At 41.3% G+C, this 117,963-nt stretch overlaps 1 protein-coding gene across 2 annotated transcripts; it reads left to right on the top strand.

The window, feature by feature from the left end:
• The first annotated feature begins 11,134 nt into the window (after nucleotides 1-11,134).
• On the top strand, nucleotides 11,135-114,147 carry ANAPC1 (anaphase promoting complex subunit 1). Of its 2 annotated transcripts, none has more exons than XM_066267710.1 (48): nucleotides 11,135-11,344; nucleotides 13,505-13,741; nucleotides 15,324-15,482; nucleotides 22,036-22,087; nucleotides 22,295-22,395; nucleotides 22,955-23,037; nucleotides 24,451-24,524; nucleotides 28,494-28,639; nucleotides 28,819-29,039; nucleotides 29,689-29,898; nucleotides 32,877-32,972; nucleotides 35,409-35,499; nucleotides 35,591-35,656; nucleotides 36,652-36,786; nucleotides 39,993-40,133; nucleotides 41,575-41,635; nucleotides 44,882-45,069; nucleotides 48,274-48,348; nucleotides 49,427-49,695; nucleotides 50,921-51,012; nucleotides 52,052-52,200; nucleotides 55,792-55,870; nucleotides 56,603-56,639; nucleotides 56,731-56,801; nucleotides 59,356-59,534; nucleotides 62,236-62,450; nucleotides 64,633-64,751; nucleotides 68,084-68,355; nucleotides 71,754-71,988; nucleotides 77,547-77,638; nucleotides 78,921-79,055; nucleotides 79,164-79,246; nucleotides 80,251-80,329; nucleotides 81,009-81,083; nucleotides 87,328-87,404; nucleotides 87,930-88,020; nucleotides 88,117-88,170; nucleotides 89,090-89,283; nucleotides 92,044-92,130; nucleotides 93,889-94,006; nucleotides 95,509-95,586; nucleotides 96,787-96,854; nucleotides 97,839-97,977; nucleotides 100,901-100,987; nucleotides 102,260-102,355; nucleotides 103,980-104,178; nucleotides 112,776-112,910; nucleotides 113,794-114,147. In XM_066267710.1, exons 2-48 carry the CDS (start codon nucleotides 13,529-13,531, stop codon nucleotides 113,907-113,909), a joined length of 5,832 nt encoding a protein of 1,943 aa, XP_066123807.1. In that variant the 5' UTR covers nucleotides 11,135-11,344; nucleotides 13,505-13,528; the 3' UTR covers nucleotides 113,910-114,147. The 2 variants fall into 2 exon arrangements, with proteins under 2 accessions (XP_066123807.1, XP_066123806.1); XM_066267709.1 differs by having other exon boundaries at nucleotides 24,448-24,524.
• Nucleotides 114,148-117,963: the final 3,816 nt, after the last annotated feature.

The raw sequence follows: 117,963 nt of genomic DNA, 5'->3' as shown, positions 1-117,963 counted from the left end.
ACCTGAATCATTACCAGCTAGAAGCAGCGGTCATTGGGACTTGGACATGAGCTGCAAAGTATAGAATTGTGACAATAATTCCAGTGCCATGCGGACTTTTCCTGGATGGTGACCTTTCCTGGACTCCTGCTCCTTGGGACAGCTCCTAACAGACTGAACTGGGGTTGGGTTGCATTTATCAGGGATTTGGCATGGTGTTGGGGCCAACTTGGACTTGGTGAACTTGTTAAAGACACTACTCTTTTATGGATTCTTGCTGTATTGGCCAAGAGTGTGCTTAAAGGGCTTTAGTCACTGTAAAAAAAAAAGAAGACTGGATAAAGAAGATGTGGCACATGTACACCATGGTATACTATTCAGCCATAAGAAATGATGACATCGGATCACTTACAACAAAATGGTGGGATCTTGATAACATTATACAAAGTGAAATAAGTAAATCAGAAAAAAACAAGAACTGCAGGATTCCACACATTGGTGGGACATAAAAACGAGACTAAGAGACATGGACAAGAGAGTGGTGGTTACGGGGGGTGGGGGGAGGGAAAGAGGGAGAGGGGGAAGAGCACAAAGAAAACTAGATAGAAGGTTATGGAGGACAATCTGACTTTGGGTGATGGGTATGCAACATAATCGAATGACAAGATAACCTGGACATGTTTTCTTTGAATATATGTACCCTGATTTATTGATGTCACCTCATTAAAATTAATAAAAATTTATTTATTAAAATAAAAAAAACATTCTCATGTATTACAATCCATTCATTTCCTACCGCTCATGTTCATGGTTGCAGGTGGCTGGAGCCAATCACAGTTGTCCTCTGGGACAACACCAAATTTTTATTGGATAATGCGTAATGTACACTGGTCGTTGTATGGCTCTCACAGGATTACATTTTAAAATATGTGGTGTTCATGGCTCTCTCAGCCAAAACGATTCCCGACCCCTGGTGTAGAAATCAAAACTGATAGATACATGCATTGACCAGAAATTACAACTGCCCTTCTGCTGTTCCGCTTGGCTGCCTGACCCCACCCTTAATTACCAGACAATCGGCCCTGGGACAGAGGGGTTCCAGGAAGCTGGTCAATCGCCCCAAGGAACAGCATTCCAGAAAGCTGAAATCCTAAAACCGTAAAAGGGAACATACCAGAACTTTTGACTCAGTAACCCCTCAGGCTCTCCCAAACACTATATAATTCGCCCCTAGTCTGTAACTGGTACTCCCCCCCCCCCCCCGCCCCCGGGAGAAGTGCCCAGCAGGGTTCCTTTCTTCCTTTCAATAAAACCTGTTACTCTGGTCTTTTCGGACTCCCATGGATTTCAACATTTGGTGCTGAAACCTGGGACAGGGTACTAACTGCCTGGACGATCCCTCTTTGCCGTCCAAACTTACAACCAGGGAAGCAATGGGCAGCAGCAGCTCATCCTGGGTTTACTCCCTGATTCTGTTTAGATGTGTAATTATAGGTTGATTGGCCAGCAGTCTAACCCTGTACTCAATCCTTGCCAGATCAGAAAGGTAAGGAGTTACTCCTTTTCCCTTCCCCGGTCGGCTTCTCTTTTCCACAAAATTTTCTCTGGTCGGACAGTTTTCTCTGACACGTCTCAGTTTCCAACCACCTACCACCGCAGATCAAATCCTTTCTTTCCTTAGTCTAATAGGCTTCTTTAGACACTGGATTCCCAATTTTGCTCTCTTAGTCTAGCCCCTCAGTGAGATCTTCTGAGCATGGCTTTTAAGGTCTATAATGGCCAAGGAAGTAACAGAAAAGGCAAATAAGGCCCAAAAGAGGTCAGGAAATATCAGCTTTTGGCATATGCTTTTAAAGGCTCTAGTGCCCTTTAAAGGGCTTCATAGAATTCCATCAGGGCTCTGCTCCAGAGTGGAAAGAAAGGTCATTGAACTGAAAAGCCTGCCAGGCTTCCTGGCCCCATCAAGGGACACACCTCTGCTGTGGAAAGAGGGACATGAGAAGGTAAGCTGCCCCCCTGCTTCATGGAGGGTGGATTCAGTCTCTTCTAGCCCTGCTCCAACTACCTGTGACCTAACCTTGCCCAGCATGCTGGGAATTGCCACTGAAGGCCCAAGGACATTGTTCACAAGCCTAAAGTATTTCTTCCAAGTAGCAGATAAGCTGATTTCATTTCTTGTAAACACAAGGACCATTTACTATTCCTTGCCTGAAATGTTGAGTTTTATTTATCCCTTGAAGATCTCTACTGTGGGTATCGACAGTCTGATTTTGTTGCTTTATTTAATGTATAGTATCTCCTTTATTCTTCTTGTCTCAATACCCCATGCCTATTGTAGGATGGGACCTGCTGCTAATTCCAGCTAGAAGCAGTGGTCACTAGGATTTAAACCCTAACTGCAAAGTGTAGAAATGTAACCACCTTCTCTCTAAGTACTTGCAGGATTTACAGGTCACTCAGCAAACTGTTCAGAGACTGTCCAAGAGGCGCTTCCAGCATTACATCACCCAAGGACTGACTTTCACATGGACAGTTCCACACACTGTGATCCTGACAACTCCCACTGCTGCTAAAGTAGAAAAATGGCATGCCTTACTCCAACTACAAACAGGAAGCTGGTTGGTCTATGTATGGCAAATATATGAAAAACTAAGAACTCTTTTTTTTTTTTCTTTCTGAAGCTGGAAATGGGGAGAGACAGTCAGACAGACTCCCGCATGCACCCGACCGGGATCCACCCCGCACGCCCACCAGGGGGTGACGCTCTGCCCACCAGGGGGCGATGCTCTGCCCCTCCGGGGCGTCACTCTGCCGTGACCAGAGCCACTCCAGCGCCTGGGGCAGAGGCCAAGGAGCCATCCCCAGCGCCCGGGCCATCTTTTGCTCCAATGGAGCCTTGGCTACAGGAGGGGAAGAGAGAGACAGAGAGGAAGGAGGGGGTGGGCGGTGGAGAAGCAAATGGGCGCTTCTCCTATGTGCCCTGGCCGGGAATCGAACCCGGGTCCCCCGCACGCCAGGCCGACGATCTACCGCTGAGCCAACCGGCCAGGGCCTAAGAACTCTTTTAATCAGACTTTGGGAAAAGAGAAATTAGTGTAAAAAGAAAGATTAAAGATTTTTAAATCAAGGTTTCTGACTAGAAAGGAATTGTATGGTTTTGATAATAAAAGTTATAAGGTATGGAAATTCTTTTGAAAGAAAAAGGAAAAAGCAAGTTGTTACGAAGGCCAGTTTTATCTGGATAAGAAAGTTTATGAAAGTTAAAGGTTTATGTAAGTTGTAGAAGGTTTGTGCAGATTGTAAGAAGTTTTACAGAGAAAAAAGAATTTGTACAGTCAGAAAACTGGTTTTCAAAAAATGTTTAATCACTCACCCTAGCTAACAATCCTCTACTCTCCCCACTTATTAGAACAGCTCTTTCCTCCACTCCGACCATCTGGAGCTCAGAAACAGAGAAACAAAACTGACCCCTTGTCCTTTTATTCTCTATTCACCTCTCGACCTGACTCACACCCAATCAGGGGCTTTCTACTCGTGTTGGACCAACACCTATATGTGTCTCCCGTCTAATTGGACAAAAACCTGTACTCTAATCTATCTCACCTCAAATATCAACCTAATCCTACCCCATGAGCCTCTTCTAGTTCCTAGTACACTACCCGTCAATCTAAGGACCAAACGAGCTATACAGGTCATTTCTCTTCTTGTTGCTTTAAAATTTTCTATAAAAGTAGTTCTAAGGGCAGGAGGGCTGGCCACTTCCCTGTCTAATTCCTATTCTCTTACTCTCTGAAGCCCAGCGAATTTGTAAACATGGAATCAGTGGTTTCACACAAACTGAGTGTCTTGACTATTGCCTTTCATTGGACCACTCACTCTCCTATTTATTTTTCTAAACTTTTGGACCCTGCCTCTTACGTTTGTTCACTAGTTTCTTACAGAACCACATGCAGACCTTCTTCAATCAGAAAATTGGAAAAATCTACCTAACCCTACATACCAACTCTGAAACCTGCCCTTGCGAAACAGAAAAATCTGGAACCCTATAAATACACTCCTATTCCAAACAATGGTGGAAAAACCCCTTGTTCTTAATGCTAGCAACAATTATAGGACCAATCCTAATTTTGTGCCTAATTTTAATACTTGCCCTTTATCAAGTTCCTGCAGCCTACAATGACAGAAATCTCAAGGATTACCTAGAATAAAATGCTTTTACACACCTACTCCAACTACCCCAGGGGGAAGGTTCACGAAGCAGGCCCCCAATAGGGATAACAGTAGGAAGTAGCTCCAGAAGATGGTTGGTCTGAGACAAACATCCTTCCTGAACCCCATACCTTCTCCTTCCCCCCACCTCTTTTCCTTTTTTATTATACCACAGAGTGGAGAAATGATAGATACATGAATTTCCAACTGCCTTTTGGTTGTCCCACCTGGCTACCTGACCTCACCCTTACTTACTGGACAATTGCCCTGAGGCAGAAAAGTTCCAGAAAGCTGATCAACCACCCAAGAGGAGCATTCCAGAAAGCTGAAATCCTAAAACCGTAAAAGGGAACATACCAGAACTTTGACTCAGCACCCCTCAGGCTTTCCCAAGCCCTATAAAATTTGCCTCATAATCTGTAATTGGTGCCCTTCTCCCCAGAGAAGTTTCCCAGCAGAGTTCCTTTCTTTCTTTCAATAAAGTCTGTTTCGGACTCCCATGGATTCCAACAGTAAGAAGTTTCTCCCTTCCCCTTCCCCAGTTGGCTTCTTTTTTCCACAAAATCTTCTCTGGTTGGACGGTTTTCTCTGACATGTCTCACATTTTGAGGGGTTTGACTTTCAGTCTCAGTAGACTGCACGAAGACTAGGCGCCTAGCCAAACCTCTCTTCTCTCTCTCCCTTTCTACCTCTCTCTCTCTCTCTCTCTCTCTTTCTCTCTCTCGGAACTCCCTGACAGGTGGTGACGACCTCTATCAGGGACAACTCCCCCACACGGAGATTCTCTCCTCTTGGGACAGTGACAAAAGGTGAGGACACCCCCTCTTGCTCATCTGTCTCCATGGCTCTTCATAATCTAAGCTTTCTGACCAGACCCCTCTAGGATGTCTCATAAAAAACCTCACTAAGTTGGGCCTCTCTGACCTTAAGTAAAAAAAACCTCATTTTCTTCTGTAACACGGCGTGGCCCCAATACAAATTAGACAATGACTCCCATTGGCCTGAAAACAGGACATTCAATTACAATATCCTAAGAGATCTTGACAATTTCTGCCACTGGACGGTGAAGCCATCAGAAATTCCTTACGTGCAGGCTTTCTTCTCCCTTCACTCTTGTCCTTAATTTCTGTGCTGCTTGTTCAACACGGAGGCCATATTTTTGGCCAAAGAAACCTCACCTAAAACCTCCGCTCCCAATCTCTCCTTCTCTGCAGACTCCTCAAATCTCTTCCCCTCCTGCCTGATCCCTGGGGGCACCCCTCTCTCGGAACCCCTCTTTGGTCCCTCTGCAAATCTCTTTCGCTCGAGTCTCTTCCCTCCAGAGAGCCCCTCCCCTCTCTTCATTGAATCCTCTTTTTCATTCATCTGCAAATACCATTCTCTTTCTTCTCCCCTGCTGGAAAATGAGACAGCTATACCCTTCTTCCCCTCATCCTCTCCCCTCTCTTCAGAGCTCCAAATCTTTTTAACACCATGTGGTGCCACCACTAGCACCTCAACCTCCTTCTCCTCCTGCAGATTCTGACCCTCCTTCTTTCTATCCAACTGTTCACACTGTCCATCCGTCTGCTTTCTCTCTTCCTCCCCTCTATGCTTGGCAACTCCCTGCCATCTCGAAAAACTTAAAAAAGCAGAGTAGTCTATTGAGCTATGTGAGTGAATAATTTGTTTTGTCTCTTTGTCAGAAAATATCTCTAGTATAATTTGAATTGAAACAAGTAAAGCGCACTCATTTAAATTTCTTAATGCATAATTTATACATAAAATTTTTGTTTAATGTGTAACTGTGTCTGTTTCTAAGGCCTTACACCAATAATTACCCACCTCTTAAATCATGGCTTACTTATCCCCACAGAATCTCCCTGCAATACCCCCATCCTTCCTGTTCGAAAACCTTCAGGGGCTTATTGCCTCGTACAAGCCTTACATCTAATCAATGAGGCGATAATTCCCCTCCATCCAGTAGTCCCTAATCTCTACAAGTTACTGTCACACATCCCCTGAAACACCACTCACTTCAGGGTCCTAGACCTCAAGAATGCCTTCTTACCATTCCTCTACACCTTCTTACTTTCTGTTTACCTTTATTTAAACTGACCCGTACACTAATGCAGCCCAGCAACTTACACAAACTATTCAATATTTTACCCCAGGGAATCAAAAACAGCCCACATGTTTTTGTGTAACTGTGTAACAGCCCACATGTTGTTTGGGCAGGCACTAGCTCAGGATTTAGCAGCATGCGATCTCAGAACTAGTACTCTTATAATATGTAAATAACCTACTTCTCTGCAGCCCCTCTCTGCCTGCCTCAAGGAGACACACCACCACCCTTCTTAATTTCCTTGCTGTGAAGGGATATCATGTCTTCTCTGCTAAGGCTCAACTTCATTCTTAGTCCATAGTCTGGGCATCACCTTAACCCCCACCACCTGAGGTCTCACCCTAGATCAAACTCAGACCCTCCACAGTCTCCAACCACCTACCACTGCAGACCAAATCCTTTTTTTCCTCAGTCTAATAGGCTTCTTTAGACACTGGATTCCCAATTTTGCTCTCTTAGTCAAGCCCCTCAGTGAGATCTTCTGAATGTGGGTGGAGCACAGAGCACATTCCTAGCAGCTGTAGCTGATGCAATGCTGTAAGAACACTCCAGCTCCCAGAACCCTCCTGGGCATACCCAGGAAGGGAGCTCGCCTGCTATAAGGAAGTGACTCAGTACCAACCATGCAGCTCCCTGATCTTTTCAGCCATTGGCTTTGAGGAACACACTGTAACACCCTATAGGCTGAACCTGTGTATATAAGCTAGCTTACTTCCTGAATAAAGTGGATCTGTGTCACTGGACCTGGTCCCCGGAGTCGGGTCTTTGCGTCTCCATTGTCCTCACCCCCGGCAGGACTTGTCCACATCTGAGCATGGCTTTTAAGGTCTATAATGACCAAGAGAGTAACAGAAAAGGCAAATAAGGCCCAAAAGAAGTCAGGAAATACCAGCTCTTGGCATATGCTCTTAAAGGATCCAGTGCCCTAAAGGGCTTCATAGGATTCCATCAGGGTCCTGCTCCAGAGTGGGAAAAAAGGTCATTGAACTGAAGTCGGCCAGGCTTCCCGGCCCCACCGGTTGACACGACTGTGCTGTGGAAAGAGGGACACGAGAAGGTAAGCTGCCCCCCTGCTTCATGGAGGATGGATTCAGTCTCTTCTAGCCCTGCTCCAACTACCTGTGACCTAACCTTGCCCAGCATGCTGGGAATTGCCACTGAAGGCCCAAGGACATCGTTCGTGAGCCTAAGGTATTTCTTCCAAGTAGCAGATAAGCTGATTTCATTTCTTGTAAACACAAGGGCCATCTACTATGCCTTGCTTGAATAGTTGAGTTTTATTTATCCCTCGAAGATCTCTACTGTGGGTATCGACAGTCTGATTTTGTTGCTTTATTTAATATATAGTATCTCTTTTATTCCTCTTGTCTCAATGCCCCATGCCTATTGTAGGCTGGGACCTGCTGCTAATTCCAGCTAGAGGCAGTGGTCACTAAGACTTAAACCCTAACTGTAAAGTGTAGAAATGTAACCACCTTTTCTCTAAGTACTTGCAGGATTTACAGGTCACTCAGCAAACTGTTCAGAGACTGTCCAAGAGGCGCTTCCAGCATTACATCACCCAAGGACTGACTTTCACATGGACAGGTCCACACACCATGATCCTGACAACTCCCACTGCTGCTAAGGGCGACTCTTTTCCTTCACTCTGACCATCTGGAGCTCAGAAACAGAGAAACAAAACTGCCCCCTTGTCCTTCTATTCTCTATTCACCTCTTAACCTGCCTCACCCAATCAGGGGCTTTCTACTTGTGAGGGACCAACACCTATATGTGTCTCCCTACTAATTGGACAGAAACCTGCACCCTAATCTATCTCACCCCAAATATCAACCTAGTCCCACCCCATGAGTCTCTTTCAATTCCTAGTACACTACCCATCAATCTAAGGACCAAATAAGCTATACAGGTAATTCCTCTTCTTGCAGGGGGACTGGCCACTGCCCTGTCTTATTCTCTCTCTCTCTCTCTCTCTCTCTCTCTCTCTCTCTCTCTCCCTGAAGCCCAGTGAATTCGTAAACATGGAATCAGTGGTTTCACACAAACTGGGTGTCTTGACTATTGCCTTTCATTAGTCCATTCACTCTATTTATTTTTCTAACCTTTGAACCCTGCCTCTTACGTTTGTTCACTAGTTTCTTACAGAACCACATGCAGACCTTCATTAATCAGAAAATTGAAAAAATCTACCTAACCCTACACACCAACTCTGAAACCTGCCCTCGCGAAACAGAAAAATCTGATACCCTATAAATACACCCCTACTCCCGACTTTTCTCATGGCTAGGACTCATCAAGCAGGGCATCCAAGTTCTCAACCTCACTTCTGCATACAACATTTCTCACTGCTTTCTCTGTGCCTTTTAAAACAAGCCTCTCATCTCCTCAGTTCCTTTACTATACCCACTGAACACTACCAGAATTCAAAACACGTTTTCTTTCTCTGGAGTTCCTCTCTTCCAAAAAGACCCTCTCAATTTGCTACACCAATCGGCCTACCCAGCCATAATGGAACTCATTTCTGGTGCAATGGAACCATTCTAAAAACCTTAAACACCTCTCCCCCCCCTCCCTTGTGTCCTGGTAATAGTTGCGCCACAACTAACATATTATGGAGAGGAAGAATTTTCAAACCAGCTGAAAACAAGCAGAAATAAACGGGCTGCCTTCCTCCCGGTCCTCCTTAGCCTTACCCTTGCCACCTCTATAGTGGCTATAGGAATAGGTGGGGCTGGCCTGGGCCATAGTATATGGACTACTAACCAACAAAGGCAGACCTAGAACAGGCCCTTAATAATTCAGCCACCTCTCTAGCCTCCCTCCAGAGACAACTGACCTCTCTAGCTCAAGTCGCCCTACAAAACTGGAGGGCTTTACATCTACTAACAGCAGAGAAGGGCGGTACTTGCCTCTTTTTACAGGAACAGTGTTGATACTACATTAACGAGTCTGGCCTGGTCGAGGAGAATATCAACTCTCTCTAAAAACTTCAAGAACAAATCTGCAATGGCCCGGCCTTTACTGACCCCTACTCCGAACAATGGTGGAAAAACCCCTTGTTCTCCATGCTAGCACCAATTATAGGACCAATCCTAATTCTGTGCCTAATTGTAATGCTTGCCCCCCTTTTCATCAAGTTCCTACAGGCCTGGATGAGAGAAATCTCTAGGATTACCTACAATCAAATGCTCCTACACTCTTATTCCCCAATACCCCAAGGAGAACTTCACGAGGGAAATATCAAATAGGTATGGATGACAGCAAGAAGAAGCCACCCCTCAGCCTGAGAAGTTCCCTCCTGAATGTTCTCCAAACCCCTATACTTTTAACCACACATACTCAGTCCTTCTAAAAGAAACAAGTTCCCTGTCTCTAAAAATCTCTGTATGTCTTCCCATTCGAGAGGAACCAGACCAGCATGTCTCATGAGGCTCATCTAGGAGACCATATATCATCATGTCACCCTGTTCAATCAGCACTTGCATGAAGCAACTAACAATTATTACCTCGCAAGATTTTTTTACTTCCTCACTCAGGTTTTCGAAGACATCGCCTGATTCAGACCTTACAGCATGGAAATTGACGACCTCCTTAACTGAATGGGGGACTTGGCTTGGCATGTTTCCCTTCTTGAGTTCTCTCCAGAAGAAGCAATAATTTTCCAATTTTTTCTCCTCGTCACCCCTCACCATATATTACAAAATTAATAACTGCCTTTCTTTTATATATAACCACAGAGTTGAGAAATGATAGATACATGAATTGACCAGGAATTACAACTGCCCTTTTCCTGTTCCGCTTGGCTGCCTGATCCCACCCTTTATTACCGGACAATCGGTCCAGGGACAGAGGGGTTCCAGGAAGCTGGTCAATCATCCCAAGGAGGAGCATTCCAGAAAGCTGAAATCCTAAAACTCTAAAAGGGAATATACTAGAACTTTTGACTCAGTAACCTGTCAGGCTCTTCCAAACGCTATAAAATTCGCCCTTAATCTGTAACCGGTGCCCGTCTCCCCCGGAGAAGTGCCCAGCAGGGTTCCTTTCTTGCTTTCAATAAAGCCTGTTGCTCTGGTCTTTTCAGACTCCCATGGATTCCAACAAAAACCTTTAATCCAATATACAAACAAGGAAGTCTCTGATACAAAGTCACATCGTGTGGGAAAGGTTTAGTCTTAAAACTAAGCCTTACTTAGGGTATAACACCCTTTCTGCTTACAGCCTGTCCCCCACACCCAATGCAAACTATAAGGAGCAAACCTATATATCATATTTACAAACTTATTTGACCAACAGTGTGACACTATACAGTTAAATCCACACAGATGTTGGTCAGGGTAAAGCTGGGGTTCTTAACCCAGGTCTAGGAATCACTTGGGGGTGTGTATGTGAAGGTCAGAAATTGCACACAATGTTTTGTGAGGGCCTCCACACCTTTCCTCAATCTTTCAAAAGGTCGGGCCCTACGGGGTTAAAGTGCACTAGCAAAGAGAGGAAATCAGCAGGCTTCTTCACTTCCCCCAAACCCAGAGGCAGGTATATCCCATTGGAGGGAGGGGGTAGGAGTCAGATAAACTGGCTTTAAAGTCTACTAGTTTATAGTTAGGAGACACAGGCTCATAGTGACATGACCTGGAGAAGATGTGGACGCCAGTAGGGTCCGGTCACAATACAGACTTGATCCTGCTTTCGGCCTTCTCGTTAGGTTGGGAAAGAGGTGGTACCCCAACAGGTCGGCTACAGCATCCTTCTGGCGTGGACGTGCAGAGGCCAGGACCAGCGGCTTCTAAGCCTCCCGCGAGACCCTCAAGGCTCCGCCCCACGGCCCTGCGCGAAGCAGGACGGGAAAGCAAGATGGACGCCTCCGTTTGAGTGCCTTCCCTGAGCGGGATATCACGCCCGCCATCCCCAGATGCTGCTCGCTCTTTCTCAGCAGTAGCAGAAGGAGAGGGAATGAAAAGTTGCTGCGGCCGAGGAGTCCCCGTGAACGACTCTGCTGCTGCCCTGGGGGCGCAGCCGGGGCTCGCTGCGCCTGACGCGTTCTGAGTTACTCAGGTAATAGCCCGGCTCTCGGCGGTCGTGGTCGCCGCGTGTCCTTTGACCCTCTCCCGGGGCGAGCCAGGTGGCTCGGGACTCGGAGAGAGGACTGGGCGCCCAGGGGCGGCGTGCCTGCGGGTTGAGCTCCGGGGCGCACTTTTCTGTGCCTCGCCTGGCTGGTCTCCTCACTTAGCTAAGCGCCGAGTCCATGTGCGGCCCCGCCTGCAGGTCGGCCCCTTCCCCTCTGGGGTCCACCCCTAGAGAGACCGAGGAAGCCCTGCTCTTTTGCCAAGACTGGACTCAGGGTGCCTACTGTGTGCACATGGGTTTTCTCTTGAGCAAGCTCTGTGGTTACCTCTGGCAGGGTAGTTTTTGTTCCTAGTAAGCAATGCTAATGGCTTGTTTTTTAGCACATCAGTTTAATACAGTACTCTTACATACAGCGCATTATGTTGTCCCTGATGTGTGGGAACGTATGCAACTTTGTGGTACAGTAAAAGTAATAAAGGTATTGCCTTAATCAGCACAAAATGGTATTGTGCTGTGAAGATAATTCTATAATTAATAATTTTGTGATTTTTCTCCCGAAGTTTTAAGATATTGATTATCCTATTGACTAGAATTAGGAAGAGCAGCTGTTTTTTGTTAAGTTCTATAAGGCACTCTTTCAGTCACATCCCAAGTTTAATTGTTCTCAATAGTTACTTCTCAGAAGGAGGAAGTAGTGTCATGATTGTGACATAATATTTAACTCAGGAATAATATTTAATTCACAGTAGAAATAAGGGAAACTCTAGAGGAGCTACAAAGGAACCACAGAGGCTTTGAGATACTGCAGCCAAGAAAGCTACTGGTGCCAAAAAGACCTCAGAAGAGAATTTAAGTCAAATTACACTTTTTTCCATTGTGAATGCCGTTTTAAACACTTTTTAAAGGTTATCCATAGTGTTGATATGAATGTTTTGATTTCTGTATTTGAGCTTAAACATGATGCCACAAAACCCATTTTTCATGTGGATGTCTTGGAGACAGAGCTGGCATCCACCTTACATATAAGCCGTGTTATAGTGTGGGAATTTGGCTGTCAGTTTATGTAGAAATGTTTTGGAAGGAGAGTGCTATGTTTCCACCTACAGCTCATCCACTTTGTAGTAATAAGAACTGTAATGGATTATGTCAGTTTAGAGCTAGGATTCTTAAAACAAGGATGACTGTTCCACTGCCAGAGTTATTTTATTTATGCCTTCCTTGGCTTTTCGTGTTTGGACCAAAAATTTGAATTGATTGTGGTTATATTTAGGTGGATTGGGGCTCAAAATTACTAATGACATTTGATAGTTTCTAAAAGCAGTATAGAGTTCAGCTTTTATTAGAATATGTAGTGTGTATTTGTTTTATTTCAGTATGCCAGTGATCCTTCAGGTGTGCTTTTCTTTTTTACTTTTTTCTTTATTTTAAGTGAGAGGAGGGGAGATAGTGAGACAGACTCCCACATGCACCCCTTCCATGATCCACCCGGTGACCCCTGTCTGGGGCCAGTGCTCGAATCAGCCAAGCTATCCTCAGCACCCAGGGCTGACACTGTAAGAAGGAAGGAGAGAAAGAAGAGGGAGAGGGAAGGGAAGAGAAGCAGATGGTTGCTTCTCATGTGTGCCCTGACCAGGGATCAAACCTAGGGTGTCTGCATGCTGGGCCAGTGCTCTATCCACTGAGCAAACTGGCCAGGGCCTAGGTGTGCTTTTCAATTGAAGTTCCAGCATCTGAACAGAAAGGCCCTTAAATGGTGGGAACCATTTACTATAAAGTAAAACTTGTCTAAATACATCACTGAAGTGTTGGAGAAATTAGTGTGTGATAGTAGGAAACAGGTTATGTAGGTATTGTGGAATATAAGTGCTTGTCTCAACCCATGGTTCCCCACAGTACTGTCTATTGACTAGTCTGCAACTAAAATGTAGCTGTAATGTTAATTGTGTAATGATAACGTAATATAACTGTAAATGGTAACTGTAGTTACCTGGAAAGTCAGATTTGGAATGCCCTTTGATGTTATGATTACTTATATACTTACAATGTGATAGGATTGTGTGACACTCATCTGAAGATTAATGAGTCTTTTGTAAACCTTTATGATATTTTTCTTCTGGTTTTGACTCCAGTGTATTTGAATTCATACAGAAATAATGTTGATATCGGGAACCCATGTCGAACTTCTATGAAGAAAGGGCAACAATGATTGCAGCTGGGGATTTGCAGGAATTTGTTCCTTTTGGTCGAGACCACTGCAAGCACCACCCTAATGCTTTGAATCTTCAACTTCGGCAGCTGCAGCCAGCCTCTGAGTTATGGTCTTCTGATGGTGCTGCTGGCTTGGTGGGATCCCTGCAGGAGGTTACAATCCACGAGAAACAGAAGGTTTCATTAAGATTCTCAGTTTTTTTATTTTTAAACATATTAAAATTTTTTTTCCAATGAGCCTGACCAGTGGTGGTATAGTGGACCTGGGATGCTGAAGTCTCAGGTTTGAAACCCTGAGGTTGCCGGCTTGGATGTAGGCTCACCAGCTTGAGCACAGGATCATCAACATAATCCCAGGGTCGCTGGTTTGAGTCCAAAGGTCACTGGCTTGAAGTCCAAAGTTGCTGGCTTGAGCCGTAGATCACTGGCTTGGGCAAGGGGTCATTGGCTCAGCTGGAGCAACCCGGTCAAGGCACGTATGAGAAGCAGTCTGTGAACAACTAAAGTGATACAATTATCAATTGATGCTTGTCACCTTTCTTTTCCTGTCTCTATTGCTCTTATAAAAAAAAATTCCATTGGTTTGAGAGAGAGAGGAAGGGGGAGAGAGAGAGAAGCATCAACTTGCTGTTCCATTTAGTTCCATTTAGTTATATGCTCATTGGTTGCTCTGTTTGTGCTCTGACTAGGGTTCAAGCCTTTGACCTTGGTGTGCCAGGATGATGCTCTATCCACTGAGCCACTCTGCCAGGGCCCTTAGTTTGTTTTTGAAATGTAGAGAGGTTCAATCTACTTATATAATTTAAGGCTACCAAGATGCAACTGAGAAATGAGTATGATGCTACTTCTACAGTAGAAGTTAAGATTTGGTAGTTTTAATCAAGGCTAAAAATGACAATATTGTATTACTGTCATGGCTATTTATTTAGACATATAACTTAGGGATTTGAGAGTCGCTATTATTATGGTCCATTTAAAACTTTTTTCCCACTTTGTGGGGACTAGATTTTATATTATTTGATTATTAGACATTAGAGTTAGACATGGTCTCTGCTGTTAAAACTTATGTGTTCTAGAGGGGAAAAGAAATGCCACATAAATAGGTATAGTACTAGTTTTTAGATAGGGGGATGAGATGTAAGTGTGTGTCAGAAAGTTAGTTGTTTTCATCCTTTTTCCATTTCCGTATCTCTTGGGGTACCAAAGTCTCAGGGAGCGGAAGTCTGCGGCATTAGGAATCTAAAGCTTTCCCTGCCCTATTCATTTTGACGAGGCAAGGAAGGTGAATGGATATGTAGTTGTGAACCAGGCAACTCAGCGTAGTGGATAAACCCCCCCAGTGTCCCATGTGTACCTCACTGCCCCCTCTGTATCAGTTCCCCCCCATATACCTAATATTTTTTTTGTCTCCCAAGTATGTTGATTTATTTTTTGGATATATAGGTAAGGTATAATTTTTATTTATGTTTTTGGCAGCATAATATAAAACATTTAATATAGAGAATTCTTGAGGAAATTCTTGTCCTGGAAATCTTGTAAGATACATAATTCATATACCCACACCCCATACTCTGTTAACTGGTGGCACCAGACCTTCTAAGAGTTGGGCTTGGACTGAGTTTTACTCTACAGGCAAAGAGAGAATAAAAGACTTGTATTTGAATGGCTGTTTGATTTTAATTAATACATTTTGCTCCATACTGTTGAAAAAGAAATAAAAATAGTGCTTGAACATGTCCTATGTATGTGTATTTTTAAGGAAAGTTGGCAGTTAAGGAAAGGCAGAAGTGAAATTGGAGACGTGGATTATGATGAGGAACTCTACGTGGCTGGAAACATGGTGATCTGGAGCAAAGGAAGTAAAAGCCAGGCACTGGCTGTTTATAAAGCCTTTACGGTTGATAGTCCTGTGCAGCAGGTGAGTTGGTTTCAATTTTAATATTTGATTGACTATTGAATAATTTATTTTTAAAGCAAAGCTTTTGCCTTAAAATTTTAACAGAAATGATAAAAAAAGAGCATAATGATCCCAGTAGCTGGCTGTACTTTTTTTTTTTTGTATTTTTCCGAAGCTGGAAACGGGAGGCAGTCAGACAGACTCCCGCATGTGCCCGACCGGGATCCACCCGGCACGCCCACCAGGGGGCGATGCTCTGCCCATCTGGGGTGTTGCTTCATTGCAACCAGAGCCATTCTAGTGCCTGAGGCAGAGGCTATGGAGCCATCCTCAGCGCCCGGGCCAACTTTGCTCCAATGGAGCCCTGGCTGCAGGAGGGGAAGAGAGAGACAGAGAGGAAGGAGAGGGGGAGGGGTGGAGAAGCAGATGGGCGCTTCTCCTGTGTGCCCTTGCCAGGAATCGAACCCGGGACTCCTGCACGCCAGGCTGACGCTCTACCACTGAGCCAACCGGCCAGGGCCTGGCTATACATTTTAATGTGTAGTGAAGATAATGATGGGGAAATAAAAATTTCATTTGTTTTTTTTGTGTCATCACTGGTTTTACACTATCCTCTGTCAGTTTAATGGTAGTGTTTAAACACTTGAGTAATTCAATTTGTTACTGTCAATAAAAACTTAAGGGTCAATAAAGACATTAAGGGTACAAGAATATATTAATACGATTATATTTGAGTGCAAAGTGTTGAGTAAATAAAAATCAGGTTCATAGTAATACTCATAGAGTAAGGGAAAGGAAAAAAAATCTAACTTGCTGTCATTTCACTTGCCTGTTACACCTAACTCTATTCTAAAATTGGTACAGACAGAATGACTCATTTGTCCTGCTCTTTTAGGAAGACATGCAGGTTCATCTCCAGTTAACGAAGGAAAACCCTTAATTAAGGAAGAATACCAGCTAATAACTATAGAAGGAATGATTGAATTAGAAAACTCACCATTTTATAGCCTTCAGTGTAATCTCTGATTACAGGGGCTATAAATGAATAGACAAGGGTTATTAATGAATGGTAATGCTTTTGGGTGAAAGGGTATTAGCATGACACCAAAGTGTCACCCCAGATGGAGGAACAAGTATATCTCTACTTTGAAGCTATATGTTGTTTATATTCATCTCAAAAACATGATGGGTTCATCATCATGGATGGGAGACAAAAATATTACGTACCTGTAGCTGTAATGCAGCATGAAGCATCTTGTCATCTACTCAGCTTTTCTTCCCCAAAATATTTGACATGAACATGTAAACCTAACTTCCAGTGATAGGAAGTATGGGAAGCTGGAGGATCAATTTGTAAAATGTCATGAGATGAGGAATGGGAGGAAGTAAAGATGAAATGAGAACTGCCAGAAGTTGGTAATTATTGAAGTTGGCTGATGGGGATATATCATGTTACTCTATTCACTTTGTATATATTTGAAATTTTCTATTATAAAAACACTTAAAGAGCCTGACCAGGCATTGGTGCAGTGGATAGAGTGTCGGACCGGGACTCAGAGGACCCAGGTTTGAAACCCTGAGGTCGCCGGCTTGAGTGCGGGCTCATCTGGCTTGAGCGCAGCTCACCAGCTTGAGTGTGGGGTTGCTGGCTTGAGCGTGGGATCATAGACATGAGCCCGTGCTTGCTGGCTTCAGCTCAGAGGTCGCTGGCTTGAAGCCCAAGGTCACTGGCTTGAGCCCAAAGGTCACTGGCTTGAAGCCAAGGTCGCTGGCTTGAGCAAGGGGTCACTCACTCTGCTGTAGCACCCTGGTCAAGGCACATATGAGAAAGCAATCAATGAACAACTAAGGTGCCATAATGAAGACTTGATGCTTCTCACCTTTCTCTCTTCCTGTCTGTCTATCCTTATCTGTCCCTTTCTCTGTCTTTTTCTGTATGTCTGACACACACACACAAATAGAACCAGAAAACCACTATGAGGAGCAAGTAAACAAATCCAGAATTATGGGACAGTCTATGTTCTGGTCTCCTTAGAGAATCAATCATAGAGCCCTGACTGGGTAGTTTGTTTGGTTGGAGCATCATCTTGATACGTATGCCAAGGTTGTGGCTTCAATCCCTGGTCTGGGCACATATAGGAATCAACCAATGAATGAATAGATGGGTGGAACAGCAAATGGGTGTTTTTTTCTCTCTCCTTTCCTCTTTCAAGACTCAGTTAAAAAAAATCAGTCATGAAGAAAAAGAAAGATAGGACCTATTTTAGATTAAAAGAGACTAAAGGGACATCACCAAATGTAATATTTTTTTTACCTTGTTGAATGAACTTTGAATTCTAGTTCTGGAAAATTGGCTATAAAAGACATTTTGGGGAAAATTTGAGAAAGTTGCACGTGAATTGAGTATTAGGCGATGTGACAAAATTTTTTTCTCAGGCAGGATGATGGTTTTGTGGTATATAGGAGAACATCCTTATTTTGGGAAGTGTGTGATGAAATGTGCAGGGATGAAGTGTCGTGATTTGGGCGATTTTCAAATAGTCAAGCGCCCCCTAGCTCCCGACCCCTCTACTTCACCACATGCACATAAATGCACACACATAAGCAGATATGGCAGAATGGTAACAAATGCTAGAAACTGTTGTTCTCTGTGCAATTTCAACTTTTCTTACTGAAAGTGTTTAGAATAAAAAGTTTGGGGAAAATGAAGACATTCATAGTAGTTGAATTAATTGTCGGGTTATTGACAAGAGTAAGGCTTTTTGACTAATGTTGATATCCTTATTGGTAAACACTGAAATCTTGGTTCCTGAACACAACTTCTTTGCTTTTCCTCCCCATTAACTGTTTCCTGATGAACATTGTAAACGTCTAACAATATATTAGGAAGGATAAACTGAATCTTTTTTTTTTAAGCGTGCGTGCCCAAGAGCGATAGACAGGGACAGACAAATAGGAAGGGAGAGAGATGACAAGCATCAATTCTTTGTTGTGGCACCTTAGTTTTCATTGAATGTTTCTCATACGTGCCTTGACCAGGGTGGGCTTCAGCCGAGCCAATGACCCTTGCGCAACCTTGCCAGCGACCTTGGGCTCAAGCCAGTGACCATGGGGTCATGTTTATGATTGCACAAGCAAGCTGACGACCCCCTGCTCAGGCTGGTGAGTCCTCGGTCAAGCTGGCGACCTCAAGAGTTTGGAATCTGGGTCCTCAGTATCTCAAGCCAATGCCACTGCCTGATCAGGCTAAACTGAATTCTTCAACTGCATGCATAAAAGCATTTTTTCCAGAATTGTTAAAGCCAGTGATTGTTTAAATAATTTCCCGCCATGTAACCACATGGTTTGTGTAGATGAGAAAGGTGACCTGATGATACTGAAGTACACTGTTCACAAAAATTAGGGGATATTTCAAAATAAGCGATAAAAAAAAGCATTTGATTTTTTTTATTAAACGAACATCAGAAAAGCAAACGGGCCTAACCAGGCGGTGGTGCAGTGGATAGAGCATTGGACTGGGATGCAGAGGACCCAGGTTCGAGACCCTGAGATCGCCAGCTTGAGCGCGGGCTCATCTGGTTTGAGCAAAAAGCTCACCAGCTTGGACCCAAGGTCGCTGGCTCGAGCAAGGGGTTACTTGGTCTGCTGAAGGCCCCCGGTCAAGGCACATATGAGAAAGCAATCAATGAACAACTAAGGTATCACAACGAAAAACTGATGATTGATGCTTCTCATCTCTCTCCGTTCCTGTCTTTGTGTCCCTATCTATCCCTCTCTCTGATTCTTTCTCTGTCTCTGTTAAAAAAAAAGAGAAAAGCAAAGCAAACGACAAGTCAGAAAAAGTTGTTTGACTATGCAAATGAGAAACAAAACCAACTTTTATTTCATTGGTAAAAATTACACTATATAAAAGGCTGAAAGTATTATAGTATCTGCACGTTCCCTGATCTTGATAGTGCATTTTGAAATATCCCCTAATTTTTGTGAGCAGGATAGTTCTTTGCTCTTTATTTCCATCTTAAAGTTTCTAAGGAATGACTGCCTGTGTACTGGATTCATGAATGTGCAATTTGATATATTATCTCTTGTCTCCTTTACTTTGAGAGATCACTTGTTAATGGAATCATAAGATTTTTTTTAAAATTAATTAATTTATTTTTTACAGAGACAGAGAGTGAGTCAGAGAGAGGGATAGACAGGGACAGACAGACAGGAACAGAGAGAGATGAGAAGCATCAATCATTAGTTTTTCATTGCGCGGTGCAACACCTTAGTTGTTCATTGATTGCTTTCTCATATGTGCCTTGACCGCGGGCCTTCAGCAGACTGAGTAACCCCTTGCTGGAGCCAGCGATCTTGGGTTCAAGCTGGTGGGTTTTTGCTCAAACCAGATGAGCCCGCGCTCAAGCTGGTGACCTCGGGGTCTCGAACCTGGGTCTTCCGCATTCCAGTCCGACGCTCTATCCACTGCGCCACCGCCTGGTCAGGCGGAATCATAAGATTTATAATTTCATTCCTTTTAGTCTGGAAAACACATTGTTATTTAGTCTCCTTACTAGTATGGAGAAAGGTAATTCTGTATTTTGGTTAAGAAATAATACCAGGTATGTGTGATTTAGGTTTAGTTTATCCACTTCATGCTGCCAGTGTTTAGTGCCATTTCAGACAGTGTGCTGGTAACAAAGATGGATATTTGGTGTCTGCCATTGAAGAACTCAATACTGTTAAAAGATGAACATATAAACCAATAACTAAAATGCTGTACTCAAGTACACTAAAGTGCCATGTAATGGCTGTGTGTCCACAGTGTGGTGAGAGCCAGGGTGACTGAGCTCTGGAGGGAGAATTTCTCAGAGAAGTTGCTGTTTGAACTGGAAGTTTGGAAAGAAGGGCATTCTAGGAAGGGGAATCACAGCCAAAAGAGTTATAGAAAAAGGAGATGTTTCCTAAGTTCAGAATGGCTGTACACAGTGTGGGTGTGGAGAGATGCTCATGCATGCTGAGTGGGCCCAAACCAAAGAGCCTTGTATGTACCTGGGAACTTGGATTTTATTTTATTACTATTAAAAAATTGTTTTCTGTTGATTTAAGAGAGACAGAGATAGAGAAAGGAAGGGAGAGAGGGAGACAAAAACAGAGAAGCATCAACTTGTTCCACTTAGTTCCACTTAGTAGTATACTTATTGATTGCTTCTCATATGTACCCTGATGGAGGATTCAACACATGACTTCGGTGTGCCAGGGTGATGCTCCATCTACTGAGCCACCCAGCCTGGGTCTGGGAACTTGAAATTTAAACTGTATGCAGAAGAATCCTGCTAAAGAACTTAAAGTGGAAGGTACAGCTTCAGTTTTATATTTCTAGAAAATAGTACTTTGATGGCAATATGTACATAGTATAGGCTGGAGAGCAGAGAGACTTGTTAAAGATACTGCTTTGTGATAGTTCAGGGGAAAAAGATTGGCGCCATGGAGTGAGAAAACAGAGGAGAAAGACGGAGCTGCAGGACGTGCGGGGGCTAACCATCTCTTAGACATCAGGGATAAAGGAGAGTGTGAGAATGCTGTCTGCTTTCAGAGACAGACTGCGAGGATGGGACTTCATAAAAGGAAGCCTGGACGGTAAGAGGTACAATGTAGATTTTGAGTGTTTCAGGTGGAAGTGCAGCTCTGATGCTGGTTTTTCCTTGATTCAACAACAACAAAACAAACAATTCAATTTAAAACCAGACAGAGGACTTGAATGGCCATTTCTCTAAAGAAGATATGCACGTGGCCAGTGAGCAAGCACATGAACCGATGCTCAGCATCAGTAATCATTAGGCAAATGCAAATCAAAACCACAGTAAGATAACATTTCATATTTATTGGGATGGCTGTTATTACAAAATGAAAAAAATAGCAAGTGTTGGTGAAGATGTTGAAACATTCGGAACCCTGTACATTCTGTTTTGTCCTTCTCTTTTTATAAAGTTTATTTTCAAACATAGTTTATCTGGCCCTGGCCGGTTGGCTCAGTGGTAGAGCGTCGGCCTGGCGTTCAGGGGTCCTGGGTTCGATTCCTGGCCAGGGCACACAGGAGAAGCGCCCATCTGCTTCTCCACCCCTCCCCCTCTCCTTCCTCTCTGTCTCTCTCTTCCCCTCCCGCAGCGAGGCTCCATTGGAGCAAGGATGGCCTGGGCGCTGGGGATGGCTCCTTGGCCTCTGCCACAGGCGCTAGAGTGGCTCTGGTTGCGACAGAGAGACACCCCAGAGGGGCAGAGCATCGCCCCCTGGTGGGCAGAGCATCGCCCCCTGGTGGGCATGCCCAGTGGATCCCGGTCGGGGGAATGCGGGAGTCTGTCTGACCCCCCACCCCCTTTCCAGCTTCAGAAAAAAAACATAGTTTATCTTTCCATATAATATTTATCATTAATCAGTCTAATTTTACCTTATTTATTTTGTTCCCATGGTATACATATTGAGCTGATGAGACAGTTATGTAGATGTTGTAATTATTCTTTAGATACCATTAGTTAATAGGTTTATTATTTAAATGTAGTTTTCTTAGCTAAGCATTTTGCTTTAATTTTAGGCATTGTGGTGTGACTTCATTATATCACAGGATAAGTCTGAAAAAGCCTACAGTAAGTTTCTTTTTGAAATTTTATTGCACTTTTTGATTCCAAATGTGTATCTCATTTTTAAAATTTTGTTCAAAATAAGTAGCTGCTAATAATAGTGGTTTTGCCTAAGCATTTTTATATTGTTCATTAAAGAATTTGTGTTCTTGGGAATTTGTGAATGTTGGGCTTTTTTTGAAAAACAAAACAAAACTATGCTCTTTCTTGCAGATAGTGCTGAAGTAGAAAAATGTATATGTATATTGCAAAGCTCATGTATCAACATACACAGCATAGAAGGAAAGGATTACATAGCTTCTTTACCTTTTCAGGTAAACTTGAGTGTTTCCATGTTTTTGTGTTTGGTTGGAGAATATGCTTGAATTAATTGGTTACTGAAGTATTGCTATTATGTCTTATAGTTATCTAGGATGTTATTTTTTCTTTGGATTTAGCAGCTTTAGTGGGTTATTTTTTTTCCATTCTTTGCATAAAAATAGTGAAGTAAATTATGAAGCCTTTTCTGAGTTTTTTCCAGTTGAAGTGATACAATTGTGGTTATAGTAAGCACATGACAATATTCGTCTTTTTCCTGTTTCTCACCATCTTTTTCATGCTTAGTGCTAATGTTAAAGTTTTATCACGTTGTCACTTTAGTGCTGATATTTTCTGCCCCGGGCAGGACATTTAGATCGATTCTTCCTTAAACTTGATTTTGTCTTACACTTGCTTATTAGCATTACTTTTAAAAAATATAGTTAATGATTATGTTGTTTTGTAAAGCTCTTATTAAATTGGAAGAACATCTAATGTTCTATATTGTTTCCTGAAAACATGTTATAAAGAGTAGCTTCTTTTATTTTTGGTTTTCCCACCCTTTTTATGTGGCAGGTTGCAAATGTCTGGGCCACCAAATATGGATTACTGTTCGAACGAAGCAGTTCTTCACATGAGGTACCTCCAGGTCCACCCAGGTATCCACTTAACTCAGTTCAGAATATTATTACTTGGGCTTTTTTGTGTTGGTTCTGAGGTGAGACTATTTCCCTAAGAGTTTGGGATGATGATTCTTTCCATGGTAACAGCACTGATCTGTGCCATTTTCTCTCATCTTAGTGTTGCCACTCATGAAGTCTACTTCTCACTTGGTACTGAATCAACTACGGCTTTTTCCTTGTATTTGTAAAATTGAACAAGTATATGGCTTAAAGATAACAATACTCAATTCTCAGCTCTACCATCTTTTTATTTTGCTACTTTGGGCAAATCATTAGTTCTTTCTTGACTTTAGCTTTATTATTTATTGCAGAAATACTGTCATCCACCTCTTAGGATTTATGGTGGGTAAAATGAGCTCATGTATGTAACCTTTGATCCAGGACTTAGTATGCATTAGGAGTGCAAGAAATGGTAGTTGCTCATTGATAGTGTGTTTACCTGTTTCCCGAGTCAGTTGTGAGCTCACTAGAGGGAAAGGGACATACAGTGCTGGCCACAGTGTGGTGTGGTGCAAGTAGTAGATTCTGTGCTTTTAGAGAATTCCTTACTGATATTAATCTCTTTCTGTCTTTGATAAAAGGCTTGTTTTCACCCCCTTTTTTCAACCACTCCTTAAAAACATGTAGCGTCTTTATTTACTTGAAGTTTTTCTTTTTTCTTTTTAAGTGCATTCTTGTGTAAAAGGTTTAAGAGACAAAATTTTCTTAGCTGCCAAAGACACACTGCTAAGAAAAGTTACAAAAACAGCCTGCCTGTATCCATTACCTTAGTTCTATAATGTGATGACTGTTGTTTACAGAGAGTCTCTGTTCTCAGTGTGTAGAATTTCCGGCATAAGAAGAGGGATTTCTAGGATTGAAACGGAAGGTACTGTGAAAAAACTATAAAATGTTTAGAGCAGGGTTAGTCAACCTTTTTATACCTACTGCCCACTTTTGTATCTCTGTTAGTAGTAAAATTTTCTAACCACTCACTGGTTCTATAGTAATGGTGATTTATAAAGTAGGGAAGTAACTTTACTTTATAAAATTTATAAAGCAGAGTTATAGCAAGTTAAAGCATATAATAATAATTACTTACCACGTACTTTATGTTGGATTTTTGCTAAGGTTGGCAGAATAAATCTTTATAAAACAACTTACTACAGTTAAATCTATCTTTTTATTTATACTTTGATTGCTCCGCTACCACCCACCATGAAAGCTGGAGCACCCACTAGTGGACGGTAGGGACCAGGTCGACTACCATTGGTTTAGAGTGTGTCTTTTTGAAAGGCTAGGTTCTGGTTGCTGTAATATGGGGAAGATACTTCTTTGCAAGGAAGTTGCAAAATTTGTGTACAATTGAAGTCATCTCGTGTTGGTGATTGTTTGTTTGTTTATTAGTAGAGAACCTTTACCCACTGTGTTCAGCATGCTGCATCCACTGGATGAAATAACTCCACTTGTTTGTAAATCTGGAAGTAAGTATATTTTACATAGCTCTTTTTTAAAAAAATTTGGGAGATGGGAGAAATGAAGGTGCTTATAAAAATTTCTCTTCTTTTATAAAAATAATATAATTTAAGCATTTTACAAAATAACTTTATTATGAAAATAATCATGTTAAAGCAAGAACTTCTTGAATACCATGGTACAACGGTTTTAACAGTTACTTGTTTCCTAAAAATAGAGCCTATAAGTTTATCAGGATTACTTAATTTGCTAACCTACCTGTAGAACAGTGGTCCCCAACCCCCAGGCTGCGGTCCAGTATCAGTCCGTGGGCCATTTGGTACTGATCTGCAGAGAAAGAATAAATAACATATTATTTCTGTTTTATTTATATTTAAGTCTGAACTATGTTTTATTTTTAAAAAATGACCAGATTCCTTCTGTTACCTCTGTCAAGACTCACTCTTGACGCTTATCTCATAAGTTCGACAATTATATTTAAAAATACCACAGTTTTTACGCTGGTCGCATAATTTTATTTTGTGCATTTATCCGTCCCACCCTAAAGGCTGGTTTGTGAAAATATTTTCTGACGCCTGACCAGGCGGTGGCGCAGTGGATAGAGCATCGGACTGGGATGCAGAAGACCCAGGTTCGAGACCCCGAGGTCGCCAGCTTGAGCGCAGGCTTATCTGGTTTGAGCAAAAGCTCACCAGCTTGAGCCCAAGGTCGCTGGCTCGAGCAAGGGGTTACTCAGTCTGCTGAAGGCCCGCGGTCAAAGCACATATGAGAAAGCAATCAATGAACAACTAAGGTGTTGCAACACGCAACGAAAAACTTATAATTGATGTTTTTCCTCTCTCTTCGTTCCTGTCTGTCTGTTCCTGTCTATCCCTCTCTCTGACTCTCTCTCTCTGTCTCTGTAAAAAAAAAAAAAAATTTTCTGACATTAAACTGGTATGTGGCCCCAAAAAGGTTGGGGACCACTGCTGTAGAAGACTCTGGATTCTGTTCCTCATTGATAATTCAGTGAACTAAAATTGTGAATTTTTTTGAAGAAAAAAATATATGTAAATTTTTTTTTTGTGTGTGTGTTTTTCTGAAGCTAGAAATGGGGAGGCAGTCAGACAGACTCCTGCATGCGCCCGACTGGGATCCACCCGGCACACCCACCAGGGGGCGATGCTCTTCCCATCCGGGGCGTTGCTCTGTTGCAACCAGAGCCACTCTAGCACCTGAGGCAGAGGCCATAGAGCCATCCCCAGCGCCCGGGCCATCCTTGCTCCAATGGAGCCTTGGCTGCAGGAGGGGAAGAGAGAAACAGAGAGGAAGGAGAGGGGGAGGGGTGGAGAAGCAGATGGGCGCTTCTCCTGAGTGCCCTGGCCGGGAATCGAACCTGGGACTTCCACATGCCAGGCCGACGCTCTACCACTGAGCCAACTGGCCAGGGCTGTAAATTTTAATATTTCATTTTTCCTGCTTGTAATAATAACCTGCTGGGGCTCAGAACTTTATATTTGCTACAAGTATTTCTAGATGTGTATTTTGAAATTTTCAATGTGACCAAACATGATAGGCAATTGTGACTAACAGGATAGAAAGCTAAAAAAAATTTATATTTTTACTTTTAGGACTTTATACTAAGTATATATTCTGAGATTATTTTCTTCCTCAGGGCTTGGTGAACCATAGCCTCTAAGGCTTAAGAGTTAATGGTTTTTAACCTTTTTGAAGGGTGTGGAAAAAACAAAAAGGATTATGCAACAGAGTCACAATATTGTTTACAAAAAGCTAAACTTACTCTTTGGTCTTTTTTAGAAAAAGTTGGGGTTTTTTTGTTTTTTGTTTTTTTACAAAGACAGAAAGAGAGAGAAGGATAGATAGGGACAGACAGACAGGAATGTAGAGATGAGAAGCATCAATCATTAGTTTTTCATGCATTGTGACACCTTAGTTGTTCATTGATTGCTTTCTCATATGTGCCTTGACCATGGGGCTACAGCAGACCAAGTAACCCCTTGCTCGAGCCAGCAACGTTGGGTCCAAGCTGGTGAGCTTTGCTCAAACCAGATGAGCCTGTGCTCAAGCTGGCGACCTCAGGGTCTTGAACCTGGGTCCTCGGCATCCCAGTCTGACGCTCTATCCACTGCACCACCGCCTGGTCAGGCTTTTGTTTTTTTCTTAAGTGAGATGAGGGGAGGCAAAAAGACAGACTACTGCATGTGCGCCCTGACTGGGATCCACCTGGCAACCCCTGTCTGGGGTGACATTCTACCTATCTAGGACATTTACTCTATTGCTGGGCCATGGAGCCATTTTAGTGCCTGAGGCAAGGCCATAGAGCCATCCTCAGTGCCTGGGGCCAACTTGCTCCAACTGAGCCATGACTGTGGGAGGAGAGGAGAGAGTTAAGAGAAGTAGGTAGAGGGGTAGTGGTGGAGAAGCAAATGGTTGCTTCTCCTGTGTGCCCTGACTGGAAATTGTACTTGGGACATCCACACACCAGACCGATGCTCTACCACTTAGCCAACTGTCCAGGGCAGAAAATATTTGTTTATAATTATGTATTATTTTAGAAACAGTTATGGGCAACCTAAATAAATATGTTAGCACCTGTGATTAAATTATGTGTGGCTGTTATTGACCATGTTTTTGAGTAATATTTAATGATCTCAGAAATTGCTTATTCATAATGTTAGTAGGATGTAAAGCAATGCAAATTGATTTTTATTTTGTAAAAAACATATAAAGTATGTGTATACATATATGAGAAGAAACTAGAAGGAATACTCTGATGTATTGTGGCTATTTTGAGATGGTGGGATTATTAGTGATTTTTAAAAAATAAAATATTTTTATACAATAATTGTGTATTTTTATTTTCTAATTTAACTGAGGGGGAGCATTTAGGACGTTGTCAGATAGGGAGAGAATTGATTTATGGTACCATACAAGTACTATACAGGTAGAAACTAAACTCACTAGGAAAGCCTTATTTCAAATGTGTAATCAGTGAAACACGTGTACTGTCCAGCATGTTTGAATGGTTATTATAGAGGACAGGTTTCATACAGAAGAGGAGAACCAGTAAGGAAATCAAACTTGGCAAAATAGTTGATTGAAATTGACAGATAAGTTGGTTGTTGAAGAGGTCATGGACCTTTTATCTGTGGTTGATGAATTTAATGGTAGAAATCAGCACAAATCTTCATTTAATTATGTGTGAAATTGAAACTGGTAACACTCTCATCTTTAGTGTGTTTTTAAGAATTTGATCCCCGGGCCCTGGACGGTTGGCTCAGTGGTAGAGCATCGGCCTGGCGTGCAGGAGTTCCGGGTTCGATTCCCAGCCAGGGCACACAGGAGAAGCACCCATCTGCTTCTCCACCCCTCCCCCTCTCCTTCCTCTCTGTCTCTCTCTTCCCCTTCCACAGCCAGGGCTCCACTGGAGCAAACTTGGCCCGGGCGCTGAGGATGGTTCTAAGAATTTGATCCCCATAGTAAATTTGTTAACAGTACAGGGTTAATTAATTAATACATTAATGGATTTTGTGCCTTAATTGGCTTGGTTTCACTTGACCATTAAGAATTGCTTTTTTTTTTTTCCCAGAGACAGAGAGAGAATCAGAGAGAGGGGTAGACAGACAGGAACAGAGATGAGAAGCATCAGTCATTAGTTTTTCATTGCACATTGTGACACCTTAGTTGTTCATTGATTGCTTTCTCATATGTGCCTTGACCGTGGGCCTTCAGCAGACCGAGTAACCCCTTGCTCGAGCCAGCGACCTTGGGTCCAAGCTGGTGAGCTTTGCTCAAACCAGATGAGCCCGCGCTCAAGCTGGCGACCTCGGGGTCTTGAACCTGGGTCCTCCACATCCCAGTCTGAGGCTCTATCCACTGCACCACCGCCTGGTCAGGCAGAATTTGAATTGCTTTTTATAAAGAACAGTCATATACAGTCTTGCTCAAAACCTGATCATTTCTATTTTATCTTTAAGGTCTTTTTGCTTCATCGCGGGTGCAATATGTTGTAGATCATGCGATGAAAATTGTTTTTCTCAGCACTGATCCCTCCATTGTAATGACCTATGACACTGTTCAAAGTATGCATTCTTTGTGGGTTCTCCGGAGAGTCAAAGCAGAGGTAAGGATAAAGGTAGTTAATACTAAAAACCTTCATATCTGTTTGTGAAATAGATTGAACTTCTTAGGAAAAAAAAAGATTGTGTCTTTCAATAACTTGAATCTATCCTGAATTCTCACAAGGAAATTACCCTTTTAATCTAATTATTATTTTTTTTCCTATTATCATTTTGACTTAAGGAGGAGAATGCTGTTTTGAAATTTTCTGAACAGGGGGGGACGCCCCAGAATGTGGCCCCTAGTGGCTCCCTCACGGCACACCTCAGGAGCCTCTCCAAAGGAGATTCCCCTGTGACCTCACCTTTCCAGAATTACTCCTCCATCCACAGTCAGAGTCGCTCCACCTCCTCCCCCAGCCTGCACTCTCGCTCTCCTTCTATCTCCAACATGGCAGCTCTCAGGTGGGAACCTCGTGTGGTGTGCTTCCTTGTTTTACCAAGATATAGCCCATGAAAAACATACGTTTAAAATTCTGTTGCTAGCTTGTGGGTATTCTTTAGGAAAGACAGCCATTGTTCGGCTGTGTTAGTAATTCTTCCAGGTTTACTATGTGACCTTTTCTCAGCAAGTCATATCTGGAGGCTGCCTGTGCTTGTCATAAAATTTGTTATCTCATTCATACCACCAAGTGGCAGCAGTTTGATGAATATTGGTTGCAGAAATATTTTGTTACTATTTTGTCTTAATTTGCATTAGCTTTTGTATTAGTCTAATGATACAGGGACACAGTTTTGTTGGTGTGCTGATGTCTCAATATTCAGGACCACAACTTAGATGTTTTGAATAATATGTATACATAAATTCATATTCTGTGGCAGAAAGTGAACTGCTTTTCAATTTTAAAAGTGAATTCTAAGAAGAATGGGAACTCTTTAGAATAGAGTAAAACACATTAACATGAAGAAGTATTCGTTTTCTTAAGAAACTTTTTCTGACTGAGATTGTGCCATGAGTGCTCTCTGTACACAGAAGTTTGGGAAGTGTTACTGGAAAGTGTGTGATGCCATCCAGCATTGCTGTGATGCCCTCTCTCCTCTGTTTATTTTGCAGCCGTGCCCATTCCCCTGCCTTAGGAGTGCACTCTTTCACGGGGGTACAGAGGTTCAACCTTTCAAGCCATAGTCAGTCGCCGAGGAGACACAGTATTTCTCATTCTCCAGATAGTAATTCGAATGGCTCTTTTCTTGTACCAGAAACGGAGCCAATTGTTCCTGAACTTTGTATTGACCATTTATGGACAGAAGCAATTACTAATACAAGGTTTGGAGTATGTATTTTTATATTCAAAGAAAAATGTTGCTGAAAGTCTTAGAAGATACTTGGTATTTGGCTTAAATTGCCTTTTAGTATATTCAGTTAATAATACTTGTAAAAATATGTAGGCATATATACATATTAAGGTCACCTGTGTTTCAGTAGAGGACATTAATGATACTAAAGTGATCATAAAATTTTTTTTTGTCATTTGTTATTTCTGTTTTAACTTGGCAGTAGTCTCTCAGATTTGACGTGTTTGACGGTATAGGGAGAAACAACTAATTTTTGTACATTAGGGAAACTCATGATTTTTTAAGGTGTTTATGTTAGTTGGGTGTTAGCTGTTCTCTTTGGGAAACACAGTTCAGATCTCTGTTCTGTGTGACCTTTTTCCTTTTATGTTCTCATTAATTATCCATTCATTAATTCAGATAGTCCCAGTGTGTGGCTAGTGGCTGTGGAATAGCAGGCAGATTAGTCACTGTTTCTGCCCTCAAAAAGACACAGGAGGATGGTGACACGGGAGACACTGCCTGTTCTGCAGGCAGGGCTTTGGAAAGATAGAGAGGGCACAGTGGTCAGAGGGCATGAGTACAGACGTTGAGAAGGATGAGTGTAGTATGTTTAAGGAACTATAGGTGTGCTCACTCAGCTTGTGCCTGGGAGAAAAGAAAGGGCTGAGAAAGAGCAGGTGAGGGAGATCCTTTAGGGCTGATCCCTTTGATGAAAACTGTAAGAAGGTGCTTCATATGTGGGTCTGAACTTGGGCACATGGGCTTTGTGAGAGCAGTAAACATGGGGGTTGTGGACTTACAGACAAGAGAAGAGAAGTATTCAGCATTTGAGGAGAAGGTAGGGGCCAGGCTTGGACGGGCTGTGGGGCTTGGTAACCTAGAATCGTGCATAGTAATCCTGTGTATGTGTAGTGTGTAGGCCTTTTCCTAACGAGTGAGTTTTCACATTCATTAGATTCTCAGAGTGGGTCTGTGACCTCTATATATCATAGTGAAAACATAGTGGTGTAGAATCAGAGAAGGGCTAGGGATTGAAGTCATGGAAACTTAATATTTTGGGAGTGAAGAAAGAATAGAGAAAGCTGGTGCAGAGGGACAGAGCAAGAGAGGTAAGGCAGGAGAAAGAGCAGGAAAGAAATGTCATTGAACACAGGAAGAGAGCCTTTCCCAGAGAAAGTGCCAGTATTGCCTGGTGCTGGTGCGATGTGGCATAGAGGTGAGCTGAGAGAGGTGGTACCTGGAGGGCAGCGACTTCACTGGTGATGTCAGCTAACTCGGGGAGCAGGATGGCGAGGTGGCGTGGCATGGTGAAAGTAAATGGGGCTGAGGAAGTGAGCGCAGATGTAGGGCCTGTCTTAGGGAGTTGGCCTTTGAATGGGGGTGAGGATACACAACTGCCAGGCGGGAGTCTCTGTGTCAAGGGCGAGTTTTGTTTATGCTGACCTACTTGGTGGAAATTTAATGTGATGACTAAATACCTTAGTATCTGTCTCTTAAAGTAAGGACATTTTCTTACCTAACCTTAATTATACCCAGCCAATTAATGGTAAGTCCTTCATATCATCTAATAGTCCATCTTCATAATTCAAGACTTTTTTTTTTTGTGATCGAGACAGACAGGGACAGACAGGAAGGTAGAGAGATGAGAAACATCAATTCTTCGTTGCAGCTCCTTAGTTATTTGTTCATTGATTGCTTTCTCATATGTGCTTTGATTGTGTGGCTACAGCAGAGTGAATGACCCCTTGCTCAAGCCAGCGACCTTTGGGCTCAGGCCGCAATCACCGGGTCATGTCTATGATCCCACGCTCAACCTGACGACCCTGTGCTCAAGCTGGATGAGCCCGCACTCAAACCAGTGACCTTGCGGTTTCGAACCTGGGTCGTCCATGTCCCAGTTCGATGCTCTATCCACTGTGCCACCGCCTGGTCAGGCAAGATTCTTACGTTGGTATGAGAGAGTAGGTTTTAAGGAGCAGATCTAAAGCAGGGAAAGCGTTGAAAATACAGGGAAGAGGAAACAATGAAGGACAAGGAAGCAGGAGCACGAAGAGCACAGTGGAGAGATCAGCCTGGGAAGAAAGAAGATGGTGTGTCTTAGACGCAGGCAGGAGGCTGAGCTCCGGCCTACAGCCTCTTGTCTGTGAGATAGGAGGCCAGTGTGAGCTCTTAGAGGAAGACGGAGGATAGATAGGTTGTTGGAGGATAGTAAAGATGGGAATGCATTGTTAAAGTAGCTTTTTTTGTTTTTGTTCATATATAAAATAAAAAATTCCTACATTTAAAGACCTTATTGGTAAGTTGAATATATTGCAGATCTCCATTTCACAGATTCTTGGTCTCTTACATCACTCTAGAAAGAAATCTTTGCAGATTATAGGTATGGATTGAAAAAGAGTGAGGAGCCTGACTTGTGGTGACGCAGTGGCTTGGAGTGCTAAGGTCACTGGTTTGAAACCCTGGGCTTGCCTGGTCAAGGCACATGTGGGAGTTGATGCTTCCTGCTCCTCCCCCTTCTCTCTCTTTCTCTCCTCTCTAAAACTGAATAAATAAAATAAAAAAAATTAAAAAAAACAGGAGTGAGGAATAGAACCCAATCTGAGAGAGGAGAGAGAGAAGAGATTGATAGAAGAGGGCATGTTGTAAACGTCTTACCCCTTTGACCCCTGGAGGGACAGGAATTCAAGTCTCTGTTACTTTAGCAGTAGGTGACTTGCATACTATGGAATTAAAAAGTTCATTGATATTGATTAAATATTGTGATGTCCCCCAAATTGCTGTAGAGCAGACTCAAATAAAGGACCAAAAGGAATCTGAGAAGCCATTAAATTCAAATCTTAGAAGTGTTTTGGGGTCTTCAAGGTTATTGCTTGGCCCATATAGTTTTTAGATTTGAAGACTTAATAGTTACCATGATAGATTTTTGAACCAGTGCTGACAATTACTTCATTAACATTTCTATGGCAGGGAGAAAAATTCACAGGCCTCAAAAGTGTTCATTACATCTGACCTATGTGGGCAGAAGTTCTTGTGCTTTTTAGTAGAGGCCCAGCTCCAATTACGGTAAGTACACATTCTCATTGATTCTGTGTAAATAAATGTAGGGCTGCCCTTTTCTTCTCCCCTCCCCTCCCCTCCCCTCCCCTCCCCCCAAGTAACTTTATTGTAATAATTTACATGCCATAAATTTGGCATGTTTAAGTGTACAATTAAACAGCTTTTAGTAAATTTACAGAGTTTTGCAGCCATCAACACAATCCATTTTTAAAAATTTGTTTCATCTTAAAAAGATCCCTTGTACTTGATTGACAGTCAGTTTCTTTCACATTCTCATCCTCAGGCAGCTGCTCTGTAGGATTTTGGCCTTTGTGGATTTGCCTTTCCTGGACATTTCATAGAATCCCCCAAAATGTAGCTTTTTTGTAGTTAGCTTTTTTGACTTAGTATGTTTGTTAGGACCTACCATTTCAGAACACATTTGAGTACTTTATTCCTCCTTCGTGGAATCTATTATCTATTCATCAGTTGATGGACATTTGGTCTGTTTTCCACTTTTTGACCGTTGTGAGTTACGGTGCTGTGTACGTTGGAGCTAAAGTCTATGTGTGGACATAAGTGATTTCTTTCTTTTTTCTTTTTTTAAAGTGAGAGGAGGGGAGATAGTGAGACAGATTCCCTCATGCACCTGACCGGGATCCACCTGGCAACCCTATCTGGGGCCCATCAGCCGATGGTATCCTCAGCTCTCGGAGCTGATGCTAGAACCAATTTAGCCACTTGCTGTTAGAGGGGAAGAGAAGCAGATCGTTGCTTCTCACGTGTGCCCTGGCCAGAAATCGAATCCAGGATTTCGCATCTGGGCCAATGCTCTTATCTACTGAGCAACAATTTCTTTTTTCTTGGGTAGATGCTTAGGAGTGGAATGGTTGGGTCAAATGATAAATTCATCTTTAACCTTTTAAGAAATTGCTAGACTATTTTACATTCCCATCAGTCAACGTTGAGAGTTTCAGTTTCTTTCTTTTTGATAAGATTGAATGTTGTTAGTCTCTGGTTGCAGCCATTTCAGTGGGTGTGAAGTGGTTTTAATTTGCATTTTCTAATGACTTCTGTTGTTGAGCATCTTCTTATGTACTTATTAGCCATTTATCTTTTTTTTTTTTTTTTTTTTTTTTTTTTTTTTTTTTTTTTTTACAGAGAGAAAATCAGAGAGAGGGATAGATAGGGACAGACCAACAGGAATGGAGAGAGATAAGAAGCATCAATCATTAGTTTTTCGTTGTGGCACCTTAGTTGTTCATTGATTGCTTTCTCATATGTGCCTTGACAGCGGGCCTTCAGCAAACTGAGTAACCCCTTGCTGGAGCCAGCGACCTTGGGTCCAAGCTGGTGAGCTTTGCTCAAACCAGATGAGCCCGTGTTCAAGCTGGCGACCTCGGGGTCTCGAACCTGAGTCCTCTACATTCCAGTCTGACGCTTTATCCACTGCGCCACCACCTGGTCAGGCGCCATTTATCTTTTTAAGTGAAATACGTATTCATGTCTTTTGCCCATTTATCATTTTATTTTGAAATTATAAATCACAGGGAGTTGCAGAATAGTAGAGTGGTCCTGTGTACCGTGCAGTCTTTCTGTCGCAGAGGTGATCAGAACTAGAAAGTTGACCAGTGCAGTCAATTCACAGACCTTCCACAGTTTTCATCAGTTTTACATGGACATGTATTTGTGTATGTGTGGATTTGTGTAGGCATCACAATCAAGGGACAGAACTTTTTTTTTTTTTTTTTTTTACAGGGACAGAGAGAGAGTCAGAGAGAGGGATAGACAGGGACAGACAGACAGGAACTGAGAGAGATGAGAAGCATCAATCATTAGTTTTTCATTGCAACACCTTAGTTGTTTATTGATTGCTTTCTCATATGTGCCTTGACCGCGGGCCTTCAGCAGACTGAGCAACCCCTTGCTGGAGCCAGCGACCTTGGGCTCAAGCTGGTGAGCTTTTGCCCAAGCCAGATGAGCTCACGCTCAAGCTGGCGACTTCGGGGTCTCGAACCTGGGTCCTTTGCATCCTTGTTCAACACTCTATCCACTGCGCCACCACCTAGTCAGGCTAGGGACAGAACTTCTTTATCATCTCACAGACCTCCCTTGTGCTTTTCCTTTGCAGTCACATACACCAGTGGTTTTCATCTGCTGGTTCAGTCTGCGGACTGGTTCTCGTCAGGGTTCTTAGCGCCTTCACGGACCCTGCGGACGGGTGACTGAGAACCACTGACAGGCACCACATATACCTGTCCCCATTTCTCACCCATGACAACCACTTATCTGGTCTCCAGCGCTATAATTTTATAGTTTGAATATGTTGTATAAATGGAATCATACGTATATAAGCTTTTAAGGTGGGCTTTTTGCCAGTCAGCATAGTAGTAACCTTGAGATCAGTGCAGATTGTTGCATGTGCTAATACTTTTTAAAAAATATTTTTATTTTACTCTTTAGCTGTGTAAAGTTTCAAGAGAGTAATGATAAGACCCAGCTCATCTTTGGGTCTATCACCAACATACAGGCAAAGGATGCAGCGCCAGTAGAGGTAAATATAGGTACTTTCCTTGAGAAGTTGAAAATCATTATGCTTTGTAATTTGCACAGATTGTAAAGTGAAATTTGTGTCTTTTTTTTAGAAGATAAACACAATGTTGGTCCTGGAAAGCAGTGGTAACCTGGTGCTGTACACAGGGGTGGTTCGGGTGAGTAGGAAGTTGCTTTCTTGTGCTTCTATAGGACTGTTTCCTTAGATATGATTTTCTGATGTTTCTTTAGTTTGCTTTTTAATGTTTGTTACCTCTGTAGAATTTGGCAGAAGATTTTTCTAAGAGTTGAAACTGAAGTCTCCAGTTTAGGTTGGTCCTAAGTCGGAGGTCTGGGACTCAACTGCCATTAGATGGATTGACACTGGGAACCTGGCATAGCTCGGCAATCATTAATGTGGATAGGTAGATTATTTTTAGAAAAAAGTTTAGCTGAAATTTTATAGAAGTGTAGTTTTGAAATTGATCTATGGATAGCTTTATTAAGTCTAAAAGTTTTTGTAAAGTTTCATTATACTAAATGTGTAATATGTATGTTGGATCTTTTATCATTTGTGAAATTTACATATGAGTAATGTAAATTTTACAAATTTAGGTGGTAAAATTTAAACACATATATTCAGTTTGAAGAATAATGAAGTGAACATTCATATACGCTTGACCTAGGGTAAGAAGTAGGGTGCTGCCAGTGTCGTATTATCTCCGGGGGGTTCTTTCCTGGCTGGATTTAATTTCTTGAGCATCACTCTGCCTCATGTTTTTAGCCCTTTGCAAATCTCTTTCTGGAGATTTAGTTAACAAGTTTGCTACTTATAGTCTCTTGACAGATTAGTGTCCTGGCTATCTTTACTACCAATAAGGTAAAAAATGCATAGGATTTGGAACATTCCCTTGTTTTCCTGAGGGGGGGAAAATTCAGTAATGAAGAGGAGTCAGATCAAGAGAAATTATACTGAGATATTTGTAGTTGGATGGTGGAATCTGATACATCACTAATATTTTAATTCTCTTTGTTTTTTAGTTGTGTTTGGTGAGCATAAAATTTGAAATGTCAAAAGTAATATATGCTTACATGCCATACATAGCATTTTATTTCAGAGTATGGTACATTGAAGCCAATATTTTTATTTTTCCTCATTTTTTATTGCTTGAAGGTGGGAAAGGTTTTTATTCCTGGACTGCCAGCCCCTTCCCTGACAATGTCCAGTGTGATGCCTCGGCCGAGCACGCCGCTTGACAGCATTAGCACTCCCATGCCTCTGAGCAAACTACTTGGGTCCTTGGATGAGGTGAGGAAGAAATTAGGTGTTGTTGAAAATGAATAATGTTTAAAGAAGTTAGTCCTTTCCACGTTTATTTTTTTTCTGAGAATTGGAAATGTAGCAAATACTTGTAGAATATGAATGTTTTAGGCACACATGGTTGTGTAAATGTGCACTGCCCTCCCATGTGCTGTGTGAAGTGTTTTGGAAGGAAATCAGGACGAGACCGAGACGTTCTTTGCCAGCTGGGGATCCCACCAGTTTTCACTTGGATGGAGCAGTTGTAGTGTCTGCATAAGAAATTATATTTAAGGTAGACAATTATGACTTAAGGATGATGAACAAAATGTCCCGTGGGAGAGATACTGATGGGAAGATACATCCTGTTGGGTCGATGCTGCAGAACCAAAGTTCATCGTGGAGAGGCCTGTCTGACTGGGTCGGACTGTGAGGCTAAGTGGGATGCCTGTAGGTCGGAAGGGGCATTAAGAGGACTCATAGGAGACAGGCGTGGAGGCAGGAGAGGGCAGACACGTGAGCATGTTCACATCTCCATCTCCTGGTGCAGAAGCTAAGACTCAACATGGTGCGGAATGAACGGATGGACGCTTACGAATGTACAAGAGGTCTGCTGAGCAGGACAGGCATGTTGGGAATGTCAGGATACCTGTTTGTGTTTTCTGTATGCCAGGCACTGTTCTAAGTGTTATGGATGTATTATTCGTTTAATCCCTTAAAACAGTTTTATTGGAGAGATTCTGATCCCTGCTTTACAAATAGGTACCTAGAGATACGTACAAGGAAGTTCCTTGCCTAGAGTCCTGTAACTAGTAAGTGGTTGAGCTGGATTTTCTCTCTTACTGACATGCTCTTAGAAGAGGGCTGCAAAGATGGTTTTTATTCTGAATGTAATCACCAGAGCAGTACAGGTTACAGGTTTTTGAGTGTTAGAATCTATATTTTAGGTAAGTTTATCTTGGGGTTGACGATAGACCAGTTAGATCCCAAGAGGTGGTGTCTGTGTTCATTTAAGAGGTGCAAAGAGAGCCTGAGCTAGGGCAGTCCATTGGAAAGGAGGGGAGTGATGTGTGAGGCCTGGAGAGGTGGAAAGAGAGCATTTATCAGCTGGTTGGATTTGTGCTGTCCTGGGGGAGGTATTGCGGAGCGAGGCTGTGTTCTTTGAGCAAGCTGGGTGGGTCCCCAAGTGCACCAAGGAAGAAGTCTGGAGAAAAGCAATCTGCATTTGAGACATCTGAGTGCAGAGGTTTAGGGCAGTTCAAAGTGAAGGTTGGTGCTGACACTGTTGGATAAGTCTAGTCCGTAGATATTAATTTTTAAACATGTGCAGTGTTGAGCTGTTTCCTTCTATGTATATATATATATGATTTTTGTTTGATTTGAGAGAGAAAGGGGGAGAGGAATGAGAAGCATCAATTTGTAGTAGTTGCTTCTTGTATGTGCCTGAACCGGGTAAGCCCTGGTTTTCAAATCGACAACCTCAGCATTCCAGGTCAGTGCTCTATCCACTGCGCCACCACAGGCAGGCGAGCTGTTTCCTTTTAAGCCAGACACTTGCAGAACCCTTGGAAGGGGAGCTGTAGAAATATCAGAGTTTCATGTGAGTTGGGAGAATTTCTATTATAACATAAAATGGTTCCCAGCATTCTTGGAACTCCCTAAAGCTAGAAATGGTTAGTGTGTCTTTATGGTAGCCATCAGATCACAGCCTAATTTAACACACTGGCTGCTGGCTTTTCCACTTCTCTGGGGGATTGCAGCTAGACATGGATGTAGGACCAGTGGAGCTCAGTTTTGGGGCAACTGTTGGGGTAGAAACTGGAATATCATAAATACATCTTATTCTGGATTGGCTCTTATTGTTGACAAGATAGTCACTTAGAAATTTCCTGTAAATTGAATTATAGTAATACAAGAAGGGTGGTGGTCAGGACTAGAATAAAATAGGAAGCATCTCCTGACCAGGCAGTGGCACAGTGGGTAAAATGTAGGACTGGGACATGGAGGACCCAGGTTTGAAATCCCGAGGTTGTTAGTTTGAGCGCGGCTCATTCGGCTTGGGTGTGGGCTCACCAGCTTGAGTGCGGGGTTGTTGACTTGAGTGTGGGATCATAGACATGACCCCATGGTTGCTGTCTTGAGCCCAAAGGTCACTGACTTGAAGCCCAAGATTGCTGGCTTGAGGAAGGGGTTAATCGCTCTGCTGTAGCTCCCCCCCCTGCCCCCCGGGTCAAGACACATAAGAGAAAGCAATCATTGGACAACGAAGGTGCTACAATGAAGAATTGATGCTTCTCATCTCTCTCCCTTCCTGTCTGTCTGTCCCTCTCTGTTCCTCTTTCTGATTCTCTCTCTGTCTCTGTCAAAAAAAAAAAAAAAAAAAGGAAGCATCTTCACATAATTAGTAACTAAGAGCATTCTGCCCCCTTTTAATTGAATGTATTGGGGTGACCCTAGTTAACATAATTATATGGGTTTCAGGTGCTCAAATCCACAACACATCTCTGTACACTGTATTATGTGTTCACCCTCCACCCCAGTCAAGTTTTCATCCGTCACCATTTATCTTCCCCCACAACCCCCCAAGCAATCACCACGTTGTTTGTATCCATGAGTTCTTTTTCTTGTTTTGATCCTTTTGTGCTCAATCCCTTTGTGTGTGTCCCCCCCCCCCCCCCCCATGTCAGCCTGCTCTTCCTGTATGCTGTCTCTGTTTTGCTTGTTAGTTCATTTTGGTTCATTAGATTCCACATATGAGTGAAACCATATGGTACTTATCTTTCTCTGACTGGCTTGAACTAAGATCATTTAAAAGTTTTGTTTGCACATCTACAGTTGAGGGAAAAAATGATGTTCTCTATTTTCAGAATATTTTGCCTGTGAGGGAAGCATCACTGAGTAACTCTCTCAGGTCTTGCTTTCTCTTTGCTCGTCCTTCCTCTGACATCGTGGTTTCTCCTGCCGTGTCAGCTTGACCGTGCTCGCATTGCAGCTGTCTCTAGTCCTGTGTGACTGCCACAGTCTGCTGCCTTCTCTTCCGGGGCCCCGCCTTCCTGGCACACTCAGTCTAGCCATATTTCTTGTCATTGTGCCTAGCAGAATGATTGTAAGTTATTAGGGACAGGTGTTAGACTACATGCAAAAGGAATGAAGTTTCTTTCTCCTTCATGTCTCAAAGAATACTTCATATGTGCTTTCTTTATGACTTTTTATAGGTTGTTATGTTGTCACCAGTTCCAGAACTAAGGGATTCTTCAAAACTCCATGATTCTCTTTATAATGAGGATTGCATTTTCCAACAGCTTGGAACTTACATTCATTCTATAAGAGACCCTGTCTGTAACAGAGTGACTCTAGTAAGTATATTTATATTTAATTAGGTAGATTAAGTGGCTAAGAGATATGGCTGTTGTGTCAAGTTTGTTAGAAGGCAGAATATTATTGAAGATAGAAAGCAAGTATTCTTTATGATTAAAATATTTTGTAATGTTGTTTCTTTTCACTGTTTTACTTTGAAGTAAATCTACTTAACTTTTATTTTAACCCCTTTTTTACTGATTTATTTTTTGGGGGGGAGAGAGAAGAGAGAGAGAGAAAGAAAGAAACATTGATTTCTTTTTCCAATTATTTATGTAGTCATTGGTTGATTCTTGCATGTGCCCTGAACTGGGATCAAACTGGCAATCTGGGCGTGAGGGACAATGCTCTATCCAATTGAAATACGTACCTAGCCAGGGCAATCACACTTCCTAGTGTTTTTGTTTTTTTTTTTCCCTTTATTTTTTTAGGTGAGAGGAGGGGAGATAGTGAGGCAGACTCCCACATGAGCCCTGAACAGGATCCACCTGACAACCTCATCTGGGGCCAACGCTTGAGTATAGAGCTATTTTTAGCACCTGAGGCTGTTGTGCTCTGACCAGTTGCTATCCTCAGTGCCTGGTTCCACGCTTGAACCAGTCAAGCTGCTGGCTATGGGAGGGGAAGAGGAAGAGAAAGGGGAGAAGAAGTGGGAGAGAAGTAGATGATTGCTTCTCCTGTGTGCCCTGAAGAGGAATTGAACCCAGAATATCCATACGCTGGGCCGACACTTTATCCACTGAGCCTCTGGCCAGGGCCTTAAAAGTTTTTATATTATTAAAAATGTATTGAAAACAGCTTGTTCAATAAGTTGAATTTTGTAGTGATACGATTTTTGTTTTTTCTTTAAAAGCCTCCTTTTCTTGATGATGATGACAATTAGACACTTTCTTAGAAACGAGACTTTTTTGTGACAGTAAAAGAGAGACAGAAAGAGGGACAGACAGACAGGAAGGGAGAGAGATGAGAAGCATCAATTCTTCATTGCGGCTTCTTAGTTGTTCGTTGATTGCTTTCTCATATGTTCCTTGACCGGGCACATATGAGAAAGCAGTCACTTATAGCAGAGTGAGTGACTTCTTGCTCAAGCCAGCGACCTTGGGCTCACGCTGGTGAGCCCTGCTCAAACCAGATGAGCCCGCACTCAAGCCAGCGACCTTAGGGTTTCAAACCTGGGTCCTCTGTGTCCCAGTCTGACGCCCTATCCACTGTGCCACCTCCTGGTCAGGTTTTTTGTAAATGTTTTACAAATACACATGTTTACAGTTTCTGAAATTTAGAAGTATTCACTTCTGTTTGAAAAATGTTTATTGCCATTAATTTTATTGAACTTTGCTTTGACAGGAAAAACCTTGTAGTGCATCAGCTGTTTTTGAGCGTTTGAAGACTCAGGCACACACACATGTTGACTTGCTTTTGTTTCTTTCCGTTCTTTTCCAGGAGCTGAGTAATGGCTCTATGGTCAGGATCACTCTTCCTGAAATTGCCACGTCTGAATTAGGTATGATTGAGGAGCACACTTGAATTCTGTTGTTTTAGTTTGATGTATAAGATTTGGAGTTATTGCTGATTTGTGTTAGTAAGTGGAGTTTTAATTATTTGGCTGTTTTTGAAGCCACGGGATGGTGTGTTTTACTGTGTAAAGGAGCTGTAAAGAGCCAGGAGCACACTGCGATGAGCCCTCTGTGTGACGGAGGCTGGGCATAACTTGAAGGATGTGCTAGTTTTTTCTCTCTGACTTCTCATATCAAAGGTGCCATGCCAGTGGATAAAGCATTGACCTGGAAATGCTGAGGTTGCTGGTTTGAAACCCTGGGCTTGCCTGGTCAAGGCACATATGGGAGTTGATGCTTCCTGCTCCTCCTCCCTTCTCTCCCCCCCCCCCTTTCTAAAATGAATAAATAAAAAATAAAAAAAACAACGGAACTTTATATGGCCTGACCTGTGGTGGCGCAGTGGGATAAGGCGTCGACCTGGAACACTGAGGTTGCCGGTTCGAAACCCTGGGCTTGCCTGGTCAAGGCACATATGGGAGTTGATGCTTCCTGCTCCTCCCCTTTCTCTCTCTCTCTCTCTCTCTTTCTCTCTCCCCTCTCTCTAAAAATCAATAAATAAAATATTAAAAAAAAAAAAGGTGCCATGCATTGAGAAGACAACATATGAACATGCCCCTTGAAGAAAATATGAGAAACAAGGAAGCCTAAGCAACTAAAATAGTTTTTGGCATATTTGATGGTTTTAATCCTCAATCTCTCAATTGTGAGAGCAATTGAGACATGAACATAATTGCCTTAATTGGATAAAAATATCATAGTAAAGGTATAATCAGAAGTGTTTTAATAAAATTGGAATCTGAGTTATTTTTGAAATGCAGTTTGGAAAATACTAGGTGGAGAATATTTCTGAACATAGAATAATAAAACTAGAATTGAAAGGATTGGCCCACAAATATAAGTTAAATAATGCCTCTGTAATAGAAGAAAATGCATGACATCTCTTAGTTTCAAAATCTAACCACCAAAGCAAAGCCCTGACAAATTGTGTGATTTCTGGAATATGGTGAGTAGGCCAGAATGGCTTTTCCATTGTAGGAAATTCCTTTCATTGGTGTGATAAATGATATTCTAAGTTGGTGTAGAGATAACTTTGCTTTTTAGAAAGGTATTTAGCCAGTAATCACAAAGCCACATTCCTAGAAATACAAACCTAAACAAAATATATAGAAACCAATAGCAGATTAAATAAAGTAAAAAAAAAAACAAACCCAAAATTAAATCCTGCTCTCCTGCAGCCAAATAGAAGTTACATAGTTCATGCACACAAACTTTATACGTTTTTTTTTTTTTAATTATAATTTTATTTTTTTAATGGGGCAACATCAATAAATCAGGTTACATATATTCAAAGATCAACAAGTCCAGGTTATCTTGTCTTTCAATTATGTTGCATACCCATCACCCAAAGTCAGATTGTCCTCTGTCACCTTCTATCTAGTTTTCTTTGTGCCCCTCCCCCTCCCCCTTTCCCTCTCCCTTTCCCCCCTCCCCCCGTAACCACCACATTCTTATCAATGTCTCTTAGTTTCACTTTTATGTCCCACCTACGTATGGAATAATGCAGTTCCTGTTTTTTTCTGATTTACTTATTTCACTTCGTATAATGTTATCAAGATCCCACCATTTTGCTGTAAATGATCCGATGTCATCATTTCTTATGGCTGAGTAATATTCCATAGTGTATATGTGCCACATCTTCTTTATCCAGTCGTCTATTGACGGGCTTTTTGGTTGTTTCCATGTCCTGGCCACTGTGAACAATGCTGCAATGAACATGGGGCTGCATGTGTCTTTACGTTTTTTATAAAATGCTCCTTAGTTGCTCTGGCTGGATCGCTCAATTGGTTAGAGCTCTGTACTGAAGCACAGAGGGTTCCGGTTTGACCCTCGGTCAGGGTACATACAGGAGCAGATCAATGTTCCTGTCTCTCTCTGTCCCTTCCTCTCTCTCTCTCAAATCAATATAAAAAAAAAGTGCTCCTCAGTCCCTCAGGCAGTACCTGTTTACATTTGTTTTGGATTCAGCCATGACCGATTTGGTTATTTTTTTTCTTACTCTTTAAAGATGTTATTTATCTTTTTTAAAAAATTCAATTTAGAGAGGGGGGAGAGAGAGAGAAGGGAGAGAGAGAGAGAGAGAGGGAGAGAGAGAGAGAGAGAGAGAGAGAGGAAGGGGGAGGAGCAGGAAGCATCAACTCCCATATGTGCCTTGACCAGGCAATCCCAGGGTTTCAAACCAGCGACCTCAGCGTTCCAGGTCAATGTTTTATCTATTGGGCCACCACAAGTCAGGTGGTTATTTTGTTTTTTAACATTTATTTCATTTGATTTCAACCTTTGTATGTACACACATGCAGCAAATTGATGAGAAAAAGGATATGCAGCTGAGGATGGGCCCGGCAACAGTGTCAGTGTGGAGGGAGAAGAATCCTCTGAAGAGACTTTAGGAGGATGCATGCACATTGCTGTTTGAGGCCATATACTACTAAAAGCAGGCCCAGACTCTTCACAGCAGCAGCCCATGCCACTTGGAGGGGTCACTGAGTGATGGTGCAGCACTGTAACGGACACTCACACTACACTGAGTCTTTAAGAGAAACGTGGTCTTGAAGGGCCTGTTTAAGACAGAGCATGGAAAGCACCTTAGACGCTGACTGCTGTTCAGTCATTCCGCTGTAAAGCTGGTTAACAGCAATGTTCACTGTGGAGGACATCTCTTGTGCTAGTTAAGGAGGCATGCATTGACTGTTAGAAATGTACTGAAGTATTAAAGCGATATTTCATATGAATTTGTTCATGCAGGGATTGTGCTTTGATAGAATGATCTTAAATTTATTGCCAAAATTAGGAATGTTTGACACTGAAATGGTATTAATAATTACTGGGGTAGTGGATGTCAATCACTTCTGTCCCAGCTTAAGTGGGCTATTTGGCTGCCTTATTTCTGACCTGAAATTGATGACTGAAAAGCTGCCCTGAGACCTCTTGCAAACACTGTGGACTTCAGTAGTTCAGTTAGGTTTCCAGTGATGGGTTAGGTAATGTGGCATCCTATTGGCTTTCTAATGATAGTTCTCTTTTCACAGTAATTGAGCTCTATGTAGGAGTAGTATATAGTTTAAAAATTTGCATATTAAAAAGGGAAGAGAAATGCATAGAAACATACTAAAATGAATCTTTATTTTTAACAGTACAAACATGTTTGCAAGCAGTTAAGTTTATCCTGCCAAAAGAAATAGCTGTTCAGATGCTTGTCAAGTGGTACAGTGTCCACAGTGCTCCAGGTGGACCCAGCTATCACTCAGAGTGGAATTTATTTGTGACTTGTCTTTTGAACATGATGGGTTATAACACAGACCGTTTAGCATGGACAAGAAATGTAAGTACATCCACTTGTTTCTCTTCCTTATTTTCTTATCAGTGTAATGTTTACATAAATAGTAATATAACCTTCAGTGTATACAGTAGATTGGTTTTCTAATTAGGTGTACCTTATTCAACAAAATGGATATATTATATCTATATTGGATATACCGATTATATTTATATGGATATATTATGTCTATACTTACAATAGATATAATATCTGTATATCTATATTGATTCAAAAATTATTTTGTATTTAATAAGGTTTTACTGCATTTTGATAATGTGGCAAAGCATGTTTAACTATTTTTCATTTCATCTTTGTAAAATGACTATAGTTAATGCTAGGATTAGTAGTCATAATCCTGGTTTTATTGATGAAGAAACTGAATCACAAAGAAATCACAGGCTGGGGATTTGCTCAGAACTGGGCCTGGATTGTGTCTCCTGACTCATGGCCCTGTTCCTTTCTGAAGCCTGGACTCTCTTCTCACACAGATTGCTTGGTCTCTGAGAAGGAAGGTTTGGTCTGAGGGGGACTGAAAGTGCGATAGCTTAAGTGTCTATTTTGTTAATGGTGGAAAGCCATGTCCCTTGTCTCCACCCCAAGACTTGCCGAGAAAGCCCTTCCCAGCTGCTTACAAAGTCAGCAGGGAGTTTCTTCACCTTGATTTCCTCTGTGCTCTGGGAACCATGCCCAGGACAGCCTTTCCTGGCCACCTTTGTCTAGGTAGCTCATCTGTCCCTGTCTGTACGTTTTAGATTTGTGCTTGCAAATCCATTTAAAAATCATTTGTTTTTCATTATTGTGAAAGGATACATGCTCACTGAGGAAAATTTTCATAATGCAGGAATTCAGAAGAGGAAAATAATACTACACAGAGATGGCTACACTAAACTATCTTTGATTGCCTTTTAGATAAACATGGTATCAATGAAAACTTCCCATATTTTAAAAAATTCCTCAAATAGCCTGAGTGGTGGTGACACAGTGAATAGGCATTGGCCTGGGACACTGAGGTTCTATATTTGAAACCCCAAGGTCACTGGCTTGAGTGTGGACTCATCCAGCTTGAGTGCAGGATCATTGACATGATTCCAAGGTCACTGACTTGAGCCCAAGGTTGCTGGCCTGAGCAAGGGGTCATTGGCTTAGCTTGAGCCCTTCAGTCAAGACACATACAAGAAATAATCAGTGATCCTGACCAGGTGGTGGTGCAGTGGATAGAGCGTTGGACTGGGATGTGGAGGACCCAGGTTCGAGACCCCCAGGTCGCCAGTTTGAGTGCAGGCTCATCTGGTTTGAGCAAAGCTCACCAGCTTGGACTCAAGGTCGCTGGCTCGAGCAAGGAGTTACTCGGTCTGCTGTAGCCCCCGGTCAAGGCACATACGAGAAAGCAATCAATGAACAACTAAGGTGTTGCAACGAAAACCTAATGATTGATGCTTCTCATCTCTCTCTGTTCCTGTCTGTCTGTCCCTATCTGTCCCTTTCTCGGACTCTCTCTGTCTCTGTAAAAAAAAAAAAAAAAAAAATCATTGAATAAATATGATGCAACTATGAGTTGATGTTTCTCGTCTCTCTCACTAAATAAATAAATAAATAAAAAGTTCTTCCGATGCAACCCTTAGCTTCACTAACTTCATAAAAGGCTACAATGCAGTTTTATCACACCTAACCATTAGCTAATAATTGAACATTGTTGAATCTGCTTTTTTTTCTTATGAGTAACTTGCAAACATTGTTTTACACACAGATTTTTATACCTTCAGTCATTTCACAAGACGAACCTTCAGAGAGGGATTACTAGGTCAATGTTCAGAAAGGGTTTTCCAATCAATATTCTCACTAGCATCTTTTAAAAGTTACCATTTCACCACATGGATGATTGGTGGTGTGGTGAACCTTTGCCAACCTAGTGAGAAATTTTATTTCTGTGTAAGTAAATGGCAGGGGATTTCCCAAATTCTCATTGGTAATTTATGGCTTTTACTTGTCTTGCATAACACGTCCTTGCCTATGTTTCCGTCTCTTCTCAGCCCAGAAGCCAGAGTAATCATATTGGATGAAGTCATGCTCAGCACCCTCCAGGGTCTTCCCATTCTGCTCCTAGAGGCCTTCCCCCAGACAGGATAAGGTTATTTGACTGCTTCACAGGATAAAAGATCTTTTTTCTTGATCAGCTTTAAAAAATCGCTTTATTCAGTTTTAAAAATTTATTTTCATTTACATTTAGTTTTTATATAGAAGTCAACTTTTAGGGGAATGGGATTAATTCATAAATAAATATATGTATGCTTCTCATCTCTCTCTGTTCCTGTCTGTCTGTCCCTATCTGTCCCTCTATCTGAGTCTCTCTCTGTCCCTGTAAAAAAAAAAAATAAATAAATATATGTAAGTTTTATAGAGCATGAGAAAATAGCCATTGCCATTTTTAGAGTTATGGTTGAGGAGGTGGCCATGAGAAGGTCCAGAGGTGGCAAAGATTATGGCAGAAGGAATTAAGAGTGAACTTTCAGAAAATTGCTTTTACATAACTCTTTGTTAGGATAGGCTTACAGAAGTCCTCCAGTGATATAATGGCTCACATTCAATAAAAATATGTGTCCTGCTCGTATGATAATACTTAGCAGGTAAACAAGTCACACAGTTATTACGGACCCAGGCTGATAGAGAATGTACCATCTCCAACTTGAGGCTTCAAAGATGGCCTTAGGGTTGACTTCATCTAGTCAAGCTTAAGGTTAAAGTGCCTAGAGGTGCATTCATGGTTTGTATCTGTAAAGCGGGCCTGGTAGTGGTGATGACCACTTTCAGTGTTACATTGTCACAGGGCCACACCTCACTCTGAGGGTGGCAGGGATATGAAGCTTGGCTCTGAGTCCAGGAGGAGAACATGTGGCATATTTGGTTATGGTTCATGATCCTGTAAAGGAGGAGATGTGTGTTATCACAGAAGTCGAAATGGAAAGGAAGCTCCCATAGCAGTGCTTATGAGCCCAGGCACTGCGCTGCGTGCTTTACCTACATTATGTCATTGAATCTTCACAGTGGTCCCAGAAGAAGGATATTTGTCCTGTGTTTTTCCAGGCGAAAGAGTGAATTTTGATCACTCAGTTTCTGTAGTTGGTGGAACTGCTTTCTGAATCTTTTTAGTTGGTCAGTTGACAGTGACAAATTTATATGATTTGTCTTCTCTTTTGGATTATTCTCCAGTTTGACTTTGAAGGATCACTTTCCCCAGTAATTGCACCCAAAAAAGCAAGGCCTTCTGAGACGGGATCTGATGAGGTAATATCATTTCTTGCTAATATAAATTGACTTATAGATACTTTTGCTAGTCTCCCATTTCTGTTTTACTCAGACTTCTGATTTGTGTATATAGGCAGATACTATGTTTTTTTCAGAATTGAAGGTTTATGGCATCCCTTCATCAAGCAAATCTGTTGGTGCCATTTTCCCTGCAGCTTTGCTTACGTCATGTCTTTGTGCCACATTTTCATAAATCTTGCAGTATTTCAAACCTTTTCATTATTACTACATTTGTTACGGTGATCTATGATCAGTCATCTTTGATGTTACGATTGTAATTGTTTTGGGGCATCACAAAGTGTACCCATATAAGATGGTGAACTTAATTGATAAATAAATGTGTTCTGACTCCTCCAGTAAATGCCCATTCCTATTTCCTGTGTTTCCCTCCTCTCCTTGATTTCATGTTCCCTAAGACACAGCTAATACTCTAAGTGTTTAAGTGAAAGGAAGAGTCACACATTTACTCCTGGTAAAATGCTGTGAAGATGGTTGAAATGACAATAAAGGATTTAGAATATTATGGAAATTGCTTAGCTATTTTGATATTATTCCTATTTTCAGCATAGTGATTTTTTTTCATATTCTTGATCAACTTAATGTGAAATGGAACTGGAATTGCTTTAATTGAAATATTTTTAAATACATTACAAGGGGGTATACTTTAGAATTAATATCCTTGCCCTGGCTTGTTTGCTCAGTGGTAGAGCATTGCCCCAGTGTATTGATGTCCCAGGTTTGACTCCTGGTCAGGGTACACAAGAGAAGTGACCATCTGCTTCTCCACCCCTCTCCCTTCTCCTCCACAGCCATGGCTCGATTGATTTGAGTGTATTGGCTCTGGGTACTGATGATGGCTCTGTGGAGCCTCTGCCTTAGGCACTAAAAATAGCTTGGTTGCCAGCATGGCCTCAGATGGGCGGAACATCAGCCCCAGGCGGGGTTTGCCAGATGGATCCCAATCTAGAGGCATGCGGGAGTCTGCCTGTCTTGTCTCCCCTCCTTTCACTTGGAAAAGAAAAAAAGAGAGAAATTAATATCCTTTTCTTGTTCTTAGGATTGGGAATATTTACTGAATTCAGACTACCACCAGAAGGTTGAGTCTCACCTTTTGAATAGATCTTTATGTCTGAGTCCTTTGGAAGGTTCTCAGATGAAGGATGAAGACTTGTCACAGAATTTTAGTCTGGATTCTTCTACACTTCTCTTCTCTCATATACCTGCAATGTTTTTTGTTCTTCATCTTGTCTATGAGGAACTCAAGTTGAATACTCTGATGGGGGAAGGAATTCGTTCACTTGTTGACCTCCTCGTTCAGTTGGCAAGGTAAATATTTTCTGTAGAGTAGAAGCTACCAGGAGTGCTTAGGCAACTTGATCTTAGCCATGCATGTCATGGAGGAACCTTATAAATAAATTTCTGAATTTGACCTTAAAAACCCAGAATATTATTTATAAACCACAGAACTGTTTGAAGATACTGCCTAAGGAAGGGCCAGTGGATCATACTAGGGTTGCTAGTTTGTCTTAAGATCAGTGGAAAGTCACAAAAGTGTATTAAACCATGGGGGTGACCTGCTAAGCATTTCATGTTGACATGATGACAACACTGCATTTGCTGTTCTGTGATAATAAATCAAAGCATGCTTACAGTTCACAGAATCATAGTTTAGCTATGATCTCAAACAAGGTAGGGATCACAATCCTAATTTAGTGATGTATTTCTGTCTGGGTATTTCCACTAACATGACCCTTGGCTAGCTGTGTGTTGTGCTGTGTTGTCGCTTTCTGTGGTCATCAGTCTTTCAGTTTCGAGTGGATCCACAGTCAGAATGTTCTAATAATGCGCTTTGATGCTAGCTAGCCTTGTGAGCACCTTGTGTTTGGCTCTGAATTCTAAAGGTCATACTTAGGTGTTGTTTAAGCCTTGAGACCCTGGATGATAAGAAAAGTTGAATAAAAATGTCAATGTCTAAGTTAAGATTACAGCACATTTCTGTGGTCTTCCTTGAGATATTGAAATTGTTTTCTGACACTTGGAAGTTTTAATTGATGATTAGTTTCTCCTAGGATAAATCATTACTTTTGTAATGAAATTATTTCCAAACCCTAAACATGGGCTCTGTGAAATAAGTAACATTTGTGTAATGTTTTACATTTTATGAGTTAGTTTTGCATATCTTGTTTAATCTTGAAACCACACAGTGAGTTAGCTGCTGTTTCCTCATTATCTGGAGGAAAATATTGAGGCTCTGGAGATGATATGCTGAAGATCTCACAGCTAATAAGTAACAGAGGAGAAACTAGACCTTCGTGTTTTTACAGCAGTTTTACCCCCACAAAATAGGCCGAGCAAAAGGAGTTTGGGTCGCATTTATCATCTTAGGTATTAGAAAGTCCAGAATAAAATAGATTGTAGATTTGATTATCACTTTTCCCATAAGTAAGACTTTTAAGTTGAAAAGTTCAACTGATGAACCATTCTAACTTTGTGGGTGAAAAATGCTGTAATACCTTCCTTATTTCTATTTTGTATGTTCTTATTGTTTTAGGGACTTAAAATTGGAGCCTTACTTAGATCATTACTACAGAGATTACCCAATGCTTGTCAGAACTTCTGGACAGGTGTGCACAATTGATCAGGGTAAGCATTCATGTCATTAAGGATTTTGTGAACAGTGTAATGACATTTAGTCTCTGTGTCAGGTGGCAAGGTCTTTCTACCAGGCAGATTTTAGTTTGTTCTTGATTTCTAATTTGCGATAAACCATAACTTGCTCAGTGTGGGGAGAAATGTGTACCCATCCGTAAGGTTTTCAGTTGCAAAAGCTTAGAGAGCTTCTAGTGCCAAGGACACTGTGTCCAAGACCTCTGCTTGTCATTCAAGTTAATTATATTAAAACTTCAGTTTCTCGCCTGAACAGGCAGTTGTGCACTGGGATGCGGAGGACCCAGGTTTGAAACCCCTAGGTTGCCAGCTTGAGCATGGGCTCATCTGATTTGAGCAAGGCTCACCAGCTTGAGACCCAGGTTGCTATCTTGAGCAAGGGGTCACTCTGTCTGCTGTAACCCCCTGCCCCCCCGGGTCAAGGCACATCAGAAAGCAATCAATGAACAACTAAGAAGCCACAACAAAGAACTGATGCTTCTCTTCTCTCTCCCTTTCTGTCTGTCTGTCCCTATCTGTCCCCCCCCCTCTGTCTCTGTCAGAAAACAAAACAACAACAAAAAAAACTTCAGTTCCTCAGTTGTACTAGCCACATGTGAGTGCTCAGTAGTTGTGTGGTGCTAGCAGTTGCCATATAGGAACATGTTCATTACCACTGCGCTGTCTTTGAACCTGAGCTGAAGGGGTTGCGGCCTAGTTAGAACAGAGAGGAGTCCTGGCTGTCCCTTCTTTTTGGTCACCTTTTTGGTTAGGTCAGAAAATTTTAGTTAGTTTCTTTATATGCCTTGAGCACAAAAATTTGTCGAATTTCCATTTAGTGTGGGCTAAAATAGTTGTCATTTAAGTTCTACATATTATCATATAGCCAGTTTATTTATTATGGCAGAAAACATGGAAAAATCTTACTCTGATTGATCAATAGCATCTGTTATTTGAAAACATTTTTCCTTTAGAATAAAATAGCATTGTCTTAATGTTTTCTTGTATGTTTATAAACATTTATCTAATTTTAAAGGTCAGACAGGGTTTATGCATCATCCATCATTTTTTACTTCTGAGCCACCGAGTATTTACCAGTGGGTGAGTTCTTGTCTGAAGGGTGAAGGGATGCCATCTTATCCTTATCTCCCGGGCATCTGTGAAAGAAGCCGACTTGTCGTTTTGGTAGGTACTCATAGTATCACCTAACTTGTTTATTTTCTTCTTGTTATTTTAAAATATGATTTCAAAAATTACCATACAGTAAACTTAACTTTTTAAAAATTTTATATGCAGTTTTGTGAATTCTAACAAACGTGTAGATGTATGTAATCACCACAATAACTAGGATATAGAACAGACCTCCTCTCTCCCAACAAAAATTCCCATATGCTTTTGAGATTCATGCAAGTGTAGCCTGTATCAGCAGTTGTGAACACAGCTGCTATAGTCCAGGTTTTTGTGTGAACAGAAGTTTTCAGTTCTCTGGAGTAGATATGCAGAGGTGGGATTGATGGTCATATAGTAAGTATATATTTAGTTTTTTAAGAAATTAAACTTTTTTCAGAGTGACTGTACCATTTTACATACCCCCATCAATGTGTATTTCAGTTTCCTATAATTTTTGTGATTGTTTGGTATTGTCATGATTTTTATTTTTTGCCATTTTGATAGAAGTGTAGTGATTTCTCAGTTGGTTTTAATTTGCATTTTCTAATGACTAGTGATATTTTGAGCATTTAGATATGAGGTTTTGTCAGATATGTGGACTGCAAATATTCATGTCTCATCATTCTCTTAAAGTTTATTTTTCAAAGCAAAAATGTTTCAATTTTGATGAAGCCATTTTCTCCAGTTTTGCCTTTTATGGATAGTGCTTTTGGTGTCATGTCTAAGAATTCATTGTTTAACTTCAGAACACAGAGATTTCATCACTGTTTCCTTGTAGAAGTTTTGTATTTGTATGTCTTACATTTAGATCTACCGTATTTCCCCATGTATAAGATGCTCCCATGTATAAGATGCACCCTAATTTTGGGGCCCGAAATTTGTGAGGAAAAAAAGTATTATATAAAGTAATTGAACTCAAGTTTTATTCATCGTAAAATTCCTACAACTCCTCAGGCGGGAAATGCAAGTAAGCACCCAGTTTTCAGACCCCAAATTTTTCAGGGAGTGGGAAGAGCATCTTATATATGGGGAAATACGAACAGTACAATTCCTTTTGTTAATTAATTAATTAATTAATTTTTAAATATTTTTCTGAAGTTGGAAACGAGGCAGTCAGACTCCCGCGTGCGCCCGACCGGGATCCACCCGGCACACCCACCAGGGGGCGATGCTCTGCCCATCCAGGGCGTCACTCTGTTGGGACCAGAGCCACTTTAGTGCCTGAGGCAGAGGCCATGGAGCCATCCTCAGCGCCTGGGCCGTTTTGCTCCAATGGAGCCTTGGCTGTGGGAGGGCAAGAGAGACAGAGAGGAAGGAGAGGGGGAGGGGTGGAGAAGCAGATGGGCGCTTCTCCTGTGTGCCCTGGCTGGGAATCGAACCCGGGACTTCCGCACACCAGGCCAACGCTCTACCACTGAGCCAACCGGCCAGGGCCTGTTAATTTATTTTTAAGATGTGAGGTTTAGGTTGAGATTCTTATTCAGTTTGGATGTCCACGTCTTTTAACACACTTGTTGAAAAGATTATTGTTTCTTTGTTGCTGTTTTTACGATTTTGTTGAAAATTAGTTTGACCACATTCTTGTAGATCCATTTCTGGGCCTTTTAATGTGGTCCATTTATGTGTGTTGCTGTCCACAGTCTTGGTTACTGTAGCTTTTTCTTTTCTTTTTTTTTAAGTCAGAGGAAGGGTGACAGACTCTCACATGTGCCCTGACCAAGATCCACCTGGAAACTCCCTGTTGGGGCCCATGCTCTGCCTGTCTGGGGCCACTCTTGCAACTGAGCAGTTTTTAGTGCCTGAGGCTGGAGGCTCCATGGAGCCATCCTCAGCATCTTGGGCCAACTCACTCGAACCAATTGAGCCATGGCTGTAGGAGAGGAAGAGAGAGAGAGAGAGAGAGAGAGAGAGAGAAAGAGAAAGAAAAAGAAAGAAAAGAGAGAAGGGGGAGGGGGAGGGGGAGGGGATGAAGAAGTTTCTTCAGTGTGCCTTGAATGGGAATTGAACCTGGGACATACTGTAGCTTTAGATGTAAATCTTAAAATTGGTTAATGTGACTTCTTTCATTAACTTTCAATATTGTTTTAGATATTTTAGTTTCTTTGCTTTTTAATTTAAATTAGATAGCTAGCTTGTCTGAGGCTTCCCAAATCCTACTTGAATTATTCCCCCAGAAAAATACATCATTATTTATTGTTAAAAACTAGTTCATTTTGAATAGTTAATACATGTTCAAGGTCAAACCTTTAAGTATAACTGAAGGGCTTCTGGAAAGGTGAATTTTTTTAGCACCTGTCCCTTGGTCCCCTGCCCTGGAGCAGCCTGCTCACAGGTGTTTTATAGATTTTTCCAGAGACAGGGGCCTTTCCACTCTTGCAGGAGAACCATGTACTTTTGTCTCCTCTCCCACATTTCAGTGGACCCCATCCATTTTTCCTTTCCTCTGCCTCTTTGCTTCATGTTGAGGAAGGCTTCAGAACCCCTGAGGCACTGCCACAGACATGCAGAATAGTAATTCTGCTTTATTGTAAAAATGACAGTGCGATAACCTAACATATATATTATTTTAACTATTTTTTAAGTGTACAATTTAGTGAAATTAAATATATTCATAGTGCATTCAGAACAGTTTAATCCCAGAATGTTTGTATTTCTTGCAGCTTGTGTGGAAGCATTTAGGAAACCACCGAATCTATTGGTCTTGCCCAATGGGGTAGACCCAGTGTATATCTACCCTAAAAGGGAAGCCAGAGAATTATGGATATGCCAGAGTTCTTCAGCCTGTAACTTGAATTATATTAGTCACCTTACAGATGTTCACATTATAATTTTCCTTTGTTAGATATGATGTCAACTAGATTTAGGAATATACACTGCTCACAAAAATTAGGGGATATTTTATCACTCCATCTTCATTTTGAAATATCCCCTAATTTTTGTGAGCAGTATATCATTTGATATGCTTGTATTGACTTGAAATACAGAATTTTAAGATCCTCCAGCTCTGTACTTGAATTTCAGTAAAATCATGCTACTTATTTCTTTAAAAAAAAAGGATCCACTGTAGGTACAGATCTTGATGGCAGTAGGTATTCAAGTGAGAACCTTGAAGACTGAAGTAGGAGAAGGGTTAGGGTAGAGGGTCGAAGAGTCAGACCAAAATCAGAAATGACCCAAATGTCCATCATTCTTGAGTAGATGAACAAAGTTGGTACATCTGTATAATGCAATACTGCTCAGCAGCAGAAAGAAACAAACTCCTGACAGAAGAGGTTAATGTGGATGAATCTCAAAGGCATATTCACAAAATAGGGCACAGGAGTCCACACGTTTGTGGTTCCATTTACATGACAGTGTAGAAGAGGCAAACTTCAGGGAAAGAACACAGATGTCTCCAGGTTGGTGTAGGAGGAGCACATAGACCACAGAGGGCACTGGACCTTTCTGGGGTGGGGAAAGTATTCTGTATCATGCTTATGATAGTGGTCATGTGACTGTAATGTTTGTCAAAATGCACAGCTGTACACCTGAAGTGGATGAACTTTCCTATATGTTGTGATATCTCAGTCATTTAGAAAGTAACAAGCTAATTTTCTCGTTGTGCAGAGTATTGCGCTCTACATTCTTGGTGACGAAAGCTCTATTTCTGATGAATCCTCACACTATTTGTCAAGAATAACTCCAGGTAAGTCAGTGTAATGTTCAGCTTCCCAAACAAAATTTTATGAATGTTGATATCAGAATTGAAGTTAAAAAAATTAAAAATTTCCTGGCTGTGGCCAGTGGCTCAGTGGATAGAGCATTGGCTTGGTGCATGGATGTCCCAGCTTCAATTCCCAGTGAGGGCACAAAGGAGAAGTGACCATCTGCTTCTACTCCCTCTCCCCCTCATCTCCCTCTTCCCCTCCTACAGTCAGTGGCTCTGTTGGTTCGAGTGCAGGCTCTGGGTGCTAAAGATAGCTCCATTGGAGTGTGACAGCCTCAGGTGCTAAAAATAGCTTGGAACATGAGCATTGGCCCAGACGGAGGTTGCTGGGTAGATCCTAGTTGGGGCACATACGGGTATCTGCCTCACTATCTCCCCTCCTCTTACCAAATAAATAAATAAATAAATAAATTCCTTCATGTTTGCTTTAGAGACCAAATCTTGCCTTTTTTTAGAGGTTACAACCTATACTGTTCCACAACTGATTTTCAGAGATTACAATGACTTAAAATTTAACAAACTTGATATTTTCAGTACATAAGAAGGACTCTTTTAGCTTCAGAGAAATTAAACTTTTTTAGCCTGCTTATTTTATTATTTTCTAGGAGTTGTTTGTTAACAAAGTTTTATTTTCAGATTTCTTTTGCATGTTATGTATTTTCTTTACCAGGAAGACTTATCAAAATAAAGTTTCATTTTGTTACCTTGCAGCCCTCCAGAAGTCACAAGCAGAACAAGAGGAGAGCAGGTGACTTATATTCACATTGTGCTTTATATGAAAAATAAAGCATTATTAGTGTCACTCTTCTGTTTAATAACTGTGTTTTGTTTTCTCACAGGTTTAGTTTCAGACATTCTACTTCAGTTTCTAGTCTGGCTGAAAGATTAGTTGTCTGGATGGCCGATGTTGGTAAGGCTGTCCTTACTTTTTTATGTGCTTTTGAATTGCTAGTGAGGATCCCCTGCTTTCCCTGGACACTCGTTCCTCAGAAAGCCCAGCTTCCTCAGAGCAAGCTAGACCTGGAGGCATGAGGGGAGGGAACTCTCACTCTGTGAAAGGGTCCCATAGGTTTGAGATTATGGCCTGTTAAGCCACACTTTCTTCACTTCCTTTCCCTGACAGTCACAACTTTCATGTGACATCAGCGATGTCAGCCTTTTCTCTCTCAGCCTTGGAAGTGGAGAGCACTGATCACTGCACACCATACCTGAAGCCATGGTCAGTCTCAGATATCAGGAGCGAGTATTTCTGGCAAAACCTAAAAGTAATTGTAGAAACATGGCAGGTGTGCTCTGGAAGGGTGTAGGCCAGGTTTTAGGCATTGCGATGCAGATTCGTGGGTGGAGGGCGGAAGAAAGTTTTCTATGTTCTGATCCTCACCCTGTGCAAACTGAGTAAAGCACTTAACTATTTTTCACAAAAAATAAAGAATTACAAAAATCAAATTACTGATATGAAGATATAAATGGGGACGTTTCTGTGTTAGAAAGTAATACCCTAAGTGAATATTATGGAATGTTTCTGTATTCTTATACATTGTTCTAAATGACTTAGTTTTTTATTGTTCTTTTTTCTATGCCCCCTTGAAAATTATAATGTCATTAGTATTACTGATAGGAACCTATGCTGAAAAAATATTGGGTGAGTTCTAGCTATATGTAACATAATAATTTAATAGAAGTATTATTCTCTTTTTTTTATTATTTTATTTAGTGAGAGGCAGAGACAGACTCCACACGCACCCTGACCTGGATCCACCCAGCAAGCTCTTTAGGAGATGATTCTCTGCCCATCTGGGGCCCTTTCTCTGATGCAAATGGAGCCATTTTTTAGTGCCTGAGGCAGAGGCCCTGGGGCCATCCTCAGTGCTCTGGGGCCAACTTGCTCCAGTTGAGCCATGGCTGCAGGAAGGGAGAAGAGACAGAGAGAGAGAGAGAGAGAGAAGTGAGGGGAAGATGGGTTGAGAAGCAGATGAGCACTTCTCCTGTGTGCCCTGACTGGTAATTGAGCCCGGGACACCCACATGCCAGATGGATGCGCTACTACTGAGCCAACTGGCCAGGGCAAAAGTATTATTCTCTTATAAGGGAACACTTTTACCTTAATTAATCAACTTGCTATATTAATAAATAGTGTATAATTTATAAAATTTATAAAACTTTCAGGAAAAATTAAATTTTAGTTAACATATGAAAAATTAAAAAAATGAAATGTGGCATATATACAAAAAAGTATATGAAATGTTTAGAGAATAACAATAAAGTGAGTACTGATGCACTGGTCAGCCACCATTAGAAATGGAACATTGCCAGTATGGTGGGGACCTGTGTGTTTACTCCTGCGTGGTGTCCTCCCACATACCCCACCACTAGCAGTAAGCACTACCCTACCTAAGTTTTGTGTTCTTTTTCTCATTTTGTTTTGTAGTTTTGTCATCTTAATATATTGCTTAATGTTTTATGTTTTTTAACTTTTATGTAAGTGGATATAAATATAACTATATTTCTGCTATCTTATTTTCTTCACTCAATATTATTATTTAGTGATTCACTCATGTTGACTCAAGAATCAGTAGGCCATTTGTTTTCATTGCCGTATACTTCGTTGTTTTAATATATCAAAATTTATCCATTCTGTTGATGATAGCCATTGGGTTGTTTCCTCCCTTCTGCCTTTTTTGCCATAATGAAACAACATTGCTAACAAATATTTTAATACCTGTGTCCTGGTGTTTATGTGCACAAGTTTCTGTGTGGCTGTTGTTGAACCATAGGATTGATCTATCTGTACATGTCTGTGTTGTCCAGTGTGGTTGTACATATGGTTCATAACACCACCATCTGAGGTCGAGAATCACTGTTGCCCTGCATAGTTGCCAAAATGTGGTGTTGACTGCCTTTTATATTTGTCTGTCAGGTGACTGTGAATTTTTGCTTTCTAGTGAATTCAGTTTGCTTTTCTCTGATCACTCATTGGATGGACCATCTTTTTATATGTTTATTGACTTTGTTTTGTCTTATGGAATGGTTTTTAAGTTCTTTGTGCTTTTTCTATTGTGTAGTCTTTTTCTTAAGGTTTTTTAGAGTTTTATAAAGACACCTTTTCTACTAATCCCTGATGTCAAGACACTAGCCCAGGTGTCCCCAAACTACGGCCTATGGGCCGCATGCAGCTGCCTGAGGCCATTTATCCGGCCCCCTGCCGCACTTCCAGAAGGGGCACCTCTTTCATTGGTGGTCAGTGAGAGGAGCATTGTATGTGGTGGCCCTCCAACCATCTGAGGGACAGTGAACTGGCCCCTTATGTAAAAAGTTTGGGGTCCCCTGCACTAGCCTCATAGTAAGATGAATAAAATGAATATCTTTCTTACTTGTCAGGATAGATATTTGCTAACTTTGGTCAGAGGGAACCAGGAGCATGGCAAGTCTAAATGAAGAATGTTCTCCCTTCCTTTCACCATCAGGTTTCACTTTAAGAGACTTGGAAACTCTTCCCTTTGGAATTGCTCTTCCCATCAGAGATGCCATTTATCACTGTCGTGAGCAGCCTGCTGCAGACTGGCCAGAGGCTGTGTGTCTTTTGATTGGAAGGCAGGATCTGTCCAAACAGGCCTGTGAAGGAAATTTACCCAAAGGGAAATCTGTGAGTGTCAACACAGAAAGTTCAAGCTTCAGTTTTAGCCTTAGTAACATTAAAGTAGAAATGCTCTACATTTCCTTTAAGTCTTTCTATAAGTGTTTGTATCACATTGTCTTACTTGCAGTAAGTGCTAGGTTAACTACTTTGTAATTATTATGTGGGAAACGGAGAGCACATAGGTCCTGAATTTTAATAGTTAATACATAACCACTTTCATATGTGGGTGGCATTTCTTAAATTTAACCTTTTAAAAAAGTGTAAATATATCTGTAATCACATAAAACTGAAGCCTCAGGAAAAGATTTTCTTAGGGGCAGGGGGTACTAAAGTTGTTCAAAAGATATCTTAATGTTACCCCTTTTGAATACTGTCCTTCGTTAGTCTTCAAGTCTTTTTATTTATTTATTTTTTACAGGGACAGAGAGAGTCAGAGAGGGATAGATAGGGACAGACAGACAGGAATGGAGAGAGATGAGAAGCATCAATCATCAATGTTTTGTTGCTACACCTTAGTTGTTCATTGATTGCTTTCTCATATGTGCCTTGACCGTGGGCCTTCAGCAGACTGAGTAACCCCTTGCTCGAGCCAGCGACCTTGAGTCCAAGCTGGTGAGCTTTTTGCTCAAACCAGATGAGCCTGTGCTCAAGCTGGTGACCTCAGGGTCTTGAACCTGGGTCTTTTGCATCCCAGTCTGACGCTCTATTCATTGCACCACCGCCTGATCAGGCCAAGTCTCTTTTTTAAAGAATGGGTTCTAAGAACCTATAAGCAGAAAGTGAACTGCATCATTACTCTCCAGTTATTTCTCTCTTAAAATCAGCCTCTTTTAAAACTTAAAAATATGACTTTTAAAACTTCTTCTGGAACTCGAGTTCACTTTAAAAACACACAAATGGTTGAGCTGCATTGCCCAGAGCACCAGGGCGGGGCAGGGATGGGGATTCTACTTCTGCATTTGCTAGTCTCCTGTTAGCCTTTGAACCAACAGGATATAATCAGCACATTGGAACTTTATAATCCAAATCAGGACCCGGCTACTGATGTTTCAGAACCTGTATCAGAATTGATTTCTGCTATTAGTGTTGCCTTATAGTTCTGTGGCAGAAGCAGTTTCCATGGGGATTTAGCCTGCAGCAGAGTCTGACCAGATAGCGCTCTTCAGTCTGTACTTACATAACAACTCTTAGTTGAATTAATGTTTGTCTTGGTTTAAACAGAAAGCCAATTTTTTTTTATTACTTTTTTATATTGAGAGACAGGGAGGCAGAGAGACAGTCTCCGGCATGTGCCCTGACTGGGATCCACCTGGCAAACCCACTAAGGGGTGATGCTCTGCCTATCTGGGGCTGCTGCTCTGTTGCTTGGCAACTGAGCCATTTTAGCACCTGAGGTGAGGCCATAGAGCTGCCCTCAGTGCCTGGGGCCAACTAGCTGGAACCATTTGAGCCATGACTACAGGAGAGGAAGAGAGAGAGAGAAGGGTGGAGAAGCAGATGGTCACTTCTTCTGTGTACCCTAACCGGGAATTGAACCTGGGACTTCCACATGCTGGGTTGATGCTCTACCACTGAGCCAACCGACCAGGGCTTATTTTTTAGTTAATAATATGGTTATCTCTTCCTTGACCAAGATACGTTTTAGCATTTAGACCTCTTTCACTTACTAGAGTGAGAACAACTGTAACATTAGCATTGAAACCAGATATTGATAATCATTCACCTGTACTGGTCATTTTAAGTAATTCTGTTTAAATTCATTTTGTTCAGTTATTTGAGGCTATATTTTATAACTAATTCACCCACTAGGATATAGTTTCTTTTTAAAATTAGATATTTTATAGGAACCATAATGAATTTTTATGAACTAAATAAAAATGATTATTTAGCCATAGCTGCCATTTTGTTTTTCATCTTAATGTTGTTTCTATATTAAATATTGCAAAACTCTAGCATTTCAATTAGGAGTTAATCTTTTGTTAAGACTATAAAATGTCATGAGAGAAAAGATTTCATGCTATTCACATCTGTGTTGAAGCCTGAATTACTTGGACTGAGAAGGCTTATGGTCAAGCACATGCAAAGCTGATGAGGACAGAATGATCATCAAGGAATGAACCCTTTCCATTTGTTTCACTGCATTCAGTCCCTTCTCTTTAAGAAAGTTTTATTTGGAACATACTTATAAACAAAAGTGAAAACCAACCGTAATTCACTGTATTTAAAGTACTAAAAGAAAAAAGTATTGTTCAGCTTCCTCCAACTCTTAGTGTATATTCCTCATGTTTTTCTTTCATGCTATATTTAAGATAATATTTAAATTAGTGTGGGTTCTTAAGTAATAATGGGGGGTCATATTCCACTTAGGGTAATTTATTTCCATTTCAAGATGTTTAGGGTACAGTTAGATTTTTACAATTTATTCAGACCTTTTCTTTCAAAGAAATCCTCCTCCTGACTCTTGTCTTAAATTTAAACTTTTTCTCTTGGCTCAATAAAGAAGTTTCAAAGTGGGCAATCTAACTGTACTATGAAAGAGAGTTGCTGGTTAGAGTCTCAGTATGCATTGAGAATCCAGGCCAACCTGCTTTTGAATGCATATTTTCTCTGTTGATAGTCATGATATGTTAACCTGGGCATCTTTACATTCAGTCTGTGCATGTTGACTGGTTTGTAAATTGTCACTACAATCAAGTCTGTTACTCAGGTCCTCTCATCAGATGTTCCTTCAGGAACAGAGACTGAGGAAGAAGATGATGGCATGAACGACATGAATCAGGAGGTCATGTCCCTCATATGGAGTGAAGATTTGAGGGTGCAGGATGTGCGGAGGCTTCTTCAAAGTGCTCATCCTGTCCGCGTCAATGTGGTGCAGTACCCAGAGCTCAGTGACCACGAGTTCATTGAGGAAAAGGAAAACAGGTGACAAAAAGCATGGATGACCTCTCGTCAGAGTTTTTTATTTTATTTATTTTTTTGACAGTGACAGAGAGGGACAGATAGAGACAGACAGGAAGGGAGAGAGATGAGAAGCATCAGTTCTTCGTTGGGGCACCTTAGTTGTCCAGTGATTGCTTTCTCTTACGTGCCTTGATCAGGGGGCTACAGCAGAGTGAGTGACCCCTTGCTTAAGCCAGCGACTTTGGGCTCAAGCCAGTGACCTTGGGCTTCAAGCCAGTGACCTTTGGGCTCAAGCTAGTGACCATAGGATCATGTCTGTGATCCCACACTCAAGCCAGGTACCTGTGCTCAAGCTCGTGAGCCCACACTCAAGTTAGCAACCTCAGGGTAGGGGTTTTGAATCTGGGCCCTCTGCATCCTAGTCCGATGCTCTGTCCATTGAGCCACTGCCTGGTCAGGCTCATCAGAGTTTTTTTAAATGCTAAAACTTGAAAAAGATACTTTAAAGTTAATACCATGTATTTTGAATTTTTATCCAGCCTTAATATGTTTTCAAAATACTTTGGCATTTAATGATGTAGTGTTGTATTTCAGACCCTCTTCCTCTTGAAATACAGCTGTCTGCTATTTGGAAAAGGCGAATCTGAAGTATTTTGCTTTTTAGTTAATTTTTTTTTTTTTTTACAGGGACAGAGAGAGAGTCAGAGAGAGGAATAGAAAGGGACAGACAGACAGGAATGGAGAGAGATGAGAAGCATCAATCATCAGTTTTTCTTGTGACACCTTAGTTGTTCATTGATTGCTTTCTCATATGTGCCTTGACCGCGGGCCTTCAGCAGACCGAGTAACCCCTTGCTCAAGCCAGCGACCTTAGGTCCAAGCTGGTGAGCTTTTTGCTCAAGCCAGATGAACCCACGCTCAAGCTGGCGACCTTGGGGTCTTGAACCTGGGTTCTCTGCATCCCAGTCCAATGCTCTATCCACTGCACCACCGCTTGGTCAGGCAGGAAAATGTTTTGAAAAATTGTTTTGTATTTTTTTTTTAGTGTAGGTGAAACTTACAGTAGTATTTTTTTAGTGCTTCTGTTAGAAACTCTTAGTGATAGATAATACGACATAAACCTTCTCGGCCACTTGCTAACACTTTTGTCCTCTATGACCTTGCTAATACTAATTTATCCCTTGATAAATAGTAATTAATGTCACATAGGTGGACATTCCAGAGTTGTGGTCTTGAGACTATTTTTTTTCCAATTACAGTTGACATTCAATATTATTTTATATTCGTTTCAGATGTGTTTCATAATGGTTAGACATCTTACATCAATGTTTTTCAACTTTTGCTTTGTGGCTCTGTCCACCAGAAATTTCATGCTGATCCATGATAGAGTTAACCACCTAATGTTGTTTGAAGATTATAGACCCAATGATCTTAGTCGAATTCGCTTATGCTTAGGGTGATTTCTCCCTTAGCTGTCCGTGAAATAACTCTATTTTTATCGGTTCCCAAGTGTAAAAAGATTGAAAACCACTGTCCTACATACATAGTATACAAAGTGATTCCCTTCAATAATTTCAGCGATCATCTGGCATCATACAGTTATTACAATATTATTGACTATTTTCTATGCTGTACTTTACGGTGGCCATTTTGTAACTACAATTTGTATTTCTTAATCACTTCACCTTTTTCACCCAGCCATGAAATCCACTGACTTTTAATATAGCGGCTTCCTTTCTTTTCCTTTTGTACAGACCATGGGGTGGCACTTCTGAGTCTTTCTTGGCAAAAAGGATTGGGAGGAGAACCCCAGAGGTACTGAAGGCAGCTAGACTGAAAATAACACAATGAAGAAACAGAATATACTATTTTCCTATGGGAGATTTAGCAACAGGGTAGAATTTTAGGTGTCTCTTTTTGGATACCCGGGGAGAGTTTGCTCGGTTTACAGACCAGCTGGTTTTCATTCAAAGCAAATATGAAAGAGAAGAAAGGAATTTGGTCCCCCTTTAGAGGGGTAGGAGTGTTAAAAATAAGCGTATGCTTGGATGATTCAGCCATATCTTTTTGTATGGGTTTCCTGGGTGTGACTTCATCTTGCACAGCATGCCAGCATGCCTTCTTTTGAAATATTTGCCTACAGATTATGTTCGAGTTTTTTGCTTAAAATTTTTTGACATGTTGGTTTTAATTTTAATTACAGATTGCTCCAGTTGTGCCAGAGAACTATGGCCCTTCCAGTAGGACGAGGGATGTTTACCTTGTTTTCATACCATCCTGTTCCAACAGAACCATTGCCTATTCCTAAGTTGAATTTGACTGGTATGTTAAATTCTGGGCTCAGTGAGAAAGGAAATGAAATGCTCTTTGATTGTCAAATTGCCTTTCTGATTGGATGCATGAGCTTTCACTTCTATCAAATAGCTTTTACTTCTATCAGATAGAGTGCTCCTTTCCAATATTATTGATTATAATGGGTGTTTTAGTGTCCATTCACCTAATACTGGTTTGAATGTGTTTACAAGTGACAATTGTATACAGTCAAGATTATTGAAAATCCCTTAAAGTCCATGTGGTTTTATGTGACTTATGCAAAATATATAATGCATGTAGTAATGTGTATTTAAAGTTGTATACGTTTAAAAATCAAGGGAGCCCCAGATTTGTAAAGAGCTGTGCTCCCAGCAATTTGTGGAGAATGTGAGAAGCAGAGTGAAGAACGCACGCCCATCTCCAGCATCACACCTAGTTGCGAGCCCTCAGCTGATTGATGGGCACAGCAACAGGCGTGACCTTGACTCTTTCAGTGGTTCTCTCAGAGAATAAGCAACTATGGCAAAATCTGAACAGATGTTGAATCTTGATGGAGGGTATGGTATATAGGTGTTTATTTTATAGCAGTCTTTCAACTGTTTGAAGGGTTGCATAGAAAAAGCTTGGATTAGAAAAGTCTTATGCAAAATCGGCAAATGTTAAAATATCTTAAGTCTGGGTGGCAATGCTTCGGTGAGTGTTAAAATACATGAATCATTTGTCTTTTTAAAAATACATTTAAGTTAAATTTGCTTGATTTAAAATGTATTTATGATATTAATACAAATTTTTATTCTTTGAACCATTCTGGTAGGTATCCCCTAAGAAAAAAATTACCTTGATTTAGTAATAAATTAATTTAGGAAAAAATATTTTCTTAACATACTTTCTTAACTCTCAAACTGATAGGCCTGTGGCACTTTTTGGTATGTTATTATTCTTATTGAAGAATATATTGAATTCTTAGTATTGATACTTTACCCACTGCCTTTCATTTTATTTTGTGCAAATACTGTGTCTTACGTATATGATGAATTCTATTTTGGAAAGTTGACTTGTTTTTTTGTTATTCTCTGTGCCTTTTTTGAGAAAGCAAGAGTGAAACTCATGAACTTGCTACCTAATGTGGTGCTGTCATACACCAACATCTGAATCTGCTCTTAGGTACAAAGAGCAGTTGATCAAGTCACATATTTTACTTTGTGCTTATGTCTGTTTGTGTGTAGATGTATGTGTGTATACATATTCCAAGTAAGACATGTATCTATTTAAAACTTATTTTACATAGCTTTCAAAACTCCTTTAAAACTGTATTTTCAATATGGTTTAAACTGTATAACTTTATGCAGTATTTAGAATATTTATTTTAAATATTTATGACTTGAGCTAGTACTGAATATTAAAAATATAAAAAATTCAGTATTTGCTTATACACAAGGTAGATCAAAACTAGACTCAGGGAATTAAAAGAGAACATAACGGCCCTGGCCAGTTGGCTCAGCGGTAGAGCGTCGGCCTGGCGTGCAGGAGTCCCGGGTTCGGTTCCCAGCCAGGGCACACAGGAGAAGCGCCCATCTGCTTCTCCACCCCTCCTCCTCTCCTTCCTCTCTGTCTCTCTCTTCCCCTCCCGCAGCCGAGGCTCCATTGGAGCAAAGATGGCCCGGGCGCTGGGGATGGCTCTGTGGCCTCTGCCTCAGACGCTAGAATGGCTCTGGTTGCAACAGAGCAACGCCCCAGAGGGGAAGAACATCGCCCCCTGGTGAGCATGCCAGGTGGATCCTGGTCGGGCGCATGCGGGAGTCTGTCTGACTGCCTCCCTGTTTCCAGCTTCGGAAAAATGAAAAAAACAAAACAAAACAAAAAAAGAACATAACATCATGACCATTTAATTTACACTGTTCTTAAATAAATTGACCATGGAATTAAATTTAGTGAGTACTGTTATTCACTGGGTAACTCAAGTCTATAAAATGATGCTTTTTATAGCACTATTTATGAATTAACTTGGTGTTAACAATAGCATATAATTAGATATCTGTATTATATATATAGACATAGACATAGATAAGAGGTAGAACAAATTTATAAAGGTCATTGTCTCTTTTTAAAATATCATTTTTCATTAAAGTCCTGACAAGAATATGGTCTGGTATATTTAAAATTAGTATTAATGTCACCAACCACATGTCAGAATTTATTGTTCATATAGAATTTTTTTTTTTTTTTAGAGAGAGAGGGATAGACAGGGACAGATAGACAGCAGGGAGAGAGATGAGAAACATCAACTCATAGTTGTGGCACTTTAGTTGTTCATTGATTGCTTTCTCACCTTAACTGGGGGGCTCCAGTGAGCCAGTGACCCCTTGTTCAAGTCAGCGACCTTGGACTTCAAGCCAGTGACCTTTGGGCTCCAGCCAGCAACATGGGGTCATATCTGATCCCCTACTCAAGCCAGTGACCCTGCGCTCAAGCCAGATGAGCCCGCGCTCAAGCCGGTGAATTTGGTGTTTTAAACCTGGGTCCTCAGCATCCCAGGCTGACGTTCTATCCACTTTACCACCACCTAGTCAGGCATTATTGTTCATATAGTTTAACTGTGATGCTAGTCTTTATTTTATTTTTTAATAAGCTTCCTATTTGAAAGAAGGATTTTTTTTTTTAATCTTTTTTTTTCTTCTTTCTTCTGCATCTTTCTGAAGCTGGAAATGGGGAGAGACAGCCAGACAGACTCCCGCATGCACCTGACCGGGATCCACCCGGCAGGCCGGGCGACGCTCTGCCCCTCCAGGGCGTCGCTCCGCCGCGACCAGAGCCACTCCAGCGCCTGGGGCAGAGGCCAAGGAGCCATCCCCAGCGCCCGGGCCATCCCTGCTCCAATGGAGCCCCGGCCATGGGAGGGGAAGAGAGAGACAGAGAGGAAGGAGGGGGGGGGGTGGAGAAGCAAACTGGCGCTTCCCCCATGTGCCCTGGCCGGAATCGAACCCGAGTCCCCCGCACGCCAGGCTGACGCTCCACCGCTGAGCCAACCGGCCAGGGCCTGAAAGAAGGATTTTAAAGCAGTGCATATCCTAATCAGATTTGTATAAAATTAAATGGGTATTGATTATCTTATTACATAGTCCATGTATTTTAGCAAAAAAAGACAAATTATTTTAAGCAATTAAGATTTTTCCACCTTGTGTCAAGTTTGACTCCCATGTATAAAAGTTTTAATACTCATAGTCACCTAATACTATTAAGGGTTTCGAATGTAGAAAAAAAATCTGTTCTTAATCAAAATTTAATAATTTTGGTTTTGTAAATTTCTGTTCTCTCAGTTTTAAATTTGTTCGCTTGAATAGGGCGTGCCCCTCCTCGGAACACAACAGTAGATCTTAACAGTGGAAACATTGATGTGCCTCCCAACATGACAAGCTGGGCCAGTTTTCATAATGGTGTGGCTGCTGGCCTGAAGATAGCTCCAGCCTCCCAGATCGACTCAGCCTGGATTGTTTACAATAAGCCCAAGCATGCTGAGTTAGCCAATGAGTATGCTGGCTTCCTCATGGCCTTGGGCCTGAATGGGCATCTCACCAAGCTGGCCACTCTCAACATCCATGACTACTTGACCAAGGTGAGGACTCGTGGTCAGCTGCTAGGATTGTGCCTCACCTGGGCTGTTACAGTAGCTTGTATTGTTTGTTCTACTTGCTCTTCCTTCTTCATTCTTGTACCTCTAAATCAGTTCTTCTCATAGCAGGCATAATAATCTTTCTAAAGTGTAAATTGGAATGTATCACTTTCTTGGTCAGAGCTGTGTAAAAGTCTTCCATTGCTCTGAATGTACATTTAGGAGCCTAAGCGAAATGACGCACTTCAGCCGTACTTTGTACGCTATTCCCTTTGCTCCCATTGCTCCCCTCTCTCCAGCCATGGGACTGGCCGTTTTAGCTCCTTGGTAGAAACTCTTCCACTTCTATGCCATAAAAACTCACCTATTTAAATTATTCAATTCAGTGGTTTTTAATGTATTTGCAGATTTGTGCATTCATTACCACCAATATTAGAATTTTAGAACATTTTCACCATCTTGTAAAGGAACCTCATATGCCATAGTCACATTCTGTTCCTCCCTCCTTCCAGCCCCTGGCAACAAGTGATCTGCTCTCTGTCTCTATGGATTTGCTGATTCTGGACCTTTGATATAAATGGAATCATATAATATGTGGCCTCTTATGACTGGCTTCTTTCCCTGAGCAGAATGTTTTCAAGGTTCACCCATGTTACTACCCCCTTGTATTTGCACTTTCTTTTTATTGCTGGATAGAAAGTCTTCTGGATGGATATACTGTATTTATTAATGCATTCATCAGTTGATGAATGTTTGCACCATTTCTACGTTTTGGCTATTATGAATAATGCTGCTATAAACATGTACCTCTCTTTATGTGGACTTCTGTTTTCATCTTTCTTGGCTATATTGCTAGAAGTGGAATTTCTGCATTGTATGGTAACTATTTGTTTATATTTTGGGGGAACCACCAACACTGTTTTCAGAATGGCTGCACTGTTTTACAATTGCACCAGCAGTACCTAGGAGTTCTAATTTCTCCACATTCTTGCCAGCACTTGTTATTGTCTGTCTTTTTAATTATAGACATCCTAGTAAGTGTGAAGTAATGTCTCATTGTGGTTTTGGTTTGCATTTCCCTGAGGGCTAATGATGAACATCTTTTTGTGTGTTCATAGTCTATTTATAAGTTTTCTTTGGGCCTGACCAGGTGGTGGTGCAGTGGATAGAGCATCAGACTGGGATGCGGAAAGACCCAGGTTCGAGACCCCGAGGTCGCCAGCTTGAGTGCGGGCTCATCTGGTTTGAGCAAAAAGCTCACCAGCTTGATTGGACCCAAGGTCGCTGGCTCGAGCAAGGGGTCACTCGGTCTGCTGAAGGCCCTTGGTCAAGGCACATATGAGAAAGCAATCAATGAACAACTAAGGTGTCGCAAGGAAAAACTGATGATTGATTTTTCTTATCTCTCTCCGTTCCTGTCTGTCTATCCCTCTCTCTGACTCTCTCTGTCCCTGTAAAAAAAAAAAAAGTTTTCTTTGGAAAAATGCTGTTCAAGTCCTTTGCTTATTTATTTATTTTTTTAGAGAGAAAGAGAGACAGACTGGAAGGGAGAGAGATGAGAAGTATTAACTCATAGTTGCAGCACTTTAGTTGTTCATTGCTTGCTTCTCATATGTGCCTTGACCAGGGGGCTCCAGCTAAGCCAGAGACCCCTTGCTCAAGCCAGCGACCTTTCGGCTCAAGCCAATGACCATGTGATCATGTCTATGATCCCACGCTCAAGCTGGTGAGCCCATACGCAAGCTGACAACCTTGGGGTTTCGAACCAGGGTCCTCAGTGTCCCAGGTCAATGCTCTATCCACTACACCACTGCCTAGTCAGACAGTTTATTTTCTAACTGAGTTATCTTACTGAATTATATGCTTTATATATTCTGGATAATAGTTTATTAATAGATAGAAGATTTGCAAATTTTTCTCTAGTTCTTTCCGTTTCTTTCTCACTTTGTGATGGCATCTTTGAAACACAATAGTTTTTCATTTTGATGAAGTCCTGTTCATTTATTTTTTTCCTTTGGTTGCCTTGCTTTTGGTGTCACATCCAAGTCATTGCCTAACCCAGGCCACGAAGATTTATACCTATGTTTTCTTCTAAGAGTTTTATAGATTTAACTCTTTCATTGAGTTCTATGATCCATTTATACTAATTTTGGTATATAATATAAGGAAGGGGTCCAACTTTATTCTTTGGCATGTGGCTCTCCAGTTATCACAGAAATGTTTGTGTGTGTGTGTGTGTGTGATAGAGACAGAGAGAGAGAGAGAGGGACAGATAGGGACAGACATGCAGGAAGGGAGAGAGATGATAAGCATCAGTTCTTCATTGAGGCTCCTTAGTCTCCTTAGTTCATTGATTGCTTTCTCCTGTGTGCCTTGATGGGGGGGATGGCGGTGGCTATAGCAGAGCAAGTGACCCCTTGCTCAAGCCAGTGACCCTGGGCTTAAGCCAGCGACGTTGGGCTTCAAGCCAGTGACCTTTAGCTCAAGCCAGCGACCTTTAGCTCAAGCCAGCAACCATGGGGTTATGTCTATGATCCTGTGCTCAAACTGGTGACCTTGGGACCTCGAACCTGGATCCTCTGCATCCCAGTTTGATGCTCTATCCAATGTGCCACCACCTGGTAAGGCACAGAAATGTATTTTGAAAAGACTGTTCATGGTTCTGGCCAGGTGGCTCAGTTGGTCAGAGCGTTTTCCTCATACACCAAGGATGCAGGTTTGATCCCCGGTCAAGGCACATACAAGAGTCAACCAATGAATGCATAAATTAAGTGAAACAACAAATTGATGTTTCTCCTTCTCTCCCCTCCCCATTCTCTTTCTGTCTCTTTTTCTCTTTGCTATTCTCTCTAAAATCAATAAATAAAAAAATAAACTGATTTTTCTCATTGGATTGTTTTAGCACCCTTGTCAATTGACCATCCGTGTGAGGTTCTATTTCTGGATTAACTCAGAGCCATTTACATATTATTCTCTCAGCTGACATTCTCCCTGTTTAAAGTTGAGTACCCCCCTTTCTGCTACTTCCCTGGTTAGTTTGTACCCATCCTTCAGTTCCTATTGTAAATTTTACTTTTTTTTAGAGATTCCTAATAATTCCTCAGTCCCTTCTAATCTAAACTAGGCACCTCTAAAGTACGTACTTTTTCATATTGCTTTGTACATTTTTAATGCATTACTTTAAAAAATAGTATATGTTTCTAGTTTAGCACATTTTTCTTCATTAGGCCACTAGTTTCATGAGGACAAGAACCATGCCTGTGTAATTTGCTGTTATATTCTTGGTGCCTCTTAGTGTGCCTGTCACATAAAAGTATTTATTGGAAATACTGGTAGGCAGTATTTTATTTAAAACTTTGTATCTGTTTGGTAGTGACTTAAGTTTTTTCTTTTTATCTTAGGGTCATGAAATGACAAGCATTGGACTACTCCTTGGTGTTTCTGCTGCTAAGCTGGGCACCATGGATATGTCCATTACTCGGTTGCTTAGCATTCACATTCCTGCTCTTTTACCGCCAACGTCCACGGAGCTTGATGTTCCTCACAACGTCCAGGTGGCTGCAGTGGTTGGCATCGGCCTCGTGTATCAAGGGACAGCTCACAGGCATACTGCGGAAGTCCTGTTGGCTGAGATAGGTATGGCATTGAGAGAGCTGAGTCCTCATTAGCATATGTTTCTGCTCCACAGGCCAAAGTAAGAAAGATAGTAAAATTATTAAAATTAAGGAAAAAATAGTAGCTGATTTAAGGGTAGAATGATCAGATACAAATTAAAAAAACTATAAGTAATACATTGCAAGGCTCGTATTTCTATGCAGGTTATTATCTATATTATTTTTATTTGGCCAGCTCAGTATTGAACTCCAGTGATCCCAATGAAGTGGCTCGTGGTCTCGGTCATATGTGAGCCTTTTATCCTGCTGGGTCTCTGCCAAGCAATCTCTGGCAGTGGTCTGCATGTAAAACTGAAAGTTGATTATTTTGGTTCCAAAAATCAATTATGATTCTGTTGGACAAAAGCACTGGCAAGAGAATGGAAGTGATAGACTCCTGCTTTCCTCTTTTACATGCTAGTGGGTGTGCATTTCCTGTATCGTAATCTTTTTCTGACCAGTGGAGATGCTATTGACATTGTTAATATGGGCAATAGTTCAGATATATACTTAACATGCCTTGTTCTATCCTATTCAGAATCTTTTCTAGTGTTGAAGGTACTTTATTCTCTAGAATGATTGTAGTAGTCAGCTGTAGTTGCCACAATATTGCTATGTAACAAATGGCTGCACAGTTGGCCTGGGCAGCTCTGCTTCCGGCTGCAGATCTGTGGGGTTACTGCTCTGGCTCTTTTCCAGGTGCCTTATTCTGGGCCCAAGTGAGAGGATGTGCTGCTTTTATCATAATAACAGAAGGCAAAGGGAGAAACAAATGATGTCACAGCAGAGATCACAGGCTGGCCAGAGCCAGTCACATGTCCACTGTGAGGCTGTCAAGAGTGTGGATGTGTATGTACTGTCACTGTAGGACCATGAAGTATTGGAACAAACAATTTAGTCTACTATAGGGATGAAATAAATTATTCTCAAAACTGAGATTTTCCTATTACCAAAACATATACTAGCATAAGTAATTGGTCTGAGAAACACTTATTTAGAAGATACCCCAGACTAGCATTGAAAGCTTGTTCATCTATAAGGTAATTTAACATTCTTTGCCTATTCTGTAATGGTATCTAATGCTATCATTCTATATCTCACAGCCATAGCATATTTTCATATTGTGAATAGAGGATTTCATCTGGATTTATATACAATTCATATACATAATTATATGCATTTTTATATAATTACATATTATTGTGTATAAGTACTATCAAAATGTACATACTGTTCTTATACTACCCTTTTCACATATCATTGTCATAAATGTTTTTAAAAATTAATTTTAGCACTAGGTTGGTGGCTCGGTGGATAAAGCGTTGACTCGGTGTGCCAGACAGAGATCTTAGGTTCAAGCCCTGGTCAGAACAGTATGAGAAGCAATCAATGAGTGCACAACTAAATGGAATAACTAAGCGTAATGAATTGATGCGACTCTCTTTTTCTCTCTCTCTCTCTCTATCCCCACCCATACCTCATTCCCTTCCTCTCAAATCAATGGAAAAAATTTTGAATTAATTTTATATTATGTAATATCTTTGAGTTGTAATTCTATAAATTGCCTAATTATTTTCTTATTTTCAGGTACTTTAGGTTTTTAATTCTTTATTATTATGCATAAACATTATACTGATTACTTTTGTATAATATATTTTTTTTAATTTTGTTTTTTTTTTCTGACTTTAAAATCCCAGGAATGTGAACGTTTTTTGGAGGGAGAGAGGTCTTTATTATATATAACGTATTTTGTTGCCTTATAATCTAGAGTTAGTATTATGTGGTGCTTTTTAAAAGTATATATTTTGGCCTGACCAGGCGATGGTGCAGTGGATAGAGGGTTGGACTGGGATGCAGAAGACCCAGGTTCCAGACCCTGAGGTCGCCAGCTTGAGTGCAAGCTCATCTGGTTTGAGCAAAGCTTACCAGCTTGGACCCAAGGTCACTGGCTAGAGCAAGAGGTTACTCAGTCAGCTGTAGCCCCCACAGTCAAGGCACATATGTGAAAGCAATCAATGAACAACTAAGGTGTCGCAACAAAAAACTGCTAATTGATGCTTCTCATCTCTCTTCGTTCCTGTTTGTCTGTCCCTATCTATCCCTCTCTCTGACTCTGTTAAAAAAAAAATAGTATAAATTTTGCACCTACTGAAGCTTTTAGGACCAATACACTGAAATTCTGCCATAGCAGGGCAGCTCAATATTGTATAGATTCAAAATAAGTGTAGGAAACAAAATATTTACTGTGCTTAGAAACTTGTAGAAGTGTTTGTCCTGTCCATCATCAGTATTCGAACTTGTTTTCACCACATCTAATGAATGGATTTGAAGATAATAAAGCAAAAACAAAATGCAAGAGATTAAAAATTAAACCAGTTTTTCAACCCTCCTCCCTTAAAATTTTTTTCTTAGTAATTTTTAAAAATCAAACCTAAAGTTTTCAGTGTTTTAAAATTACTTCTTTTAAAAGCTTTTTTAAAAATTGATTTTAGAGAGAGAGGAAGGTAGAGAGAGAGAGAAAGAAAAGAACATCAATCTGTTCCTGTATGTGCCCTGACCAGGGATTGAACCGGCAACCTCTGTGCTTCAGGGTGATGCTGAACCATCTGGTCAGGGCTAAAGTTACTGCTTTTAAATTAGAAAATTAGAAGAATCATTTTGGGGTTTATTTTGTAGTAAACTGATTGTTGTGGACAAGGTAAGGTATTTTTCCCTGCTGAGGAAGAAGGAAGGGGCTGGAGCCATGAAGTGTGGAATAATAAAAGGCTTTATTGAGTACAGCGCATCCCGCCCGACGAGGTTCCCTGGCCCCGAGGACAGAGGCCAGGGAAGTCGCATAGGGTGACTCCTGTGGGGGATATTTAAAGGGTCTCTAGGGTGCTAGAGCAAATATGATGTGGTGAAATCTCACTGGCTAATGGACAGTCACTTTTTCCCAAAGGACTTCTGGGAAGTTTCCCTTGGCGCACATGAATGTGGGCGGTTCTAGCCAAGTTCCCAGGTCTGGGTTCCTCATGTGACCGTCCCCCATTGCTGACCACCCCACATTCCGATCTTTTGTGTTAATTAGGGGCACTGCTTATTTGGCTACTTCCTGTTGATTAGGGGCATCGTGGGGAGGGGGAGATCAGAAGGTAGTGGCTTTGAGGGGTGTCAGGAGGAACATCTGTTTAGCCGTGAGCTGAGAAACCTTGTGGATGTGGTCCTGTAAGGATTTAAAAAAAAAAAGAGGAGTAATAGAGGGATCTGAAGGGTCCAGCCTTTTGGTGAACCGGAGATGGGTAGAGGCCAGTAAACTTGAGGCAAAACTGTATGCCAGGAGTGGTGTACGAAGGGGAAAAACTACATGTCAGAGGTTGTGTGTGAAGGGGAAAAGAAGAGGTCCCATCCACTCCCATAACCGAGACACGTGAGGGAACTAGAGGTTCAGAGTGTGATGGCAAAACAGAGAAGGCAGCTCCCATGTCCAGAAGAAATGAGATGGACTTACCCATTCCTGTGGCATTACCCTGGGGTTTGGTGAGGATGATGGGGGGGGTCTCCGAGTCCAGGTCATGCCAGCCGTCCATGAGGTCTAGGAGTTCAAACGATGGGCCCGTCTGGCTAGCTTGGCCTTCCATCTGAGTGGCTTGTCCTCCACGTAGTGACGCTGAGGGAAAGCCTGTTGCCCAAAGGGGCAATAGCTCTGCCAGTGACCGGGCTGCTTGCAGTCAGGGCAGGGTCAGTGGGTGGCCTCGGGCAGGGGCCTTGCCGGGACCAGTTACCTTGCTTGCCACACTTAAAGCAAGCTGCTGGTGAGATTCCTCTTTGTGGCTTGGACTTGGGTTGAGCACTTCCTGTGCCTTGCCCTTGTTGCTCTTCCAGCCTCAGGATTGTCACAAGAGCCTGGGTTTGGAGCGTTACTTTCTGCTGCATGCAGGCCTTGCGAACAGCCTTGGCCTGTTTCTACTAGTTGGGACCATTAAAAACTTTAAATGCCGTGTTCACAGGTCTTGGATAGGGGTCTGGGGGTTGATAATAAGATGAGGGGGGCTCCTGTGGAGCCCGGCACCCAGATCCAGCTGGAAACACCGGAGCCAGAGGCAGGACAGGGCCAATGGCTGGCAAAGGTGACTTGATGGAGGAGGGGCTTAAAATCACAGTGGAGAAGGGAGGGGCCCCTGGCCGGCAGGGGAGGAGAAAGAGAGACTAGTATTTGCAAGTAAATGAGAAACAGGATCCTGTGAAGGGAGGGGAGGGGGCTCTTGGAGGGAAGAGACCCAAGCGAAGAGGTCCGCAGAGGGACCAGAGAGGGGTCCCGAGAGAGGGTTGCCCCCGGGGTCAGGCAGGAGGGGGAGAGAGTTGGGAGTCCACGGAGAAGGAAAGATCAGGAGCGGAGGGTTTAGATGAGGTTTCTCTGGCCTAAAAAAGGGCCTGCATGGTAGAACAGGTGGCACAGAGATTTGGATGGGAGCACGAATAACTAGAAGTCTTGAATGTAAGAGATCTCCTACCAGTTCCCAGCTTTTTTGGCGATAGTTAAATTGGTTAAGGTGTTAAAACCGAAAGTCCCTTCAGGAGGCTACCTGGTTTGATTATCCAGTGGGTTCTGTGGCCTGGCCATAGTGGAGAAGAAGAACAGTTTCTTCTTCTTTAGGGAGGGAGAGATTTTGGATAAGGCAACTCCAGGAGTGTTTTTGGATTAGGTTTAGATTCCTGTGCCCCCACGGACTCCCTCAGTTCTCGGAGTGATCAGAGTTGAGAATTGGCATCCCGCAACTCAAGCTCTGGCCACCGGATGGATAAGTAAAGTGGATGTGCTCAGGACGTCTCCACAGGCACACACGCACTCAGAACGGAATGGAAAAGAGGTCCCTGATGCAGCTGCGGTTTTGTACAGGGAGTCTTGGTGGAAAGAACTGAGGACAGGCTGGAGGCAGGGGACTTATTGCACCTTCTGCCGAAGTGGGTGAAAAGTCAGAGGTCCTGGTTCTTTCTTGGAGGGAAGGGAAGAGGAGCGGTCCTTGCGGACTTCAACTCCTCCCGGGTTTTGGCACCAAAATGTAAGGTATTTTTCCCCCCGCTGAGGAAGAAGGAAGGGGCCAGAGCCATGAAGTGTGGAATAATAAAAGGCTTTATTGAGTACAGCACATCCCGCCCGACAAGGTTCCCTGGCCCCAAGGACAGAGGCCAGGGAAGTCGCATAGGGTGACCCGTGTGGGGGATATTTAAAGGGTTTCTCAAGTGGTCAAGCTAATATGATGTGGTGAAATCTCACTGGCTGACAGACAGTTACTTTTTTCCAAAGGACTTTTGGGAAGTTTCCCTTGGCGCACATGAATGTGGGCAGTTCTAGCCAAGTTCCTTGGTCTGGGTTCCTCACGTGACTGTCCCCCATTGTTGACCACCCCATAGACACCATTTTAGATAATGTCATGTCTTCCTCACTGGGGTTTTATTGACTCCATAGTTCTCATGCAGCTTTTAGAAAGTTATGTCTAAAACTCTTAATCAGTAAGAGTTTAAGAGGCTCCTTGAACCATGTTCTTTCTTGTCTTGCAGGGCGGCCCCCTGGTCCTGAGATGGAATACTGCACTGACAGAGAGTCCTACTCTTTAGCTGCGGGCTTGGCTCTGGGCATGGTCTGCTTGGGGGTAAGCACAGTCTGTGCCTTCCGAGGCTTCATTGACATCTGCGTACTATGAATACAGCTCTGCTGTGCTGTTAGCTCTTTTTTCTTTTTGGATGTTTTACAAAGAGTTAGATTTGGAAGTGGAGAGAAATTATAGTGAAGAGTAGGGCTTTAAGGTTTCTTTTTCCTGGCTTAGATGGAAGTATATATAAATGAACTAAGAGAATGAGGTTTCTCAAAAAGATTTTTAACATATAAGATGAAGTGATAGCCCAATTAGACAGAAAACAAAAAATAGTGAAAAATGTGTACATGATGCCGGGAACTTTGTCTCTAGAAGTTGCTAGAGAGAAACCATAGCCTTTTCTTGCCCCCTGCCCCCTGCCCCCTGCCGGTGTTCACTAGGCGGGGCAGAATGTTGCCCTAGTAGCATTTACTCTGTGACAGTACGCAGTACCATGTTGACCCATTTTTAATCCCATCCATGAGACATGGTATAGAATTACCAAAAACATTTCATTGAGTGACTGTCAGCTGGAATGTGGGTGACTTGAAGAACCACTAATACCTTGTTATATACCTTGTTATGCAAAGCAAGGTGACTGTTAGGTGTTTGACTCTTAACATTTATACCTGAACTAAAGAGGCACATGATTCGTAATGGGAATTGGGGCCTGAATTCTGGTCCTGACCAGTGAGTCCTGTTACTGAATGGTATTGTCTAGTGGTAAAGCAGTGTCATAGATTGTGGAGCCACACTTCTTGTGTCATATCCAACCCTGCCACTTGGCAGCTCTGTCACCTTGAGCTTCACTCTTTATGCTTCACTTTCCTCACCTATAAAACAGTAACTAGTTTATAGAATTGTCATATTAAGTAAGTTAATATATGCTAAACACACAGAATAGTACCTGGAACAGACTGTTTATTACGTTATTTTTATTATCATAGTTATTATTGCTTAGATGGTTCATAGGCGCAGTAATGAAACAATTCAGATGTTTTTAGTTCAGGTTTCATTTATACACTTAATATTTTCTTTGTTAGTGCAGTTAACTGTATTTTGAAGCTGTTACTTCTTTTGAAGTTGTTATGTATTTTTTTACATGAAAGTGTTAACTTGAACATGTAATATTGTAATTTTAATGTGAATAATAGTTTTTAACTCATGAGTAATAGTTATTTTAATTGAAAGAAACCTGTAATGCCTTGCTTTGAAGTTAGTTCGTTCTTTTTCACAGGTCTGTGTTATGGACCTTATTTCCTAAGATTTCCTTTCACATGTCTGTTATTTAATTTCCTAGCATGGCAGTAATTTGATCGGTATGTCTGACCTCAATGTGCCTGAGCAGCTATATCAGTACATGGTTGGAGGTCACAGGCGCTTTCAAACAGGAATGCACAGGGAGAAACATAAATCTCCAAGTTATCAAATCAAAGTAAGTCCAAATCAGAGTAGCCTTTGTAAATATGTCAATTTAAAAGTATTCAGAAGAATTTTATAATAGTTCAGAACTCTTTAAATGAAAAAACTTTTCTTTCAATAGGAAGGCGATACTATAAATGTGGATGTAACTTGTCCAGGTGCCACTCTGGCTTTGGCTATGATCTACTTAAAAACCAATAACAGGTACTGCACCTATGACCCACCTCTGACCAGGCAGTGTGACTTCCTTCTGACCTCAGTAGTAAAACTAAAGTATCTTAACGTATTATTTTCTCCTCTGCTAGATCAACCTGATTTTAATTCTCTCAAATACTACTGATTACATAGATTTTTATCTAGAAATAATGTATTTTGCTATTTTAATGATATTTGATAATATAATTGCCAAATTTTTATTCATTTCTGTTTTATACTTGGTGTTACTGATAATCAAAAAATACCCAAATTGCATTTCATTAATTTTGTATGTTGTTGTGAGGTCTAGCATTATTCAGTTCTTTGTTTCTATTTATAAAAACGGTTTTTGCTTAGTTTAAACTTTCCTAAAGACCAGACCTTTGTCATTTATTCTTTTATATTTTGCATAGGAATATAAGTTGGGTAGGAAACATTAAATCATGTTTAAGTCTTTTAGTTTTAAAATGATCCTGAGTCAAGAAATTTTTCAATGTTATAAATTCTTCTTTTTAGAAAAATTGCATATATGCAAAATCAAGAAAGTAGGTAAGAACAGGTATTTGTTCATCTACTATTTAGATGAATATGTGTGTCAATGCTTTCTTGTTACTGGAGCAAAACAAATAAAACTAAATAGATCTGCCCTCATGGAGCTTATGCTATTGTAAGACATACATACATTCCTTCTTAATGTTATGTTAGAGAGTAAAATACTGTGTATGCAAAGAAAATAGGACAGTGGATAGAGTGGGGAGAAATGTTGTGAAGTACATCTAGGGACTCTTTTTCTACTGAATATATTGGGGTGACACTGGTTAATAAAATTATGTTTTCGGGGTACAATTTTATAATACATTATCTGTGTATTATATTGGTGTTCACCACCCGAAGCCATCTCCTCCATCAGCATTTATCCCCCCCTTTTCCTCTCCTATCTGCCCTCATCTTGGGCTTCTTGATTATCCTGCCTCTTCCTGAGCAGTGTGCTTCTTGATATCTTCCACTAACAGGTCCATTGCCGACTGGCTCCGAGCTCCTGACACCATGTATCTGCTGGATTTTGTGAAACCAGAGTTTCTTTTGCTTCGGGTACGGTGCTTTGCACTCTTTCATTTCTGTTACCGTGAGGAGCCTATATATGGTTCTCAGGTTTATCTTGCAAATATACATGTTTCTACAAGGAAACCTTTTATTATTCAGTCATCATGTACATGTAATTCGCATTGTTTTTTGAAGTTCCCTACAGTTAGCTGTAGGAGTGCTAGAAAGGCAGCCACATTGACATATAGTACTTGGAGTTGGCATTTCAGCTGCTCACATTATTATTCAAAACTTTTCATCAAGCAGCAAGTGACTGGGGCTCCCTACTGTTTTCATTATTAGTAAGGATGCAATATTACTATTAAGGGTATACTAATGGCAATAGCTATTTGACATAATTGCCTAAATTATCCCCTCTATGATGCTTTTAGCTTACGAAAACCTTGAAATTATATAGACAGGGCTATGATTTTTTTTTAATGCAACAAGTTTTAAAAAATCTTCTCTGCTCTAAATTTTGATGACTGCTCTGTTTTAGTTTTTGTGTGTGTGTGTTTAAATCTTCAGTTTATTTTAATGATTGGGTTAGATTGATACTGCATACTTATTATATTTTTCAAAATTACCGTTATTTGGGTACTGATTCTTAAATTATTCTATTTAACATTGCTACAAAATCTTTGACCTTTGCCTGTCTAATTCATTTTATCTGTATTGCATTTTTAAGACACTTGCTCGATGCCTGATTTTGTGGGATGATATTTTACCAAATTCCAAGTGGGTTGATAGCAATGTTCCTCAAGTAAGTACATATAATAAATATTGTTATATCTTTTCTTTGTATGTGACAGAGACAGAGTGAGACAGAGACAGAAGGGACAGACAGACAGGAAGGGAGAGAGATGAGAAGCATAAATTCTTCATTGTGGGGCCTCAGTTTTTCACTGATTGCTTTCTCATATGTGCCTTGACGGTGGGGGGGAGGGCTACAGCAGAGTGAGTGACTCCTTGCTCAAGCCAGTGACCTTGGGCTTCAAGCCAGCAGCCTTTGGGTTCAAGCCAGCGACCATGAGGTCATGTCTATGATCCCATGCTCAAGCCAGTGACCCTGCGCTCAAGCTGGTGAGCCCATGCTCAAGCCAGATGAGCCCGTGCTCAATCCGGCGACCTTGGGGTTTTGAACCTGAGTCCTTTGCATCCCAATCTGGTGCGCTATCCACTGCGCCACCACCTGGTCAGGCTGTTATATCTTTAATGGCATAAAATGATGATTTCTTGCAGGCTGTTTCAAAACCCTATAAAATACTTCTTCACAAGGCAATACTGATGATTATGGTATTTCTTGAAAACAAAGGAAGTTCATTTTAAGATCATATGCTGATCATAGATCAACATTTCTTTCTGGCCCCAGATCCCCCAAAATTGTAGTTTTTAAAAATTAAATATACCAAAGTACCCTGAAAAAGTGTTTGTCCTTTTTATCCTAATTAGATAACACATTTATCTAAGATGCTATTTTACTTTGTGACAATTTAAGCCTCTTATTTAATAACTTATTTTAATTACTTTATGGCATATTTATTCAGTAAGTCAAATAGTTACAAATAAGCAGACTCCATAAAACTCCAAATCAAATATTATAAATAAATATTGCCCTTTAGCTGTGGCCAGATAGCTTGGTTGGTTTGATCATAGTCCCAATGTGCAGGGATTGCTGGTTCAATCCCCAGTCAGGGCACATACAGAAACGGATCGAGGTTTCTGTCTGTCCTCCTTCCTCTCTCTCTCAAAATCATCAAATGAAATTTAAAAAAATATACATTTCTCTTTAATTAGCAGTTCATTTCTACTGGTATCAGTTTCATTTTACTTATACAATAAATATATATATCCTTGAGATTGATTGAGAATATTTCCCCCAATATTTGAACAAGAAAAAGTTCAAAATAAGGTAAGGTTGAAAGAACTGTATGGAAATACCCATATCACCAATTAGATCCTACAATATAAATTTTACTGTATAACTATCCATTTCACTTGTTTACCTGAATGTCTATCCATTTATCCTCTATCCAGTTCTTCATTTTTTGATATATTTCAGTTAGTTCTAGACAGTACCAAACTTCTCCATAAATATCTCAGCATATGTAATCAATAACTAGAATTGAGTATTTATTTGGATTCTTTCCCTTTTAAGATAAAATTTATATACAATGAAATGCACAAATCTGAAGTATTCTACTTGTAAGATTGACTAGTATATATGCTCATAGAAACAAACTTCTATCAACATGGCAGAAGTTTCCTCCTTCTCCTGCCCACTCGGTGTTCACTCACCACCTCCCTCAAGGCAACCAGTTTTCTGATGTTTTCCCAAAATAAATTAGTTTGCTTGCTGTAGAAGTTTATATTGATGGAATCACATATAGTGTAAACCCTTTGTATAACATCTTCACTCAGCATGATTGTGAGATAATAATGGTTTATCCTATTTACTGTTAAGTAGTGTTCCATTGTATGAACATACTACAGTTTCTTTCTTTATTCTCTTTGTTGGACACTTGGTCTGTTGTCAGGTTTTAGCCATTATGAATCAAGCTATCATAAATAGTCTTATACAGATACTTTTGTGCTCTTACGTGTTAATTTCTTTTGAGTAAATATTTAAGATCGTAGTTACTAGGGCATAGAGTGGTTGATGCATTTGTTTTTTATAAGAACTGGTGAGTCTTTTCCCAGAGTTTGCACCATTTTACAGTTTGTCCAACAGTGTATGAAAATGCTGGTGTTAGTCTTTTTAATCTTAGTTCTGCTGGCAAATATATATAATAATATTTAATATGTTGTTTCCATTTGTATTTCTCTGTTGACTGATGATGATGAAACCTTTTCATTTGCTAATTGTTTCTTCCATATATCCTTTTGTATGAAGCATATGTTCCTGTCTAAACGTATGCCCATTTAAAAAATTTATATTTTTGTCTTTTTTATTAAGTTGCTAGAATTTTTAATATATCCTAGAAGCCTATTTTTATGTTTTGCAAATATTCCTTCCAGTCTGTCATTTGCCTATTCATTTTCTTAGTATATTTTTGCTGAATAGAACATTTTCAAAATTTGATAATGACTAATTTATCGTGTTTTATTTTACAGTAATTGTGTTTTGTGTCTAATGAAATTAACATTTGACTACAAGTTCTGAAGATATTCTTTTATTTTTTCTAAAAACTCCAGTGTTTTAGCTTTTGTATATTGTTGTCATCCATCTCAAAGTAATTTTCTTTATGACATAAGGAAAAGTGTTGAGGTGTTTGTATTTTAAAAGTGTGGATATTGAGTTACACTAACACTATTTATTGAAAACACCTTTTTCCTATCGAATTCCTGTGGCTTCTAGGTCAGATGAGCTTATAAATGTGGATTTGTGTTTTTAATCTGTCAGTTCTTATCCTGTGTCACACTCTCGAGTACTATAGCTATATAGTAGGTCCTGAAGTCAAGTAGTGCATCTCTGCCATTTTTATTCCTTTTCCATGATTTCTACGAATATTCTAGGTCCTTTGCCTTTCTATTTAGAGTCAGCAAATCAGTATCAATACAAAACTCTGGAGTATAATTGAAATTGTGTTAAATGTATGGAGAATAGCTAACTAAATATGGAGTCTTCTAGTCAAAGAAGAGAAGAATATCTCCATAGCCTGACCTGTGGTGGCGCAGTGGATAAAGTGTCAACCTGGAAACACTGAGGTTGCCGGTTCAAAACCCTGGCTTGCCTGGTCAAGGCACATATGGGAGTTGATGCTTCCTGCTCCTCCCCCTTCTCTCTTTCTCTCTCTCTCCCCCCCTCCTCTCTAAAATGAATAAAAAAAAAAATTAAAAAAACCCCACATGTATAGCCTGGCCTGTGGTGGCGCAGTGGATAAAACATCAACCTGGAACCCTGAGGTTGCTGGTTCGAAACCCTGGGCTTGCCCGGTCAAGGCACATATGGGAGTTGATGCTTTCTGCTCCTCCCCCTCCCCTTCTCTCTCCCCCCCCAAAATGAATAAATAAAATTAAAAAAAAAAAGAATATCTCCATATATGTATTTAGGCATTTTAAAATTTCAGGGTCTTGAACAGTTGTTTTCTTGGGGGGGGTGTATTTTTCCAAAGAGGAAATAGGGGGAGTGGGGGGAGGCAGACAGACAGACTCCCGCATGCGCCCGACCAGGATCCACCCAGCACGCCAACCAGAGGATGATGCAATACTTGGCCCCTTTGGGCTTTGTTCCACTGCAGTTGGAGCCATTCTAGTGCTTGAGGCGGAGGCCATGGAGCCATCCTCAGTGCCAGGGCCAATTTTGCTCCAGTTGAGCCTTGGTTGCAGAAGAGGAAGAGAGTGATAGAGAGAAAGGAGAGGGGGAAGGGTGGAAAAGCAGATGGGCGCTTCTCCTGTGTGCCCTGGTTGGGAATTGAACCCAGGACTTCCATACTCTGGGCTGATGCTCTACTGCTGAGCCAAGTGGCCAGGGCCTTGAACAATTTTTAATAAGTTTATTCTTAAGTATTTTATATTTTTTGTATATAGTAAGTGGAATCTTTCTGTAGAATTTTATTTTCAAATTGCTGCTATACAATCAATATAAAATGCAAAATTGATATTTATCAGCCTTTTAACTTGCAGTATTTAAATGCATATGTTAGTTAAATAAGTAGTTATAATAATAAATATTAGGTTAGGTGTGTTTTATTGTCACTTTTTTTAAAAACACTCCATCTGCTTGTCTGAGGGATGCTGTGTTGTTAAGTTGTCTAGGTGTTGCCCCTGTGTGTGGGTGGGAACGATGAACTCTTTTCTGAATGTCTCTGTATCCTTATATAGTATTATGAAATTCTCAAAGTCAGCTGTTGTTTCTTTTCTGTTGTTTTGTTTCTAGCAACTAGCACACAGTAGCTAGAGTTCAGTACATTACAGGTACATTGAAAGAGGACAGACTGGTCCAGAATCACCCAGCTAATAAGGGGAGGGCTTAAACCAAATGTAGCTATAGAACTTCAGATTTTGAGTTAATTGCCTTGGACAGAGTTTGCTGGTCTTTTCTTATTTCCTGTGTGCCTCAACTTGCCCTTAAACGATTGCATCTCTCCCATTTATTACTCTTTATACTGCTGATTTTTTAAAAACTTTAGGATACTATGGCAAAGGTGGCAAGGACCAGAATGAACAAATTGACGAGGGTTCCCCCTCCCCCTACCACAGTTACTTACAACCCAGGTTCTTAGTGATTTTTTTTCTTTTTTTTGTATTTTTCTGAAGTGAGAAGCAGGAAGACAGAGACAGACTCCCACATGTGCCCGACTGGGATCCACCCGCATTTCCACTAGTGGGGGGTGATGTGATGCTCTGCCCATCTGGGGTGTTGCTCTGTTGCAACCAGAGCCATTTTAGTGCCTGAGTCGAAGGCCATGGAGCTGTCCTCAGCGCCCAGGCCAACTTTGCTCCAATGGAGCCTTGGCTGTGGGAGGGGAAGAGAGAGATAGAGAGAAAGAAGAGGGGGAAGGGTGGAGAAGCAGATGCACGCTCCTCCTGTGTGCCCTGGCTAGAATCAAACCTGGGACATCCACATGCCCGGCCAACACTCTACCACTGAGCCAGCTGGCCAGGGCTTTAGTGATGTTTTAAATGGTTTATGACGGTGTTATGATAGGAGTAGTAGAGATTAATAATAGTAACAATAGCTAACACTTATAAAGGATTTATTATACTAAATGCCAAGCATTAATTTTAAGAACTTTTAGTGGATTAAGTCTTCTGATTCTCACAAAAACCTAGAAGTAGAAAACAATTATGCTTATTTTACAGGGAGGCATAAAGCAGGTAAGAAACTTGGCTGTGGTCACAGATCTAGTGTGTGGCCCTATAGGATTCAAACCTAGACCTTCAAGTTCCTTTTGAGGACAAAACAAGAGCTTACAAATGCCTGCTGTCAAAATAGAAGCATTTCATTTCTGTATGATGTTGTAGTTAAACACCTTAAATTTACTATGAATGTTATAATCAGATTATGCATAGATATATGTGTTTACATATATAATGTACAGGCATATATAATATATATCTTTTTCTCTGGAGATACATCAGTTTTTTAGACTATCACTCAATTTCTGAGTAAATAGCTTTCAAAATTGAAAATAAAGACTGGAGAGAAAAAATGATGAAAGTAGTTATCAACTTATATAGTTATCATAATTGCTTCTGTCATTGAGATTATCAAAGAGAAAAGGTATTTCGAGGGTTTTGATTTGATGATATTTAATGCATAAGAAGATTGTATCCTAAGTGACTTCTTAATATACTGCTCACAAAAATTAGGGTATAAAATGAATATGAAGCTATAAAGAACCTAATTTTTGTGAGCAATGTATTTATTGTTTTATTGTAAATAGCATCCTGAAATGTTATTCTCCTGAACGGTCTTCTAAAAAGAATAATGAGAATAAATCTTCAGAGTTCTTCTGTTCTGTGCACTTGCTCTCATATGTTTAGAAAATATATGACTTTTTCTTTTTTATTTGTATTAAGTGAAGTAGGTCAAACCCCTTCTTGGTGATTAAAGCTAGATATTCTGTGTGGTTTATTTTAAATACTTGTTTGCTTCCTATACTAAAAGAAAAGGGATATGTTTCTACACAGTAGTTACAGATGAACACATTGACATTTCAGTTTAACTTGGGTATTTAACCTAGTGACTCACCTCACCGCTGGTATGCTTAATGCTGAAGTGCCCATGACTAAGGATTGATTCGGAATACACTTAAGTCCTCTAGTTAATGCTCATTCAGTCCTGATCCATTATTGTTCTCATTTGGGCCATCTTAGATTGAAATTAGGGTGCATGGATATGATTAAAATAAAATATAGACCTTTGAATGAAGTGGTTTGGCAAAGCTTGTTTTATATAAATGTGGCCATGATAAGCTAAGCTGTATGTTATTTTTCAGATCATTAAATATTTGTAACTTGAATATTAATGTTCAGGTGTTCTTTGGTTTGTATCTTGACAGATTATAAGAGAAAATAGTATCTCTCTCAGTGAAATTGAATTACCTTGTTCAGAGGATTTGAATCTGGAAACTTTGTCGTAAGTTATGAAATGTGGAATACAAATGAACTATCCCAGCATCTGTCCCAGATAAATAATAGGAATGTACTCTGTAAGAGCTGTACTGCCCTTGACTTCTGAGTAATTCTGAATCCCTGTGTTTCTAACCATTGCTGATCAGATGTTCAGAAAGATGATTTTTTTGTTTGCTTTTGTTTAGGTCTGAAGTGTAGTGCTCTTGCCCTCAAAAAAGATTTAACTTGTGTATATTCTTCTTTTATCCTTTCCATTTAGAAAATGGCAGTGATTTTTAAAAATGATATTCTTTGGCTGCCTCTGAGACATGCAGCTAGGGGACTTGCTTTGCTGGGAAGGCCACAGGGTGCTTCTGCTGGAGACTCAGCACAGGACCCACTGGCCCAGGACAGGCACGGCCAAGTGCCCCCAGAGAATGGAAATGGCTCAGAGACAGCAATCATTATTGTTTTTACCCCACGATAAGATTAATAATCAACTTTAAGACAGAATAATGACAATAGTAAATTTCTTGTAATCTGTCTCTAGGCAAGCACATGTCTACATAATTGCAGGAGCTTGTTTGTCTCTGGGTTTTCGATTTGCTGGCTCAGAAAACTTATCAGCATTTAACTGTTTGGTAAGAAGTGTCTTAGTTTATACTCTGTCCTGTTTTCTTTTTCCACAGAGCCTTAATGTGCTTCTTCTAAACTTTAAATCTTTTTTGTTTTTCCAGCATAAGTTTGCAAAAGATTTTATGACTTACTTGTCTGCACCTAATGCTTCTGTGGTAAGTCTTTTTGTGATGAGTCTCCTTGGGAATAAAATTAAACTTGAAGAAAATTCACTAGTCATTCACTTATATGTTGTCAGTTCTGCAGTTTGTCTGAATTTAGAAAGGGAGATTTGAAATTTTGGCTTATCCTTGTATTTTTGTTTTGGGATATTATGTAGGCAAGAATATGAGACCTGTGCAACCCTTGAAGGATGCACAGGTCTCTTAACTCTTGTGGCAAGAGAATAAATAAGAAAAGCCACATCCTTCATGGGAAGTCATACTGTCCGCCATTCTGTCTCAATACTGAATATTGGTAATTGTCTTTAATTAGTGTTTAGTAAAAATGCAGTTGTTTTTGAGGCATTGCTTCTCTGATGACAGGAACACTGCAAGATTTTATTTCCTAGTGAACCACACAGATTTATGCAATATTATTTAGAACATGAGACTATTGGGAACATCACAAAGTCTGAAAGGTAGTTAAATAAGTTTGATTGTGGTACATCTGTACATAGTTATACAATAGAGCTATCAAAATCATATTCTAGAAGAATTTATTGTGAGTGACAATGCTTATAAAAGATTAAAAAAGTTAAAAATATTGTAGATAGTAATAGCTCAATTTCATTTGAAAAAATTATGTGTATAAATATAGGGAAAGATTTGAGGAAAAGAAAGGTAAAATGTTTATAGCAGTTTTCTTTGAGTGTAACCATTCCAAATAATTGTTATTATCTTTTTGGTATTTTATTTTCTGCGTTTCCTACATTGAACTTAAATTTTATAATCAGAAAATATTTTTTATAGATTTTTTAAAAAGTTATAAACATTTGTTGTTTAGATGGCTAGTTTAATTTTGATAATGAGGAAATTAACATGACAGTTGATAATAGAGACATGTAAAATACAACAATTTTTTTTTGTTTTCCAGACAGGTCCGTACAACTTGGAAACGTGCCTGAGTGTGGTGCTGCTGTCTCTGGCCATGGTCATGGCTGGCTCAGGGAACCTAAAGGTTTTGCAGCTGTGTCGTTTCTTACACATGAAAACAGGTGGTGAAATGAACTATGGTTTCCACTTAGCCCATCACATGGCCCTTGGAATTCTGTTTTTGGGAGGAGGAAGGTAAATGGATATGTATTTTTCTTTGATGAAAAGATTTCATAAGCAAGATCTATAAGAGTGATGACTTATTTTGAATCTGACGATGCATTAAAAGTTTTGATTCTGACTAGCTATTGGCTTATCTGCAGTTGTTAGTGCACTTTAAAAGGGCTTTTCTATGGTTCAACCATCAATATATGCCAGGGGTCTCAAACTCAACTTAGCATGTGGGCCACAGAGCAAGATCACAGCCGTTCAGCGGGCCGCACTAGGTCTACAAAAGGCAACTGTTACGCAACACTTTTCTCACTGCAGTTGAAAACAAAAAAAAATCAGTACAACAAGCACAATCGTACATGCAGTTTACTTAGTGTCACAAAACGACCAGAAACTGTAGTTTGCCTCACAACTGCTGTTAACTAAGCTAATATCTAGCGAGGATGCTAGAGAAATGAAAAATACAAGTAGGCCCCTAGGCTTACTTAATTTTATCCAAAATATTTTGAACTTCGTGGATTAGTCTGCGGGCCGCACAAAATTTTTTGGTGGGCCGCGAGTTTGAGACCCCTGATATATGCCCTGCTTAATAGAGTTACCCATCCTCTCTCTAACATACTTAGCATCACTGCCTTTCCCCAGAAAGTATCATCTCAGCACTTCATTGCTAAGCTTCTTGTTCCCTACTGTTTAAGGATTATAACCTTTTACTAAAGTACTTTTTCATTTTTGGTTATGAGATTTTCATAGTTTTCAACTATGAGATTTTCATAGTTTTCAACTTTTTGTTCTCTTTCCATTATTTGTCATTCTTGATCACTTTATCCTTTTATAAGACTTCCCTGGCTTTTAATGATTTGTATTGAATAAAAATACACCTACAAAAAATTGTACAAATCATAGGAGCACTACCCGCAATAGTACAATGTATGTCAAGGTACAGCTGAGAACACCTGTCTTTACTCATGCTGTGCCCCTCCCAGTCATTAATACTTCTGCCCAGGGGGTAACCACTAATTAGTTTTTCAATGCCTTAGATTGGTTTTGCCTGTTTTTGTAATTCAAATAGAACCATAAACTATGTATCCTTTTGTAACTTCTTTTACTCAACATTATGTTTATGAGAGTCACCCATGTTGCATGTTATGTTTCAGTGCTCTTGAATTCCATTGTATGATAGAAATCAATAACCAGAGTTACTGATTTACTCTGCTGTTGATGGATATGTTGTATTATTTCTAGTTTGGGACTATTATGACTAATACTATTATGAGTATTATGAACATGTCTTTGATTTGTTGTATGTAGATCTATGAGTGGGTCATTGGGTGTGTGTGTGTGTGTGTGTATGTATATATATGTTAGTTGCTGTAGACAATGCCATCAGTGCTCCTAAGTGGTCATACCATTTTCCATGTCCATAAGCACAATATGATGTAGTTGTTCCCCATCCTTGTCAACACTTGTTAGTCATCTTATTTTAGCTTGGGAGTAGTGTCTCATTGTGATTTTAATTTCCATTTCTCTGAATAATGATAATGACCAACTAGAAAGCTTCTTGTATGATGTCCAAATCTCTTGCTATCTATTTTCATATTGGTTTATTTATTTTTCAATTTTATGGTAAATGTAATAAAATTTACCACCTTAAAAATTTTTATATGTCCAATTCAGTAGTATTAAGTATATTCATATTTCTGTCTTGCAAAACTGAAACTCAAATACTTTAAAATAACAACTCTTCTATCTCCCCAGCTCCCAGCCCCTGTCAACCTCTATTCTCCTTTCTGTTTCTGTTAATTTGTCTACTCCATATTGGTTTGTCATTGTGGTCCTGAATCCTTTGTCAGTTTTCTATGTTGTAGTTATCTTCTCCTACTTTGTGGCTTCCCTTTTAACTCTTTTTGTGTGTGTGACAGAGATAGAAAGAGACAGAGAGAGGGATAGATAGGGATAGACAGACAGGAAGGGAGAGAGATGAAAAGCATCAACTCTTTGTTACAGCTCTTTAGTTGTTCATTGATTGCTTTCTTATATATGCCTTGACTAAGAGGGGGGAGGCTACAGCAGAGCAAGTGACACCTTGCTCAAGCCAGTGACCTTGGGCTCAAGCCAGCAACCATGGAGTCATGTCTATGATCTCACACTCAAGTCAGCAACCCTGCGCTCGAGCTAGCAAGCCCGTGCTCGAGCTGGTGAGCCCATGCTCGATCCAGCGACCTCAGGGTTTCAGACCTGGGTCCTCTGCATCCCAGTCCGACGCTCTATTCACTGCACCACTGCTGGTCAGGCTCACTGTAACTTTTTACTGCTAACTTTTGCCTTTTTCACTTAGTTCGATATTCTATGGAAATGCTCGTGCTTTACAGAAATAGAACTTCTGAAATACCCAGTAAAACAAAAAACCTTGAATTTTTTATAAATAATGTTCATAATTTTATAATGAAACTGAAGAAGCATGGGGTATACTTTGTACAAGACTTGTTTAATGTCTGTGATCTCTAAGATTGCAGTTATGGTCCTCAATACTATATACAATGTTAGGTTAAACCTTTGTTTATTAGTTCAAATTTTGTAATTTAACATTTGTAGGCTGTTGTTTCTGCTTTAAGTGATACATGATCTTGAAATGGTTTATGGACTGAGAAGTGAAATGTTCATAGCACTGACACATATTTTCAAGGCCTTGCCACATAAATACCCCAATTGCCTGCTTTTCAAGGATGCCTTCAGTGTGTGGCAGTCTCATTAACCCCATCTGTGCCTCCTGGATTGGTCTTTCAGGTACTCGCTGAGCACCTCGAACTCCTCCATTGCCGCTCTCCTCTGTGCCCTTTACCCGCACTTCCCAGCTCACAGCACTGACAATCGGTGAGTCCAGGGGTTCAGTCCCCCACCTGATTGTTCGTAAGCTCTCCAAGAGGATCATTCGCTTGTGTTTTGGTTCCATGGACTCATTCCCAAATTAGCGTTATGTTCTTGAACTTAGTTGTCTTTCTGGTTAAATATTTTTAAAAGTTTCTCTCACAAAATATTAGACCAAAAGAGAACTTTGGACATCTGATGACTAGTTGGTTCTCTGTACTCCAGTCAGTAGAACTGCTCTAAACCCAGAAGTAGGCTGAGAAGGTTATCTCTTGGGGAAAATTGTTTAAGCAAAAGATAGCCAGAAGGGGCTGAAGATGATACATTTTGTACTATAATTAATTCCAAGAGAGAAATTCGTCTGATTTAGTGGCAGTGGTCATATGAATTCCTTTTTCCTCTCGTTTACATGAATGTCAAGAAGTTTTGTATAAATGACATAGAATGGACAAGAAAAGTGCAAAGTGCAGCAAAAAATCAGTTAGTTTAGAAGTGCCAATAAGCAATAGAACCTCAGATACACAGGAGAGTCTGACAGTGTATAAGCTCTGCCTTCAGTGCACAGATGACCACTCACACTTCAGTTTCCCTAGACGTCCAGGTACAGTGGGTCTTCTGCACATGGAGTAAGGGTAGGGGCTTGCTGCTTCCGTCCCATTGGCAACCGAGAGGACCAGGGTGCTCACCTGAAGGCACCCCAAAACTACCAGGGATGAAGGCTCATGTGGTAACAAAGCCATCATTTTAAAGTACATTGTAAGCCACAGTGGAAGTTCTTTTACAAAAGTAGCCCTACCTGAAGCCTAAACTTTAATCATAGGAGGCACACAAGAACATTTTCATTAAATTAATATAATTCTGACATGGTCTCGCTTGTCAATTTAGGAAAGATTTTTGAACTGTTGTGGTCAACATGCAATGAAGAGCCACACTCATATATTGCTGGTCATAGTATTAATTGGTTAGCTATTTTAAACAAAGCAATTTGGTGTTAAGCACTAAGAACCTTCATGTAACTGGTAAATACCTTTTTTTTTTTCTGGCCATGATTGATTTTATTTCTAATAGATGTATAGGGGTAGATTTTGGTGGGAAAAGGGAGGATATTGCTATAACTAAAATGGAAAAAAAATAATGTGAAGTCTTATTTAATCCTTTCCTGGGATCTTAAAATATAAAAACTTGTGTGTGTTTAAATTCTGAAACATAAATTTTAAATTAAAAAAATTTTTTGAAAACTCAGAAAGTGTACACACAGAAAAACACTGTCATCTCCCTCATTATTTTTTGGTGCGTTGTATTCTGTGTGTGTGCATTCTTATAGAAGAGCTTTCCTGTCTGAGGAAACTGGCACTTTTCCCTCCCCCTTCCTCTCTACCATTGCTTATGGAAAAAAAAAGAACTAAAAGTAAATCCCTTAGGAGTTGAAAAGAGATGCCCGTGTTGAGCAGAAAAGGATATTTGAGCACTGATTTTATAAACGATCCATTTATACTACATAATTTCACATTAGATAATTTTTACCACCCTGTAAAACCTTGTAGCTGAAAACTCAAAAGAATTCTTGGGTAAAGGCTCAAATGTCTTCAGCTTTTTAAAGAGAATTTCTCCATGACTTTTTAATTGGATCTCACCTTCCTTCAGGATAGCTGTCACTGGAAGATAGCATGCCAGCATCTGTCTGGTTCAGCTTGTCGGCCACAGCAGTGTAGAGCTCAAGCTGTTGTCTCCTGCACTTACCTCCTGTCTGTTTTCTGTGAACAGGTATCACCTCCAGGCTCTGCGGCATCTGTATGTGCTGGCTGCGGACCCGCGCCTGCTAGTGCCTGTGGATGTGGACACAAACACGCCCTGCTATGCCCTCTTAGAAGTGACCTATAAGGTAACTCTTTCCTCTGTCACTTATTTGTCCTTTTACTAAGCCTCATTTGTCTTTGCAGGTCAGAATATTTCAAAAGTGTTGTCCTTTAAAAGATGAAAGTAGTGAGTTGAAATATTGTAAACACTGAAGCCTCTAAAATTATTACACATTCTGCCAGCCAGTCAGGATCTCTGGGTCTGAGATCTTGGAGATCAACAGCTGCCCTTTCATCCTTGGAGCTTGTTTGATAGTGTCTCTTTATGTGGCTAATGGTAGTGTTCTAAAAAAGTAACTGAGTTGGAACTGCTCTGTGATTTGTTAGCAGAATGCTTTAAAGCCCACAGTCCTGTGTTTGATGAGAGATCTTTGATTTGGATGCATGAAAAGATTTCCCGCAGTGTATTCTTCCTTCAGAAAACAATTAAGTACCTTCTAGGTATCAGAATTGTGGTAGGCTCTGGGATACAGAACATGACATTGTCACATTCTTTGTCCACTGGGGATTCAGGTGCGGATACCATAAGAATAGTGGGTAATCAGGTATGTGAGGAATGCAGGGGGAATAGGAAGTGCCCATCCAGCTGGGAGGGGATGCGGGAGGAAGGCAGGCAAGGCAGCCACTGTGGGCTAAGATGTGCCAACTGCAGGGACACAGTCCCAGCAGAGAAGACAACCTTGGCCTGGCACGGATTCCGGGCTCAAAGTGATAGAAGGTGATGTGGACCCACAAAGGGTTGTGGGTGGGCTTGAGCCCTGTGAGTTCTGAGTGTCAGAGAGGATTGTTTGCTGTTTGGTAGTCTGTGTACAGACTGTGGGGAAGGAGAAGGGTAGAGTGGAGATGGTATTTTTATATAGCTTCCCCTAACTCAGTGATTTTCAACCGGTGTGCCACAAGAAGTTTTTTTTTTTTTAAATTTTACAGAGACAGATAGGGACAGACAGACAGGAATGAAAAGAGATGAGAAGCATTAATTATCAGTTTTTCGTTATAACACCTTAGTTGTTCATGATTGCTTTCTCATATGTGCCTTGACCGTGGGCCTTCAGCAGACCGAGTAACCCCTTGCTCAAGCCAGCAACCTTGGGTCCAAGCTGGTGAGCTTTTTTTTTTTTTTTTTTTTTTTGCTCAAACCAGATGAGCCTGTGCTCAAGCTGTCGACCTCAGGGTCTCGAACCTGGGTCCTCCGCATCCCAGTCCGATGCTCTATCCAGTGCACCACTGCCTGGTCAGGCACCACAAGAATTTTTAAAACCTGCAATACCTAACTATTTAGTCAGCAGCATTGACCTCTTTTCTCTTAGATTGTCAAAAAAAAAATGACAACTGCCAATACAATAGTACCTGTCTAGTGTGAATAAATCAAAATTATACCTATTTTTGTTGTCAGATCAGTGAAAAATATATTTTTTGGTATGCCACAGAATTGTAGTAATTAGTTTATGTGTGCCATGAGATGAAAAAGGTTGAAAATTGCTGCCCTGACTCCATGGTGAATGTGACCGTTTCTCTTATGTTTGTGAAGGGCACTCAGTGGTATGAGCAAACCAAAGAAGAGCTGATGGCTCCCACCCTTCTTCCAGAGCTCCACCTTCTAAAGCAGGTAAATTGGGTAGAATTTAGGGAGATCTGTCTCTCTTCAAGGGATAAATTCAACCAAAACAGCATCACATAAAAAATAGCCATACAGCCCTGGCCGGTTGGCTCAGCGGTAGAGCGTCGGCCTAGCGTGCGGAAGACCCGGGTTTGATTCCGGCCAGGGCACACAGGAGAAGTGCCCATTTGCTTCTCCACCCCTCTGCCGCGCCTTCCTCTCTGTCTCTCTCTTCCCCTCCCGCAGCCAAGGCTCCATTGGAGCAAAGATGGCCCCGGGCGCTGGGGATGGCTCTGTGGCCTCTGCCTCAGGCGCTAGAGTGGCTCTGGTCTCAACATGGCGACGCCCAGGATGGGCAGAGCATCGCCCCCTGGTGGGCAGAGCTTCGCCCCTGGTGGGCGTGCCGGGTGGATCCCGGTCGGGCGCATGCGGGAGTCTGTCTGACTGTCTCTCCCTGTTTCCAGCTTCAGAAAAATGCAAAAAAAAAAAAAAAATAGCCATACAAAAACTTATGCTTTCTCAGTGTGTGTGTGTTCGCGGTTGGGAAGTAGGGAATGTCTCTCCTGATAGGGTGGGTAGCCTCAGAACGTGATTCATGCATCTTTGTCTGGACATGGAGTTTGCTAACCTCTCAGTATCTTTTCAGCCCTGTTATTTTTTTTATTTTTATTTTTTGACAGAGAAAAAGAGTCAGAGAGAGGGACAGTTAAGGACAAACAGGAAAGGAGAGAGAGACAGACAGGAAGGGAGAGATATGAGAAGTATCAATTCTTTGTTGCAGCACTTTAGTTCATTGATTGCTTTCTCATATGTGCCTTGATGGGGGGTCTATAGCAGAGTTAGTGACCCCTCGCTCAAGCCAGCGACCTTGGGCTCAAGTCATTGACCTTGGGCTTCAAGCCAGAGACCTTTGGGCTTCACGCTAGTGACCTTTGGGCTCAAGCCAGCAACCATGGGGTCATGTCTGTGATTCCATGCTCAAGCCAGTGACCCCACACTCAAGCTGGTGAGCCCATGCTCAAGCTGGCAACCTTGAGGTTTTGAACCTGGGCCCTCTGTTTCCCAGTTTGATGCTGTATCCACTGTGTCACTGCCTGGTCAGGCTTCAGCCCTGTTATTTTTATATCTTCTGTGAAGCATGGGTTTCATTTTTGTCAGATGAGCACTTTTTCAGCATTGGGTTAACTGTATTTACATTTATTTTGGCAGATTAAAGTTAAAGGTCCACGATACTGGGAACTGCTCATAGATTTAAGCAAGGGAATGCAGCACTTGAAGTAAGTATATTGATCTCAGATGTATCTGTGAAGTGAATAGAAGTATATAGGAAGATACACATTATAGATTATTTTTTAGAATGGTTCTTGTTACCCTTCGATCTCATCCAAGACAAATATCTTTGAAACAGTTATACTAGAAAATAAAAATTTTAATTTAGAAATAAAACCCTAAATATTTATATTTTTTCATTGAAAAACTTGATGTGACTTAAGGTGGGGCAGTAATGGAATTGTATGTTGAAGCAATAATGAATGATTTAGCTTTAAAAAGCAAGGCCACTCTGAGTGTCCACAGAGGGAACTTGATGGCAGTGGGGTTGATGTTTGTCAGGTGACATCCTTGGTTGCACCTCTTTACCATCTTTTGTTGGGTTATTGTCATAAAATTAAGATTGTGGTAGATTGGGTGTGGGTAGAAATTGTCATATGTAAGTAATTTCTTTAATGAACAGAGAATGTTAATAATTTTATACCTGTAGTGGCATGTAAATTAAGTCTTTAAATTTCCAGAATTTTATAAGCTTGCAAAAGATTTTATAGTTTTGTCCTCCTTCTCATTTCCTTCAGACTATTTCTATGACAGCTGTATTGTGTATTGTTCTGTCTTGAGCTCTGCAGCATCATTTTCCTTCTGCTGCACCCCAGTCAGTAGCTGCTTGGTACCTCTGTCCTGCGTGTAGCACTTGGGTAGGGAACATTGAAGACTTGTCAGATAAAATATGGACTTTGAACTCACACAGAAGTAGACAAAATGTTGTCTTATTTAACAAGTGCCATGGATCTAGACACCAAAGGAAAACAACATTATTTTGGCTTTTTCATAGGGACTGCTTTACTTTTAGACACAGTAGCTAATCATATACCTTAGTTGGAAATGGTAAAGACGTCCATTCGTAAGAACATGGTGTTGGGAAACAGGACGTTTCCAGCCAAGAACCACCACTAATACCTCATATTAAATTCATTCTTGTTTTCTTTTAGGTCAATACTTTCCAAGGATGGGGTTTTATATGTTAAGCTCAGAGCAGGCCAGCTCTCCTACAAGGAAGATCCAATGGGATGGCAGAGTTTGCTGGCCCAGACTGTTGCTAACAGGAACTCTGAAGCTCGGGCTTTCAAGGTAGTGTGGACTGGTCAACACTGAAGCAGCGGCCGAGTTCCACATTCCCTTGCCCAGCTACAGATGCACTGCTGTGGTGGCATTTATGGTGCTGTGTGGTTGGGTCTGCTCACTGTCATCACTGCAGATGGTAAAGACTGAGTGACCCTGGGTCTGTTTTCAGTGGCAGCCATAACAGAATATGGGCCATCTGGTAGCACTCTCAGGATGATTCTCATCTCTTGACAGATAGTCATGGTAGAGCTTAATTAACACTATAAAAATGCTTAGTCATTTTACTTATTAATCAAGTCTGTCAAAGTTTACTTAATTTGTGGCAAAAATAGAAAAATATTTTTGCTAGGTAGCAATTAGCTTTATTTTTAAACTAACATTTGTTGGTTAAGTCTTTTTTTTTTAACAGATAGGGGGACAGACAAGAAAGAAGCATCAGTTCTTTATTGTAGCACTTCAGTTGTTTGTTGATTGCTTTCTCATATGTGCCTTGATGGGGGGTGTGGTGTGCTACAGCAGAGCTAGTGACCCCTTGCTCAAGCCAGTGACCCTGGGCTCAAGCCAGCAATCCTGGGCTTCAAGCCAGTGAGCATGGGATCATAGACATGACCCCATGCTCAAGTCAACAACCCTGCACTCAAGCTGGTGAAACCATGCTCAAGCCTGATGAGATTGTGCTCAAGCCGGTGACCTTGGGGCCTCAAACCTGGGTCCTCTGCATCCCAGTCCAGTGCTCCATTCACTGCGCCACTGCCTGGTCAGGTGTTTTTTTTTTAAGTGAGAGAAGGGGAGATAGAGTCCCAAATGCACCCCAACCAGGATCCACATGGCAATCCCCACCTGGGGCCAATGCTTGAATTAACTGAACTATCCTCAGTGCCTGGGGTTGTTGCTCAGACCAACCGAACTATCCCCAGTTCCTTGGGCCAAAGCTCAGACCAACCAAGCTATCTTCAGCGCCTGGGGTCAATGCTTTAACCAGTTGAGCCACTGGCTGCAGGAGAGGAACAGAGAAGGGGAAGAGGGACAGGAAGAGAAGCAGATGGTTGCTTCTCACGTGTGTCCTGACCAGGGATCAAACATGGGATGTCCACATGTCAGGCTGATGCTTTATCTACTTAGCCAACTGGTCAGGTCCTATTGGTTAAGTCTTGGAGCAGATAAAATGATGACAGGTTTAGTTTTACTTTATTGGCTTTATCTTCCAAGTATCCGATGCTAATAGAGTAGTATTTGGAATGAATAAAGTGTTGAAGCATTCTCATTCCCATGTGACCAGTACATATTTTGCTCTAATTCCAGAACTCAAATAAGTTTCCAACACAGAAATGTGTTCCATGACATGCCATCAGAATTTCAGAATTTAGCCCCCTTTTTCAAGAATTGCATGAGCAAGCATTATCCTATGGGAGCTAAATGAGAAGCAGTGTAAAGTAGGCAGGACCCCTAAGGACAGTTACGTAGAGCACACAGACTAGCTCGGGCAGCAGAGGCTGAGTGAGTGGCAGTCTTTGTTTTTCCAAGTAAGGAGACAGTTTGTTTTAATTCAACTCATATTTCATTTTAGCTCAGTTACCTATGACTGAGTCTTTATAATAGTTCCCAGGGTTTAAACAGATGTGGTTAATATCAGTGAATGTTGTTTGCCAGTATTCAGTGGGTTGTCTAAGTAATATGTTTGCAGGATTTTTGGACAAAGTGTAACTTAATTAGCACTATTGCTTCTTCTATAAATTAGAGCGTATCTCAAAGACCCTAATCTATTAATAGTTTGTAAAGAAAGGGTAAGTTTAGACTTGAGTTTGAACAGGGAAAGTGTATATAAAATAAAAGACATGCCAATTTTCTGCCTGCTAGCAATTCATAAGTAAATATAACCCTTAATGTAAAATGGTAATATACATTCATATTCCATTTTCAGTCTTGAAGCTTTAGTGATAGTCTTTTCTTTCCCTGATATTTTTTATTGTGACAAAAACCACATAACATAAAGTTACGATGTGAGCTCTTTTTAGGTGTATAGGTAAGTGGTACAAGCATGTTCATGTTCTGTAGCCATCATCTCCAGAATCCTTCATCTTGCAAAACTGAAACTTTGTCCCCATTAAACAATAACTCCCCATTCTCCACCCTATCCCCAGCCTTTGGCAACCTCCTTTCTACCTTTTTTGTTTATTTATTTGTTTTTTCATTTGCAAGAGGCAGGGAGAGAGAGATAGGAACTTATAGCTGCTCCTGTGTGTGCCCTGAAGGGAATTGAACCAGCAACCTCTGTGCTTTGAGACAGCATTTCAACCAACTGGGCTCTCTGGCCAGGGCTTATTTTTTAATTTAATTTTTTTAGAGAGAGAGAGGAGGGAGAGAGAGGGGAGGGTGAAGGGAACTTGTTCCACTCAGTCGTGCATTCATTGGTTGCTTCCTGTGTGTGCTCTGACCGGGGATTGAACCCACAGCCTTGTCGTTTCTGGACAATGCTCTTAGCTAACTGGCCAGGACCCCCTTTCTGCCTTCTGTCCGTATGATTTTGATGACTTAGGTATCTCACATAAGTGGAATCATCCAGTATTTGTCTTTTTGTGAGTGGCTTCAGTGGCATTCTTTTTTCCTTACCTTTTCAGTAACAGTCTAGTTTGCTTTTCAGTCAGTGGGGAGGAGGGGCTTTTTAAGGGTGAGTTGTGTAAGAAAGACCTGATTGTTACTGGCCTTTTGTTAGTAGTTTATATTTTGTGCAGAAGGCTTCTTAAAACTTCTGAGAACAGGTTGATGAAGGTCTCTTAAGTTTGTACAATTTTGGGTTTTGGGATCATTGGGTGAAGAAAATGAGGTAGAATTCTTACAACTGCATATATTACCATTTGAAGAGTTAAGAAAGTTAAGAAAATAATCCTTATATCTTACTTATATTTTTTGTTGTTTGTTCATTTTTTAGCCTGAGACGATTTCAGCATTCACTTCGGATCCAGCACTTCTGTCCTTTGCTGAGTATTTCTGCAAACCCACTGTGAACATGGGTCAGGTATATATCGCATGGTTTGTTCAGCTTCAAGACTAGAGTTTGTTAGTATGTCTACCTGTGGACACCACCAAAAAAGCCTATAGTACCCCAGTTTAACTTTGATATTGACATACCACAGGCACATTGGGTGATTTTTGCTTGGCAAATACCAATTTTTCCATGGTCTAAAACTGTTAAATTCAGTGACTTCCTGCCTTGATAGAAAAGGCAACTTCAAATTTCTAAGACACTAATTTTAATAGGTGATAACTTTCTAATGTCCATTTATGTTTTCAGTGTTTACTATCCTTCTCTTGTTTTTACTTAATTTCATTAATTTTGTTTTCTCTGTACCTTATAACCCTTCTTTCTGTTATAAAACTTTTCTTCAGGATTCAGAGGTTGCCTGGTCTCTGATGTAATCAATCACTGGGGCTGGCAAAGAGTGGGTGTGGGAATCAGATGAGCGGGCATGGGTGGCCTGCTGCCTTCTCTCAGAGGCAGTTTCCTCCTTTTTACAGGAGAGATTACAATAGAACTTACCTTCTATCCTTGTTTAGAGGGAAAAGAAGAAGGAACCTTTCCTGTCTAATTATTCAGCCTTGACTGTGTCCAGGCGTGCCTCAGAGTTGTTGTGGGTCAGGTTCCGGAGCACTGTGGGGACACGTGTCTCAGGTGATGTTGGTCGTGAGGCCTTGGCTGGAGGAGGGGTTTGTCTTCAGTCTGTGGAGAACACAGCACATGTGACGAGCAGCGGAGCGGAGTGCCGCACACTGAAGAGGGTGCCTGTGTGAGACATGCACAGCACTTTCTGTGCTTTTCTCACATAATTCTTTGCCTGAGGAAGGTGCGTTAGCATTCTTGTTTACGGTGAGGAAACTGCCATTCAGATGTCACAAGGCCACAGGTCTCTGGTGAAGGCTTGTGCCTACCCTTCACTCCTGCTGGACGTGGCTTTGCTGCCTCCCCAGACATGTTTCCCTGAGTGTTTCCACTACACTTCTGGGTGCTGGGTCGCCTGTCTGGATCCTGCCCTGCTAGCAAACCCAAGGCTTGAGCTGGCTCTCCTCCAGACCACTTACGGCTGTAACTGTCCCTAGGGACTAAATTTGGTTATATTTTACTAATGTTTAATGTTGCATGTGCTGTGATTTTATAAAGAGCCAGCTGTTTTATCTTTTTCTGTCATTCGCTGCAGAGCTTATGATGGGCCATGTGGTTGCTATACAGTTTCTTGAATTGATTTTGAAAATGTACATTGATGTTCTACAAACAGCTTCTGGTTTTTCACAGAAACAGGAAATTCTGGATCTCTTTTCTTCAGTACTCTACGAGTGTGTGACCCAGGAGACCCCAGAGATGCTGCCTGCATACATCGCAATGGATCAGGTGTGTTTCAGAAACCTGTTTCAATTTGGACAAGACTTCTCCTGAGCAGTGAGATGAGGTTCCCAAGTGTTCATCTCTTTAGTTTCTCACCTGCATTTAGAAATTCAAAACCTGAAGCTTTATCAGAGTTGAAAGCTCTGTGCACGTATGATGACAGCAGTGCCCCTGTGGGCTATCTTTCCAGGATTCCCGTTCTCCCCAGCTAGCCCCTACTGAGAGGACGTCCCCCTTCCCCCTCTGCCACGTGGCCTCTTGCCACCGGAGAGCCTCCTGGGGAGGAGACAGCACATGAGCAGTGAGGGAGCAGACCGCACCTGTGATGGTGGTTGTGTGCACACCTGTGCAAGCTGCGAGAGACAGGACCAGTTTGTCATTTAGGGAGCTGGAATTCATTTTTAAATTCTTTTGTTTGTGTTATTGCTGTTTTAAAAGAGTCTAGAAGGGTTAAGGCAGGAAATGATGCTTGACAGTTTTCCTAAAGGAACGGACCAGTGTACCTACTCTAGGTTATTAGTAACACATAAGGCTTTCAATAGTATTTCTTTCAGACCCAACTTTGTAGTTAAGCTAAGACAGTAGTTTTTTTAAAAAGTTATTTATTAAATTAAAAATAGTTATTGTGTTAACATGGTTTCAAGTGTCCCACTCAATATAACTCCCTCTACGCCCTGCACCGTGTCTCCCATAGCCTGTGCAAAGTCTCCATTCCCATTCCCCCTTAGCCCCTCCCCCTCCCTCTATTCCCCCTTTCCCTCTGGGACTTGCTACCCTGTTATCTGTACCTATGTATTATATATAATTTGGCCGATCCCTTCTCCTTCTTTGATCCCATAAGAAAATAGTTTTTTAAGTTGGCTAAAATTTATCTGGGAAATCTTAAAAATACAGATCCTGAATGCCCTTTCCATAGCTATTGGCTCAGAATTTCTGGGATGAGTTTTAAACAGCTCTTCAGGTAAATATGATACTGTGAGTTCACACATCAGCATTTGGAACTCAGTGTCTCAAGCCAAAGGAATCATCTAATGGCACAGTTATCTCTATTGAAAAGCCAAGTGGGAAATACATTTAGGCAGGGGATAATTCCCCAGACCTGAAAATCATGCCATGGTAAGTAACATTCTGACTTAAAGGCAATGTCCAGTATAATCACGTAGGCGCAGAGTGCCCTCAGTATCTGCTGTCTGACAGTGTTGATTGGAAAGTGGCAGTGTACGGTGTCCACACTGGCAGCGCCACCCACAGCGCCTGCCCCTGCCCCTGTAGCAGCCAGTTCACAGGCTGTTTTCTGTTGCTGGCGAGGGTGTGTTTTCCTGTTAGCTCTGAACCTTTACCCTGTTGCTGTCACGGGCAGGTGTCTATGGAGAAATACCCTGTCGGTTGCCACCATTGTGGCTTTGCAGATGGGTCACAAGAGTAGTATTATCAAAGATACTGCTTTTGCCTTCTGACCTTGGGATTCCCTGGCCTGACCCCAGCCATGTCTTGATATTCACCTGTAGTTCCCAGAGGTGACTGGCTCAAGACTTGTTGTATTTTCATTTTCTTAGTTCCATTGAGTTAAGAATGACCTCATTTGCCTCTGTGGCTTTTACCCAAGAGCTGTTCCTTTTCTCTCTTCAAGGCTGTGAGAAGATTGGGAAGAAGAGAGATGTCTGAGACATCTGAACTTTGGCAGATAAAGTTGATGTTAGAGTTTTTCAACTCCAGAAGCCATCAGGAGTGGCTGCAGAACCACCCAAAGCGAGGGCTCTTTATGAACTCTGAGTTCCTCCCGGTTGTCAAATGCACTATTGATAACACCCTGGACCAGTGGTTGCAAGGTAAGGAGAGCCTGTGCCCCTTGTACTTTTAAGATACTGCTGGTGCACAGCTTTTCTCTTCTAAGATGTGCTCGTTGGTAAGCCAGACAAATCTGAGGATAAACCAGAATGTAGATTTAATGTTTCCAGTGAGGTGGGTCAGATTATCTACTTCAGCTTCTTTAAAAATATTTTTAACTCTGCTTTGTAAACCATGGAGACACTATAAATAGCTTTTTTTTTTTTTTTGTAGCAAGACAGGAAGGGAGAGAGATAAGAAGCCTCAACTCATAGTTGTAGCACCTTAGTTGTTCATTGATTGTTTCTCATATGTGCCTTGATGGGTGTGGGGGCAGGCTTCAGCCAAGCTAGTGACCCCTTGCTCAATCCAGCAACCTTGGGCTTCAAGCTAGTGACCATGGGGTCATGTCTATGATCCTGTGCTCAAGCCGGCAACCTTGGGGTTTTGAACCTGGATCCTCAGCGTCCTAGGCCGATGTTCTATCCACTGCACTACCACCTATATACATAGCATTTTAAATATACTTGACACTTACAAACCTGCTTTATCTTCTGTAGTGGCAGATTATGTCCCCTTTGTGGCTTCTACTCTTTCTGAGGGGTGTGTCACTTATGTGAGGCCAGCTGCCATCTTTTTCCCTCTTCTGTTTCCCACCTCCCCCCAGTCCTGTACACTAAAATTTGGTGTGCTTTTTGAGCAGATGTTTGTTTTACCAATTATGCGCCCATGAGGACCTGGGACATCATGTAACGATGGCTTTCTGTTTGTGGAAGTGCCGACTTGTGATTGGAAGGAAATTGTGATGTTACTCATAACAGTACTGAAGTGAGTTAGCTTCACCTGAGACCAGTCATGTGGCTTTTTGATTTTTGGAAAGCTGTATGATGTGTGACATATGGCTGAAATTGGTTTTTAGTAGTCAATTCCTTGGGTTTTGTTTTGTTTTGTTTTGTTTTTGTATATTTCTAAAGCTGGAAACGGGGAGAGACAGTCAGACAGACTCCCGCATGCGCTTGACCGGGATCCACCCGGCATGCCCACTAGGGGCAACGCTCTGCCCACCAGGGGGCGATGCTCTGCCCCTCCGGGGCGTCGCTCTGCCGCGACCAGAGCCACTCTAGCGCCTGGGGCAGAGGCCAAGGAGCCATCCCCAGCGCCTGGGCCATCTTTGCTCCAATGGAGCCTTGGCTGCGGGAGGGGAAGAGAGAGACAGAGAGGAAGGGGAGGGGGTGGAGAAGCAAATGGGTGCTTCTCCTATGTGCCCTGGCCGGGAATCGAACCCAGGTCCCCCGCACGCCAGGCCAATGCTCTACCGCTGAACCAACCGGCCAGGGCCAACTCCTTGGTTTTATTCTTTTTAGTTCATATGCTTCTGATACATATCTGACAGCAACTTGCTTTGGATAACTAGTAGTATCATTAGTAGTAACAAGTCTTGATGGTTTTACACACTAGAATCAAGAACCTAAAAGTATGAATATAACTAAATTAAAAACAATATACCTAGCTTGACCGACAGTGGCGCAGTGAATAAAGCTGAGATTGCCAATTGGAAACCCCAAGGTTGCCGGCTTTGAGTGCGGGCGGCTCAGCTCAAGGTCGCTGGCTTGAGTGGGGAATTGTCTACATGATTCCAGAGCTTGCCAGCTTGAGCCCAAAGGTCTCTGGCATGAAAAGCCCAATGTCATTGAGCAGGAGGACACTGGCTTAGCCCTGGTCAACGCATGTACAAGAAACAATCAATGGTACAAGTAAAGTGAAGCAACTATGAGTTGATGCTCCTCACCCTGTCTTTCCCTTGCTGTCTCAAAAAACCCCCACAACAAAACCAAAAACCAAACAACAACAACAACAAAAAGAAGATCTACATGTAATATACTATGAAATAAATTTCCTGGAAAAATTAAGTTATAAACTAGATTTGAGGGAATTGGAAAACAGCAATTTCAAACTCTCACTGTTGATATTTAAATGTCTGGCAGATTTCATAGAACACACTGAAACTTTGGCAATGATGAGAGCATTCATTAAACAGCTCCAAAACACTTTCCTCCTATTACTCTTCAGGGCACTTGGTGGCGACAGCACTGCTCTGAGCTCTGACCAGATTTGACTGCTGCCCTGATTGCCAAAATGTGTCTTCACTTCCTAGTGAGGAGCCATCACTTTCTAAAACTCTTAAATCTGTAGTCTCCACTCTCAGAAGAATTAGCGGTTGACTTTGGAATGGACAATAAATTCAGTGAAGAGGTAGAACCCGTGCATCAGTGTGGGCATGTCATTCATGTGTGCACTTTAAAATCAAAAGTGCTTATGTGGACTTTTAGGGTCACTCACTAATAACCCAGATCAGACATTAATCCAAAAATGCATTGGACTTATATTGTCTAGATGTCTTGTGTGTATGTCTCCTCAGTTAGACTTAACCTTGAGCAAAGAAAATGGGCTTTAAGTTAAGAACATAAAGGTTTTATTAACTTTTTAATATTTTATTGTGGAAAATTTAAAGCATAAAACATAGTAAGCAGACTAGTGTAAGAAGCCCCATTGCCGGGCCTCAGCAACTATCCACATCCTGCCGTCCTCATATCAGTGGTACCTGAACCCCCTGTCAGTCACTCATTTTTCAAATTGCACCATTTTCTGTCCCCACCAGGTGGGCTACAGAACAGTGTTTGGTTGTCAGTTGGTTTAACTTGAGACAGGCTAGTGAATATGTAGTGGTATCTCATTTAGTTCTAATTTGCATTTCCCTAGTGACTCAGGGTGTTAACTACTTTTTCATACGCTTTTTTTTCGTTATTCATATACCTTTTTTGATGTACCTGTTGAACCTTTACTCATTTTTAAATTGGTTGTCTTTTGATTATTGAGTTGGAGCTTCTAACAAACTATGTCTACAAAGTTCTTTGTGAGCTAGTTTGTAGGTATTTTCTCCTTTTTGCCTGTTTGTTTTCTTTTTTATTTATTTATTTATTTATTTATTTTTTTCATTTTTCTGAAGCTGGAAACAGGGAGAGACAGACAGACTCCTGCATGCGCCCGACCGGGATCCACCCGGCACGCCCACCAGGGGCGGTGCTCTGCCCCCCAGGGGGCGATGCTCTGCCCATCCTGGGCGTCGCCATATTGCGACCAGAGCCACTCTAGCGCCTGAGGCAGAGGCCACAGAGCCATGCCCAGCGCCATCTTTGCTCCAATGGAGCCTTGGCTGCGGGAGGGGAAGAGAGAGACAGAGAGGAAAGCGCGGCGGAGGGGTGGAGAAGCAAATGGGCGCTTCTCCTATGTGCCCTGGCCGGGAATCGAACCCGGGTCCTCCGCACGCTAGGCCGACGCTCTTACCGCTGAGCCAACCGGCCAGGGCCTGCCTGTTTGTTTTCTTAAGGATACTTTAGATGAGAAGTTTTAAGTTTTGATGAGATTTAATTTATCAATTTATTTTATGTCTATTGCTTTCTGAGTGCTATCCAAGAAATCTGTCCTACTTCAGGTCATGAATTTTTTTTTTTTTTTTTAGATTTTTAAAAAATTTATTTTAGAGGGGAGAGATAGAGCGAGAGAGAAAAGGGGGAGGAGCAGGAAGCATCAACTCCCATATGTGCCTTGACCAGGCAGCCCAGGGTTTCTGACCGGTGACCTCAGTGTTCCAGGTCAACACTTTATCCCATTCGCCACCATGGGTCAGGCCAGGTCATGAAATTTTAAAAAAGTTTTTTAGTAAAAGCTTTACAGTTTTATCTTTTATATTTAGTTATATGATTTATCCCAAATCTTTTATGGGGTGTGAGGTAGGAGTTGAGGTTTTGGGTTTTTGTTTCTGTTTTTAAATACAGATGTCCAATTGTTCCAGGACCATTTATGGAAAAGACTTTACTTTGTTATAGAATTGCTATGGGGCTTTCTTGAAAATCAGTTGCCTAAATACGTTTGAATCTGCTTCTAGACTCAGTACTGTACTATTGGTCAGTCTCTGCCTGTCTGTGTGCCAGGACTATACTGTCTTAATTACTGCAGGTTCAGAGTGCATTAGTAGTAGTGGGAGTTCTGTTGAGAGGGAGATTTATAGCACTAGATGCTTACAGTGTGAAATAGGAATCATCTTAAATTTGTAATATAAGTTCTTACTTTAAGAATCTAGAAAAAGAAAAGCAAAATAAACTGGAAGCAAGCTTTTCTTTTCCTAGTTTCTTAAAGCAGGAAACTAAAGTGACTGGAACAGTGCCTTACCTCAAGCTCACTCTTTTGCCCAGAGGAAGAACAAATGGTTTCTGGGAGTTTTGCTGAGGAACTAGGACATTTTTTTCCCCTAGAGCCTCCAGCAAATGGGTTGCCAGCATCTCACATCTTGGCTGTGAATTGGAACTCCTACCCATTCCTCAGTCAGTCTCCGTGGCAGAGAATGACTTCCACTGAGTGGCTCAGGTCTGCTTAGGCCTAAACCAGTCACTGTGGTGATAACACTGGGGAACATTTTTTTTTTCATTTTCTGTTGCATAAGGTTTTAGAACTGTTTATATTTCTGCATCGCTGATTCCAAATCTGAAATCCGTTTTTTGGTGCATGCTCTAGTTTTTATGTAATTTTAATTTCTTTTTGTTACAGTCAATTGCATGCATTGGTTTTTAAATTGGAGTTAAAGGGCAACGACTCTTGGATTGAACATAACCACAAGGCAGTTAATGTTTTACAAACATCACTTTTACATAATTGTAGTTTGTAAATGTAAAAAGTTATTATCTGATAAAAACACCCTCTTATTTTGTTTTAAGATTGAATCATGACTTCTTCGAGTAGGTGTAAATGTAAGAATAGTCCTGACACCTTCTGTTATATATGTGGCTGTTACACACTTCAACATCAAAGGCGCAATATTTCATCATTTGTGACACGTGCATATATTGCCTATTTTCAAGTTCCCTTGGCGATCAAGACAAGAATTGGACTCCTCATATTGTGTGTCATAATCGTGAGGAAAGGCTTTGTGACTGGACAAAAGGAAAACGCAAAGGAATGCCTTTTGGTATTCCCATGGTTTGGCATGAACCTAAGGACCACAACAGTGACTGTTGTTTCTGTCTGATCCATACAAAGGGTATCAGCAAGAAAAAACGGCATATGATTGCATATCCTAATATTCCTTTAGCAATACGACCTATCCCACACTCTGAGACACTCCCGGTTCTAGTTTTCAATGATCTTATTTCTTGTAAGGATGAAGAAAGTGAACATGGTGATCAAGTGTATTTTGATAAGATGCATGAGGAAATGGTTATAGAATCTGAAGGGTCTTCTTCTGATGCCAAGCAGTCAATATCCCCTCAGCAGTTTAGCCAACCCAAATTGAATGACTTAGTAAGAATGACATAAAAATTGTCCTCGACTTTCTGAAGTATGAGGAGCATAACTGGATCATTTGTGTGGATCTTAAAATGGTAAATTTCCTGCTAGGACAACAGAGAGGTTTCACGAAGTATCCTTGCTTTCTGGTTTGTGGGACAGCTGAGCTCAGGAGAAACACTGGACACAGAAGGAGTGGCTGAAACGTGAAGCTCTGGAAGTAGGGATGCAAAATATTGTGAATGAACCTGTAGTTAATCGAGACAGGATCATTTTTCCCCCACTTCACATCAAACTTGGCTTAATGATGCAGTTTGTTCAGGCTTTGAATAGAGAAAGTGAATGCTTTCAACATATTATTTCTACTTTTCCTGCCTTGTCTTTCAAGAAGATAAAAGCAGGTGTATTCGATGGACCTCAAATTCGAACCCTCATTTGTGATGAAGAATTTGCCAGGAAGATGAATAAGGAGGAGAAAGCAGCATGGCAGTCATCTGTGGCAGTTAGAACTTCCTTGGCAACAAAAAAGCAGAGAACTATGAACTTTTGGTTCAAAGGATGCTGTTGGCTTTCCGCAACATTGGATGTATCAGGTCTACTGGAAAGTTCTGTCTGTTTCTATCACAACAAGTTTTGACACGTAAGCACATGTTTATTTGGTGCATGTGTGCCTCTCTATTTTTATCACTTAATGTATACATACTGACGTAGCAAATTAACTAAAAGTTGATTCACGTTAGTCTTATGTGTGAAGCGATAGTGTACCCATGGCTACTGATAAAGTTCATTTACGCCACTGTAATTTTTACGAATTTCAACAAGGAAGAAATGCTACAGAAGCATGTAGAAATTTATTGAAAGTGTTTGGTGAAGGTACAGTTTCTATAGGACATGCAGAAGATGGTTCGAAAAATTCGAAACAGGTGATTTCGACCTTTCTGATAAGCCACATTCTGGGCAACCGTCTTTGATTGATGACGATGTTGTTAAGACCATGTTGGAGCAAGATCCTTTTCTGACAACATCGGAGATCGCAGAAAGGCTTAATTCAGCTCAGCAAACCGTTTCGGACCATATTCGGAAGATAGGATTGGTATGAAAATATACAAGATGGGTGCCACATGAATTAAGTCAGAAGAATTTGGATGATCGAGTTGTCATATGCATATCTCTTCTTGCTCGGAACAAAGTCGAGCCCTTCTTGAACCGGATGATAACTGGGGATGAAAAGTGGATTACCTACGAAAACATTGTAAGGAAAAGGGCATATTGTGAACCTGGAAAACCTTGCCCTTCCACCTCTAAACCAAATTTGACTCTGAATAAGAGAATGTTGTGTATATGGTGGGACATTCGAGGACCAATACATTATGAGCTTTTAAAACCTAATGAAAAGCTCAATTTGGAGAAGTATTATCAGCAACTGGATAATTTAAAGACAGCAGTCCAAGAAAAGAGGCTGGTGATATTCAATAGGAAGAACATCATACTGCATCATGATAATGCCAGGCCACATGCTGCTTTGGGGACTCGTCAAAAAATTGCAGAACTAGGCTGGGAAATTCTGTTGCATCCACCATATTCCCCGGGCTTGGCACCCTCTGACTATCACTTGTTTTTGTCCTTACAAAATTTTTTGAAGGGAAAAATTCAAAAATGAAGAAGATATCAAACAAGCACTAGTTCAATTTTTCGCATCAAAAGATAAAACATTTTTCAAAAATATGATATACAAATTGCCCTCATGCTGGCAAGAAATCATTGATAATAATGGCAATTATATTATTTAATAAAGTTTATTGATGGTAAGAAAAACTTATATTTTGTTTTATTCCAAAAACGGACAGAACTTTCCGGTAGATCGTATAACATGAGCGTTAAGATTCACTTCCTGAACAATCACCCTGGTAAGTTTACCGAAAATCTTGGAGCTGTTAGTGATGAGCAGACTACTGCTGGAGCATCAAACGAGATTGTCCTCAACAAGTACACAAACACAAGAACTACAAATAAATTTTTGCCTGAATAGAATTTAATATTAGCTTTTTTTTTTTTTTTTACAGGGACAGAGAGAGAGTCAGAGAGAGGGATAGATAGGGACAGACAGACAGGAACAGAGAGAGATGAGAAGCATCAATCATCAGTTTTTTGTTGTAAAACCTTAGTTGTTCATTGATTGCTTTCTCATATGTGCCTTGACCGCAGACCTTCAGCAGACCGAGTAACCCCTTGCTCGAGTCAGCGACCTTGGGTCCAAGCTGGTGAGCTTTTTGCTCAAGCCAGATGAGCCCGCGCTCAATCTGGCGACCTCGGGGTCTTGAACCTGGGTCCTTCCGCATCCCAGTTCGACGCTCTATTCACTGCACCACTGCCTGGTCAGGCCTGAATAGAATTTAAATAAGTTTTGCACAAATTTTATGATTCAAATAAGTGTTTTAATATGTTCTATTTCAAAATTGTAGACAAATTCTGATGCAGTCATATCTTTTAGTGTATTAACGTATTTACTGCATTATATAAGTTATTATATTTTCGCAAAGGTGATGCCCAAGAAGACATTCTACTTCATTATGTTAAACTAAATGTTGGAAATTTTACAATAAGATGAAAACCTAAAATCTTGAACTGCAAAAAAAACTGTAGCTTACAGAGAAAAACTAATGTCAGATTTGAGATCAGCACACTTGAATTAGGTAAGAACAAGTGTTTTTGTGGATGCAGCAAAACTTTTGTTCCCCAGTGTAATGAGACTGCCTGATGCCCCAGATCACTGGTTCTGTAAGTGTGGTCCCTGGGGCGGCAGCAGCAGCAGCGCCACCACCACCACCACCACCTGGGAACTTGTTAGAAATGCACATTTTCTGGCGCCATTCCAGAAAATCTGGATGTGTTCAGGAACCTCTGATTGAGACTGATCAGAACCCAGTCTTAGAGCTGAAGTCAGTCCCCTCCAGCTGTATGCAGTGGAGGGAGGGTGGTGAGCTGGTGTTGGGGAGACAACCACAGTGTGCCACTGTGCTGGTATAGCAATCGTCACAGTCGGCAGTTATGTGTTTGTTTGTGTAATCTCTGTCCCCACAACTCTAAACTCTGCAGTGACAGGCATTCTGTCTGGTCTGCCACAGTAGTTAGTCTTCATGCCCAGCATAGTACCTGCATAGTATATATGGTAAGTGCTCATTGAATTCTTGATGAAAAAGTAAAAAAAAGAAGGCATTTCTTGTGTCTGTCAGGTGCCTCATTTATGTTTCTTTCATAGCCGGGGGTGATGTTTGTGTGCAAGCCTATCTCAGCGGGCAGCCCTGCACAGAGTCTCAGCTGAGCGCACTGGCCTGCTTCCTTGTCTACCACTCGGTCCCTGCTCCCTGGCACCTGCCGCCTGTGGGACTGGAAGGTACTGCACACCTGCTGTTATCACTTATGGTTTTAGTTTCTTGGTAGGAGACATTTCTATTGAGTTATTTTCTCTAGGGTATTTTTGTGTTCATGTGTAGGTGTTACTTTTTGGAACATTTCCTGAAAAAAATGTCTAAACTTGACACATGCATAAACTTTTATTTACATTCAGAAAAGGATAGATTTTTTTTCACAGAGCCCAAATACCTGTATATAGTAATAAACTAAATGTTCATATTATTATTCTCTTTTAATTGATTTTTATTAAAGTTAATTTATAGTCTTCTTATTAATTGTATTTAAATAATATATATAATTAAGACTAGTTGTACATATCGTTAGTTATAAGTCACTTTCTTATTTTATTTATTTATTTTTCCCCCGAAGTGAGAAGCAGGGGAGAGACAGACTCCCGCATGCACTTGACTGGGATCCACCCGGCATGCCCACTAGGGGGCGATGCTCGGCCCCTCGGGCGTGTTGCTCCACCGCAGGTGGCGCCATTCTAGAGCCTAAGGCGGAGGCCATGGAGCCATCCTCAGCGCCCGGGCCAACTTTGCTCCAATAGAGCCTTGGCTACGGGAGGGGAAGAGAGAGACAGAGGGGAAGGAGAGGGGGAGGGGTGGAGAAGCAGATGGGCACTCCTCCTGTGTGCCCTGGCTGGGAATCGAACCCAGGACTAAGTCACTTTCTGAAGTACAGAATGGATGAGTTAAGATTTTTATATCAATTATATTTTACAGTACAATAAGGAAGTTCATAAGTTAAATTTTGTATTTGGATAATTGCTTTTAAAGGGAAGAATGCCAGTTTTAACCTGATTGTACCTGAAGTTTCCTTGAAGGAGGGTGTGACCTTTCTCACCATTTGTATTTTTTTAGGGAGCACAAGCTTTGCTGAACTTCTCTTCAAATTCAAACAGCTGAAAATGCCTGTGCGAGCTTTGCTAAGACTGGCTCCTTTGCTTCTTGGAAACCCACAGCCAATGGTCATGTGATCATTTCTGGTGGGGAACCTGCCCTGAAAAATGTGACGTCTGCATAAAAACATGACCAAACAACAAAGCTAAGTTTTATAATATACTTAGCAGGAAATGGGCTGCACAAACCTTGGTGTATTTTAAAATCTGAGCATTTAAAATACTTCAGACTGTTGCTGTCAGCATCAGCACATGATCTATAAAAGTGAGTTAAAATTTACTTTTTTAAATAAAGCTTTTTGGTTTGTTTTCAGAACTCTTGATGATTTAGTTTGGGGTTCCAGAGAATAGAGCATTGGCAGCTGGGGTGGACGTTGGTGCTCACAGCCTTCCATCTGTGGTGATTCAAATGAAAGGACTTTATGCTAAAAAATGCAAAGTTTTTAAAGAAGATCTTAAAACTTTCTGCGTCAACAAAAGGCCTTCAGCATTTCCTAAGATGTCACAGTTGTCCTAGTTAAAGTTAGTTTGCACTTCCTGTGCCAGGCATCCTCAAAGTATGATTGAGCACCTTAAATGGGAGACTTGTATGCTAAGGAAGAATTACCCAAAATGAAGCCTGCTGTAAATAGAGAAAATAAGAAATTTTCACTGCAAACAGGGCTTCAGAAATTGTCTGTTTCCACCCAAGCTGTAGAGAACTTACATCTGTGTCAAGGTCTCTGGACTAGATGATGATGAAAGGTACCTGTATGGAGGTTTCTCCAGCTCCAGGTTTCCAATACAGAAGGAAGAGAGCTCCTGCTGTCCAGACTGACATGTACTCTATGCTTTTTGAATGGCCACTCGGACCACAGACTGTAGAAGCTGTAGTCACTTCACATGTCCACATCCTGAATTGTGCTTAGCTTTAAAAGTAAAACTTAGAGCAAATGGAAACATTGCCATTGCGATTTTGGCAGAAACCCATGTGGCCGTTGCTCCTGCAGCAGGGCTGGTGTTTCCCAGACACCCATCCGGAAGCAGAGTACTCTGGTTCTGTGGTGCTTGGTGTTCCACCTGCCCAGGGACTTGCTCCTGCTTGGGAAGCATGGGGGAGATGTGGTGGGCCGGGCAGGCAAAATGTGCTTTCCTTCACACTTAAGTGGTTTTTATTTTCTAACTAAAATAAAAGGAAAAACTTAAAATGGTAGATTATAGAAATTTCATTTGAATCTAGATTTGAAGAGCTCAGTATCTTGGCAACTGTTGCTATGTCATCACTCTCAATTGTTTATAATTTATATGCTTTTCTCTGAAGAATGAAAGATAAGTTACTTGCACACGTATGAATTGTCATGTATGAGGGAAAATGGTCAGTATGATGTCAGCAAAAGCAACAATCAGGCTTTATAAGAGGGAGCAGAGTAAAAGACTGCACGTGGTTCGGAGACAGCATGTCTTTGTATGTTGGGTCTAGTGATTAGTTGGTAGAAAGCAAAGAGGATGTTCTGGGCAGTGTACTCTTGGGCCAGCATGCTGGGATCATCAGAATCAATTTCAGCTGCTGTGGTTCTTAAAAAATCTTGAGTGTAGCTCTCACCATCCCAGCCTTCTCAGAGCCCTGGCAAGGGAAGAGCTGGAGAAACACCCTTGGCTCTCGAGTGTTTTGGCCCCAAAGTGGCCACGTCATCACTTCCAGTCACAGCCTGTTGGCAGGAAGTAGTCACATTGCTTCCCCTCACATGACTACTCTTCCGTTTGTCCACAGAGAGGAGGAAGATCAGATGCTGGTGGGCGCCAGCAGTGTCTGTCCCAGTATGGCTCCTAACTCAGTAATTTCTCACAGTCATCTTTGCTGCTTGCACAGAGGTGCACATGACTAGAGATGCAGCACCATCACACACACACACAAACTCAGATTATTGTTTTCCAAGGGATGCTGACATCTATGCAAAGGCTTGAACTTGTGGTGACTCTGAGGCACAGAGCCAGGATTTAGCAGGAGATCAGTGGGTTCAACCCACAGAGCATTCCTTGGTGCTGGCTAATTTTCTTACCCTTTGTGTAGAAACCTCTTCTGATGAGGAGTATGTCCAAGCTCCTCTATCTGTCAAACCTACATGTGACTGAGCAGAGCAAACCCCAGCCCCTGAGTCACCTTTAACACTAGCACTGATACTCCAGCCCCCACCCATCCCACCCAGTGTTCTCCCAGTCTCTGAAGGACTTTGAATCTGAGTTGTGTCAAGATCACAATTCCTAGTTCCATACAAATAATATGGCCAATGTCAGTTGTGTCTCAGTTTTTATATGCTATTTAGTATATTTTTTATATTTACTGTGTTTTTTGTGACAGACATAGAGACAGAGGGACAGACAGTGAGAGAGATGAGAAGCATCAATCCTTCGTTGCAGTACCTTAGTTGTTTATTGACTGCTTGTGTCTTGATGGGGGGGACTACAGCAGAGCAAGCGACCTCTTGCTTAAGCCAGTGATGACCTTAGGCTCAAACCTGTGACCTTGGGCTCAAGTCAGTGACCATGGGGTCATATCTATGATCCCACGCTCAAGCCAGTGACCCTGCGCTCAAGCTGGTGAGCCTGTGCTCAAGTCAGTGACCTCGAGGTTTCGAACCTGGGTTCTCCGTGTCCCAGTTCAACACTCTATCCACTGCGCCACCGCCTAGTCAGGTGTATTTACTTTGTTTTTATTTGATCCTTTTTCATTGCTTTTTAAACATTTATTGTATTCATTACTCTTAGCATTTAGGATGCTTGTGCTTTTTGAATACACTTGACACTAACATCTTCATAGGATTCTTTGAGACCCTTCTTACTTCAACTTTCTCCTTCTTGTTTCCAGCATTGATGGTTCCCTGGGACCTTCCCACTTCTCTTCTTTTTTTACTCCCTTCTCTCATTTTGAAAGTTGGGCTCTTTGTACGACATTAGAGCATACAATGGCACATGGTCTTTCCCTTTGATTCCCACTCTTAATGGCTTCAAATGAACACACCAGTAGGCTCAAGCCTGTTAGTCCTGTGGCTAAAATTCCCACCGTCTCATTGGACAAGACTGCTCTGCAGGCTGTCAGGAGGGGCTCCCAGCATAACTGTTCCCAGATGCCCGTCGTCTAGAACTGGCAGGTCTCCTCCTCTCTCTTCCTGTTTCTCCCTTTCTGTCTCTTTTCCTCGCCATCTTCCAGTCATTTTGTTAGCCTTTCCCTTCAGGTTTCTCCTCCTTGGTAGGCCAGGCCTTTTCTCAGACTTTTTATTCTTTCTTCTTCTGCTGGTTCTTAGTCTTCGCAGAGACTCCTGCTGTGCTCCCTCGGTGTTCTTGGGTGCCCCTCCACATTGCTGCTAGGCCTTTCAGGACATGCAGGTGTCGGGGCCTTTACTGCTGACATCTGCGGGAAGGTTGGGGACTGGTGCCATGGCTGCTGTGGTTTGGGCTTCCTGGCATTGTCCATCCTTTAGGTCCGAGGAAGCTGGAGATCCTGTGCTGGTGCCACCTGGAGCCTGGGAAGGTGGCCGCAGCTTCCATGGCTGGGGGTGGGGGTGGGGGGCTGGAGCTGCAGGAAGAGGGGGAAAGTGAGGTCAGCTGGGGGAGGACAGCCCTGCCACACGGTGCACAGGGTGGTGCACGTGGGAGGGGGCTTAGGAAGTCAGTGTCACCTTCATGTTCTTATAAGTGACCAGACCCTAGGGGGCCCCTGGAACTGCTATTTTTCTCTTATTACTGTATACTAAAGTTTCTTGGAATTTTGAAATTTCTAACATATGCAGTAGTTCTGGGTCCTCAGTAAAAAGCTGTGGCTGAAAGAAGCTTCATGGTTTGTGTCCGAGCGTACACGGTTGTCCCTCCTCTCCCAGGGCCAGCGAGGCTTCGCACAGCCTGCAGCGCGGCAGGCGGCCCCTCGCGGAGTCCCTTCAGCACAGCCTCTGCCCAGGGAGGGGGCTTCTCTGCGTTTCACTAATGGCCTTCCCTCTTCAAGTCAGTTTATAAGAATTAAATGTAAACCAAGGAAAACACACTCTCTAGAGAGGGGGCTTCTAGAGAGGCAGTGGTTCTCTGAGTGTGCCGTGCTCTGCACATCCTCCTCGGCCCCTATGCACGTGCCTCCCGTTTTCCTGGCAATCCTAGTGTCTCA

The sequence above is a fragment of the Saccopteryx bilineata genome, chromosome 3, assembly GCF_036850765.1.
Source record: "Saccopteryx bilineata isolate mSacBil1 chromosome 3, mSacBil1_pri_phased_curated, whole genome shotgun sequence".
Lineage (NCBI taxonomy): Eukaryota > Metazoa > Chordata > Mammalia > Chiroptera > Emballonuridae > Saccopteryx > Saccopteryx bilineata.
This window is presented reverse-complemented; position numbering and strand designations above follow the sequence as displayed.

Coding starts and splice junctions, on each gene's coding strand:
- ANAPC1 (XM_066267709.1), top strand. CDS start 13,529: ATGTCGAACTTCTATGAAGAAAGGGCAACAATGATTGCAGCTGGGGAT. Junction 81,084..87,327: donor TTGATAGCAATGTTCCTCAA/GTAAGTACATAT, acceptor GTATCTTGACAG/ATTATAAGAGAAAATAGTAT. Junction 87,405..87,929: donor TTGAATCTGGAAACTTTGTC/GTAAGTTATGAA, acceptor ATCTGTCTCTAG/GCAAGCACATGTCTACATAA.